The following is a 144,179-nucleotide window of genomic DNA, read 5'->3' as shown; positions in this document are numbered from 1 at the left end:
ACAGCAATAGTAAAATATAGTTAGGTGCATTTAGTATTAATATCTGTCATTTATTGAATTCCTGAAGTAGAGGTCAGACAATCTGGTTTGATGCTATCTAAATAGCCATCGAAATGTATTTTTAGCTTTGTATTAGTCTTAAATACCTATTTTTATATTTATGTTGGTAATGGCTCATTGATTTTCTTATAATAATTCACTATTTTATAAAAACAGAAGCGGTTTTTTTATCTTTATAAAATAAAATCTATCTTCATATAAGAAATGTAAAATAATATATTAAATAAAATGTATACACATACAAATATTAGTATGACTTGACTAATTAGTGTGTGTGTGTGTGTGTGTGTGTGTGTGTGTGTGTGTGTGTGTGTGTGTGTGTGTGTGTGTGTGTGTGTGTGTGTGTGTGTGTGTGTGTGTGTGTGTTGGCGCTCTAAAGGGCAGATCAACTTAGTGATGTACGCTACAAAGCAATATTTTAAAAATCTTCATTAATTAAAAATTAGGCATTATTTTAACATCTTCGCACTGTAACTTCCAAAAATTACACCGTTTAAAAATACAAAAAAAGATTCCCAATTTAGCAGTTTGCAATTTTTAAAATTTAGATTTAATAGTTTTTAAAAATATTTTAAGTTTATTGTCCAACAATACTTTAAGCAGCTACTTGTTTGATATTAAAAAATAAAATAAATCTACCTTAACATAAATATATATTAACAACAGGGAAAAAAAGCAAAATAAAATAATATACTGTTAGCAATAATAAAAATGATTTGGGTTTCATTTAAAGCCTGATTTTTAAAAAAGACTGCTATGCCAGGCAATTCCTGCTACCGTTTAACTTCACAAGTAGGACATTCTAAATATTTTTTTTAATTTGTAAATTTTAAAATTATGTGAGGAAGTTTTAAAGTAACCACTCCTACTGATATATACATATTACATCTAAATTTCATATTGTTACAGGTAGGAAATGTCACGGTGTTATAATTATTTTGAAAGATATGTTTTTCTGTTGCATTTATGTAATAATAGCAAAATAATGATCTTGTTGAAAATATCAAAAAAAATTATCTATTTTCTACTATCTATTTTTAAATTTTTTTAATGAAATTCATGCATAAATAAAACTCTACTGAAATCTGCAGAAGCATTAAAAGATGAAATGATTTCATATGCACATTTTCAAATAAATTTCATTTTAGCAAATAAATATTTCTGAAATTCTAATATTTCAGTTTCACTGACTTTTAATATGAATTCGATCGAAACCATGTTAAATTTCTATCGATGTAACTTCCCTATTAATTCATTTCATATTGCTACAGAAAATTCCGTATATTGTAAATATCATGAGAATATAAGAAATGTATTTCTAAATTTTTTAATCTTTCAAATTTGTTTTAAACTGAAATTTAAGGAATAAAATTTCTTCTCGCATATTTATTATGAGACAATCTGAACATGAGTTATAATTATAAATTTAATGATATTTAAGTTTTTATAAATGAATGATTATAAATTTTAAAAATAAGTACCAACTACAATAATTATCCGGAAACTTTTATTATTATTTTCGAACTTGGAAAGGCGCTGAGTAGATAATGATTATGATTATAAAAGTGCTAAGTTAAGAAACTTAATTATAATGCCTTCAAATTAGGTGCTTAATGATGTCGATAAATCATATTGATCTTTTTCGATGCCGTAACTGCCATTTGTGACTTAATTTTGCCAAAAGAGTAATTTCTAATCCGACAGGAATGTTCCTGAAGAAGAGATCAACTCTAAAAACTTATAAACCGTTACTTCAATCAGCGCACATATTGATCCATAAATTGAAAGGCTATCTGCTGATTTAAACTGAACACTTTGATAACAATAAATTGTGTTTTCCCGACAAAACAAAATTCCGTGTTTATTTCTATCCTCTCGGAGAAAATGACAACCTTCCATCATCACTCGTTTACGAATCATTGACTTAAAATGACTCCAAACTTTCGCATTAACCTGTATTTGGAAAAAAATATAAATCAATATTCAGACAATCGACAGTCTTTGCAATAATCATTTTATTCAAAATGGAAATCAAATAAACTCAAAGATATTCCATTACCCTATGGAAATGGAAATATTGACTATGTTATTGTCGATGATGCTGCGTCTCCTGATCTACTACGTGCTATTATCTTGAGTTGTTTTGACTCGTTTCCACAAAACATTGTTTGGACCAAATGGACCACGGGAAATAACTGACTCATTGTACATGTATACAATTCATAAAATTATTGATAAAATAACTTGTGACGATTTCGAGCCGCAGTAATCCATAAAAAAGGGAAATCTAACATATGTTTTCCATATTCGATGGGAATTCAGTCAATTCAATTTGAATAAAAAAATATGGTCGATTGAGTTTCGAGTCAGTGAATAGCTGGTAATAATAATTTACAGTGCCTCTGGAATTATTACTTATGTGTGTTTATATGTTGGTTCCGTGTCGACCAGTGTTCGTAAAATATTGTGATGGTATAATAAATGATTAAAAAGCAAAATGGCTGATTATTTGAAACACGCAGCAACAAAAATGTATAAATGCATATAAAAATGTATAGATAGAATATTCTTGACGAAAGCAACTGAAAATAAGGTTTTGCAAGGTAAATCGATTGTGTTTCACATTATCTCCTCAATGTAAACAGTTAAGCAAATGGGGCGTAAGGAAACATGAGTTTATTTATTTGCAATTGCATTCTATTAGCAGCACTGTAGAGAACAAAGTTATATTCTATAAAACTGTTCATACCATATAAGTTCAATGTATAATTTTATAAAGTTTTTAAAGAAATATGAATTTTCTCCAAAAGGAACAACAACTTTTACAGAAATAAATGGATAATGTATTACCCAAATAAAAAGACGATCAACACGAGTCAGAATTCAACGATTCGTCATCAAATAGTTCATATGATAACGATAAACAATCTTTCAAATGAGTGGGAGTGATTTGAAACTGTCTCTAATGATCTAATAAAGATATTATCCAAAGAATGCCTTATATGGCAATGGCGCAAAATAGTTACGAAATATTAAACTTTTTGCATTTGGTGTTTTATTGAATCCAACTTGTGATGATCCGTGGAGAGTTCTTTTGGCCATTAATCCCTGACATGTAGTTAAAAGTATCTGAAAATCAAATTTGGACCTTAGATACAATCGATTGAAACAAAAATTTGACATAAAACTGCACTTGTAGTCACAAAAGTAGCACACCAAATTTGATATATTTAATCCTTCTTTGCATGATTTTTTTTTTGTGAAATAAATCAGGGTGATATAATTCATGCTCTAGATTAAAGGAAAAATGTTTAAAAAAAAGCTTAACATAAATTCATAAAATAATTAAAAAACAGTATGATGGAAATATCCGTCAACAAGGAAATTTACATGTTAAGGCTCAGTCAAAATCTTCAATGTCCCTCTCTTCTAAATTTCTACATTCATTATCCCTTTTATTAGCAAAAATATCTCAAATATGTTTTTAAAAAATATTCAAGAAATCTCACGCTTCTTCCAATCACAACAAACAACGGAATGACAAGTTCAAACCCGCTGTAATGATTGTGACATTTGATTACTTTTGGACAACTACGTTCCTTATTACGCAATAGTAGTGGAAAAAGTTGCCAGCAGCGACAAATTTACAATATACCTATTTTGAATTCAATTTTTGGCTCACTAAATATCATGATTAAAATGTCCGTCATCATGCAAAAGAGGGTTAAATCATTGCGTTTTTCAGTTATGGCCTTTACACATTTCTGAAAATATAAGCCAAGAGACAGTCAACCCATTGTAGGATTTAGCTCCAAATTTGATATGTGCCTACACTAGGGATGTTACATCTCCGTAGTGAATTCTATTTATCTAGCTTTCTTCGTTTTGAAGTTATCGTGTTAACTTATATACGGACACCCAGACAGACAGACAGGTAGACTTCTTCAGAACGGATTTTGCAAGAAATTTCTTAGAAATATACAAATTTTGTATAAAGACTATGCATTAAATATAATGGATAAAGCGATATTCAGTTATCTTTGCCGCGATTGGCAGACATTTTCCAAAAATGTTTTCTCGGACTAAAACGATAAGATTCATCCAAATCCTAAGTTCGAATATTGAGGCGATTACAATACTTCCAATACTTAAAATACGAGAAAATAAAAATGTGTTAAACAATTGGGCAATCAACTTATTTTTTTTCGTCAGACCATTCTTCGAAAATTTTTATGAACTTACATGGTCAATCTAAATTCTTGCTAAGCTACGAATTAAAAAATGAAGATTTCACTCAAAACATTTATAATTCACACGACCTGAGCGATTACATTATCTGTAAAAACTCTTCCTTCAAATGGAGATTAATGTGTTAGTGGACGCAAATGTTTGATTTTGTGAAGCTTTTTTTTCAAGAATTTTGGACCATAATTTTTTTGGCCTAACAGATTTTATAGTGTAACCAAAACTTATTCGTCCATTATTGGTTCAATTCGGTGTCATTCTAAATTTCCGATTAGTAAAGAGGGAGACATCAATAGTAACTAATCATCCTGAACATTGAGGGGAAATAATGTTTCCTTAAGTTAGAACTAATAACCGCTATGATTGATTAGCCATGTCATTGGCAGACACGCAACGACCTATTTATTGCCAGGGACTCTGTCCGCTGGAACGGTCATTATTAATCGATTGAAAATAATACCTTTGCTAAGCAACACCGCCAGTCTCCGCTTAATTGCCGGAAGGGATGAACAAAAGGTGTTAATTACTTCTTATTATGATTTTAATTAGCTTCTCGAGATTAAATAAATGTGTTCATTCGCCAAGAAAAGTGAGAGTACCAGGAACTGATATAGGTCACAGTATCAAATAATTTTTTTGTTTTAAAGTGAATGTAATAATGACTACTTTATGGGAATCGGTGAAAAACATTTTTAAGAGATGAAAAATAGAACAAATAGTTTTTATTATCCTGATTAAGAAAAGAGACATTTGGTTTAAATTATTTTATTTCGTATAGAATAAATATTTGTAGACATGTTATTAATTTATTATCCAGATCAAAACGTATTTCCCATGTTTTATAATCTATTAATACAAATATGCTCTCCGAGAATAAATATCTTTTAAATACTATCTATTCCTCCGTAAAATACTAGTAGATTTCCTAGGATTATTAATTGAAAATATAGACTAATTATTTTCTCGCATACTTAGTAAGTCAACCATCTAACTCTCCGACCCGCCGCGAAGGCACACGGATTTAAACCATAAAACTGAATGACCGGACCGCCGCAACAGCAATTGGCGGGAACTGTGGTTAAGTCCTAAGGGCCTTAACCTTAACACCTCTCCATGCCCCTTCGACTATAATCTTTACGATTATTTAAACAGTTGGGTGGACATGGAGAGTGAGAGTAGATCCAGTCCTAAGGGTCGTCACCGGCCACAGTACAACCCTCCCCGAAGGAAGTACGTCCTGTCATCGATGGGAGGAGTCAGATCCCCCACCTATTAGTGTGCTCTCCAGGGTGGCGAGATCCAACCACCATGCCGGAAGCATCTCATCCTCATTTCGAGGTGCCCCCCCCGGAGGGTTTCGCATACTTAGTAAAGAGAAAGTATAAAAATCGTCAAAAAAACTCAAACTCGAGATTTTGACGAGTCTCCAAGTTTTAGACCTCCCTAAGCTCGCACATCGCAAAATACATTTATAAAATGTATGTCCGTCAGTCTGTCTGTTATAAAGATAGAAATGCTTTGAGCTAGATGTATAAAATTTGGCATAAGATCTTTAAAACAAACCTGTATATTTCAATCACATTTTGAGTAAAACCTGTTCAGAGGAAGTCTGTTCGAATATAATTTAATACCATAACTACAAAATGAAGAGTGCTAGATAGATAAAATTCGGTACACAGACTTACATGTGTATAGATAGTAGTGTAGATATCGGTCAAATTTTGAGTTAAGTCCTACAAAGGATTAATTGTCTGTCGGTCTGTATTTTCAGAAACATGTAAACGCCCTAATTCAAAAATGCAAAAAATTAAATTTATGAAACTTGGTACGACATTTTATGAATACAAGTGCAATTTTATGTTAACTATTTGTTTCAATCAGTTGAAAAAAACATGTCTAAAATACAAATTTGATGTTTGGTTACTATTAACACAAGCCAGGGATTAATTGCCATGGCACAACAGATTCGGTAAAGATGCAAAATTCACACCAAAAGTTAATACTTAGGAACTACTGTACACCAGTGCCCTGAAAGACTTCTCTAGTATGACAAGTTCGTTAGAGAGTATGCGAGAAAGTTTTGGAGAGACCACTTTCTCTGATTTTTTTTATCCAAATTGCCAATTTAATGAATGCTATTTGATTATAGTTATTAAAGACCTTTGTGTACTTAATTACTTTTAAATGAGACTTGTACGAAATAATATGTTAGCATAATCTGTACGAATCATGAATATAAAAATATGTGCGATGGGGGGGGAGCACTCTATAAAGGAGATTGTTTGACTTAAATTAGCCACACTTTGAATACCCTCCAAAATTATACATATGTACTTTGGAGGGTTTAAATGAATATCTTTTATTTTCTAATTTTAATTCGATCTTAAAACAGTTAAAAATTAAGCAAAATTTTGTAATTTTCAAGCAATATCAATCAAAATATATCTTTAAATGATACCAATTTTGGGCCACTTATTCTTTTTTTAGTATTTAAATTCAGTTTTTAAAAACTGTTTTAATCCTTTCTAAGGCCGTGGGAAGTATGCTTCCCAACAAATTTATCAATCTTTGTATGAATTTATGTAGGTAGACATAAGTTCTGACAAATTTTTTTAGAAAGACAGAAACTTAGATGCTTCAGTTCTTTATCTTACACAAAATGATGTGTCTTGGTTTGTTACTTAATTCTTAATTAACCAAATGAATTAATGAATCAAACTAAATGTATCTAATAAGCTAAATGAATCCCTTTTCTTATTCTAATTTCAAGCCTAAAAATATTTTAACATATTATGACTAGAAAAAAATGACCCTTTTAAGGGTTAAGTGTATTTTATAAAAATATATTTCATTGTAGAAATTAAATTCAAAACGTTTCCTCTTTTTATTCTTCCTAAAATTTCCTCCTGTCTTTTATATATTATTGATGACCAAGATATAAAGATTCTTTTTTTTTCATATTGAGTAGGTTTTATTATTGGATATGCTTTTAATAAAAAATCGGAAATTTTGCTATGCTTAAAACTAAGATTTAGCTTCCGAATCTAGCAATGGTGAAATTTTTTCAAGTGCTCCCATTTTTAAATATTGTTGTTCTTTTCTGTGACATAATTGAATGAATAAAGATGGATGCTGAATATAAGGAAATACGTAACAAAATGAATCAAAACTGTATAAGGTTTTTAAAATAATACTAGTTTAATTTAAAAGTTATATATTTATAAAGTTTTTGAAGTTTAAAAATATTTTACTCGGGAATCTATTAATGCATAGTTACAAAAAATATTTAGTTAAAGTTTTTAACAATCACTTATCCCGATGAACTGATTGGTCGCTAAAAACGGCTGGTGAATAACAAAAAGCAATAACAGAGTTCAGTATAAGCTATATATCTTTTTATAATTTCTCTAAAAAATGTATCTTTTCGTTCACACTCTTAAAATTGTGATAATTATAGTTAGTTCTTCTCACATTAAGATATACATTTCAATTGAATTCAGTGTTTTTATATTTATTATAATTTACCATAATGCATTTCAAATAAAAAAAGTGAACTAGGAGTAGATTACAGCATTTACCAAATAATTTCAAATATTATCTAGTAAGAAACCTAAGTAGCAATTCTTTAAGATTCAATAGCTTTACAAAATAATATTATATAAAAAATAAATTCCAAATAGAAGTATTCATTATTTTCAGTAAACAGAAAGAAAATTCTTCTACAGTTTAAAAACAAATTTATCCTCAATTCTGATTTCATATTTTTCCTTTCCACCAATGGATGCTTAAATGTAGAAGAAATCATTAAAAGAAGATAAATCCCAGTAAACTATTATCAAAATAAAAACATAAAAGTTACAAGACCATTTTCCCTGCCAAATAACAATTTTTTTAAAATATAAACGATATCAAAGAAGCTGGAGTTATTCCAATTTTTCTTCCTAAGACTGTATATCAGATTCTTACTCATTTCTAAAATATCTTGCACACTTGAAGAGTTCATGTACATAATTGAATAAATTATTTATTTTTGCTAGAGGTCAAATAGCGGAAATATTTATTTATTTGCAAACAAATTAATAACTATAAGTTACAACAAATTAAGAAATAATTGTAAGCAATATAAATTTAGAATTTTTCTTCTCTTTTCTCCAGACTATGCCTATTATTTATTTTGTTTGCAATTAAATAAAAACTATGTTTTATCTCAATAAACTTCCTCGAGAAAATAAACGTAATGTGTGTTTCATAAATTGAGTATTTTTAAAATTAAAATTAAAACAACAAAATGCATATCTTCATTTATAAAACCATGTATTCGTTCTATGAAATTAAAATTTAAAATATCAATTGCCGTAATTCTGATATTATTTTTCTTTCTGTTGAATTGTTGTTTGAACTTACCATTAAAACTAATAAAAAACAATTTCTAACGAGACTTCAATAGTTTCTCAAAAATCTGTACCGTGTCACTAACTCAGCGAAGATTGCAATTATTGGTTTTCAATTTTCCTCGTTTATATTTCATTATTCATGAATGTGAAATGTTCGATCTCATTTCTGTTTTAGCAACTCATGAATACTGGAAAACAATATCGATTTGCGGCGAGCTCTTACAAAATAGACAATACCAAATTTAGTTTAATTTATTGACTGAAAAATAGCATTAATTTTACTTTTTCGCCTTCAAAATTTACAAAAACAAAATCTTTTAGTCGTTGTAAAATAATTTTATCTCGGTGTTTAAATCAATTTCTTCATTCTAGAGTCCTCTGAGTTCTGAAAACATGTTTTTGGAATTATACCTGTGTGTCTATCCGTCATATATATCATATCACCTGTGTGTCTATCCGTCATATATATCATATCACCTGTGTGTCAGTCAGTATATATATGTGTAAACAATAACTGAAAGTACAAGAAGCTAATAGAAGGATATTTGGTGTATGACGTCTTTATACAAAATTATAATCTTCATTCTAATTTTCGATAAAATTTCATACTAAGGACTAAGAACTTGTTTTTTTACTATACCGTAGATTTAAGCAGCTAACATGCCATACTTTCAAAGTATGGGTGAAAGTTGACCTTCTAATGATAAAAAATAGCACCGAACGAATAAAAAGAAAAATATCTAAATACATATATTGAAGTATTGAAGTTTTGTTACATTGATATTCATAACTATATCCCCTTCTTCCATAATTCCTTATATTTTTATTCATAAAATTAGCAAAGATTAACAATTATTTAGATTTCAAACTGGAAAGTGTTTGAAAAGCAAACTATTTCGAGATTTTTCAAGTTTGTCCAAAATAATCCAATTGTTATATTAACATGACTAATTCTATAATGTACTTAAATATGGAATTTGTGTATTTACTAGCCTTTAGTTTTTCAAAATTCATCAAAAATTCGGGTAACAACTAGTTTTCTCGAACCAACAATAACCAGGTTATTTATTTATTAAATGAACTGATGACCTTTTTTTAAGAGCACCTCTAAATTTAAAATTGTTGCAGGGAAATAAGGGAGATTGTTAAACGGTACCATCACTCCGAATTTCCATTATGTGAAAACATCCATTTTGTAACTGTATGAGGTTGCACCACACATGTATGTATGAGGACTTCTTATGATTTCTGACTTTGAAAAACAATTGCCTGTTTCCAAGGTCAAAACAGACGAAAGTCCATACAGTTCAAATCACATGAATGAAGTAAATGAAGAAGTAATGAATGAGTAAATGAAGAAAAGCTAGAATAAGAAACATCTAAAGCTATCTTTAAACATTGTTCATCAGTAAACAAGAGTCGTTGTTCATATTCACCACCGTTGCTCCATGACATGAGCCGCAGTATCGTTGATTCTGTTGGGAAGGGGAAAAAAGAACAGGTTATATGTCAGCAAAACATATATGCTATAGTAATTTAAAAAATAAAATAATTTTGATAAAAAAACTGTAGGAAGCCTCCATGGAATGTATAACGGGTATTGCTGTATTTCTATTAAAATAACTTAACTCTCTGAATATGCTTTGATTCTAATGAGCAAATCAGAATCTAAAGTAATCACATACTGACTACTGCGATCCGCCCTGAGGCACACAGAATAAAATCTGACCGTTCCACCGCGATAGCATTGGCGGGTGCTAGGTCGAGACCCAAGGGCCTTCACTGTCCATGGTACAATCCTTCCCTTGGGAAGCACGTTCTGTCATCGCCAGAGGATAGTCGACCCCACACCATTTCTGTACCCACCCGGATGGTGAGAATCAACTACCATGTTGGAAGTTTCTCATCTGAGGTGGTAATAGATAGGAGAGAATCCAAATTAAGGATTCAATCCCTATGAACACAAAATACAAATTATCGTTACGGTATCTTCATGATATTACACGACATTCAAAATATCCAAAACTATTGATAATGTATTGAACAATGTGTAAAAGGTATGGTCACATACAGGGCTTTAGAAGCATTTTCATTCTATTATAATTCCCATCTACTTGCTTGTATCTAAGGTTTTGATTTCAGCGTCAGTATAATCAAGGACTCGAAAACTCATCATCGTGTTTTTCAAATTTATTTTTTCGTTATAGGTCAAATATCTCCACGCTGCTATCCCATAACGATTAGAAGAATATCAAATCATCTATTAATTCTTCTAAGTTAAGTAATGCATCATAAAAAAACATTTGCTAGCAACTTTAAAATTAATTGAGTTAAGTCTTAATTTGACAATAATCTATTTGCCACTGATATTCTGAGAATAAACAAAAATTGAATTACAATCATGCTCTGATATAAACCATCTTTTCGCACATCTCAAATAAAAACCTAAATCGAAGCTTTTAATTAAACTTAATTTAAACAGAATAAATCTTTCTAATAAATCTATCATTTGTTATATGGAACTTTATTTATTGCAATTTTTCAAGTGTTCAATTGATAATAATGTTTATCCAACTCCAACAAATACCATTCCTAAAAGTTAACCAAAAGAAAAACAGTGGACAGAGCATGAACTACATTTCCGTAATTTTTGGGTAAAATGTTCTGTTCCTTGAACATCGACTGGGCGGGTTGAATAAAACATGAGGCAAACAAACTACTCGAGACAGCATGACGTGGTCGGAATCTTTGTTACTAATAGATGTTACTAAAGAGGTCGTAGGAGGGAGATATATTTTTGTTACGAAAGAAGACATGTTGAGCAGAATTTCAAGATTGTTCTTCTGATTCCTGGTGCAATTCATTTATTTTGAGCAAAGAAATAAGCCGTTTTATCATGGTATGAATTCATGTTTGTGTTTAGTTTCTACGTTAGATCAAATCACGTAATACGAATATGTTGTTTATATCATGTTAAGGGGAATTAAAGCATTTGTAAGTGGTTTATTTAAAATCGTTTGATAGTCTTGAAGAATTTGTCATATAAATAAGTACGTTATAGTGCATGGATTTTTTTATCATTGAAAGATTTAGGTTAATTCGTAAATTCTTTATTAAGAGAATTTCATTTGATTTGACTTCGTTCTATTTGTAACTTCTTTTATATTTATAAAAATTAGATTTTTCTTTTCAAATTTATTGCTCTCTGGCTGTAGTAGTATATGATATTGTATACTCTAATATGTTGTTTTATATTCTGAAAACGTATTGTACCACGAAGATATTGTAATAATATGTGTGAATATTGTGTGCGATAAAAATTAAGATGTGTATTGAGTTCTGAAAGTTTATACATTCGTAATGAATTATAATTTATGTATTCCTGAAGACAATATCATACTTAAAATTTTTCAATACTTAATCATAATTAATCGATTAGTTTTTAATAAGTTTCGCTTTCACCTGCAAAGGACCATATGGTGACAATTTTTTAAAAAAGAGTATTGGATATTTATGATGAATATTTTTTTGTGTGAATTAAGGTTTATAATAAAGACAAGATAAATAAAAAAAAATATTAAAATATGATTGGCAATTAAAAGGAGCGTTAGTATTAAAAGATCGAAAAGAAATTTTATGAAAAAAATTGGGGTGGGGGTTCCAAAATTGTAAGAGACAAAAATATACCACAATGTAGAAAAGAAAATAAGAAAGAAAGTTCCTAAGCATTGATTTAAATTAAAATATATTTTCAATTCGATGAAATTTCCGATTTATTTGCATTTAGTTATATTTTAAGAGAAATTTACGGATTCGCGATTTTTTGTTGTGGTAGAAATTTTATAAATTTTAACTTGGCCTTTTTATTTATTTATTTTGTTATTTTATTTTCTATAACACGATGAATGTTTTTTCTGCTAGTATTTGTTACAAATACGTATTCAAATTCCTTCCCCACATTTTATAAATACAAAAATCTCTATATAAGTCATCACTGCATAAATCTGGACTCTCCAAAAGTTGAGCATTTCTAAAAAAACAAGTGGTGAGTCGTATCACTGATTCTCCGACGCGCCCGAAGGCACACGGATAAATAAATACTGAACATAATACGCAAAAGCAACACTAGCAGGAACTGTGGTTGAGTCCTAAGGGACATCACCAGTCACGGTACAACCCTTCTCTAAGGAACTACGTCCCGTCATCGATGAGAGGAGCCGGAAACCGAACTTTTCATGTACCCTCTAGGAAACAAGATCCAACCACCATGACAGGAGTATCTCATCTTCATTTCGAGGTGTCCTCCCGGAGGGATAGGACAAGTGGTGAGAGTGAAAGAAAAAATGTCACAACATGTCGATGTCAGAGATACTGGCGAGAAATAAATAATATTTGGTTAGTGTTTAGATTATGCAATATTTCTGGCATACAGAATATGTTTCTGTATAATTTTGAACATTTTGGAATGGGTTTTTCCATTAAAAGCCTTTTTTTTTAATATACACTATCGCTACCATGTTGGCGATATTTTTTTAGATAGGGAATGTATTAGGCAAACCATGAAAAATCACCTAATTTGATTTTCCTGTCTAATACATTCTCAGAAAAAAAAACCACACATCAACAACATGGTAGCGATTTCAAGAACAAAAAAAGTACATAATAAAATAGTAGATGATAACAGCACATTATATATAATAGTACATATTAATAGTACTTTATAGATGTCATTGCTTAATAAAATCATCGAAAAAATTCCCAAAATCGGCAACATGGTTCAATAGTAGACAAGTAGGAAAAAAACTGCATTTTAATAGAAAAAAACTCTCAAAAATATAGCAATATGTACAAAATTATAATATATTCAATTGTAATTACTCAAATTTTCAAAGCCATCCGAAATCCCCGAAAGAATTATACAGCAAAGGAAGATATATACCTGGGTTTTTCGGCAGCTTAATTTAGTTATTACTTTTTTTTATGAATATCATATTATCCAGAATGTGGATTTTAGTTGTATCTAATGTTATTATTTTAATAACGTCTGTTCAATATATTTGTCCTTCAGTGTTTTATTAAAAAAAGGAAATGTGTCACGATTTAGAATAATACGCGTTGTAAATCCTTGTCAGACATTCCACGTGTTATTTTATTAAATGTATAGAGTCTTGCTCTAATCTCTATTCAACTTAATCTTCATTATGTTTTGTAAAAAAGAAATATACTGATGCTTAGTTATTATAAGTTAAATCGCTTTGAACATCCGTATTTAATGTTCTATTCCAAAATAAATATTGCTAAGTGAAGAAAATTATTATTTTTGCGAAACAAAATTTTTACCTTATTATAAAAAATAATAGAAATCCGGTCAATAAAATAATGGAACATTGTGCGTGGGATTCTCTTATATATGTTTTCGTATCAAGTATTTTATTTTTCTTTACGTGTTTCTGTTTCCCTAAATATTACTTGTCAACAAATTATTTTCATTGTTTGTGTCATATAAATTCCATAAATGCGTAACAAAAAAAAACATATTATGCAAAAAGCTAATTATATAAAGACAATATTAAGATAATATTATATCAGTGCTAATTCTAAAAGCTTAATGTCTAAATATAATTGCAAAATAACTAAAATTGAAAATGATATTCTGATCAACATGTCCTACGAAATATATGTTTTCGACCAGTTTCTTTTGTTACTATCACTTTTTTCACCAACCGAAAAATCTTGCCCTAATGCCAAATGAGTTTTTCTTCTATCTTGAAATACACTCAATGTCTAGCTGAATGCATTAGCTAACTTTCAACCTTTATGTCGATACCTCTTTCCGAACTGATCTGCTTTTTTGTCAGTATGTACTTTGCTCATCAGTTGTCTTGGAAACGAAAAGAGAAAGATATTTTTCACTAGGTAAAAGGGGTTCCCTAAAGATTTTATTTAATTTTGCTTCATTCCACAATGCTAGTTGTTGTTGTCGTGTCTATGCATACAGTGCTAGTGCAAAAGATTAGAGTCCTCCAAAAGCCTTGGTGACAAGATCTGCAAGTTCTGGAGCCCGATGGCTATGGAGGATTTCCACTGGGGGTGCTCCAAGTTGAAAGAGGGGACCGATAATGGCCTGGCAGTCAAAAACATGATCTAGAGTTAGTTGCGAATGAGGACTGTACTTGCAGATGGGATAGGATTTTATATTGGTTCGTGAGATCTTCATGCCTTTGAAATGTTCTGTACGTAACCTAGCTATTGTAGAGGAATGGTTTCTTGGGCAGTTTAGATCGGGGATTGTTGCCTTGCTAAGATGCTGGTTGTAGATCCTTCACCTGGCGGCAGCATTCGCATCTGCTCAGGTGACTACTCGAGGTTGGTCTTCGTCGCGTGCTTCCTTAGCAAGGGCATCTGCACATTCGTTCCCCCCAATTCCAACATGAGCTGGGATCCACTGGAGAGTGCAAGGTATATTTAGTAAATATGATTTACAAATACATATAAATAATTGCCCTGTCCGGCTATCAAAAAAGCGTTATTTAGTTATAAAATTTCCCAACACTTACAAACTTGAACGAGCAAATTTCTTTTAAAACTTAAGCAAGCGCGAGTTTTAGTTTAAACGCTATTTCGGCAGTTAACCCTTATCACTTTAACATGAATTTCAGCAGCACTGTAAGGATTATAAAAAGAATGAAAAAAGACGAATTTAAAAGGCAAATTAATTAACTTTAAAAAAATCGAAAAACGTGCAAGAACGTGCAGATTTTTTTATGATGCTCAAAACACTTCATGTAAATAAAAGATCAGTGTTGATGTCGAAGAGATCCATCTATCTTGGAAGATTGAGAGCAATTTGGAATGACGTGAGGCCAATATATGGAAACATAAAAGGAATTTTTCCGATAAGTGTGCAAAATGCTATCGTGATGGTAAGACTACATATTCGGGAAGACAGTGCTGTATAAATCTTCTCATCTTTAATGACAGAAATAAGTATTCAAGTGAAATGGAATCTCATGGCTTCAAATTCCAGGGTCCATTCAAAGGCAAAAAAAACTTTATTCCCTTCCGAGTCGAACATAGGACATTAAACTCAAGAATTATAGCTTTTACAATAACTGCTTGGATGTAGTATTCTCATTTTAAACGAATTAAGCGAACAGGATTTCCATAGCAAATTTAAGAGGATTGCTGTGTAATTATCCAAGGGGTTAGCTGCCCTTTGTCCCCTAGTGCCAAATATTGCTTTTTTTTTCTTTTAACACGTTGATTGCCATTTAGCTTATCAAGATTCTAATTGTACAGAACTATGTAACCGATTCGATTACCCTTTTTTTTTCTATAGTAAAAAGAGCAAAGAAAGAGTCATCTAATTAGAGAGGTAGTCTGAATATGAGGCGTGAGATGTGGTAGTGAAAGTATTGAGAATATTCAACACTTACACTAAAAAGAGATTTTGAAAATAAATATTTTTTAAGAACGTATTTTGAAGGATTAATTTCAAATACAGGCTTCTGTATTCCGGATTAGTTCTTTTGATACCACAAACCCAAACTTGTATATAGAAAAAGTCTGACTGAAGTGCTTAAATTTATGGAGAAGCCTTTCAAATCTAAAATAACTTTTTTTCCTTTGAAACATATATATATATATATATATATATATATATATATATATATATATATATATATATATATATATATATAAAAATATTGAAACATATTCGATATAAATTTATATATTTCTCTGAATAGTTCTGTTTGATTCCGAAATGCGCATTTGAATCACTTGCCACTTAGAGATTTAATTAAATTGCATTTATAATCAGTTTTATACGGAAGCTGGCTAATATTTATCATTGCATCATTTTTTAACTGAATTGCTTTAAATTAAAAATTATAGCATTCATTTCCTTCTAGTTTTCTAAAATGCTCCAATTAGGACTATAAATGAAATGGTGAGATTGTTCTCCCTTCGAATTTCTCATATATTTTTACATAATGGTATATTTTATGTTAACCTTTGATTCTTGCCACGAAAGAGATTTGCAATTATTGTGTCAGAGCATATATTCCCATTTCTCTAACTTCTTGTGGGGCTGCGGTGGCCTGGTGGTAAGGTCCGAGCTTGTGAGCCGTATGGTTTCAGGTTCGAGACCCGATTTCACCGAAAAACCGTCGTGTAAGGGGGTCAATTGCACGATAAATCCGTCATGCGAAACGTCCTTCCGCTGGTGTGGTGTGGAGAGGGGGGTGCCAGCTCAGGTGTCGTCCTCGTCATCTAACCGCTGTTGAAAATTACGAGGTCCGTCCCAAGAATAGCCCTATTGTTGATTTACAACGGGACGTTAATATAACTTAACTTAACTAACTAACTTCTTGTGGTTCTTGAATATCGCGTTTGCATACGCAGGAGCAAACCGACCGACAATCAGACAGACAAAGGATCTAGTTCAAAATTTGAATTAGGTGTACAAATTTGCATTTTCAGTAAAAAATATTTTTTACCCATATTATCCATCCAGTTGACTGAGCTTTTGAATTGCATAGCCTCGCGCGCATTTACTTTTGTTGGATTTTATGAGAAAAAAAATCTATGCCAATTCAAAATATTTCCCAAAAAAGAACGCTTACAAATTAAATTAGTATATCTCTTTCATTAATGAGCTATTGAGTTCACAAACAGATTGGCTTGCTTCTATAAGGACTTTTTGAGGGGTGGGGACTCATGGAAAAGCACGGAAATTCATTTAGGAGATCTGGAAAGTCATTCTTTCGACGAATGAAATACTTTCTCATTGTATTCTCAGTAGATAAAAAAGTAGGAATAAGTAAAACGCAAAATTATGATTAGCTTTCATATTTCAATATATAACTAAAGAGAGAGTATATATTAAATGCCATGCCAATTCGCATATACAGGGTGATCGGTGAAGCCCTTTAAATTTGAAACTGCCTCGTATAGCATTGTTAGTAACGTTTACCTGTAATAAAGTAATTACACTGAATTTATTGTGAAATGTTACCGCACTTCTAGAGGCGAAATTAGGAAATTATAAAAATAACTCAAAAAAATGAGTAGATCGGCCAAAATGCCCAATTCGGAAAATGCTTGCTATACCATAATAAAAACATAGGGAAAATTTTAGAGTAATTATCTGTAAAACTGGCTGAAATATTTGAATTTTCCTCGACTTATAATAGATTCGTCCAAAACTGAAAAATGTTCTCTCCGGTATTCATCTCCCTCCCTCAATTGGAGATAATTCCAATCAACAGATAATTCCATTAAACTTCATCCCTGTACAAAATTTTCTGAGTGGACTTTTGGGCCGTTATCTTTCATTTTTAAGTTATTTTTTTAGTTCCGGTATTAACTGACTAGAGTCAACCTCTCTCAATAAATTAAGCATACTCATTTTACTATAAGTACATGTTACTTTCCTGGCTATACAAGATGCCGTTTCGAATTTAAAAAGCTTAAAAGGACTACCGATCATCCTGCATATGTAATAATTTATGCTTAATCTATGGTCTAAAGATTACTTCCTAATATTCGAACTCCGGTTCCTCTGTAATTTCTGAGTACCACGAGCTATTATTTTTCACATAGAGTTAAAACACTATAACAGCAACTTTCTTTCTAAAATTGTATAAGTTAAGAATATGTTTCCACGCTCACTCTTTCGTGCTTTCTTTCTTTCTTTTTTGATCCGCATGATCAACATGGCTTTAGCAAAGAAATCTTGCTTTCCAAATGTTAAAAAAATGAAAATTGAAAAAAAAAATGAGAGTATTATATATATATATATATATATATATATATATATAATATTTGTTCATCTCTTCATTTTGTCTTATAAAAAAGGGTGATTCAAGCGTAATCTATACTTATTTATTAATTATCTGTCACAAACAAGGCATTCTTTTCGGGATCATGAAGGTAACAATAAAAAAGTGCTTTTCAAACGCTCAAAAATTCAAAAAGTTTGTTAAGAAAAGTTTAAGAAATATATTAAAACAGCACTTTGAATTTTTTCTGCTTCAATGTATTTGTACTTTTCAAAATTAATTCATAAAATTCTTTAGTTTTTGGAAATAAATATTTAAACAGCATTGTCTATACCACTTTTACAAATTCCAAAGTCACTTTCACAAGTACACCCTCCAAGTTTTGTATAATTAAATTCCTCCTCACCGATTTCTACATTACAAGTCAAATAAATCCCCATTCGAAATGAACAGAAAAACTATTTAAAATGCGTATTGCCTTGGAACCACTTAACGCCCAGTTAAAAGCGATCTCTTAGTACGAAATCCAATTTAAAAGACGGGACACTCCGTTGTCAGGAAAATTGCTTTCAATCCGTCCTTTTATTTTTAGGAATCACAGTTGCTAGAAAAAAAAAGAAAGGGACTTTAAATTCCTTAATTACAGCTGAATGTCCACCTTTACATGAAAGTCTTATGGATGTCATGATTTTTTTCTAGTTAAAGATTTTTATAGTTTATAAAATAGTTAAAAGACTTAATAGTAATGAATCAAATTAGAGATAAATATTAATCTATAAATAGTATAAAATGAAGTATCCTGAAAGCGTTTGTATGTTTAAAAGAGATAACTCGAGAAATACTTAACTAATATTGGAGACATTTGTACCATTTTTGTAAGGCGTTTATTGAGGAAGGTTTTAGTGTATTGAAGTAATATCAAAATAAAAAAAAGAGTTTTATAATTGACTTTTTAATTAGTTTTCTACTACAATTCGCGCATGCGTAAAATAGCAGTATCAGTGCTTTGCACTTAGATGCGCATGTGCGAAAACCTCAAATTTATCATGCACAAATAGCAAGAGCTATGGTATGCATATACGATACATTTCTTTGTTTACGTCTTATCTTAAACAGCGATTCAAAACTCATTATGCCCAGCAAAAAATTAATTGATATTGGAGATATTTGTACCATTTTGTAGGGCATTTATTGGAGAAAGTTTCAGTGTATTGAAGTCATATCAAAATAAAAAAAGGAGTTTTGTAATTGCTATTATAAACGTTTTACACTGCTGGAATTGACTTAAGCGAAGAATGTTTTTCTCATGGACAACTTTATGTGGCACTTTCTAGAGTTACAACCAAACAAAATCTTTTTGTCTTGGCACCAGGAAGAAAATCAGCCAATATAGTTTACAAAGAAATATTATGAAGCAAGCTGAATCTTTTTTTCATATCAGATTAAACAGAGCTGATAAATAAGTGTGGAACAGTGGACACAATGACTTATTTGTATATTTTTAACTTTTAAAACAGCTTTTCTATTTTATATTTTTGGTGAATTGTTTTGTTTAAGAACATATCATATTTTTACCTTTTTAACGATCTAAATATTTCTGAATATTAAAACTGCTATAAAAATTGTTTCGTAGTTACGTTTGATGATTTCTATATATATTTTTAAGTTTGTTTGATGTTGCGTGACATGCCCATGCCATATCGGGTGAAGACTAAATTTAAGTTTAAAGCCAATTTTTCCTCTTGGATATTGCCACGGACAACGCTGTGCGGGTACTGTTAGTAATGAATAAAGCAATAATGAATTATATGGAATAAAAAAAGAAAGAAATGATGAATCCGGCCTGAAGACTTTTTCAAAGAGCCCCTCAAACAGGGATTCAAACCAGGGATTTTATTTTTCTGTGAGAGGTCTGACATTCGTTCAAGTATTGGCCACTCGTGACTCAAGAAATCTCTCTCAAAATCTCAAGAAATTTAGGTTCTTGAATATATAAATTAATATCAATAAATCAAACACCTTAATTACATAATAATAACAAGCAAAATTATTTCAAAAATCAAATCTAAGCAAGAGCGCAGCAAAATTGAGTCAAATCAAACTACAAGAAGACCATTAAATCATAAAACCAAAAGACATCAATAAAATATAAAAGCAAAGAACATACACGTTGAAAGTAAATACTCCTAAATATTTTATAAAGAAAATTAAACATGTCAGTGCAGACAATAATATTAAACTAAATTCAACTTTCCCGAGTTTAAAGCTGAATTAACTAGCTTTAACCAAGCGTTGTAGGCGTATTCATAAAAAAAGATTCAAAAAATATTCATAAAAGAGATACACGATGCCATCTTAGAACATTCCATTGCGATACTGCAGGACGGTCTGTTGATCTAAATCTCCTTAAGTTTATGAAATATAAGAAATCATACTATTCTATTAGTCATATTTGATGTGCAATCATTTGGCGCTTTGCAAGGTTGGCAATTTTTCGGTGGCGCTTTTGCTACCGTTACGCAATTGCTGCAGCTCGCGCTACATTCGGTCATTTCATTAAAATTTGGCGATAAACTATATATATATAAGCAACGTCATCCAATACTGAGCCTGTTGGACTTTCCACTGTGCACCACTGGATTATAATAATAAGACCCACTGGATTACTCCGTAGCCATATCTTTTCTTTATAATAATCGCTATTGAATAGTACATATTTTTATGAAAAGATATTTCATTTTCAGCAGAAAGTAATCGATTATCCATCTATTTCAGCATCCGTGTTATTTCTTAGGAGTAAGTATAATTATTTTTGCTGTTTGATACATTTATCAATCCTATCTCTTTAAAAAAAGCATGTCAACAAAAAACAATGTGCACACAAACCATATTTGGTAGTTAACGAAAAATGGCTGATTTTCTAAAAATAGATTCAATTTGTTTCCCTTGAAAAAGATACCGTTATAATTATGTAATTATATATTTCTCGTTTATTTATATTTAAAAAGTAAAAGCATCTGACATAAAAAAAATATGATGGAATGATGGTATGTATTGATTTAGATATTGGTTTTTTTAATATTTTTTATATTTTAAATTTGATATTTACCTTGATATATTTTGATATAAATGTGTTTTTTTTCTTTTGTGTATATGTCTGTATCTTTGTTTAGAATGCTTAAAAATTCACCTCTCTATTCCGTTTTGTCCTTTTCGATTTAAAATGATAATTTTACTCTTTGAAACACGATCCCACAAATATTTATGTTTATAATTGCTCAGTGTACTAGAATTTTTTTTTATTTTGTTGTTTTATAAAGCACTTTCTGTATTTTTGTTTTTAAAAAAATCTCCTTAACAATCATCTCATTAAAAGTTACTTTTCATATTTAATTATTGCAGAAAATTATTAGTTAATATAATTAAAACCTTAAAACTTTGTTAGCTCAATTCAGTATCATGTAATTTTTTTTTTATTTTCTGTCTTAGAGATTAAGAATGTTTTTCATATTAGACCTTTCTTAAGAAAAAAGAAAACATTTTTCAATTAACTTAGACTAATCAGATTTCAGAGCGTGAATAGTTAAGAAAGAGAATGCTATGAACAGATTTCACTTTGATGAGTAGGAAAATAAAGTAATGATAAAAAAATGTTTTTATATATTAATTTTTTAATTAGGGATTTTTTTAAAAAATTTTGTGGATTTAATTATTTTTTTAATTCAAACTATTGCAGACGGATTTAATTTTCTAATAAACAGAAAAAGCAGTTAAAAAAAATTAATCCTTTAAAAACAAGTTAAATTTAATGCTTCAAAATATACCATTTTTATTTTTTATACATAATAGGAATTATAAAATTTACATCTGCTTAATAATCATATTAATAACCAATATATGTCATATTTTTACAAATAACGGAGAAAATATTTAAGATGACATATACTTTCAAAATTTCTATACCCCATCAAGCGAAACGGCACTGGATTCATGGTGGGAGGTTAGACAGAAATTAAATATTCTTGACACTGTGAATCTCGGAACTCCCTAATGATTTCCAAATGGATGCCATGACGTGCGCGGGGAATAATATCCCATGCACGTCAAAAACTTTTTCACATGAATCACTTGAATACAAAAGAATGCACTGTCCGTTTATGTATTTTGTACGCTACATTGCTTTTGTTTTTATATTTGCATATTGTTATCCCATGACTTTTTTCATCTCCCAATAAAGCCCAAAAATCATATGCAATAAATAATAAAAAGTAAAAATCTGTACCCTCATGACGTTCATGGACTTCTCCAAGGCACACAGTTTGAAGGTGGGTTTACACTCAGCCAGTTATAAGATTCCAGTAAATCTCGCATGCGCAGAAGAAAGATTGCGCCTGCGCTGAGAGAGCGGATCATAGCAAAATCTTGTCACGACGTGACAAGTTCTTGCTACTGTACATTTTCTGCGCATGCCTTGTCTTAATGAATGACCTGTAGCTAGCAAATGAGAGGGAGAGTGCTTTTTCGGGAAATACACCACAAAGTTTTGAAGATATCAACTGCTTTAAGACAGTCTAATTATCACTCGAAAACTTTTCCAAGAGCTTTTTCCAGGCCCGCATGCTATTTTGATGCAAAAAGGAGTTCCAATGCTTTATTGATGAGATATGGATTATTCACTAGCAATACGGCATACCCATTGCACTTCTTAGAAAATAAAAATGCAAGTGAAAAATAGATTTGAAGAAGCTGTAATATACTGTTATGACTAGTTGTTTAATCCGTTTGATATAATCTTATTACTGCTCAAGTCTTATACATGAAAAGTATTTCAAAGTAATTTATCAAATTACTATTTATAATTATTGCACACTTCATATTTGCATATTTATCGAATATTTAGATAACAGCAATCAATAAATTGGTATATATAGTACAGAGAATTTCCATACTTCCAGAACGATTACCCCTTCCAACCTTGTAATTGGAAGCGGTGGATGTCGGGTATCTAACGGAAGAGAGGCTTATATGTCACTTTTCTCATCTGTTTAATAGGCGGTATATATGAATATAAATGAAGGCATTTTGATTGACGAAGAGTTTTCCAATATATTACCATAGTGTTGAAATACATGCCAGAAAGGCCAATTAATTCCAATTGGCCTTTCTGATTGTCCTTATTGATTCTTAATCGATTCATCTGACACTTATCTGGTGATAAAGCTTTATGAAAATATTTGATTGACCCTGATATTAAAATAGTGGACTAATCGAATGTATTTGATTGAATCATATTCTGAAATAGTGTATTCATTAATAAATTAAGTTTCCTTGCAAAATGTTTTTTTTTTAATTAATGGTCAAAGAATTGGAATGGTCGATTTCTTCTTCTTTGGAATTATTTTCGACTTGAGATAAAGAAAAAATTATTTTATTTATTTAACTAACCACATGTTAATAGTCTTATTCGAAATAAATATATTCGGTAATTAAAGAAGGAACAGTTTAAATATTAAAGGAGGTAATTTTTAGTGCAGCCAATTTCATTTGAATTAAACAAAAGTTGCTAATCATAAACCTAAAGCAGTAGTGGTTCAGTTATACGACAAATGAATTCAGTAACTAAATATTTTGGAATATTGTTCAAGTAAAACCCATAATTTTATTAGATATTATATATGTCGCATTTTTTAATGAAAATATAATTTTGTTGATGGACGAGACTCTTTTTAACTTCATTAGGTGGAGGAAAATAATTGAGGAGTTGCAGAAACAATTATTTCATTATTTTCTAAGTTCCACATTTCACAAGACAAAACAAACACGAACACGAAAATACACAACACTCACGTAGAATACAATCCATAATGATCCCCAGGAAAGATCATGGGAAATATACCTTAATGTTAATAAAGTAACGCATCTGTTGTATCAAAAGAGAAGGTAACCGAGTTATGTAATCTCTGTAATCTTCATTTTTTTTTCAAAAATCATTTACAATTTGGGAAAATGAAAGATGCTTTTTTTAAAGCTTTCGTAAAACGATGAGACATGAAAAAAAATTAATAGTAATTAATTAACTATCATCAAACGGTTTGGTGGTAATTAAAACATTTCAGTTATAACAAAAATAAGAATATAATCTCAATGACTATAATATTGAAAAAATATAATTAATTAAATACTTAGAATTTTAAAACATTTCCACAATAGCAATTTTAAAAAGTATTTTTACTCCCCATTTTTTTTTTTTTTATCATTCTAACTAAATATTTTTATCAATTAAAAATAACCAGATGGGACGGTCTCCCTGAAACTCTCTCGCATATTCTCCAATCATTTATTATCACCCTCCCCACGCAAAAAAATTAGGGGTCTTGAGTAAGGGCACGGAAATCTTATATAACGTTGATGAAGGTTAGATACAAAATATAGATCTTCGGCGTAAATCTAACATGAATCTATGGCGGGAATATTTATTTTAAACTCAATTTTGCCCACCGATTACCAATAATATTTTACAGGGAAGTGCAATAATAGTCAGAAAATAACATACCGAATTTCATTGATTTAAGTCATTCCTTTTATGAATTACTTCATTTACATGGATGGGAAAATACAGATTGACAGAGGGTCAATCATTGGACAGAAATTTGATAAGAATCGATATTTTAGATTCTAATCCTGTAAATACTAATTTTTTTTCCACCCAGCTCTATACGATTTATAGCTGTTCTGTTTCCTGCTACTTGAACAGAGGGAATGATTTCCTTTCAATGTATTTCATTCAAAATTTGATAGATATCTAAAAATTAGATCTTAATTCCATATACCGAATTTCATTCTTCTAGCTCAAAAGGTTTTTAAGTTATCGAGTTTACAAAAAAACAGGCACAAAGCCAAAAATGTAGTTTTGGAATCGAGGAGGGGAGGGGATCTGAAAACGTAGAGATTCGTCAGAATGTTGAGTTCGAATTTTTTGACGATTACGATAATTCCTCTGTATTTCGTATACGAAAAAATAAAAGTTATATTTTTGCTATAAAAGCGTTTCTGAGTTAAATAGATATTTTATTAACATATAAAATTAATATACCTTACGTGTATTTTAATAGTGTCCAAGCGACTCATATCTAAATAATTAGATATAAACATATTTGTACATATATTTCTACGTCGCTGTAGAGGCATTATACATCACCTACATAGAAAAGAGGATTCTGCATAGCTTAGCATCAGGTCATGTGCATTAGCAGCACCTGTGTCTGAAACAATATTTGAATTGATGCCTCTTTTCCGCTTTCCTTGAGGGTTTCTTATCTTTTTTTTTATTCATGATAATGGAAAATATGTCATTACCTGATTACTTTACTTAAACAATCTCATTCACTCGACATTTTTGAATTTCACAAGAATGATTATCGCTTGAGCAATAATAAATACAAATCAAGTACATATGATTATTCTAATTTACTTCATTTCAACTGATTAAGTAATTACTTAGCCAAAGGGCCCGTTTTAAGACTAATGTCCTTACTACAAAGCTCAATCTTTTGGGACGATTTTTCGCCAAACATAAACCTGACTATTTTTTATTGCAACCCTAAAAAAGACGCTTGTTGTTATATAGCCATGCAAAGTGACGAATTGTTGGAAGGCTGGCGCGATTTTGTAGTATTTGTTTAGAAATCGGGTCTTAACTTCTTAAGATTTTTTGCACCCATTTGGACGTTTTTGCTAAATTAAAATATAAGATAATTAAAGATAAGATTTGTTAAATTAAAAGATGAGAAAGAATTAAAAAATAACATCCAATCCTGAAATACCCATCTAGGGAAAAATTGCTTTCTGAGGGATATTTACCTACTCCGTAGAGACTGCTACGAGATAGGACCTTTCTCTGAGCAGATGAAACTGTCTAATCAGTTTAACTATTCTATTCCAGGACGTAATGACGAATATCGTGTAAAGAACATAAAATATAATATCGACTTTTTGTTTACAAATAAAAACTGTTTGGTGAACTTTGTCATAAATAACATGTATTTTAATATCCGTGTATTTTTAAACTGTAAATACATCGTCAATTTATTAGTATTGTCCTGAAGTGTTCGTCATTTGGGTACCATTCAATTTTTTACGAACTCAATTTAAAGATTTAAAGTTTTTTTTCTCTTTTGTAGAATATATTTAATTAAAAAAATGCAAGAGTTATTTTGAGTTTTTATTCAGATCTTAAGAGCCACTTTTAAAAGTCTTGAGCTTCTCCTTTTTTATGCTCTTGCAAATGTTAAATTACAAATGTATTATCTCATCCAACATTTGTACTTTAATGCAAAAGCAGAAAAACTATGCAAGATTCAGTTGTACGTTGTATAAGTTGACGCATGTTCATGAAAAAAAAATGATGTTATATATAAATTATACCGAAATGTTTTCATAAAGCAATATTTTTAAGAAATGGAATTTTTAAAAACATTTTGTTCATTAATACAATAAATCAATTAACTTTGATAAGAAAGAAAAATATTGTTACAAATCTGTAATTTTGCTACCCGGCACGAATAGTGTCATCCTGGGAAAAACCGTTAAAACCCTTTGTAAGATCTGTCCTGTGCGTCAATGACCTGAGAGCTTGGTGGCCATTTGGCGACTTGGCGATTATTTGGTGACGAATTTGGCGACTAAATGGATTATACTGGAAAGTTCAAGAAGTTTCACGGTCCATCCAGTAGGAACCAAGATACAATCAGATGCGCCCTGATTGGTCTGAAGATTCTAGCCCCGCCTCCCGGAACTATAAAAGACGGGCACTCTGAAGCTGCAGAGAAGTTGTGTGGATCGTCAGAAGTCGTATGTGAGAGGAGTCGGAGTCGCCGACAAGTAAAAGATTTTAGAGGATTAGACAGCCAGCAAGCTGCTGAACAAGCGATTAAATGTGTTACGTTATTATGATTGATCGACGGTGCACAAGTTTTTTTGTAACAATATGAAGTTGAACGAGTGGTGAACAAGGATTATGAATCAAATTTTACAATAAAAAAGAACAAAAATTATGAAAACTTAGATTCTTTATCTCCAAGCATGTCAAAATCGTTCCAAACCTAAAACTTCACCAAAAATCCGACATCTTGGACAGCTACTAGAAATGGTAACAAACGGCTTTTAGAGCAGCAATAAAATTTTTTAAAGATGTCATTTGAAGAGAAATCGACCTAAAATAATTCAGTTTTGGCGACCATACATTAATCGTAAGTCTTACCAAAAAAAAAATGTTTTGAAGCAAGCAAACACCAAAGTCTTGCTTCCTTTGAAGTTTAAAATTCATGATCCTCGTTTCACCATGGAAATTAAATTGCCTCGTAACAACAACTTCTTTTCTCTTCAGGAGGTTTTGCACACAATGCTAATAAATAAATAGAAGAAACTGAATAGATACAGTTCCTTACTAAGCATGCTGAAATTGCTCCTACCTTCCAGAAATATAAATTCTGGATCGATGTAAAAAATGGTTACAAACACATCTTACGTTTCTAATGAAAATAAAAATTGTCTTCATTTTGCAAGAAATCACCAGAAAAAAAAAATCCACCTTGTCGTATTATACTATATTTTTAACCAAGCCATAAATTGCTGCTTATGTAATTTTGTTTATTATTTTTGAAAATAAATCATTATTGTTATTAATTCAAAATAGAAAAATAAATAAAATACGTTATATGAAAATAGTACTATACTATGTCCAAACTCATAATACTTTGATCAACTGTTAAAACGGTTGCTGTAAGATCTTATTTAATCAAAACTGAATTTGGCGAATAAATCTTAACAGAATTTTAAGAATAATACTTAGCGCAGTATAGCCAAACTTGACTGTTGGGCCAATAAATAGATAAAACAGTCAAATTAAGCTAATTTTTGGGATGACAGCCTTTGTAGCTAAAAATTTCTTAATCCCCCTCATTCAACAAACAAACAAATAAGCTAATTTTCAAAAAAAATCAATTTTGGCAAAATTAAGAAATCTTTTTAACCAATAATGAAAAAATAAGAAGCGTTTTTGTCTGCTATTTCTAAAGGAATAGAAAGAAGTTTTAAAATGTACGTTTAAAAATGTGTTATCATAAAACCATTGCGATAAAGCATTTCGACAATATACTAATAAATCAACAAAAACTATCAAACGAAATGAAATCATTTTGTATTAAACATTAAAAAACATATTGCTTGAAAAGCCTTTTTAAAAAACTAAATTTGAAGACAATTTGCTATTTAGGATAATGAAGCCAAAGAGATCGCACAGTATATAAACATATGGATTAAGTGAAGATTAGTGCGCACAGGAGTATGTCGCCAATATGGTAACCCATTGGAATGCTTTTCTAGCAACCCTAATACTGTTTTGTTTACTACTTTTTGCAATGGTTGAGTTGTACTTAAACTGCAACTATATTATGAAAAATGTTAAATTAAAAAAATATCGATTAAAGATTTTAATTTTGTTCTTTATTATAATTAAAATTTATTAAATAAAGAAAGTTACGCTTATAATTAAAAGTTATTTTCTTCTTTCTTTTTTTAAATGTGAATACGAACAGAAAATATTTATTCTTTTGCAAATTTTAATTGTCAGTATGCGCTTTAAAAAATCGTCTGCATTCTCACTTTAAAAGACAGCTGCAATGGAATTCTTCGCAGTTCTCGTAATTCTTTTGGTGTTCTAATGGTTGGATCCCTTCATAATTTGTTATATCAGGAGTATTTCGAACCTGTAGAATGGATGAAGGGTGAGTTAAATATATATATTTACGAGTTGATGAAGTTAGGAAAGGATGCTTGTTTGAAATTTTATATTGAGAATGGTTTGAAACCGAACCGGCAGAATGGATGAAGGGTGAGTGGAATATATATTTTTACGAGTTGATGAAGTTGGGAAAAGGATGTTTGTTTGAAATTTTGTATGGAGAATGTTCCGATTGCTTCTTTCTCCGTTCTTTCGTTTCTTTTGGTTATGTACTGTTTCTGTTATCCACACAGTCTTTATGTTCAATGTGCTAGCGAAGCTACTAGGTTCCCGCTCCCGCTGCTAGCGAAGCCGTAGGATTTTTTTTTTTTTTTTTAGTTAAAAAATTCTGCCCGGTGAGTTCTACAGATGCCTTTGGCATCTGTAGAAGGCACCGGGCAGTATGAAAAAAAAGAAAAACAAACAATACTTATCAGTAAAAAGTCCTAATTATATGTCAGGAAATAGTAACCGTAACTGTTCCATGGAAGTATTTGTTTATTTTGTCCGCCATCTTTATTGGCGACTTGGCATTGTTGGCGCATCTGGGTGCACACTAAAATACACTTTTACCAAACATATTTATATTGATCTAAAAATTCTATTTAAATATAAATCTTATTTCCTTTAAATTAAATTATTTTGAATAGTAATAACATTTTAATGTTATTTTTGAAATGAATTTCAAAAAAAAAAAAAATATTGATGGAAAAACCAAGTTCATTTTAAGTTTAATTTTTATGCATACCATGATTGGTACTTATCTGTTTTAACGGCGATCAAAAAGCACCAAGAAAGAATTTCCCCAATCTGGCGACTTCAATCGTCAAACTGTACAGCATGTGATTCGCTCTTTCAAAATTTTTCATAATAAATAATAATGCACTTGAGTATATTTTTAAAATTTAGCGAAATTTTTTCTTGACGCTTTTCGGTCGCAATTAAAAACGAATTGTACTCCATGATTTATATTGTAGTTTGAAATTAATGATTTCTAGTATTTGCTAAATTCTGAAGCAGATTGATGAATTAATTTTTTTAAATCCCTTTCTTTAAATCATAGCTTCGAATTTAATCAAAAGCTTATTTATTCTGTTAAACTAAGAACTAAAAATATATATATAATCATATGTTTTAAGATAGACTTCTAATTGCTACGCTAAATAATTTCTATCTGAGAATAAATTTCGTCCTTCATTTTTATATAATTAGTGTTACATATACAAAGCAAAATCTATTATATGAAACTTAAAATCAAAATTTGCAATCGATAATCTGAAAACGTAGCACTTGTTATGGAATATACGAGTATTTTATCAGTTTCGTATATATTCACCTGCTCCTTTAAAGATATACGCTGTCATTTCTCTGAGCTCTGCTTCCCATCTCTGTGTCAACAGATAATAAATCTGACCTAGAACTAGGTTTATGGATATGAATGTTATGACTTTTTTCGGACGCTATATTTGCTTTCGTGTATAAAACGTGAGATTCAACTCAGCGATCTCGTTTAGAATTAGAAATAGCGCCATTAGCTGGTTTTCCAGAAAGGAACTAAAAGAGAATGTATTAATTCTGTTTTGGAAATTAAAAAAAAAAAGACCCGAATTTTTATGAGTTTAAACATTTCTATTTTTCCTATCATTTCTAGAGTTTAATCTCATTGCTATTGTTCGAATAAGGCCATTTATTATTAGTTTTTTTTAATTGCAATCAATTTTATAAGTAAGCGAGCCATCTGATGTTAAAAATTATAAATGTTTCTAAAATATATGTTAAATTATAAAATATTAGCCGCCTTGAGGACCAATTTGTTCGCACTTATTCTTGGGTTTCCTGACTGTTAAATGGGCCGCAGAGGACTGATGGCAATGTCTCGGCTTCGGAACCAGAGGGTTTCAGACTCGGACCCGATTCCACCGTAAAACCCTCGTGTAATGAATGGGTCAGGTGCACGTTAAATGCGTCGGGCCAAACGTACTCCCACTGGTGCGGTGTGGAAGCTTGGAGAAGGAGGTACCAGCTCAGGTGTCATCCTCATCATGTGACCTCCGTTCAAAATTACGAGGTCCGTCCCAAAATAGCCATAGTTTGCTTTAAAAACGGAGCGTCAATATAACTGAACTGAACTGAACTCCTGACTGCTAAGCTATTGATATGAAATCCATTTATTTGGAATTTCATTTCGTAATTTTTCAGTACTGAAAAATATAGATGTAAGGTAATCTGTCTGTTTTAAATTAATGTATGTAAAAAGTAAAGTAAAAGGTAAATATAAGTAAATAAAAGTACACTAAAATAAAAAAAACGAGAGTGAAATACCTACTTCGGAGTTATTGTCCCAAGAAATAAAATATTTTTGAATTATAGCACTGTTTATAGGAGAGATTACAGGGTTTGAATTTCATCATTATACGAAAAGTATTGTTAAGGTATAGCTACAAATGAAATTTCTAAAAATTATTAAAATCAGAGATAATAATTATTGTAAAACTAATATTACTAAAAAAACTAATTTTATAGAGAAAATATTGCAATCATTCAAAAACTCCCACCTCGGGACTTTGACGAATCTCCATGTTTTAAAAATCCCCAAATTTGAACACGTTTTGTCCGTCCATCCGTATGTTTGTGAACACGATAACTTAAAAACGATTTCAACACGAAGGATGAAACTTGGTATCTGAACTTACGACCTAATTAGAAGATTTCTGTCAAATTTTGAACTAAATCCTTTTACAAAAACTCTAGCTGGCAAGTTGTTCAAGTAAAAGGGAACTGGTTAAGCTGATGAAATATGGTATATGGTTTTAACACCAAATTTGTTAATTTCTGTCAGATTTTGAGCAAAAACCATTCTGAGAAAGTCTGTCTGTTCGACGGCTGTCTGATATCTACAAATCTGATAACTACAAAGCGAGGAGAGCTAGATAGATAAAATTTTATATACAGATTTAAGATCTAAATTAGAGATACTTTTCAAGCGTAGAGCCAAATATATCAAAAGGTTCACCTTCTTTTAGTCTGTACTTTCACAAGCATGCGATAACTCAAAAAAGAATAACTTAAATACATGAAATTAGATGTGTGATTTTGTTGCTATAATTGTAATCCTGAGTCAAATTTTGATTTCAGTTCTGTTTTAAACGATTCTAAAACACAAATTCGATTTTCTTGTTTCTATTGCTAGATGCTAAGAATTATTCACCAAAATAAATCGCCAAATATCACGCAATAAATTAATCAGAAATACTAAATTCTCGCCAAAGTTTAATATTTCGTAACTACGAGCGGCCTTTGACTATTGGTTTGTTCGATTAGATCGTTCACTTTTTAGGCTATTAAATTATTATCATGTGATGCTTTATTTTTAAAAAATTTCCCCTTGTTTGATATGATAGAAAAACATGAATTCAATTGAATAAATTAAAAAGTTTATATATGACAAATAAAAGCCTGAGCGAAAATCTTATTACGGAGTAAATGATTGTCATAAACACGGGATTGCGCGTGGTGATAGATGATTTTGAATTTTCTTATAATATTTTAGATAAATTGTATATTAAATTGGATTGGAAATTTTGTAAAAATTAAAAAGGAAACTGTTTGGCAATAAAATTGATATCATTAAAAAGGCTATTTTTTTAATATTAAAGTCATGCGGAGATCATTTTGGTAAGATAATTATTTTAGAAAATATGGACATCAATTTTCATATCCAAATAATAGTGATTACCGCGAGTTCGCAAATTGTACAGACTAAGTCTATGGCAAAGGATACCGACGTGCTCTGATTGGTTTAAGCCTTGGCATCTTTTTGACAATGTTTCGCCAAAAAGATGCCATACCGAAATATATTTTTTCATAAAAATAAATAAAATATGTGAATTTATCCCCCGCCCCTATTTTTTACGGTTTACATGTAATATTAATCTGGGACCCATATACAGCAGAAAAGATTAAATCATGATACCTAAATTCAGGAAATATAAAAATTACAATTTATTAAAACTATATTTAGGAGTGTTTCTTCTTAATATTATTTTGATATAACTAAAAAAATTAGCTACGAAATCACATATTCCGTTAAAGCTTACATATTTATACGTTTTGGGCATTAAGTAATCATCTCCCCATATGCAGTTGATGGGAAAGTAACAAACGGTCAGCAACAAGTTTCAATGACTGCATAAATTATCTAATAAAGGTACGAAAATCATAGAAAAATAAGAATTATTTAATTGCTGCATCATATGTTGAGTAATTACTTTCATATAGTTTCATATATAAACCAATCAGAGCACGTCGGTATCCTTTGCCATAGACTTAGTCTGTACAATTTGCGAACTCGCGTGATTACCCATCTCCTGACAGAATTTTGCACTCGATTAACCTTCTGCTTAAGCCTAATTCTTTTAAATCTTCTTTTCTCTTACTGAATAGACTTTTGAAGGGCACAACGAACGCTTTCTACAACATTAATAATATTTGCAGCTATATTAATTAGATAAGAGATGCGAGGAATTCAGTGCAGCTATAAAAATGTTCAGTGGAGAATTGTTCGTTTAGATTTGATTGTTGCCGTTTGGCAATAAGTAATCAATTCGAATTCTGTACTACAAACGTTAGTGTTTTTCATAACTATTGTTCTTTAATGCCATGCAAGATATTCAATGCCTTATCATTTAATATCCAAACTTTCATTCGGGGTGATATTGGTAACACATTTATTGGGAAGTATGTGAGAACGTTTCAGGGAGACCACTTAAACCGGTTTGTGTTTTAAGTTAGTTTAAAGATTATTTTGGTGAGGGGATATTTGTGAACGATATAAATACAACCAAAATCTTACATAATCTTAAATTTAAATTCTAAATTTTGGAAAAACTGACAATTGACATTCTTTTGTCTTGAAAAGTACGTATGATAAATTTTATCAATATCAGACAAAACTGTATAAAAAAGATATTCAAACAAATATTCAACTTATATATGTATATATACAGGACAACTTTTCTATACTTTCTATAAAAGTTTCATTTAGGGTTGTCAATTAAACTAAACGGAGTGTTTAATTAAAATTCCAATTCTGATTGGTATCCGTACAATTAATGCAGTTCTTTTCAATCTTTGAAAAGCACTGCATGTCCTATACTAAGAGATTCTAAATCAGTTTTAAAATGAGGTTTAAGGTGTTTTCGAATGCAGCTTCCTTATATTTTTAAAAATTAATATGGAGAAAGAATTTTCGACTACTCTGACACTTTCTCTTCTACAAGAAAAGAAAGTGCCAACGAAACTGAAATTAAAGAAATCTCACTTTTAGAATCATGCAGTCAGTGAGATTTAATTTAAATTCCTTGGTGTCACTTTCAAAATCCCAATTAAATTTTCATTTGAAATAAACTGAAAAAAATAGTTTAAATGCTTATTGTCATGAAATCATTTAATGTACGATTTAACGAGATCTCTTATAAATATCCAATTTAAAAGATGGAGACATGCAGATACCTGAAAAATAGAATTTATTACTTTTTTATTACTTTTAGGAATGACAGTTCCTTGAATGCGAAGAACACAACTTTAAATCCGTAAATTAAAGTTAAATTCGTATGTACATATTAAAGTCCAAATTATTCAGTGAACTCTATTTCACGTTGAAAACTTTTCTGTAAATACACAGATAATACAGAATTAAAACTCTCCTACTAAATAAATATAAAGCTTATTTATTCTGTTGTATGTATTTTGTTGGAATTTAGCAATAACATTAAATGATTTATGGGAGGAAAAATAGAATTGCTATAAAAATAGCTCAAATTTGGTCATTAGATAATATTTTATGCGAATTAGAAAAAGCATTATGAAAATTATAAATTTTGTAATTATACTACGCATACGCAATGGAACATAATTTCTACTTAATTACAAATAAATTAATTAATTAATTGTTATGAAATTTTCCATGATACTTTCTCTTTGTTTTTCCTCCAAATTATAATGAAACAGGTTAGTTAAAATGAATCACAACCACATAAACATCCACATCCAAATCCATTTTTGGTACAGTTCTACAAACGGGTACCATTTGGCGATTTTCCGCCAAATTTTTATCGCCAAGTAGAGCGGACGCTGTAATCTTCAGAATTGTATTTCTCAATATTATGACTATTTTCAAGAGATTTTTTCTGGCGATTACAGCGTCCATGGGGCTACGGCAGGAGAAAAATTTGGCATGAAGTATACAAAAAGAACAAAAACAAGATTAAAGTTTGGCACCAAATTTGGCTGTACCCGTCCCTAAGATTTAGCCCCATTTTTTATTTCACACTGTTGCCGTTCGCATAAAACCATAAATCTTTTTCGTCACAAAATTCGTTTCAGTACAAAGTTGTTTCATTTAATATTAAAACTTCTTAGAACTTTGAAATTATTTTAGTTTAAAAAAATATTTTTTTAAAAATCACGTCTCGTGGTAATGATATGAATATTTTTTTAAGTCGCTACACCGTACTTTACCATATTTTTAACAAAATTTTGAAGAAAAAAAATTATCCTCTAGTTTAGTACTCTACTGAGAGTAAAAGGAAAAATGCCTTTTTGTTTTGTTTAAAAATAGATGAACATATAGGAAAAACATTGTTCAAAGAAGAGCGTAAATTTAACTCTAACTTTAACCCTCAACAGTTTTCACAGAAAGAACATTTCACTTTAAAAAAACATGTACTGTAAAAAACGTGCAGAAGAAGAAAGATTAATGGTCAAATTTGCAAATATGCATTTTTATATATAAACAGAGAAGATATAATATGCATATCATTTAAATGAACAATATCACTTAAATGAATAATAATTTAAATTTAGCACGATGGGTGACATTTATTTCATCATATAAAAGCTATGCTGCAAATTGTTTTTAAAAGTTTGATACAAGGTAAAGCACAAACGTTTTTATATTCCTTTTATATGTTATTTCAAACTTTAATTTCCTGTTCCCTTATTCGCATTCAAATAAATCTTTTGAATAAACTTTCTAGAAATCTTCAAAATTTCATAATGATACTCGAATTTCATCATTTCATACCATCAAATTAAATTTATATATATTGTGGATGTCTTTATTTTTTTAATATATCTCTTCAGCTGGCAACATGTTTCATTTAGTCTCTGTTATTATTGTTTTATAAATTTACTGTCAATCATGATGAATGCAGAACTTGCAAAGATATGACAGAATTATAAAAATATTTACAGCGTCCAATTCACAAGGATCAAATGATTATCTTAAATAAGCGTATAATTACGCTTCTGAATACTATTTTGATGGTATCAATTTCTTTCTCATCTTCTAAATGCGAAGAAAGACATTTTAATGAATATTTAAATAGCTATGAAACGGCAGAATGCGAAGTTGTTAAATACAAATATAAGAGGAGTACAAACTCTATGAAGAATGGAGATACGAATCATAATAGAACAATTGAAATCAAACTTAAAGCCACCAGTAAGACTTTTAACTTACTGTTATTTGAAGATAAATTGTTCAGCAATATATCGTTTGCTTCTTCATTAACCTCTGAAGACAAGATTGGTAAGAATTCAATCACAAAGTTTTACGAAGGTGTGTTGAAAGATAATCCTTATCGAACATCTGTTATGGGTTATCTACACGAGGACACTTTCTGTGGCACAGTTTTGGAAGGAGGTGATACTTATTTTGTTCAACCAGTTCCATTTTTAAAGCCAACAGCTAAGTTTTCTAATAAGGTTGTAATTTATAAAACTGAAAACTTAAACCTGTCACTTGCAAATCAAACTTTTGTATCATCTTGGCACTTTTTATCCCGAATATCAAATGTGACAATAAACTCTACTGTCGAACGTGAAGGCATTAATTTTAAAAACAAGACGGCAGATTTGTTTTGTGAAATTGAAATAGTTGCTGATCATACTCTGTATCAGTTCTTTGAAGAAGATTCAGATAAGTTATCAGCTTATATGTACCTCCATGCAAAGCATGCTGACAAAATATTTAGAAAAACTGATTTCAATATGGATGGAAAGCCGGATGGAATAAGAATTTCGGTAGCAAGAATAGATATCTACAAAGCTGCTAATGAGTTGAATTATCCAATGACTTCAGCAGAAACACTCAGTGATTACTTGACAAAATTTGTAACGAGAGAACAAGAACCTGAGTTTTGTCTTTCAATAAGTATGTCTTATAGGTCTTTCAGAGGCTCGGCTATAGGTGAAGCTTTCAGACCAGATGCAACCTATCCAAATATTGCAGGTGGAATATGCGAACAGACTCTTATAGATCAGCATGAAAATGTAATGAATTTCAATGTTGCTGCTATAAATCTACGACTTGAAGACAAACCTTTATTACCATTGGCAATTACACTCTTAGCTTTTACCCACGAAATTGGTCATGGCTTTGGGAGTGACCATGATGACCCAACATATAAGCCATGCTCTCCTGAAGCACCTGTTGGTAAATATTTGATGCATCCAAAAGCAATTCCAGCAAATGAACAACGACCAGAATTTTCGCCATGCAGTCGGATAGCCATGCGTGGGGTTCTTAGCAAGAAAGGTGACTGTTTGAAACCAAAAGATCCTAAATGTGGCAATGGAATTAAAGAAGGCTTCGAAGAATGTGATTGTGGTTGGTCAGAAATATGTAACACATTAGATCCTTGCTGTAATCCTTCTAATGTTGAGTTTCCAATCATAGGATGCACATTAAAAGGAAATGATTCTCAATGTAGTCCCAAGGAAGGTGACTGTTGCACTGAGAAGTGTACTGTAATTAAGAAACCAGAAACTGTTTGTTACAGTGATGCTTCGAACTGCATTACAAGTTATTGTGATGGTGTAAGTCCAGATTGCCCTGTGCCAGAAAGGAATATTAGCGAATACCCTTGCCACATAAACCCACTTACATGCAAAGATTGCAATGAAACAGTTTGTGCTTTAAAAGGCCTAGAAGAATGCCACTGCATTCATAATATACTTCTTGAGTGCTTAATATGCTGCAAGACAGACGATGGCTGCGTCCCTGCCTCTAGCGTAGGCATTCTTAATCCTGCAGGAGGGAAATACATTCACAAAAGCGGTACAAGATGCAATTATGGAATTTTCTATTGCGATGCTGCAGGAAGATGTGTGAATCCTGGCATGACGGAACAACCCGCAAAACATAAGAAAAGTATAGTGTTGGTCGTATTCTTGGCTCTTCTTGCCGTGATTGCAACAGGAATATTTTTTGTTATACTGTACACATCTGCTCCGGCTATCAATCTTGAAAATTTATTTTTGTCGCGTAATCATATATAATAATCGTTTATAGGTAATAAAAACGTATTGCATTTTGTGAAGATTTTTGTTCAATATGAAGCTAAAAATTCCATAAGTGTATGAAAAACTGCTAATAATAAATCACGTTTACTCTCTCTTTAGAAAATAATAAGTTAAATTCGGTTATTTTTATACTAAGCGCAATTTTTTTTCCAATCTTATGATTTATTTACTAGCCTCCTTTGGCAACCAATTGATTCGTTGTGAATGCTGATTATGTTTAATTTCAGTTTAATATCCTATGAATATTTAATACACATAATTCTCGAATCAAAATGGTTTTAATTCATTATTTTCTAAAAAGACATTGAAGTCATTTTATTTAAGTACGTTTATACTAACCTCCATTATTGTATAAATAAACCTACTTAAGGGGTTAAGTTGCATGATATCTTATTAGTTAACGATTAGTGTTATAAAAAGCAAAACTGTTTTGGTAATTCATCTTCTAATTGCATGTTATTTTTTTTAGGATCTATAAGTTTACCGTTACTTCTCATATAAGCTGCGAGAATAATAAACTGAATCTTTTTCCTTATCTCTCAATTAAGTTAGAACATCACGTGACAATTATTGGAGGAATTAATAAAAATGGTTTGAGTGGCACTGCAATATTGGAAACTGTTGTTTCAAATTATGCAAAAAATTTTTAATGACAAAATTCAAAAAATTTCTACGGCTGTTTTTTAAATTTTGGGATGGTGCAAAGATTCTTTTTTTTTTCAATCATTATTTCAGAAACTCATGAAGAAAACGTCAATATCCCCTTGGTTTTTACATAATTAAAATTCTAATTAAAGTATTAAATAACTCTATGAAGTACATATTTCCATACCCCAAATTATATTTCTGATAAATTTGCTCTGGGTCTAACGATCTGCCTTATAGGCTGGCAACACACACATACAGAAACATGCACGCATGAACTCCTTTTTTTATTAGTTGAGATTTATTCTAATCCGGTGTAACGATCTGAAACTTCAAACTCTAATTGGGTTTATTAATCAAAGGCTTTACGAAACTCTTGGTTATTTCTTTCTTCTTATTGAAAGGTTTATTTTTTCTTAATTTAGCTCAGATTTTTGATGAGATGGAAATGCATCGGCAGCAATGTCCTCCTGGAAAAGGAATTTTGTCTGAACCTTTCTTCTTTTTTTTTAAATATATGCGTGAAAAAATCATATAGAGAAAAATAGCAAAGCCAACAAAAGTCGTCTCCCTAAAACTTTCTAGAATATTCTCTTATAAAAACTTATCCCAGAGTGCACCTTGCTTGACATTGACGTACAATAGTTACAAAATTTTAAACTTTTTCGCTAATTTAACATTTTTTCTGAATTTATCGTGTTACCCTTGGCGAGGTTTCTGACGATCATTATCTGGCATCAAGTTAATATTACCCGAAAATTGATTCTTTATTTTATACTCGGTTGTTTCCAGACGATTGAAAAAAAAATCTGCTAAAAAGTTACATTTGTAGCCAAAAAAAATCTTATACCTAATTTAATATATATGTAACTCATTGAATTTTTGAGTTATTAATTTTATATGTTTCTGGGCCGGCGTCCTGGCATAGGGGTAGCGCGTCTTCCCCGTGATCTGGGCGTCCCGGGTTCGAGTCCCGGTTTGGGCATGGTTGTTCTTCTGTTGTTCTATCTGTGAGATGTGTGAATGTGCCCTCCTGTAAAAAGGGGTTGTGCAAGCGAATGAATGATGCGTGAGTGGCAAAGTCGTACTCTTGGCCCTAGTTGGCGCTGCTATAAAAAATAAGAGACGTTCCCCCTCAGGCTTAAATCGCTGTCTTCGTAACAGCGGGCTTGTCAGTGGCAAGTGCCATAAGAAACAAACAAACAATATGTTTCTGAAAGTACTGTCTAACAGACGGGCAACCTCTCGTTGGATTTCGCACAAAATTTGATAGGTATGTGCATTATACATGTTAAAAATGCATACCGAATTTTGCCTATCTAACTCTATTTTGTTATTAAAGTGTTAACTTGTATTCTAATAGCCGAATAGACAGACAGCCTCTGAGCAGATTTTACTCAATTTCATAGAAATATATCTAAAGATCTTATACCAAATTTCATACGTCTAGCTCAAAATATTTTTGAGTTATTTTTGTCACAGACAGACATTTTCCATAAATGAATTTTTCGAACTCAAGGACGTTTAAAACGGAGGGATTAGTCAAAATCTCGAGTTCAAATTTTTTGACGATTACATTACTTTCTCTGTACTTCGTATACGAGAAAGTAAAAAAGGAAGAGTGTGTTTCCTTTTTCGAATTAATTTATTTATTAATTATCTTAAAATTCAATGACTCATCATCAGAATATCTTGTCATTTGATCGTTCTTAAAATCTTTATTCTTTATGGTTTAGTGACGGAGAAATAAGACTGTCAACTAAGTTATGTCAGTTAATAAAAGATTCGAAATAACATTTTTTCTAATTATACTGAAACATTTATATTCTTCAATTGGCTTTGAATGTTTTTTATAGATTTCAGTGTGCATAAAAAGAATATGTTCTTAAAAATTTTCTGTCACCCTCCAATTTTAAGGTGTACGTCACACTTAAAACTTCAAAAATAGTTCAAAATATCGATTTTTATTATTATTATTATTATTGCTTCAAAATGTTCTCTGAACCTTTAGCATTCAAACGATACCAAGATGTTTTCAATATTTGGAATATTTCTCGAGTTATAATTATTTTTCTTGAGGTACTTTCACTAAAAACTCTAGTTTCATTTTTTTTTTTAACTCATTTTATGAAGAATGATATTTTTCCACTATGTTGCTTCATTCATACAATCATAACTCAACAAGAAATGAACCAAATACAAATATTTATATATCAAAATAATCTGAATGAAACAGTGGATGTTTTGTGCCTCAATCAAAATTATATTTATAGAAATAAGTTTTAATGGCTATTTAAAAGTTAAAATTTCAGAAAAAAATCTCGCTTTTTCTATTTATTGTTGATGAAAAAAATGTTAGAAAAAACTATATATTTTTATAACTTGATTGAGGCAGACAACATGAAGACTAATATTAGGCATAGTTTCCAATTAGAATTGTGTGTGGTACAAATTAGAATTTAAGATATCATGTTTCAAAAATTATGCTAATTATCTCATTAAATATTATTTAATTAATTAATAATTAGTGAAAATTGTTTTTTTTTCTCACTGAAATGAGTTTAAACATATATTATTGGCCTACTGTAAAAAAACTGGATTTTTAAAGTTAAAATTAAAAAAAGAAATTTTCTAGTGTGTACGTACACCTTAAGGACTTTTTGAATTTTAGGGGCTATCCTATAGCAGTTATAATTATATTACGTACACTTGGTCCAGAGATACATTTTTTAAATAGTAAAATTTTCTGTCCAGTTTCGATTTTAATCGGTTGAAAAAAAGATATCCAAAAAACACATTCGGTTTTCTGATTATTGCGTACTAACCGCATCTCAGTGATCAAACGCCAAGATTGCCTTCTATTAGACTCTTTTGTAACTAATGTTTGTTAAAGTATATATGAAAGCTTCAAGGAGGCTATTCCTGCTTTTTGCTTTTGGTCCAATTATTTTGTTTAAGTTATCTGTTCATGTTTTCCAATTGCTTTGTTATGATTACAAATTATTATATTTTCGGTTATTTAGAATTGAAAAAAAAATAGTGGCAAAATGGAAAAAAAAAATTATCTGAACTTACATTAGAATGTGATCTGACGTTTTGATCAAATACTGCAGTTTCGTAAAAAATTGTTGCTTTACATTATAAGCAGAATTTGAAGATTTCACAAAGTTTGTAGTGACAATGAATCCGTAACATTTATCAGATATCGACGCACAAGCTTCAGCAAACCGCTTACTCATAATATAAAATGGCTGATTCTTTTTTATTTAAATTAATAATTTTATTTTAAGTCTACCGACAAAAATGTGAGTAGTAAATGTGTTTCTGCTCACCGCACATTGAGCTTTGTCGTTTTTCAGCCACAACACAACGGATGCTAGCAGTTGAAAACGTTCATTCCCGGAATAGGGTCAGGGGATTTCATCTAAACATTGAATTAAATCAGAGAAAATATAACTGATTTTATGTACTCTGATTAAAAATTTTAATTCAGTACTTGAGGAAAAAGTTTAAAATTCGTTTAATGATTATAAATGTTTTAGACTATTGAAAAAATATACATCATATTATCAAACTTAGTAATAGGAAAAACAATTTACTTTTAAGGATGAAAACTGCTTCGATAAATCAATTTTTGGAGAAAATATAAAAAATGGAAGGAAGTTAAATTTAGAAGGTTAATTAATTAGGAAGTTAAATTAATTATTTTGGAAGTTAACTTAATTATTTAGGAAGTTAAATTCATTATTTAGGAAGTTAAATTCATTATTTAGGAAGTTAAATTCATTATTTAGGAAGTTAACTTATTTAGGAAGTTAAATTAATTTGTATATTTTCATAAATGTCACTTTAATGATATTTATCTCTCTTTAACAGATTTTTTTCTCCTATATGAAATACGGAGAAATTATTGTAATCGTCAAAAATACAAATTCGATATTTTGACGAAGTTCCACATTACAGATATCTCCGAGTCCGAAAAACATACTTTTGGAAATTATCTGTCTGTTTGTCAGTCTGTCCGTCTGTGACTACGATAACTCAAAAACGCTTTCAGCTAGACGGATGAAATTTGATATACAGTAATTTGTAGGTTTCTTTCAAATTTGGAGCTAAATTCTTTCAGAATAAGCAATCTATTCATTTAAAATGAATCTTAAATCATTTTAATGCTTTAGTTTTAGATATTTTTATTTCTTACTTTAGGAGCCAGGTAGCATTTCTTAAATTATTTGAAGGAATTGAAGTAAATCATATAATAGCCTTCTGAACTATAATGTTCTTGTTTTATATTTCTTTTCAATTAAAAAAAATATTTCTTCCCATTTTCAAAACTATTAAAAGTTTTAACTTATATAATTTTGCTTCATAAGGGATTTTTTTTCAAACTATTTTATACAAAAATTTAAAAATATAAGTATTTTATATTTTATATTTTTTCAAAACATTCACTCGAATGTAATGACATAAATTAATATTTCAGTTACAAATTCGCAGATAAAGCATATCACAACACTCAACACACATCATGCAAATTAATAAGTAAAAGCAGACTATAATATTAGCCTACTGACAGAAGATTTAAAAAGTTACAGACAAGATTATTTATTATTTCTCAATAAAAGGACAGAGGTACCGAAAATCGATTCTAGGTCTAATTTTAACTTGTATTTTTTTCTTATATGGCCTTGTACGACAATTCAGTAGAATTAGGGAAGTACCTTATTGGCATGATCGCCAAAGCTGATTACTAAGGTCACCGCCTAATAGGAAGCAAGTTCGCCAATTTGCGTTTGCTAACTATATCTTTTAATACGACATCTAATCGATAGCTTTACGGAGTTTCAGGTCGAATTCAGAACAAACCGGCAACTGAGAATGAAAGAAAGATTTATATCAAATTAAAATAAAATATTTACAAATTGCTTTAAAAAGTTTCGCCCTTTTGATAAGAAATAAAATTAAAATAATATGCTTTTACAAATAAAGTTATTACATGCATACTAATAGCATGCATGCACAGAAGCTATAAAAGCGGTAGCTCAAAGTTGCAGTAACTTAAATGTATCAAATCTGGTATAGGATTTTGTGATTGTAAATGTAGTTTTGTGTCAATTTTCTGTTTCAATTGATTGAGAAAAATGTGTCTAAAACCTAAATTTCGATTTTTGGATACTGTTAATGCATGCCAGGATTAATCGCCAAATAACTCGCCAAGGAAATACAATAGATTCGGTAAAAATGTTATATTTCTGCCAAAAGTTAATATTTCGGAACTATTATACGCCAATACCATGTAATGCGCTCTCAGGCTTGGACACTTTAGTAGAGAGCATACGAGAAAGTTTGGGGGACACCACTGCAGCTGGTTTCTTCAACTAGCAGTATAAAAAGTGTTAATAAATTCACGCTTGTTTGATTATCATAATTGGTAATATCCCAAGGACAATAATGAAAATTATTGATGTATATATGATTATTTTCAGCTCTTAGGAACAATGGGTAAAGTAAAGAAGGATACTTTGCAATAATTATTTTAAACTGATTTGTTTCAGAGTTATAAAGCTTGAATTTCATAATCTATTTTTTTTCACACACTTTCCAATGTATCAAAATTTTGAAATATAGCGCAATTCTGTATTTTTGACTTTCATAATAATTCAATATTTTCAAAAATTGAATTAATTTAATTCAATTTTAACTATTTTATGAAATGTGCTATCTGATAAATAATTTGGAAAAAAAAAATTTTTTTTAATATTTATTACAAAATTATATAAATAAGGTTTTTAGAAACGCACTTTTACTAGCGTTCTAAAAGGTAGAAAAGTAGTTTTTATCAAAGCTGTTTGAACGAAAACAAATTTATAAAATTGTAAAATGCAAATAACCACACTATAAATAAACTAAGCTTTGCTGCATGTTATAGAGAAAATTTTATCAAAAAGCTATAGTTCCATCAAAACATTTAGTCTTATTTTTGCAAATGTTAGAATTAAAATTAATTACTTTTTTTAGGCATTAAAGTTGTAGTATTTTCCCTTTTACATTTACTACACAATATATATATATATTTTTTTATAAATGGCACAAGCAATAATTTATGGACGCACATATTTATACGACTTATTCCATTAAATACATATATTTCAACCTTATTAAATAATAAGATGAAATTTTAAATAAATGTATTATGTGCTTAACAGTTAGGAAACTTAATATTCTAGACGAAAAAGCTAGTTTCCAAGGGCACTAATTTTATTATAAATTTAATTATTAATTAAATAATATGCCTCTGAGTATGTGCCCATTCAGTAATTCAGGAATCTTGTTATATTATATTTATATTATACATAATCATCTGCACATTAATTCTGATATGTGTGTGTGTGCGTAATGATATTTTAATTCTAATTTTAATTTAATTAATTTCCGAGATTTTATCTTAATTTAGCCTATAGTAACTTCATTCTAAAATATTCTCTTATTTCGTGATCCAATTCCACTTTCTCTACGTAATTAATCCGAGAGCTTTGTAAAATTGCTGAATCGGCTAAAAGTCTAACTTTCCCACAATCCGCGTGAAGGGACAAAATACCGCTGACGAGACAAATTCTTTTTTAAAACTTCCCTGTGTTTCTCCTGCCTTGTTGGCGCGTGTAGCGAAAATTCCTATCGAAATCTCATTATATATTAGCACTATGAAGAAATATTTTCCCTATCAAAATCTTAGGTTATATAAGACCGGAGATATCCAAAAATGTCCAAGAGCCTTTTCCTCATTTCTCCCTATGTCGTTCTGTTGTGTGTGCGTGCTCATCGCTTGTACATATGCCTGTTTCTTCAAAATGAAATAAAGCGACGTCACGAAATCGAAAGTCTTTTTACTGTCTTCAAAACTGCATCCTGCTTCATATAAAAGAATACTTATATATATATATATATTGTTTGTTTGTTTCTTATGGCACTTGCCACTGACAAGCCCGCTGTTACGAAGACAGCGATTTAAGCCTGAGGGGGACGTCTCTTATTTTTTTATAGCAGCGCCAACTAGGGCCAAGAGTACGACTTTGCCACTCACACATCATTCATTCGCTTGCACAACCCCTTTTTACAGGAGGGCACATTCACACATCTCACAGATAGAACAACAGAAGAACAACCATGCCCAAACCGGGACTCGAACCCGGGACGCCCAGATCACGGGAAAGACGGATATATATATATATATATATATATATATATATATATATATATATATATATATATATATATATATATATATATATATATATATATATATATATATATATATATATATATATATATATATATATATATATATTATGTTAAGTTTAATATAAATCTAAAGAAAGGAGTATTATACATTTGAAAGGAAAAATAAAGAAATATCCAAACTTGCCATCCTTTTAAATCTCCTTTCTCATTATTTCAATATCATATAACCGAATTTCGAAAATGTATTCATTATATAATTAAATTTATTTAAATTTTCCAGACATACAGCTGTTAGACACTTGTAAAATAGAATGCTATTTACAGTTGTCACTTTGCAGAAATTTCATGCATTAATGCTTTCGCAATTCTTCAACCTGAAGGGGTTATGCGCTTCAGAATCATCGATTTTGTTCTTTATTGTTTAAGCGCAAAACTATTCGAACAAGTTGAATAGTTATGAAAATCGCTGACATAAGCATAACCACTAGACCATGATTATGTTTACGTTAGTGATTCAGCCATCTACATCGCCATCTAAATTCTTTTTTAAACTAAAATGATACTTTTGAACTATTATTAAATCATCAAAATAAAAAATCAGAACTCGAAATTTTTCCACATTTTATACTTTCCTGAGTCCAAAAACATAGTTTTGGGGTTATGTTTGCTTGTCTGTCTATGGAACGATAACTCAACAACGCTTTGAACTGGAAGAATAAAGTTTTGAAATCAAATTGGTAAATCTTTATCAGATTTTGAAATAAATGTACTTATCAGTTTTAACGGAGACCAAAAAGTGCCAAGAAATAATTTCGCCAAATAAAAATATATATATATAGATCAAATCATGTATGAATCACATGCAATATAGTTTGGCAATTGAAATTGTCAAATTGGCGAAATTTTTTCTTGGCGCTTTTAGGTCGCTGTTACAACCAACAACTACCGAAAGAAATTCATTCACTGGAAGAGGATATCTGCCTATTTAAATCAAGCGAGCGGCAAGAAATGTGTAGATCCGTGCCAAATATTGGACCAAATCATTATAAAGTTGACCATGTGCCTGTCTATACTTTCGCCTGTTTGTGAATGTGATACCTGAAAAAAGTAACGATTAAGATAATGAAATCTGGTCCACAGTTTTAAAATCTAAAGAATAGATCCTTATCAAGTTTTAAACCATTTTTGTTGAAAGAACTGGCGGTCTGTACTTTCTCGTGCATTCAAATGCGGTAGCTTTAATTAAATAAAATTTTTATATGGGATTTATAATTTATATTGCAGTTTTGTACTCAATTTTAATATCCACAAGGCGGCCAAAATGCAAATTCTTCAATATACTAGAAGCACGAGATTTTCATTGCTGGAATCTGAAAACAAAAATCTGAGCACTCATAATACTCACGGCTTTTACCAAGGCTCACAATTTTATGTCAGGGGAAAAGGGATAGTATTTTTCTTAGAGAGCGTATGAGAAAATTCTGGAAATCCCACTCCCATAGATTAATTGTTTTGTTTTGTACAGCAAATTCTTGAACATCCAGAACTCAGTGATATGACAAACCAGAATAATCAGTAAAAGGTCCGAGAAAAGGCACAAATCATCACAAAAATGCATTTGAATCATTCTTATTTATAGTAGATGGGCTACAAATCCAATCATAATTTAGTAAGCATCAGATTTTTACAGCAGAATACAAGTTTGTGTATCCACGATAATTGAGAGTTTGTACTGTATTGTGCTGAACTGTATTTCTTTCCTCCCAACAAAATTGATTCGGAATTTTAAAGCATTTTACTTACTTTTGAAGTCCAGTTTTGAAGTATTATGAGAGCTGTTTTGGAATATATCTCAAGCTTTTTCTTTCTTGTTTATGAAGTATGTAGTCATCAAAAGATTTGATCTCGATATTTTGACAAATTTCCATGTATCATATCTCTTTGAATCCGAGAAACATATTTTTGTCATTATGTCTGTCTTTTTGTGAATACAATAACTAAACAAAGTGTTGAGCTAGTTGGGGGAAATTTGTTATATGAAATTACAACCACCTTTGTACATTTCTATCGAATTTTGAAGGAAATCCTTTTCCAGAAGGTCTATTTATCTGGCTTTTTGAGAGAAAGTACAACTACAAAACTTAAAGAGTAAAACGTAATAAAATTTTGTACGTAGGCTTAGCATCTGAAATATAGGTATCAAATTTTGAACCAAATCTCTTGAACAAGTGACCGTTTGTCAGTTTGTACTTTTGCATAATCGTAATCAGAAAAAATTCATAAAAGCAGTAATTAAACAGGTAAAATTCAGTACGTTATCCCTTGAATAATACTTCCGTGCCAAATTCCTTCCTTATCGGCCAATTGGCGTTCATTGGCGAATGGGCATTCTTGCTAGTTGAATCTTGAAGAAATGACAAAATAATATTTACCTTAACATCCCCCATGTTTTCAACTTCTATACCACACTAGTGAGATATGAGTTTGATATTCAATAGAGTTAACGATAAACAGGTATTCCGTATTGTTAGGGCAGAGACTTCAACAAGACCATTGCAAACGAGTTAATATGTATGGAATTGTGAAATAATAAATAATAATAATAGTTGTAAAATAAATGTCTAAATAAAAATAATAGTAGTAAAATAAATGTCTAAATAAAAATAATAGTAAATAATAGTAATAAAAATTATGTTTGCTTGTGATAGTTACATCTATTTTCTAAGGAGATATTTAGCAAACTACTTACTTAATTATTCAAAAAAAATTCACGATCTTAACTATATAATTCTTATCTTAACTATAATAAACTTAACTTATAAACTTCAGTATGTGTGTATCTGTTAATACTCTATAGGACTAAAAATTCATTCTATGGCTACCAAAGTTGTAAGAAATAATTGAATTGTAAATATGCCTTTTTTTAAGATTTTCTTTAAATTAGCATTTATTGAATTAAAGTTTAATTAGAAGTGAATTTTTGCTACTAATTAATCGAAATCAGATTTTCATTAACTTAGAATTAACTGAAATTTTTATCAAATATTTCCATGCAGATTACAAAAAAAAATATTTTCATATCATATATTAAAAGGACAAATTGTTAGTTAATTCTTCAAAACCAAATTTTAATTATATTTATATTATTGCTTTCTATTGTTGTAACGAGGTTCAAATCATTCATTTAATTATCGCCCTTTTAGAAAATGTTTCAAACTGATGTTATTGAAAGACAAAAATGTTAAGCTTACCTTCGAAAGAAAGAAAGAATATCAAAATAAATCCCACAAATACTACTTTACTGTGCATCCCCTATCCTCCAAAACCCACCACTATTTTTGAGAGATGTCACATTATAAAACTTTGATACAGCCCCCAGCAAATGGATCAACTTCGACAATTTATTTCACTACATGGCATACATAACTAAACAATCAAATTGCTCTTTATTTGTAGCGCAACTATAATTTAAAATACTATTTTCATTTTGTGTATGAGATAGACTCATCAAAATTGATTGGAATTACTAAAATAAGTTTATTATTATGATAAGAAAGAGATTCTCACTGAAATGACCTAGTCTGAAATAAAATAAGTTGTATTATTTATTTATTTATTATTGCTTGGCATCATTGCTACAAATTAAAAGAAAATTAGAAATCACCAAACGATATATTTATTATCGTTTGTTGTCCAAACGATAATAAATATATCGAATAAATAAATTGAAGTCACCAAGCGATAATAAATATATCTTTTGGTGACTTCAATTTCACATTTAAACCCTCTCTTCAAACGGATTGTATTTAGATTTTACTAATATCTCATGTATAAAATAAAAACTTTATGATATTTTTAAAAGGCAACATTTTATTTGAAATTTGTGACATCCATTAAAAAGAATCCATTAAGTCGTTTGTCATTAAAAAATCGATTTATTATGCCTCTCATTGTATTTCTAAAAGAGAAAAATTATAATGATGGATTTCGTGTCTTTGTTCAATCTTCCATCAATTTTAGTTTTCCCAACACAATAAAAGAGAAGCTATCGTTTGCTCAAGGCGTGGCTTCGTGTCCACTATTGTACCCTTTAGTTTTCAAATATTTGCCAATATCGTTCTAGTTTTTTGTGTTCACAAAATACCAGACTATTGATGAGATGAAAGTTGTAAAAGATGTTACGACATTACCGAGAGGAAAATATATAAGTAAGTTGAAACCATTTTATATTATGTCTAGACAAATCATGGCCTATAACTGATTTCTAAACCATTAGAAATCGAAACTACTTTAAACTGAAATATGATTTAAATGATTTCAGCAATTATATTCTATGATTTTTGTTAATAAATAAAATACTTCAAAAATGAATCGTTATACAAATTTTTTTACAATCTCCAACCCATCAATCGTATTAAAAATATATTATTTGCTTTCTGACATATTAAATTAAAAAATATATGACTACTCTTCAACAATTGAAGCTAATTAGAAGGATTTGAATATCTATATTTTAGACTATTTATTGGCTGTCTCGAAAGAGATGATGATGTGCAGTAGCTTCTGAGGGTAAAGACCCCTGAGCACCCGAAGGCAGAAGTCTGACTTCTAGCTCATATGAAGATGACACACACACATTCCCTTGCACAACCCCTTTTTTTACAGGGGGGCACATTCACACACCTCACAGTTAGAACACAGATGAAGAACAACCATGCCCGAACCGGGAATCGAACCCGGGACGCCCAGATCACGGGAAGATGCGCTACCCCTATGCCAGGATGCTGGCTCTCGAAAGAGATCCACCTACCAAAGAGCGAGAATGGTCTCCTAAAAACTTTCTCGTATTCCCTCTGATAAACTTGCCATACCAGAAAATACCCTGCAAGGCATTGGCATACAATAGTTACGAAATAATAGCTTTTGGCATGAATTTAGCATTTTTACTGAATCGATCGTGTCATCCTTGGCGAGTTCTTTGGCGATTAATCCCTGGCATGCTATTAATAATATCCGAAAACCGAATATATGCTTTAGACACGTTTTTCTCAACCGATTGGAACACAGATTTGACACAAAACTGCACTTGTAGTCAAAAAATTCCATACCAAATTTGATATACTTAAGCCATTGCTTTTCAGAATTATCATTTTTACATTTTCTAAAAATATAGATCGACACATGTTCAACCCCTCATTGGATTTATCTCAAATATTGATAGGTGTCTACATTATAGATGTTAAATCTATGTACCAAATTTTATCTATCTAGATCTCTTCATTTTGTAGTTATGTTGACTTATGTTAGAACATCCAGATAGACAAGTTTCCTTTGAACAGATTTTATTTAAAATTTAATAGAAATTTTCATATTTTGTGTAAAGAACATTATATCAAATTTCAACAGTCTAGCTCAAAACGTTTTTGAGTTATCTTTGTCACAGATAGACGTGCATTTTCCAAAAATGTGTTTTTCTAACTCAGGGTGGTCTAAAACATGAAGATTCGAGATTTTGACGATTGCTGTACTTTCTCTATACTAATTATACTTGAAAGTAAACATCAACGTTTGCTCTTAGTAGCTCTTAATTTGCTTAAATATTAAACTGATAGAGATATAAATTGAAAATGTCGTACTTCTATTAGTTTTAGTCATAGAAAAATAGAGGTTTTTTTTGTTGTTGTTTAAAATACAGCTCTTTCTACAAGGATACTGATTTCATTTAATTTCAACTAAATCTTTTATACATAGCTTCATGTCTATGATGGACCGCGGTGGCCTGGTAAGGTCTCGTCTTCGGAACCGGAGGTTTCAAGTTCGAGACCCGATTCCACCGAATAACCGTCGTGTAAGCGTGCCTGGGGCACATTAAATCCGTCGGGGTCAAAGGTCCTCTCGCTGGTGTGGCGTGGAAGCTTGGAGGAGGAGGGTGCCAGCTCAATTGTCGTCCTCGTTATCTGACCGAGGTTCAAAAGCATGAGGTCCGTCCCAAAAGAGCCCTTTAAACGGAATAATAAAACTAAAATAAACTAAAAAAATCATGTCCATGATTCTGTCTATAAACTGTTTTTAATCACCAAATTACTTTGTATTTTCTCTGTTTATGAACTTTTCGTATGTAAACCAGTTCTATGACATGATAGTGTCACTGTTAGTGTAATTCCCCACTTCATGTACTAATTTTCATGATATTGTAATTTTCCTTTTTTTTAACTGCTTACTAGCCGTTTTTGATGATCAGTTGATTTACCGGAGATATTCAATATATTTAATTTTAAATAGATCTTTTAGATATAATTATAGTGTTATTTTAATTAAGTCGTGTTATTTTAATTGTCTTTCATATACTTTGTTGATTGTGTAAATATACTTTCCTAATAGAGATTAGTCCCATAACATTAAAATGTTATTTAAAACATAAATTTGCGATTCATCTGTCTTATAAATTTCGGGGAATTGTAACTTCAGTTTTTTATTTCTCTCTTAACTACAGAAATATTAAGCAAAATCCTTCTTCTTTGCCTTTCTACAATGGTAAAAAATCGCGCGTTTAAATTTTTAAATGAAACAATGAAAACAATTTGAATTCCAGGAAAGTAATGTATTTTGTTTTGGGGAATTAAGCAGAAAAATAATTTTTAAAAACTGTCGAAATTCAGAAACTGTGTAAAATTTATTTTTTCATTAATAATTTCGGAAATTCTTGAAGAAGTATTCCAAAATTCAATTTAATTTTTAAGTAATTAAAATTTCAAAAAAAATATTCTCTGAGGTGCATATCCTTATGCCTCAAAATGTATATATGCCAAACCATAAGACTGTAAGTTAAACGGTCTGGCTTATAGATCGTCAATACATAAACACACATGCATTCATCTTTATTATTAGTACAGATGATTCATAGGAATATGAGACTTAATTCATTCAAACAACAGAAATATAACTGTCTATGTCATTTTAAATTGCTGGAAGTTGCTTCTTCTTAATTGTTCAGAAGTTAGTCATTGAGCCACGATTTGTATGGACACACAGTATATATAACCGAGAAAAGCCGTAAATATTGATAACTATAGAAAATAGTGTTTCCGTGAGATGCTGAATATTAAGAAATAATCATCATTGAATATATAATTTCATATAAACGTTTTCAATAAATATTTCATTAGAAATATGAATGAATCTAATCAGTAATGCTTGAAATTTAAATTCTCTCACTCTAATAAAAATTTTATTCAATTTCGCAGAACCTATAAGAGAAAATAATAAAACCATTATGTCAATAAGCAGTGGACATCTAATAGGAGAAAACTTCAGTATTCACATTAGTTATTTTCCTTTTACATGGGTTTTTCCGGGGTTTTAACAGTTTGGATTTTTTTGAAATGTTCCCCTGCTGCTCTGAATTAAAAATTTGTCACCAAAGTAGTTTTCAATGTAACGAAAGTTTCAATGTTCAAAGTTTAACCTTCCACAAATAAACTAGAATTAATTTTAAACAGTTTTTCGTGTGTTATTTAATAAAGGAATATCGTTAAAATGCTATTTTTATGAAAGTTAAACCAGTTTTCTAAGCTAATAATGCTCCCAATCGATAACACATTATGTACTAACGTACCGAAGAATGAAGTAGAACAGTACCAATTTCGGTGAAAATTTTTATGTGAATTATATTGTCTACTGCTGAAAGCAGGTATTCCCTCGGGTAATCACCAAACATCATCAAAGTTATTAACTGCTGGTTTTTTACAATTAATCAGTGGGTTTCCCATGTAAGAAAGAATCCATATTGACGTAATCTCTTGTTATGAAATCCATTTTCATCATTTTGCTTTAATATTAATAGGGCTTCTTTCAATTCAAATTTAATCAGCTCATCACAGAACATTGGCTCTTTGTGACAAATTCGACTTGTGTTCTCACAATTATTGAATCTGTGGAGACAAAGATAATCTAGATAATTACGTTATAGACTGCCTTATTACTAAAATCTTTCATTTCAACATCCCCCACGTAGGAAATTTATTGACCAGATGCCAAAATATTATTTAAAACAGAAGATTCATGGTCCATAATAATGAAGATTTTACTAGAATGAAAAGATATATCATCATTGGATAAAAATGACTTTAATAACCATTAAATCATTCATTGTGGATTTTTTTCTGCAGTCTCCTCATTTAGAAACAATATATTATGGTGAAGAAGATTTGAACCTTTAGTCAGAATTATTGATGGAGAGGTTTCAAGCCTAATTTGTTATTGTTCAATGTGTTTGAATTCCCTCTTATTTATATAACATCTTAATATTACTCTTATTTTTTGTGTATACAGAAATTATTACTCTTATTTATATAATAGCTTAATATTACTCGTTATATTACTTTTTAAGAGCTAAATATTACTCTTTTAAGAGTTAAATATTTCTCTTACTTTTTGTGTATACAGAAATTATATATTTACTGTCGTTGTAGTTTACATGAATATAAACCCGGTAACTAAAGCAATGAAAAGTATAGTAATATATAAATTAAAAATTTATATTATAAGAGGCATGAAAAATTATATGGCAATATAATTTTAAGACTTTAAGATGAAATAGGTATCACTGAAAAAAAATTTAAGTGGTTATAAATGATTTTTGTATAAAAATATATTCCGAAGTTATTCAGAAGAAAATGATAAACCATCGATTTTTTTTTTTTTTAATTTTGTGCCTAAATAATAGAAATACTTTCTCAGGGAGCATCGATTATTGAAGATGAAACTATACGCCAAATTTAATAAATTTAGTTCCAATACTTTATCTTCAATTCTTGAAAAAAAATTTTTTCCTCGTTCATTTCATTATTTGCCAGCTTATATACAAAATCATTCAATAATATGATTTAGAGATGGCAGATATTTTTTTATTATTATTTTATTGCTGGTCTTTAATTTCTGATTTGGCTTAAATTTAAAATATTTCGTTGCCTTTTTCATCTTTCATGAAACAATTTTTTTCCTTTTTTTTCCAATTAAATTATTCTATTTAGATCAATAAAAGTAATGGTTAGCAATTGATAAATAAGACAATCCATTTTCAAGTAATTTATTATAATGGAAATATAAATTTATATGAAAAAATTGTTCATGTTTTATCATATTCATTAGACATTGCTATAATTCTCAGAGATCTGCGTGAAATAATAGAAAATGTTAAACAATAAGTTAATTTCAATCTCCATTTTGAAACATAATAATTTAAAATGTATAAACTTCTACGAGTAATTGTAATTCCAATATTCAAAACAATTCTTTTTTTTTTACGATTTAATTTAAATTGTTTCAATTTTTCTAAATAATTTATAAACTCATATGCACAAAAAATTCTTTTTTTTTTTTTTTTTGTGAATGATATTTGAATGAATGAATGATTTTTTGGATGAAATGGTATGTTAATTTTCCTATTTTTGCTTTAATATCCTTTCATCTGCAAGAAATAAATGGTAAATAAAAATATTCATTCATTCGATAAATAAAAAAAAAGAAAAAAAACTAATCACATACTCAAAAATGAAAACGACCCCCCAGGGTCCGCTGTCAATCTACTTAATGGAAGTGCCCCATGTACTTGCGATAGTATATAGTCGATAAAATACGAAAAAGAACACTCTTAACTATCTTGACCGGTACCGAGTTGCCCTAAATTACCTTATATCTGCACTTCTGGAAAGATGAGCGCGGATTTCGCATAGTCAACAAAGCCAACAATCAAACGCTCTGACGTGTGACGTCGTTACAAGAATTACCTAAACATGATCTTTCTTCATTTTTGTGCGGGAAGCGCGAGCGTTAAATACACTTAGCGGAGAATCTAACAAAAGTGGAAGTCGGGAGTTTGTTTCGTCTCAGTTATGTTGGCAAGTTAGAGATTCAAGGTTTGTTGATGAAATTGGATCCAACAGTAGAGCTGTTAAGTGAGTGCTTTAATTAGGCTTCAATCTGATAGCTGCATTTTTTGGTGGTGTTGCTTTTTCATTCTCGGAGAAATGTGATTGAATGGCATTCTTATAATATGATACATTTAATACTGCATAGAATAAAAGGAGGTGTAGTGAAATGTGGATTTTTGATTTTGCTGATAGCGTGTTTCAGTGTTTTTATTTCATTCGTATTTTTATCGCAAGGAGAGATTTTTGAAGTGGTAAGTCTTTACCTATATTCAATTCTTATTATACTATGCACTGAAATAAATAATATTGCTTTGTTCCATTTTTTTTTTTTTTTTTTGTCTATACAATATATAAATGATATTGAAGAATTTATTTTGAATTCTTAAATTTTATTATAAAATATTAAATTTAGAATAATTCTCGTTCAACATTTTAAACTTTTTATCGCATTCGCATTTTATCATGTTGTTTCGCATTCGTTTTGCTTTTGTTTAACAAAATAAGTTTATCCAAAATATTATAATGAAATAATATTGTTACTTTTTCAGATCTTATAAATCGGAAAATTTTATTTTATATTTTATATTAAATTTTTTTTATTTTTTATCAAAATTATATTATTATAATTACATATTACTTATACAATTCATTTCTGTATTCAGAACTGAGAAAATTTTTAATTTAAATGCACTTAAAATGAATTTTAAATTTGTAAAGGTTCGAGTTCAAAATTTATCTCGGTTTCCAAGTAAATAGGGAAATATATTCAATTGTGGAATTAACTCTGATTTAATTCATGAGTATATTTATTAAATAGTATAATCATTATTCAAAATAGTATATTTATTAAATAGTATAATCATTATTCAAAATAGTATATTTATTAAATAATATAATCATTATTCAAAATAGTATATTCATTATAGTATAATCATTATTAATTCACTTGCACTTAAATTTCTTTAGTATTTCAATCTGTAAGAAATTTTTATTCTGTTATTTTTATGATTTATGCATTATGATCATGATGTTAATAAATTACTCATTGTAAATTTGTTCTATACTTTTATTTTCTTAATCTATTAATATCTTTATAGTACAAATTCTTTTTACATTAAAATTCAAAGCATTATCTTTAGGGGGATGAAAATGATTATTAGTAATGCATTATTAGAATGCACTTTTTGTAATGCAAACTAATTTCGTCGATTTTGAAAAAAAAAACATTTACGAAAATATTCGATTTATTATATTTAATCAACTTTGGACTAATGTACGTTTTGACAAATTTTTATATTGATCCTGCTTAATAAATAATTTTTACGTTCAAAAATAAATGAAAATAAAAGAATTTTAGAGTGTTTTTGCACTTTAGGTAATTTTGGTTACATATTTTAAAAAGATTAATTTTTTTTTATTGTCTACGGAAATCAATTTAATTATTGGTTGCTTATAACTGTGTACATAGCATTTTATTGGGGTTTTTTTTACCACAAAATCAAAAATGATAACATTACATTGAGTTAATTGCTCACAATTTTACAATCGGTTTAATAATCAGTTAATTACTTAATCAATTTAGCGACAAATAAATATAAAATTATTTGTAAGATAAAATTGAAATTCCCGTTCCTAATCAGAATATATTTTGGGAAAAACATATTAGCGAGATAAATGAAAAAAGGCAATTTCATTCCATTCTTATACTGTTTTTGCTACAAAGTAACTTTAATGGAAAACCCATTTTTTCACAAATTTGTTTGAAACAGATTACTTTTCCAATTAGGGTTCACTTTTCGCTAAAAGCCTTCATCAAACTTAATCGTTTTCAATACGTGCTCCCAGACTTTTTAATATTTTATGATTTTTATTTAATGAAAAGAAATACTGGCGCCGATAACAGATTTTGAGATTTCTCATTTGTTTTTTTAGTTAGTTTCAGTTGAAACTGAAACTTTTGTGTTATTTTTTAATTGGCATCAAATATTTAACTTTAGAAAATTATAAATTTTTGACCGTTACAATTTTTGAATTTAATATTTATATCAATTAAGATTCTCAAAAAATTAAGGATTAATTAATTTTAAAGATTTTTTATCTTAATTTTTTTAAATATTCATGTCACCTTTTCCTCCTTTTCTTTATTCATTGAAAAAACAGGAATAAAAAATTAAATGCAGTTAAAAATATATATTATTTAAGATTTAAATCAAAAATATTAGTATACTTTTTTTATGTTAATTATAAAAAAAAGCAATAGATAGTAAAATATAAACAGCCTATTTCATTGTAAATGGGTAAAAATCAAATACAACGTTATAATACGGCTTTAGTAACTACATGTGAATAATGTTTGGCCTTGCTTCCCTTCTTTTTTTTATCATTTTGTTTGGTGAGATACTTGCAGATACTATGTGAATACGGTATAGGAGCAACAAACAATCGTTTATTAAATCTATTTCAAATGGATATCTAAAAAAATGTGCAAAATTCTTTTCTTATGGCTAAGATCCAGCGCACAAACGACCTACAGCGAGAAGTTCAGAAAAAAAGCTTCCGTTGGGTTTTTTTTTATGTACTAAAATATAATGAGAGCATTGAAGTGTGTAGACGAGCACTTTTTTTTTTTTTTTTGCTGTCTTCCTTTCACTTGACTTCTTTGATTTTTGAAATTTTCCTCTAGGAGATGTGGCAAGCACTTGTACCGGATTACATCAAAATCATCTGAAATATACGGTGCCATTTATGAACATATTAAAAGTTTCCCACTTTAAGAAGTCCATTACAGCATCAATAAAATACATTTCAGTTCAAATCTCCATATTAAAGTTACAGGTTCTTTACCAAACATCCTGAACTGGTCTGCTACATAAATTAAAATTTCTTTTGAAACCTTTATAATCAAAATTATGATTATCAAGTCGATTAAAAGACCTCAAATTGGTATCCGTTCCTCCTATAAAGACTTCGAAACAAAGCAAAAATCTCCAACTTGATAAAAAGCCAAATGAGCTATTGTTCCTAAGAAATCATTTCACAAGCGTCGGGCGAATAAATTTTGTGATTTAAAAGAAGAAAGTGTTTCACTTGTATAAAGAGCAAGAAGTTGGAAGTTGTGTTCGACAATATGCAGAACTTGCCATTGCCTAAAATTCCGATGCAGGAAATGGTTTGTCTCAAAAAGTTGTGTCTCTACCTAATGTGCATCCTCAACAGCAAAATTGTTTTAGATTTGAAACGGAAACGGTGGTTTCTTTGATCAAAGTTCGACTTGTCGGTGTGGCACCGCAGAAGGTTTTATAAATCACGTGACTGTGGCGAGAACACAGACTCATATGGCTAAGAAATTGGACGTCTCTTGAAGTCAAAGAACTCGTCAAAATGCCAGTCATTAAATCTTCTATTAGGGCCATATTGTCAGATCTTTTGTATTTAGCTCTCTCCTAATGTAAAAAGTTAACACTTATTTTTGATGTTTTACAACTTAATATGCAAAATTTATAGATGAAACGTAAATATGTTGCTTCGAAAAAAATTTCAGAAAATATTATATTCTTAGAATGATTGGATAATAAGTTCAATCTGTCAGTAATGGAAATTCAACATCTATTTTTTTTATTGATATACAGATAAAAAAAATAAAGACAACAATATTTTGTTGAATTTATTTTCAGATAAAAACGAAGTCCATATCTCAATCAAACACAACCGCACGCACGACGTCGGTATTTAAATTGTAATTAATAAATGACCTTTTTCGCAAGTGTTAAAAGATTTCATGAATGTGGTTTGAAATGTGATTTCTCATATTTCAAAAGTAGATTAAACACAACTTAGTAAACGTTTCTGTGTAAAGTCATTTGTACTAATGCTGTTTATTTATAAGGCATAATATGAATTGATGAAATCACTTTTAATGGTGTGCTTTACGCAATGCCGTAAATTAATGATTAACATAATTTAAGGGTTGTAATAGCTTGCATTTAGTAAATAATCATACTATTAACTAGTCCCCTTCGGCGATTAGATAGTTCAATAAGTTTAAGGGTTCTAAACATTTCAATTAAATATTTATCTAACTATCTTATTGGATTACTCTGCAAAACAATTTTAAGCTTCAAATGCTGATAAGCATATAATTCGAATTTTTCAATAAGTCTTAAACCATTCAATTCATTATGCCATATATTTTCAAATTTTTTTCTTATATCTTTCAGCATCTAATTATATTATACAAAGAAAAAAAGGGCGATTTAAAAATGGGCGCACTTAAAAATTCTCTCCTTTGCTTCATTCGGAAGCTAAACCATAATTGTAAGAATTAATGTTATTAAAAGCATACTTTAATTCAATACATAAACAGCGAGGGGAAAACTTCAGATTTATATTTCTTGATAATATATCCTCATATTCATTTTGGATCTCTATTAGATATATCCTGATAATCAACAACAGAAAAAAAAGTACGTTGAAATATTAGTAGCAACAGTAAAAACCGTTAGAGTTTCATTTCAATAATGAAAAAGATTACCGTAAAGTAAGTCTAAATTCTTTTTAAAAATTAAGTGAAAATTGAAAACATATATATCATATAATAATATTTTAAATTTTAAAGTAATATAAAAATCAATATTGTGTTATTATATTTTCGGAAGTTACCAGGAGGAAAAGGCAAAACCTTTATTTTTAAAAATTTATAATTTAATTAAAATTTCAAAGAAATCTTTCTGAGATGTCCATGTCCTTCTATCCATTGGCATTAGGTGCCAAATTTTGGAGCTAGATGTCAAATGTTTTGGTCTGTTGCGTGAAAACATCCAGACACACGCATATACACTATTATTAGTAAAGATAAAATCATTTGCAAAACAGTTAGGAAGGCTGTAAATTCATATGAAATCTTTCCTGATAATAAGTGTGTGTGTGTGTGTGTGTGTGTGTGTGTGTGTGTGTGTGTGTGTGTGTGTGTGTGTGTGTGTGTGTGTGTGTGTGTGTGTGTGTGTGTGCGTGTGTGTGTGTGTGTGTGCGCGTGCGTGCGTGCTTGCGTGCGTGGGCAGAAAGTTACTGATTTATGTTTGCCACAATTTCCTAAGATAGATTCAGGCATTACATGCTTAGCTGTAAATTGCCGTTTTGGCGTCCCTGAATTTTTCTTTTTCACTGCGTATCGTATTAAAATGATGGATATTTACACAGAGTAACATGGTAAAATAAAATAAAAAAAAAGGTCAACATACCTAAATGTGGAAAACTATAGAAAAGAAATGGCAAACAAAATGAGAAAAAAAAACATAACCTCGCATCAGTAAGAAAAAAGAGCCAAAAATGTCCTAATTCATCTACGATAAATGATCAATTTTTTCACGCCACAAAAAAAAATCCGCCAAATTCTACAAACGCATGCGTAAACGTAAGCAAAAAATACAATACCGCGACATGTTGTTGTCCTGTCGGGACAATTACTTGCCATCGACCGAACAGTATTTTTCAGCCTTTCTACGCATGCGCTGCCTACTGGCTGTCTTATAACTCGAAGAGTGTAAACCCGGCATAACAACTATCAAATTTGGCACATACATTCATTAGAGAGTGGGAATATACACCTGTGGGCAATATTTTTGTAAAATTTTAATTATAATTTTCATTACTTAAATATTAAGCGAAATTTTCGTGTCTTTCTACAATAACTTCCGAAAGTATTACAACATAAAAATAGTTTTTACATCATCTTAAAGTTCAGAAAATAATTTTGCAATGATACCAATGTTTTAACTTATACGTTGTTGTTGTTTTTATGAATTTTAAAAAAAGAATTATTTTAACCATATTTTCCAAGAATTTATTTTGCACAAATTAAATATAAAATTTAACCTGCACAACCACGTTACACGTGCATGATAAAAGTTATCTATTTCTGCAAATTAAAGCTAGAAAAGTGCAATTTTCAACACGTGCCCATATGAAATGAAGTTAATATAAAATATCACATTTTATAAGCCAAGGAGAGTAGTCTCTCTCAAATTTTCTTGCATACACTCTAATAAAGTTGCTATAAAAGTGAAGGGCTTGACTGATTTTGGCCTACAATAGTTCTGAAATATTAACCCTTGTCGTGAATTTAGCATTTTTACTGGACCTATCGTGTGACCCTTGGCATATTTTTTGGCAATTCATCTTTGGCATGTTGTTAATAATTTTAGAACATCAAATTTGTATTTCAGATGCGTTTTGAAACAAAAATTTGACACATAACCCCAAAATCCCTCATCAAATTCCACATATTTAAGTCGATGCGCTTTTTGAGAAATCGCATTTACATGTTTCTGAAAGTACAGACTCACAGACAGTCATCCCTTGTTGAATTTCGCTAAATTTTGACGTTTCTAAACTGTATATATTAAATCTGTGCATCAAAGTTTTTATCTAGCTCTCTAAATTTCGTTGTATCCTATTGACGTATATATTCAGACAGCTATTCTGAATGGATTTTACTCAAATTTTCACTGAAGTCTGCAAATCTTGCGTAAATACCGTATATCAAATTGCATCTGACTAGCTCAAAGCATTTTTGAGTTACATTTGGTTTAATATATACAGGATATTGATTCTAGTCAGATTCAATTGCTAATTTGTACCTATAGTAATAGACATGCATCTGCTAACAAAATGGTCTGAATGAAATAAATAATTACGTTTTATGTAACTTGTGTCAATAAATGCTCTGTTGAATTACGAATTTTAAATTTTTACATAGAAGCTCTGCCCTAGAATCATATTTAACAAAATATTCTTGGCATTAATATTTTAAATAAAAAGTGTGGCACTCGACACTAAAACTGATTTATGAAAATTTGAATATCGTTATTCCATAAAAACAAGTGATTTTAGACTACTTCATCGACGCCAATCGAGCTCAGGGTGTCTCAAGACTGATTGGTCTAAAATTATAAAAATATTGATTGTTCTAAATTTGTGATATTCAAAACTTTATAAATCGGTCAGATTTGATCGCAGAGGACAGTAATGTTTGTTTATTTATTTATTTAAAAGGTGGAATAGTAATAATATTTTGCAGAATATGATTCCTTAGGACCGAAGGACTATATAAAATTTAGACTTCATAATATCTTAAAGTATGTTTTCTGATTGAAACAAAAGAAAATATTATTGCTGACATCTTTTGAAAGTAAAACTAAAAACTGAATTTTATGATGAATCAGAGAAATTTTTGCTGAATAATTCTTCGAAATATTAGATAAATTATGAAAATTATTTTGTAGTGCACATAAGACTTCAATGCCGAATGATTCGGTTTTCATTATATTTATAAAGAATCGTGCTTGAGTGAAGATAAAAAATGCTTTTATATTAATCACAGTTTAAGCATTTCCACTTTAATTGAAAATTGATATTTTATAGGAGTTAATAGAGAATTAGAGAGATATACATAAAAAATGAACAGAATGTCTTGACGTCTGAGTGAAAATAGAGTGAATTATATTACTATCAAAATTTGAAGCCTAAAAATATTTTCCTGAAGAAGCTATTAAGAGACCAAATTACTTAAAATATTTATTTGAAAATTTCAATTAGCATTAACACTCGTGAACCGGCTGGTTGCCAAAGGAAACGTGTTAACAGTAAGACATGATTAATAAAGCCATTAAATTTACAATGACTGTGAAGCTGTCATTGTTTTTCGAGATTTTCTGGTTGATGAGGAAGAGAAGTCGAAAATTCAAATGTTGACAAAGAACACAATTAATATTGCATGCACATATAATGAAGGTTTCGAAACTTAAGTCCCAAATTAAGCAATAATATCCGTGAAAAACATGTTTTAGATTTTATTTTTTTAGAAAATTTAGGAAGACTTTAGTTAGGATTCCGAAAAAAAAAATGGAAAAGATTTCTGATAGAAAACTTTTTTTTTACCATGTAATTTCTTGAGTTTTCCATTTACTGAAATTCAATTTAATAATTATCTTAAAATTTTGCTTTCAAAAGATCTTTAGATCTATAAGATCTGCTTTATAGATCGGATAAAATGATCGTGCTTAGGAGAACTAAAAATCTTAGGAGAAATTTTAGTTCTCCTAAGCATGATCATTTTATCATTTTGAAGAGGAAGGACGAAAGGTCTTTATTGTGCCAGAAAGAAGGGTGTGAAATAAATGTTCTGAAGTTTAGTCAGGTGATTATCTGATTAAATTATAATTTAATTTTAAAAATACTCTATAAAAAGTAGACAATTATTTAAAATTGTTTTACTTTCATTTTATAAGAAAATAAAAACACTCAATTTTAAAAAAATGATTCAATCTTTGTCTATGCACCATTTATATTTACGTAGTTTATATTTTATGCTGTATACCAAAGCCAAAGATTTCATTTGACGCTATTTGTTACACACATTTGACAGCTATGGCTGTTATATCATATGTGATTGAATAAACGATTTCTCTGTTTCAGGTTGTTCAAAAAAAATTGTGAAATGAAATCAATTGAAAAATGTTTTCAAGCACAATTTGTAATTTTGATGCTTTTGTATTTTCTTTTTTAATTTTTCTTAATCTTTTTAGTAATCTTTGAGTAATCTTTTTTAATTTTTTTGGCTCTTAATATTTGTAAGCATGACCGCATAACGAATGCAGTTAATATTTTGCGATTCGTTTTGCAGATTTGTTCAACAAAGTTTAATCAGCAGGTGTTTTTTGCTCGTGATTTGCATTTCAGACATAGTAGGTGGAGGAGGGGACATCTGCCTTACGTCACAAAAGTTACTCATTCAGCATTACAACACGCGGAACTGTCTATAATTCGAAATATTAATATTTATTCACCAAACTTTGCGCGTGTGTTATTGAAAATTATTTTCACGGGTGTGACTTATAACGGAATTTATTGAATTGCAGTGTGACACATCGAAGTGCTGCTAAAAAGTTCAAAATAAGAAAAGCTTTAAACTTTTATTAATTACCTAAGCCTTAATATCTTTTTATTGATGCATCAAAATGAACTCAAAAAAGCGACACATTTTGGATTTTACATTGCAGAGTTTTTATGGAAATCAATGAAGTAAAGCCCTTACCTAAAAATGTGCAATCAATGCAAGGCATTAGAACTATTCTACAAAGAGGGAATAACAAACCATCTTCAGAGACATCAGTATCATCATGGATCGGCAAGAACCTCTGTTCTTTTTTAAAGTTTTTGGAGAATTGAATTGAAATAGGTCAATTCATTCTTATTAATGATATTAAGTATCGAAGAAAACTTCAATTTTATTTCCTCAAAGTGGCAAGTAAAACTCCATATGATATTAAAGTATCAAGGCAAGTAAAGTATTTTTGTCATAGAAAGTGACCTTACCTTTCTATGGCAAAAAATTTCTCCACAGTTAAACCAGAATTTTTTGATATTTCTTTCCTTAAATTAAATTTTATATGTCTGCAGTTCATAGAAGAGCAATACGGCAAGCATTGGACGAAGCTTTTGATTTTATGAACTGTTTCGCTTGCGAGAGATTCCGGAATCATTACCATTAGAAGAACAAATAAAAATGTTCCCAACATAAATCAATCCAGAGGCGTATTCCAAATTCAGATTTGAGTCAAATACCAACCTGTAGCATGCACAAAACAGTCCAAACATCGATATGAGTAATATAAATAATATTGGTTAGCTGAAGTTTTTATCTACAATATCAACAGTTTGCGTGATTCTTTTGTAGATGTTAAAGAGCTGCTTTCCGTCTTTCTCGCCTGCTCTTTATCAAGGGCATCACAAAAGTATTTCAGAGCATTACAAATAAAGACACAAGTCAGTCTATAGTAGACGACGGAATGAATTAAGACTGTAGACACAGCGAAGGTGAACACAGTTTCAACAGTTCTACACAGTTATGATAAGGGATATTTAAATAGTCTGCTATGAAATGTGCTTTGCAGAGCATTTCTTCCTGAAACCTCAATTCCGTTTGCCTTCCTAAATTAAAAGTGTTGCAACAAAAGATTGTTGCATTTAATGCCATTCCGAAATTAAAAAAATGGATTAATTCCTTTTTCTGTTATATTTTGAATTAGGCAACATTTCGTATGGTCGGCTTAGGTGCTTGGTAACACGGAGTATTGTTAAGCGTTTTCTGTAAAGATATGTATATATTATCAAAAACATCAATGTTAAACAGGCAATTCCAAGTCTTTTGTCTACTAGAAAAATTATCCACAGCAGCTGTTGCGGAATTCTAATGTATATAATAGCACGAACAAAATATTTCAAACAGCGCCATATGAATTTAGTTAACTTCCTGTAGTAGAAGATATGTCGACTGTTATCGAACAGACTTGGACTTTTGAGCTCTTGAAGTTCCTCAATTTGTATTCCATATACAAAGAAATACTCAAAAATAAATCGAAACTCCTTAATTAGACAAGGTTCAGGGATACATGGTACTTTCAGACTTGTTACGTTTTTAGATGGAATTTTTAGCTTAGTTTTCGCAATCTTTTGAGAAAATACTTCCATTCTAATAGAACAGTTTCAAACGTTTTTTTTGTAAATAAACAATAAATAAAAATCGAGTTGAGTAGCTTTTATTAACAAGATTTACAAACATAGTGAAATCATGTTTCTGTCTCAGAAACATAACGTAATCATGCATATTCTCAAATACAGAAATCATCCGCACTTTTGCGCATGCGCATCGAAGAATCCATCTCTACATAAAAAAAAGGTGAGATGGGAGATAAAGAAGATGTTTACATGTTATTTAGCAATAAAATAAAGGTCTATTGCCAAAAAAAATATATGACATAGCAGCTGCAGATAATCTGCAAAACTGAGCTATAAATACACAAGTTTCAACTTGAAATATTACGGTCTGAAATGACAAGTGGGTAAAAAAAGCACTGATAACACATTTAATAGCAACCAGGTCACAGTCTAATAAAGAACTCCGGAAATGTGCTCACTTTATTCATTACTTTTTAGACCTCTATAAAGTAAGATCGTCCAAAAATGACGATCTCTGGTTCCTGGAACATCAATATATTCTTACTTCTTTTGAAATATTGTATGTTTTTATTTTATGAAGTGTGATATTTGATTACTATTTCACATTTCTCAGTTTAGAATTTCAAGTGAAGGCTTTTTTTTTCTTTTATACTATTTTCTGAACTAACAAGTTACAAGCAATACATTGATTAAATTCATTCTGTCAAAACTTGATATAGTAATAAGTTTGTTTAGGAAAAAGTGTTCATCTGGATTTGCGAAGTTAATATTCATATTTTATTTTTCAACAAATGATGATCTTTTCTATCTATAATGTAACATATCACTTTTAGTTCAAGAAGTTATATTAAGGCTATAGATTGTCACAAAAAGCAATAAGGAAGTTTCTTTGTCTAATACGCGAATGAAGGGCAAATGCTGGTTTATTTATGTCTATAGTATTTATATTTAAAAAGAAACTTATCGTTTTATTATTTTGAGAATGTCGATATTTTCTAGTAACTGTGTAACACACCATTTTTAAGATAGAAATTATATTAAAAGTCGAAGTTCCAAAATTTTCACAAAGAAGCAAATCAAAGTTTCGTTGAATAATAAAAAGTTTAATTCCTTGCTGTTTTATTGAAAGTTTCGTACTTTTCTATGTGAAATGCAAATCGATATATATTTCATAAACCTACAAACCTATAGTTTACTTATGTTAATCATGCAATTCATTGTGAAATAATTGTTTAGGCTATTTCCTATATCATAACGGAATATCAATAGAATTTATATTTTTATCAGATTAAAGAAAAGAGGAAAAGTTTATTTAAAGCTATGGGAAATATTTAAATGTAAGAAAAGTTTCTGATATAAACAGAGTGGTGAGAAAATTCAAATAATGCAATAACTCGTATAAAATAAAATAACAAAGAAAAAGAAAAATTTCTTTCCGTAAAGCTAAACCGACCATTTTAATATTAACTAGTCGTCTTGGGGGACCAACCGGTTAGACGGTAATGCGTAATTCCAAATCTTTTATGCATAATTTGTTGATGGTCACCTCAGTAAAGTATTTTTAAGCTTCAAATTATAATAAGCGTAAAATAAAATTAATTTAAGCCTTGCACTTTCTTATCTACCAATACATGAACTTTCCTAATAGATTCGAGTCCCGGGGCATAGTAAATAAAACTATATGGGTAATGTATTTTTTAATTGCACATTGTATTTCGCGGAACTTTCATTTCTATTATTAATTTTCAGGGGCCTCAGAAACTGAAGTGTGCGTAGTTTCTCTTTCAAAAATAAAAACAATGTCTTACATCTGCCAAAAACTGCAGTGGCAACCTATTCTCTTAAGTGTTTAGTTGGGTAATGTCTATTAAGTAAATATGCTTTTGGACATCTTTCGAGAGTTTTCAAAAAATCTCCCTAATCATGAAATACATCTGGGCGAGCATCTGTAACGAACGAAGCACACTCCACAGATATTTAAACACATTTAACGGAAAAGGGAGGAAATTCGTAGTGACAACCACCTCCTCTGGAACGCTGCAAGCTTTGAAAATAATAGAAAACACTGAAGAAAATTTAAATGTCTCAAATGTGCAAGCATAATTAATAAGTAACGAATAATCTCTTGAACTCATTAAAATTATCAGGAGTTTTTTTTATAACTGGATAGTACAGGATCATAAGCGTCTTTAATCAAAGCAATGGGAGTATTTCGTGAGAATTTTTGGAAGTATTTACATATTGAGTGAGATAATTATGCAACATCTGGTATCCGCGACAAGATGCAATCTACGATCATTCCTTTTTTTACATCAATGCTAAGTTTCCATTATCTCATCTCATCAAGCCCCGGTGGGGGGCACCTCGAAATGAGGATGAGATGCTTCCGGCATGGTGGTTGGATCTCGCCACCCTGGAGAGTACACTAATAGGTGGGGGATATGGCTCCTCCCATTGATGACAGGACATACTTCCTTCGAGGAGGGTTGTACCGTGGCCGGTGACGGCCCTTAGGACTCAACCACAGTTCCCGCCAATGTTGCTGTTGCGGCGGTCCGATCATTTATGGTTTAAACTGAATGACCGAACTCTCCTACCCGTGTGCCTTCGGGCGGGTCGGAGAGTTAGATGGTTGACTTATCTCATCTCATCTTTCTTGTCATTCTAATCTTCTTTTCGTTAATTTCAGCTGTTCAAGTGATTTTTGTTGTAAGGTAGATAATTATGTAATTCTAAGTCGAAATTTCAACACACCAGGAAACATTTAATAAGATAAATTCAATTTTTATCTTGTCATAGTGAAATCCGTTGTAATTATAAAATCGTTTTAAACTATTTAACCGTGTCAAAAACATGTAATTCTCACTAAAATAATTAAAGAAATATTTATACATTTAAAAGTGTAAATTTAGTGATTATATTATAGTTATTTAGTGAGTTTATTCCAGAAACTATAGAAAATTAATTATAAATGAAATAAAAATTTCAAAAATATCTCGCAAAAGTTTACATTTTTACTATCTGAAATTCATCTCTGATATATCTGAAGTAAAAAGAAGTCCCAACGATTTACACTGTAATAAGTCAGCAGACATGCAACATCTTTTATTGTTATAAATCATGTTCTCATTTTCTATAGCTCATTCTTTTTGATGACGTACCTCTAATTTTCAAAATCGGAATTCGTTCTTATTCTTGTTTACTTAGATTTAGAAGAAACTATTGGTCTGGAAGTGAAATAGTGTGTGTGTGTGTGTGTGTGTGTGTGTGTGTGTGTGTGTGTGTGTGTGTGTGTGTGTGTGTGTGTGTGTGTGTGTGTGTGTGTGTGTGTGTGTGTGTGTGTGTGTGTGTGTGTGTGTGTGTGTGTGTGTGTGCGCGCGCGCGCGCTGACGCTCTACAGACTTAGATGACCAAGAACTATCTAACATGCTACATATGTACTTGGGAGGGTAAAAATTTTCACACAAGAGCTTTTTTTTTCATTTTATTTGATTATTAATAAAACAAGATTTCGATGTGTTTTTCTGATTCACGAAAACACAAAACTGAATTCTGCATTTTAAAATCTGGAAATTTATCTTTTATAGAATAATAATTTATTTGCACCTGCAATTTTTCCCCTGAATTTTGATTATTTTTTAATTATATTTTGCAGAATTCTCAAAAATATATTTCATTGTTTCAATCCATTCAAAACGTTTGCATTTTTCGTCCACGAAATATAACAAGCATTTACACGAGAGATAATTTGCAGAGTTATGTTTTTAATTATACTCTGGCGTCACGGGACTTGTCTCCATTAAGTAAGGATAATGAACACAAAAAATTGTAGCACAATCAAAATAACAATTGTACAAGCTTAATATCTATTTACTGATTTTGCTTATAATACTTTGTTCAATGAATCTTAAACGTCAAGTAATACATAAATGATTTTATTGAAATTATCCTTAAATAATATTCTCGGTGAATCAGCAAGTTATAAATGCGGATTGTCATAAATATTTATAAAAAATTCCAATACTCATTAAAATATGACGGTATTTCGATCTCGGATGATATGTTGAACTTAATAAATATCTTAAAAAGATACGATAAAAAGGTTTTCGGGAGCGAATTATAAATATTTTTCTTTTTACCTTTATATGATTACTGTTTAGTTGTTGGTCTTCAGCAGTGTAACACCGCCACTGTTGAGATTCTGATCTGTATCTCAGGCAACAAATAAATGAAACCACTTCAAATTGTCCTCGGTAAACATTGAGTAGAATGTTATTTTATCATTGCTTGCGAAGATAAAATTATATTTGTCGGCGGAATCCGAATAATATCGACATCTGCGATCAAAATTGTAAATTTTTTTCCGGTACAAAAGTTACGTTCGTAACATTCTAATCTATGTTTGTAACATTTTTTATTTCTATTTCTTTCTTTTTTTATATTTGTAATAATAAAAATAAATAAAATTTTGAATTTAAATTTTTTTTATGTCCTTAAAATTAGAAAATTCTTTAACAGAAATCTGAAATCACAAAATCTTTAAAAGCTAAGAGATGTGGTTTATATTCAGTGGATTATTATAATCATATTTAAAATATAGTTTTAATTTTTAATGTTTCGAATTTCTTTTTTGTGACCAATGTCGCTTTATTTTCTTATAATATTGTTTTTTTCAAGTTTTTAAAATTTTGTTGTGAGCACCATACAATTCGATAAAAAAAATACTGCTTCTTTTTTTATATTAAATAAATGAGTGTCTGAAAAAAACACTTTTTATTTTCATTACTTTTTTTAATCTTTAGTTTTTTTATTCTTCAACATTAAATTTTTTATTCAGAATTTTTTTTCTTTTTTAAAAATTTCAGTATTAAGCATATTATACTCCAGCAGTAAAATTTGAATTTTATACTCCATTATTTTTAATTGTTATCGGATTACGTTTCTTATGCGAAATTAGAATTTATAAAAATAATTAACGGAATTAATAATTAATATCAACACGAATATAAAGCAGTGCAGAATTCTGGTGCATTACATGAGTGAAAATTCGTTTGAACATTTCATTGCTGCATTATTAAAAGAAATTAAATAAAAGAGTGTTTATGAACGTAAAATAATTTAAATGTTCTTATGTATATAACTTTCTTACTATAACATTATTTCCTGTTAAATATTATTATAATGGAGACCGTCTTGTAAGAAGTGTGATATAATACCCAATTTTTAAATTGACAAAGTTTTTAGTCAGAATGCATATTTCAAATATATTGTAAATTTGCTGCTACAGAAACTAAGTTGTAGGAATGGAATATATATTGTCATAATGAAGATTATGTAGAGATATATACACCCTAGGAAAGGGAAAGTGTTTTCAGTGACAATTACTCAAGTACAAAATTAAAAAAAAAAAATTTTACTTCAAATGAAATCAAAGACATGATTAAGAAAAACGTGTATTGTTACTTAATTACAAAGGTATCGCCTAAAATATACTCATACAACTTCTATTGTGTTTTTCGGTTAGATTTACTAAATTTCAAAAATATATCAATGGAAACTTTAAGAAGGAAGCATGTAAATGGACTAGCAAATACGATCATAACGCTAATACAATCATATGGAGTGATAGCGAGTCCAGCTTAAAAACGATCAGTTCATAATCCACCTCAAGCCCAATTGTTCAGGAAATTCTGCTCCCCCAACCTTCTATTAAGTTAGGTTGGGTTAAAGCACATGTAGGCCACAACGGAAACGAGGTTGCAGATTCCCTAGCCAAACAGGACATTTCTGCAGGTGCGCCCGTTCAATACCCAGCTCCTAGAAGCCATCTGAAAAGTATTGTAAATGAATTGAGCCTACAGCGATGGCAAGAAGAATGGAACAATGGCTCAACTGGTAGAAACGTCCATCAAATCATCTCGAAAGGGTCCTTTGACCCATCATCTTGGAATAGGCTTTATCTTTGCAACTGGCCATGGCCCTTTCCCTTCATATTTCAAGGGATTCCATATTAAAGGATCTGATCAATGTGGCTGCGGCGAAGTAGGCGATCCCCTTCATTATGCCACTAGCTGCCCTCTCACCACATCTTTTCATCTCAAAAAACCCACCCACGACCTAGAAAATATCTGGTGGACCAACGTTATGAGAAACAAGATGTCCAAGGTTAAAATTAGAAATCTTAGAAATCTCGTGCGGTTCCTACAAGAGAACGAGGAATTGATTTCTCCAGACCCAAGCCCAGTATAAATTTTCGTTTCATTTCTCAACCAAGCTCTTCTCCAGAATATATTACCTTCAATAGATTTCATCTACTCATACTCCCCACCGAACACCTCCTTCATCATTATAATATTGTATATAGTTACTTTTTGTGTGTATTGATGATATTTTATGTCTTTTTATGTGTATATTGATATTTTATATGTGTATTTCTTTTATCTTAATAAATACACCCACGTATATCCTTTCAACCGACAGGGAATCCTAGAGATTCCAAGTCCGGGGATATTCTGTGGCGAAAGAAAGAATTGGTAAGACTTAAGATTAGTAATCAGTTACCTCTCTAATACGACAAAAATCGGGCCAATCGTCTAAAAATTTTCCAAAACTTGCCATCCTGAATGACTAAAAGAAATGCTAACAGCTTTTAAGGTAACAATAAAAATTGTTGGAAATACCACAATTGGCAATAAATCGACCAAAAAGTTCAATTTTGGCAAAATTGCGGTATTTTCAAGTCAAAACCTTTCACTTTTTATTGGCATATTTTTCCCTTCCTTTTTTTTAATGCTGTTGTTCTAAATAATAAAACAGAAAAGAAAGAACTTTTACAATCTATCTTTTCTACAAAAACTTGTTCCAAAAATAAGCAAATTCGTCAAGACAGATTGTCAGGTCCATTTTGCCCTGCCCAGTGAATAATCAGAAGGAAAAATAAAACATCATTTACGCCAAACGATTTTAAGACATTGTAGTATTTTACGACTCACCGCCCCTTTTATATCGTTTTCGCACGTGTTCATATTATGAAACGCAAGAAAAACAATACATGGTTCACAAATCTGCCCGTGAAGCTATTTGCTTAGAAATAAAGCTTAGTTTTTAGTTTGGGATTTATTTTACTGTTAAAACGAGACTATTTGTTTTTATCACATTGATTTATCACATGTATGAAACGGTTTTTATTGCACTCTCTCTGCCTGAAAATATGATGCATATTTCAAAATATTTTCGTTCAAAATTTATAACACACATTTACAGGTAATGGAAATTCTTATTCAGTGGAAAATTACTGGTAGAATACATGTATTAATATATTATTAGAAATTTTAAATATTGCTGCTCTCTGTTTAGAAAGACCCCTGGTAAGGATATCGTTTAACAGATGTTGTAATGGATGCTTAATGGATGGCCAGTGAATCACACCAGTCTTAGCGGTCATATGACGAATATGGTAACAAAAATGAAGGACCCAGAATATTCAAGAATCGGGGTGATAGTTTGAATCGGGCTTGAGTTCCTCCTTCGTTAGTTTTAAAATATGCAATATCCTAGCAGTGATGTTTAAAACTCGTGAAACAATAGTAATCATTAAAGTCGACAGAAAGTCTGAAGAATTCAAGCGTGTAGTAGAGCGAAGAGTTGGAGCATTGATTTCCTCAGTTCTTCGTGAACTTTGTGCTGTTACGATTATTTATTGCGGATTTGCTGCTTATATGCTTCTGTTCACTGCAAGTTCTGCTTAATCATGCTGCGCCTGTGTGTTTTTTTCCCTCTATGTATCGTGTTTTCATACAGAGTAAAACTTCGTTATCCTTTATTTATCCTGTTGAACTTTTCACTATACATCCACAATACGATTTTTTCCGTTATAATATTTTTAAACTGTCTGTATTTTTCAATCAATTTATTCGCCATGAATATTGATTGTGTTTGAATACAATTAAATATATACAAAACAAGATGATCATCATTTCCTCATCTAAGTATCTTGGAAATTAAGGATATGATAATTAGATAATAATTATGGTTATATTAAAACCGAGATACTTTAAAAGCGTTATTGCTGTTCTGTTTATTGCGTATATTAATCTCCCTAATGGAGTTTAGTCCAGTGACGTCTCAGAACAACTAAAAACTGAAGTATCTGTGTATTCTGTCTTAAACTACTCGTTGTCTTAATGGTAACCTAATCCAACTTTTTGACTCCTTATGTAAAAAAAATGTGACGAGATATGTATTAAGCAAAATATCAAAAACTTATAAGCAAATTCTTTTTTTTTATAATTAGAAATATGTAATAAGAAAGAGAAGAAAAAAATCACAAGATTAACTTGTATAAATTAATTAACTTGTGTAATATATAAATAATGTATAAATAAATTAACTTGTAAAATCTATAAATTAAACAATTGATAGAACATCGAAAACAGTTTAAATTTCATTCCAACAAGGAAATTTATTCTTGAAAATTGCCAATACTTGGAAAACGGTTTCACTGCTATTAAACTAATATCTTTAAAAAAAATGTAAAATTTTAAATGGTATAAAAATCAAATTTATGCATGTCAGTTATATAATACTTTCGAAAATTTTCGGAAAAACATCAAAATTGTGCTTGGTTTTTATTTAATGCAAATTGCTCCGACTCGCGCATTCACACCTTCCAAAGTATATTTGTGTCAAATTTGGTAACTCTAAATCCCGTTATCTGTCTTGAAAGTCCATTATACACACACACGCACACACACACATACATATTCTTCTTTACTATTAGGAGAGAACCCCGGGGGGGGGCACCTCGAAATGAGGATGAGATGCTTCCGGCATGGTGGTTGGATCTCGCCACCCTGGAGGGTACACTAATAGGTGGGGGATCTGACTCCTCCCATCGATGACAGGACGTACTTCCTTCGGGGAGGGTTGTACCGTGGCCGGTGAAGGCCCTTAGGACTCAACCACAGTTCCCGCCAATGTTGCTGTTGCGGCGGTTCGGTCCTTCAGTTTTTATGGTTTAAATCCGTGTGCCTTCGTGGCGGGGTGGAGAGTTAGATGGCTGACTTACTCTTAGGAGAGATAGAGTTATAAAATACTTCCATGTAAAATAACATCTAGTCTTGTTTAGCGCTTCTTGAGAACCTACTCAATTCTCTAATACAGTTTTCCTGCCTAGAATGATTATTGTTTTAAGAGAAATTTAATAATGATTTTGCAATTCAACAAACAAATTATTCCTATATGTTTATAATGCAACAAAAATCCAAAAGGATATTCAGAATTTATTTAAAATTTTCAGAATGATACTTGTTTTTCCCCCCTCTCTTTTTATATCTTCATACCATTTTTATGAAATCTATGCATGGATTTCATCTATGTTATATCTTTAAATAGCATATAAAATCGTATCCATAGTCAAAAGATTTACTCTAAAGTTAACTGCAGCCCTTAATATCGCTATTCTGAAGTTTTGGAGGGTTGTTATAATAACTTTTGAGGCAACCATTTCTCTTATTGTCTGTTAATATTTGATTTATAATTTTTTCTTTGCAATAAAGTATTGATTTCCTCAAAATCCTACGTTTCATAAATGTAGCAAACATTTCTTTTTTACAAAAAAATATTTTTCTTACTCGAAATTTGTTATTTGACCAAATTTAAATGCTTCTTTGTTGTTAAGTTTTATTAAAGGATTTCTGCCAGATACAAATGAAAACTATTTATAAATTACTTGTTTTTAAGCTAATCTTTAATAATTTTTAAAATGTGTGTCATATAATTTAAGAAAGATTACATAAATGTAGCTATATGATAAGATTTTTGTGACATACCTATGTTATCGTATGTTTTAGAAAAAAATGATTCTAGTATAGAGGAGCTTTATCTTATCATTATTTATTTTTATGTGTACATAACTTGATTTTATAAAGATTCTGGAAATTTTTTTGTCCATTATTATTTGCTTTTGTGATGTGAAACGTGAAAATAATCGGCAATAATAATATCATTGTTTACCATTATTATCTTCAATGTATTCTTCTTCTTGCTTCCAACATCTTTCATATGAATTTCCATTTATTTGGAGCACTTCTTTAATTAATTTCATAATCATTATTAGCACTATTTCTACATTCTCAAATATGATTCTTTTATATCCAGGACACTGATAATAATAAATAATAATGGATTAAATCATTTGAAAAGTATTCGTTTTCTATAATAGAGATTCGTGTATGACCAGTATATTACCAGAAATTAAATTATGACCTGGGATAATGTCAGGACAAAGCAACCAAGATTTATTTTTTAGCAGTTACTGTTTTTCATCATCATCTGTTCTGGTTATCCATACCTGTTTATTAGAAAACTAAGTCTACTTGTGTAATATTATTGGTTAACTGAATTCTACATGCACTATCAATACTCATAATACCTCTTATGTTTCAAAAACTTGCTGAACTTGATCAGCCAGAACATGGATTACCATCTATCTCTCCTAGATTCTTTTTTTAATCTTTTAATTCCCATAATTGCCCTATACGTGCATCATATCTCCATTCGACTTATCGCTTTTCAAACTTATAAGCGTCATTAAATCCATCTAATACACTCATGTCCATAAATTAAGGATAATTCAGAGTCACGCGAAATCGAACTCTAAAATACATATATCACCCGTAAAAGGACTACATACATCTTCAAAAGTCATATGCAAATTGCAGCAAACCACCAGATGACACAGATAGTACGTCAAAATGACGAGAGTGTAAGAGAGTGATGTATAAGGAATACAGGCAAAGAAGTAAAATTGCTCGCAAGCGCTTTATAAGCCTTTCAGTGCAATAACCGCATAGTTATGACACAAAGGACACATTTGGATGATTTTTTACGTGGTAGAATTATCGGCCGTCTGGAAATATCTGAGGAACTTGGAATCACCCAGAGTGTCATCTCCAGGCTTTGGCAACGATTCCAAGCTGATGGTAATGTGAGTAGACGTTACAGCACAGGTCGCCCCCGAGTTGCAACGCCGAATGAGGACTGGTATTTGGCAGTTACTGAAAAAAGAAACAGACGTAGCACTGCATCAGACCTGTCTCGTCAGCTCTCTTCAGCCACTAATACGACAGTTTCAAGATAGACCGTGTACAGACTCTTACACGTCTGTCAGGTCTGTCATATGTGTTCCACTTACTGAAACGGATTGTCGCCTGCGTTAGCCTGGAGTAGAAAGTAGGAATTGTGGACACCGCAACAGTGGGCTTGTGTGATGTTTCCCGACGAGCCCAGGTTTAGCTTACAGTCTGATTCTTGCCGGACTTTCATATGGAGAGCGCCAGGTACCCGTTACCAACAAGAGAACAACATTGAACGACACCGTTACGGATTGCTCGTTTGGGTAGGAATTATTCTTGGTTCCAGAATTGACCTGCATGCTCAAATTGGAACCATGACAGACCAAATATATCCGGACGTCATTCTGGAACAACATGTATGTTTGTTTCGGGACGCCATGGGCGCAGAATTCGTGTTTATGGATGACAACGTCCATTCTCACGCAAATATCGTAAACAAATACCTTCGATTGGAGGATATCACCCGTATGGACTGGCCAGCATTCTCACCGGACTTGAATCCAGTAGAGCATGTGTGGGACATACATGACCGACGAGTTGCAGCCCGTCAACCACCTCCTGCATGTCTACCAGAACTTCGGAGAGCATTGCTTTATGAATGGTGTAATATTCCCCAAGATCAGATCGATAATTTCATACTCAGCATGCTTAGGCGTTATACGGACTGTATTGCATCGTCTGGGAGAAATACTATGAATTGACCAACCATGTAATATTGGTTTTTGTAAATAGTTTTTTTTTTTTTTTTTTTTTTTTTTGTAATTTGCTCCATAGAGCAAAAAATCGCAATTTTTATTAATGATATCAAACATATGGCATCTTTTTTGCTCTTTACCTTTTGTTTAATAGATAGGCTTTACAAATAAGTCACATTTGTCTTGCTTCTGACTCTTTCTTTTCCTGAACTTGCATTATGCTTAATTTATGGACATAAGTGTTCATTACAAAATTACATGTAACCCACAAGCATTTCAAGCGTTCTATGACTCTTAATTAAATCGATAATGTGTCATTTTATTAGCAAGTTAAGAAAACAAAATAGTTAAGAAGTTAAACTAGTCAAAATCTCGTGTAAGAGACATGAACATATCTACATACACTTTTTGCAAAAATCGTTGTTTTGACAAATTTAAGGAGATAAATATTAAGACGCTGATCCTACTGAATACTGAAATTCAACATACATGAATGAATCTTTTTATTGTAAAAATCAAATGTATTTGAGAATGGATGTCTGAAATATAGTATTTGACATACTTATTTGTTATGTTAATCGAGATTATAACCTTGATTTTGGCCATTCTAGCACCTAACAGTGCAACGCAGTTTGCGCAGCGGCGAATAATAAAATATTTTCGGATGCCAAGATTCGAGTGGAAGACTGATCGATTGTCGGATTCTACAACTTTTTACTTTGGCTCGATAGGCATTTTATAGAAGGATAGTGAAATTTCTGAGTTGTAGAAAATTTCATAGCTTGAAGAATTAAACTTACGCGTGCTTTCAAAGCACATATATGGAAGAACTGCCTAAGAGCACTTTACAACATTATGTTTTATGATAAAGATATTTGTCGACCGCAACAAATCATGTCGGTACTGCTTCTTTCAGTGGTGGTAGGGCGATCGGCTGTACACAAGATGAAGGAGTATAACCAAAGCAAAGGGCCATCGTTAACAACACTTGTAAACAACTTACATCAAGAATCTCTACAGTAATGAAGTAGCAGTTGTTCTTTATGAATGAATTATGCAACACTTAAACTGTAAATTTGGAAAGAAGCCCAATGAAGTGTACTTCAACAGAAAAAAATTTCCTTTCTTTTGTTCTAATATGCTGACAGAAAATTTTCAAGCAATTATGCCGAAAAAGAGCGTTTCATTTTACAACCTGCTAACTACTTAGTTATCACAATTATGCAGTAACAGAAAATAATAAAGTGTACATTGTTCATATTGCCACAGAAACATCTGAGAAGAATAAAAAGCATGTTTTCGTTGGCAAAGATATTGATCTTTCTATTTTAGCTTCTGCTTTTATTCCGGATGACATTGATATTATCGTACACAAAAGAATATCCGTCAGTATTAGTTTTTATATCTCTGAAGGTCTGCATAATATACTGAGAAATTGCCAAAATTTTATTTTTTCCTCCATGTAATTAATTTTTGTGACACACTTTAAAGCTTCTACTGGAAGGAGAAATTTGTAGATAATTTATAATGACATCGAACGAGGGAAAGAGAGTCTCATCATTACATTGTACAGCACTAAGGAGAAAGAAAACTTAATTGAGATGAAATGTGATTGTTTTAAGAAATTACCAGATCAAGTGAAAGCTGCTTTTTCCTATTTAAACTCATCGACATTTCCATTACGCAATCCACCAATTGTAAACATAGGACGGATACGGAACAATTAAAACTACGGTACGGACGTAGTTTTAATTTTTCTGCTTGGAAATGGAATTGAGTGTACAAATCGTTGACAAACATATACGCAACTAAAGCTTTAGAAACTGCCAAAAGAATATATCTAATTAACAGTAGATTCAATAATAAGCGAAACAAATACAATAAAATAATGAAATAAATTATGTGAAAGATTATTATATCCGAATGTATATTATATGCGCTATATTAGTACCTGAAGGAAATGCCGAGATCAAAGCTGTCCTTATATCGAAACAATATGCATAGGCGGAATATATTCAGAACAATAACAATAAAATTAGTTTTTAAAAAAATTAAAGTAATTAAAAAATTAAATTAAATTAAAAATTAAATTAGTTAAAAATATTAAATTAATTAACAAATTAAATTAGTTAACAAAAAATTAAATTAATTAAAAAATAAATTAATTAAATAATAAGTAATTTAAATAAAATTACTTGAAAGAAAAATTAAAAATTACATTGAGGTGTATAATATATTCATTTTTTTCACATAATACTTATGAATTCTTAAGTTTTAAAAATTATGTCCCAAAGTTTAAAATTAAAGAAAATTCTGCACTTCTTGGTATTTAGAAAGATTAGATTAAAAATTCGTGTTTTATTTATCAAAATAAAGTGCACAATATTAAAAAAAAAGGCTAATTCGTTTAGGCTGTTAAGAGTATCAATGGTAAGACAAAATATAAAACAGTTGATATTTCAAATATATAATATTTAAGAATGTAAAGAAATATAAATAATGTTAAATTTCACAGTTCAATTAAATCTTCATTCTAGGCACTTAAATAAATAAAAGTTTTGTAAAAAAATTCTCATTTTACTACAATTTTATTTAAAATATATTATTACATGAAATCTATGCCAAATTTAAGTTTTAATCGAATATATATAATAATTAATTATCTATATTTAAGGAAATCCAATGCTGTCGAATTTTCAACACGGCAGTAAGGAGAGTAGCTATCCCTTTAGAGGCGGAAACATTCTCAGTTCCTGAAAGTCAAAGGAATAGTTAGTAAAATTTTTATAATATTTATAAATTTTTCACATATTTGTCATTTTTTGGTCTACTTGCACAGAACAAAAAAAAAACTGTTAATTTGTGTTGATGGGCTACGACATTCGCTATAAAAGGAGCTTATAAATCTTATTAGCGCAAGTTTATTATTCTATTATTTTTTTTAACTTTTTAGTCTTTAATTTATAATTCCAAATTAGAAATAATTTTGAAAGCGATTTTTCTCAAATTCACTTCCAGATTGCGCCATATGTATGGCATTAAAATTTCATCACTTTATTCGATTAACTAATAACTAAATTCTAAAAATAATAATATTATACATAATCATTCAAGAACACATAACTATAAAAAATTTTAGTAAATCAGTCATCGAGTGAAAAAATTCATTACAAATATTCAACATTACAAATACAAAACAAATCAAGTTAAATAAATGCATTTAATAAGAATAAAATAAAGAAAAATACTTCCCAAAACCAATTTCTAAGAAAGCTAGATTTTATTTTCAGTGCGGATTCATTTGCAAAGAGAATAAAGAAAAGAACAGAAGATTGCCAAGGAAGAAAAGGAATCAATAGATGCGGGCCTCTTCTCTAGTTACGACGCCACGTGCTTCATTCAAGATGTTCGACCATTTAGACAATGGTTATAGATCTTCGTTCATCGTCCCTTTTCATTTGGCACGGGCCCTTATGTCTTGCCTCGCAGCACAGAATCTCTTTCCTGAAAGAAAGTTTTACGATGATTGCCGTTCAGTGCTCCAAATTGAAGCGAAATTATTCCATGGTCTGAAGAAGAACGATGTTTCTAATGATATAATACAATCATAAATTCTTAATTTAAGTTAAAATTACAACAAGAATTCAAGAATTATTTCAAACACCTTGTTTTATTTATAATATTAAGTTTTAATATTTCTTTAATCTCAATAATATTCTTTTCTTACAATTTACAAGGAATCCGCGCATCATCTTTATTCATTTGGCATGAGAATTTATTTCCTGATAACAATATAGAATTTCATTCCTGAAAAATTTACATTCTTAGACACAGAATTTCTTTCCTGAAAGATTTACATTCTCAGACACAGAATTTCTTTCCTGACAGATTTACATTCTCACACACATAATTTCTTTCTTTAAATATTTATATTCTTACACACAAAATTTCTTTCCTGAAAGATTTACATTCTCAGACACAGAATTTCTTTCCTGAAAGATTTACATTCTCAAACACAGAATTTCTTTCCTGACAGATTTACATTCTCACACCCATAATTTCTTTCTTTAAATATTTATATTCTTACACACAAAATTTCTTTCCTGAAAGATTTACATTCTCAAACACAGAATTTCTTTCCTGAAAGATTTACATTCTTACATACAGAATTTTACATACATAGAATTCCTTTTCTGAAAGATTTACATTCTTATACACATTTCTCGAAAGATTTACATTCTTACATACAGAATTTTACATACATAGAATTCCTTTTCTGAAAGATTTACATTCTTATACACATTTCTCGAAAGATTTACATTCTCACACATAGAATTTCTTTCCTGAAAGATTTACATTCTTACGTACAGAATTTTACATACATAGAATTCCTTCCTGAAAGATTTACATTCTTAAGTACAGAATTTTACATACATAGAATTCCTTCCTGAAAGATTTACATTCTTACGTACAGAATTTTACATACATAGAATTCCTTCCTGAAAGATTTACATTCTTACGTACAGAATTTTACATACTTAGAATTCCTTCCTGAAAGATTTACATTCTTACACAAAAAATTTCTTTTCAGAAAGATTTACATTACGAGATCTTCTAATAATATTTCATGGATATTTTGTCATAAACACTTAATCTTTTCTTAAGAATTACAACAGTATTGCAAGAATTGTCTTGAAAGTTTCGTTTGGAATCATAAGGTTAAATTTTAATATTTTTTTTTATCTCAGTAATATTTTTTCTTGTATTTTACAAAGAATCCCGCATTATCTTTATTAATTTGAAATGAGCACTTATGTCCTGTTAACAATATAGAATTTCATTCCCAAAGAGTTTACATTAATCGCAGTTAATGCTCCAAATAGAAGCGAAGTTGTTCGATGCTATTTATAGGAATGTTTCGTCTAATAATACCCCATGGACATCAGACATTTAATCTATACTTAAGAATTGTAACAAGATTTCAAAAATTGCTTCGAGGAATTAAAATATTTTCTTTGTGTATTTCTTTTTAAATATATTTAAAAATCTATGATTATGTATCATTCTTTCTATGGAGTCTTTCTAAATATAAATATGGGCGGAAGTGTGTTCATAATTTTATGTCAAGTCTTTATTTGAAAATCATAGAACATTTTATGTTGAGAACAATTGTGTTCGAGTTTATTCTGAGAACGTCGAATGTTACGTCATTGTGTAACTCCGCCTACTTATTAAAATACCCTCAAATAGTTAAAAGTAAAAAATGATCAGTTTGAAGCAGAAATTCATGCAAACTATAAGTAGTATCACTTAATCTCATCCAATCCTACCTGAATCAAAAAGAACCCCCCCCCCCAAAAAAAAAAATTAATTCATTCTGAAAAGGTTTGTCTTTGTTAGTACCTATTGTCCAACTAATAACTAATGAAATTTGGTACATACTCATGCTTTAATATATCTATCCTTCGAATTTGTTTATGATTTCTTTGATAAAATATTGAAAAAGCAAGCTAGAGTTTAAACAAGCATTTGTAAATTGTCTATAATGTTCATGAAAAATTCAGTTAGTTTTTTCTCAATATTCATGCAGGCTTTCAAGTTTCGTTCAGTGTATCTTAAAAAATAAATTTTTAATTTTTCAACAGTGACCTTTATTAATGGGTTCATATTTTGCGATCACAATATTTTTGAACACAAAATTAATCGAACTTTTGAAGGGCAAAAAACTTTTCCTGATATTTAATTCAAATTATACAATTGCTTAGAAACTAATTTTTAAAAAAAGCGGGATAAAAATGAAATTGGGCTGAATTTTTATCATGCATGAATAATTCCACTAATCGCTTTTGTAAATATGTAGTAAGTAGATTATATTTTGAAATAAAAAAGGACACTGAATAAAAAATGCACCAATTACAATACAGTAATAATATATAATTAATAACATTCTGCAATCCTTGTTGCTCTTTAAAATATATCCTCAATATTATCTTTAAACTTTTAAATTATTATTTTTATATCATAAACTTTTAGATCTAAACATAATATATGTCATAAATTCAATTTATCCAAATTCTTAAAATTATTTCCTAATCACTGGAATTCAAACTTCATTTTACACGATGTTCAAACTTTCTGATATTTCTTCAGTTCTAACTTAAATAACTTCAAGTATCTGGAATTAAATTGCGATATTAGGCGAAAATCATGTGCCTGAAATAAAAGATAGTTTAGTTGCACTTTGATAAAATTTTCTGCTCGAACATATGTTTGAAAACTAGATCACGTTATCTTTCGTGTTTACTATCGGTTCTGAGAAGATATTTCTGTGGTTTCTTGTCAGGTTTAAACAAAAACTCTTAATTGTTGATAAATATAAACCTTTAACTTCATAATGAAAAAGAATAAAGCTGTGATTCAAAGATGATTGTTCTTTTCTCATTAACCAGATTTTATTTCATGTATATATTTAAAAATTGTATGTATATTTATTACATTTGTAATAAATATGCATACATATATATTACATTTGTAAAAATGTATGTAAATAGCCAAGAAAGCAATATTGAATAAATTTTATTATCGTCATCTGACCTCTATTCATAATTACAAGATCTGCCCCAAAATAGCTTTAAATCGGAGTGTTAATGTAATTAAACTAATGAAATATCACCATTAATTTATATTTTTCTCTTTAAAGAAGCTTCGTTTGCATGTAACAAATTAGCGAAAATGCTTCAGGCTTTAATATCGCAAGTGAAATTCGAAACTTCTTTATGACCTACAGAATTAATTCGTTAATGAGTTGAGTTTCAAAAGAAATGAAATTGCAACATCTTTTCAGTTTAAGAAATTTGATTCTTCTTCAAATAAAATAAATTTTCTAAATCGAAAAGCTGATCATTAAATCGGTTATTCAGAAAATAAGTTCCACTTTATACTTTAACTGTTCAATAATTGTTAAAGTAAGCATATGTTCCAGTTAGTTCAAACCATCTACAGATAATCCATCTGCAGACAGCCATCTGTAATCATGTTGATATTTATAATTGTTAAATAGATGTAAATGTAGATATTTCATGGTGTAGATATTTTATTTGGGGGTACAGACATTTCATGGTGTGCTGTGACCATATTTAAAAGATTCTGCCTCCAATTCCATGTACCCATCGCTCCCTGTGTAACTGCTACAATTCAAACATTCTTTAGAAACATTGATTAAGAAATATTTCCTTTTCCTCCTTACAGCCTAACCCAGCCTCTTGGCTTCATATATTTTTGCACCTTAAAGGTCTTCCTTTCTGATAGGAGGTTGCAGGATGCTGTGACATAAACTGTTTTCTCCTGTTTCTCTGCCATATGTTTGGCGAAGTTTAGCCAGTAGATGGCTCTTGCGCCACTAAAACCCAGAACCAACCAACCTGGTTCTCTGCCAATGTGACATTATTCTTCGATAAGAAGATACAAAATATGATCTCTTATCGAGGATACGATATTAGGAGATATTACAAATATTTTTGTAAAGTAATTGTCTAGCTTCCTGACATGAGTCGCAAGATGCTGTGACATAAACTTTACGGCTCTCTTCAGTAGCTTCAATGGAGAGATATAAGATAATGTATAGGATTATGACAAATATTTCATCTCGGCATTATTAGCTATAATTCAAGGCCTCGGAATAAGATGTTTTGTTCAATTAAATCATGTGCTCTTAAAATGGAAAATAAGTTCATTATTATCTAGATTCTTTAAATAAAAATAATTTTATTAAAAAAAGAAAGGTTTATGTAGTGTTGTATGATTCACTTCCATCTCATTTTTTTTTAATTCGATTCTTTTTTCCTACTTACTAAAAATAATGACTTAATTTCATTCAATTCTTCAAAAGAACCAGTTGACATTTTCGTATTTAAAAAAGTTTATATTCCGAAGATAATTTTATCATTCAAAATGAAATTTGCTTCAGTCTTTCATATATTTCTTTAGCTGGAAATAAAAATTCCAGAAACGTATCGAGCATACCAATATTTGATCTTTAGTAGAAATGGAACAACGAATATCTGAAGCACCTGAAACTTCATTTTTCTTCCATTTGAAATTGCAACAATATATTATATTTTTTCCTCATGCAATTTGGCCATTTCTTTTTTCTCGTCTGACATTCTTTTATGGTTTGACAGAGTTCGGAAAATTTATAAATTGACAAAATGGTTCGGAAATAAGTTGTAAGGTTTTAAGCTGTCTGCTTCGGGCTATGTAAATATTGTATTTCAAGCACTTCGTGGAATTCCATGAGATACTTTAATAGATAGTTTCAAAAGAATTTTATTGTAGGTTAAAATATAAATGTAGCTTGGGGTAAATCAAGTTTTACAAAAACCAGGAATCCATATTAGCAACAAAATATGTTGAACTTTTGTTTCGAAAGTTTTATTTCTCGGTGCTTTTTTATAGTAATAAAATTTTTTAATTGATTTTTAAGCATAAAACTTAAACCTCTATTATTTTGATTACTCCAGAAAAAAGGGGGGAAAAAGGGAAAGGGCGGGAGAATGGTAGCTACCAATTGTTTTGTGAAAGATTGGGACAGTTGGAAAGTTTACACATGACAATGACAATTCGTTCAATATTTTAACCTCTCACAACTAACCTGGCCCAACCCGACTGTGCACTTTCAATACAAATGGACCATTTTTAGGTCAACTTCTTTTTCATATGGGGAATTTAGAATAAAAATCGAGGACACCCTTAGAAAAAACTCTTTTCATCCTGCACCGTCCATTTAAAACAGAAAATGACCCCAAAGACGGTATAAAACTAATACAATTGGTTCATTACCGACTTATTAATAAAAGCGTTAAAAGGTTCGCGACAATAGTGGAACCATACATATGATAGTCATTATAAAAAGAAAGATCTTGAGTCGATTAAAATATAAATAATTCAGTAACATAAGTTTTGCCACTATATTATAAAATTTTATTAACATTATTATAGCATTATACACTTAAACTTGCATTCCTGTTTTCAAATGTAGTTTAATTATATTAACGTTCCGCTATAAAGCAACACTAGGGCTATTTTGGGACGGACCTTGTAATTTTCAACCGCGGTCAGTTGACGAGGACGACGCCTGAGCTGGCACCCCCTTCTCTACACCACACCAGCGAGAGGACGTTTGACCCTGACGGTTTTGCCGTGCAGCAAACGGTTCTTCCGTGGAATCGGGTCACGAACCCGAAACCCTACAGCTCGGTAATTGATACCTTACCACCAGGCCACCATGGCCCATTCATGTTTCCAAATATTTGATTTAATGCATTGCTGCATTATAGTTTGCAATGAATAAAAATGCTTGTGTATCGTTTTAATGGTAATTTATCCCTATGTTTGGATAAAAAAAGAAAGTCAATATTTCATTCATCAAAGTCAAATATTTTCATCATGAGAAAAAGAAGATGGAAATTTTATCTGTTACGAGTTTCTATTTGAAACGATTTCTTTTTTCTTCTTCTTCTTTGAAATAAGCTTGACTTTTCACAAAAGGTTCATAGTTATGCAAATTCATTTTTCTGATAAATAGTTACCAGTTACTTTTAAAAAAATGTATTCACATACTAATGTATTCTATGAATGTTTTATGTTCTTGCATTAAACTTATCAAAATTTCTTGAATCAAGTTTTAAATTATTCTTTCAGACTTTCTCAACTTTAATCATGAAGTTTCAGTATAAATATTGAAGTGAAATAAATAAAGAAGGAAAAAATGTTGTTTGCGTCTGTCAAATATATCAGATCACGATCTTGAAGTTCTGATATCGACAGTTCGAATACATAGCTCTGCGGTTATTTTCTAAACTGTCAAAAAGCGTAGGAAAAAAATATTTCACTCCAGTATTTCCTCCTACAACCTCATCTGACATTTACTATTTCAATTTCAAACATTCAATGCTTTACAGTTTAAATTTTTTTCTCCTCGCATAGTTTATGAGCATCTTCAGACTCTAAAAACTGAAAACTTTTTTTAAACATGATAAAATTTTTGGTTGCCTTACTATTTCAATATGCATGATTAAATATCTTTTAAAATTCTTGACAGTATAGACTGTTAGATTTAAAGCTACCAAATATGGCAGCTATTTTAATCTTTCTTGTATACGCATTATACGAATGGAAGATATTTGAATCATTAAAAAAAATTCGATCTCCAGATTTTGATTAATTTCCATATTTTAGATCGCGCTGACGCCGAAAAAAATATTTTTGAAATTAGGTCTAAGTCTATGTCTAGTACAGCTTTAATACAAATTTGTATATTTCTATCAAAATGTGAATGAGGCATGTTGACCAAATGTCTGTCTGTCTTTCCATATATACATGAATTCGGTTAAATACAAAACTAAAACTACGTAAAGTAAATTCGATATATAGATTTATTATCAGTATTATAGATGTATATTAAATTTTGGAGAAAATCTGTCAAAAATGTAATCATTCACTGATTTATATTCCGAAGTGTGTCAAATAGATAATTCTATTGTTAAAACATGCAAAAAAGTAATTTCAAATTATATTAAAATTGAGGAAAAAATTGCACTAAATTCGTCACATTAAAATAATATTCTTTTTTTAATTTTTAAGTGTCGTAAAAATCAAATTTGTCTTGTAATATTTTCGGTGGCTATAACAGCAAAATGTCAAAACTTCTTTTGGTTTTTAATTAATCGAATTTCAATTTCAAAAACGATTACTTAGTGGCTCACATTCTAACCTTTCAAAATATATCTGTGACGAATTTGATTGCTCTAGTACTGTAGAGCGCACAAAATCATCCTTTTATAATTAGAGATTTAAAAATTGGCGAATCAATCCTAAATATTATCCTACTTCAGACAAAATTTTAAATCTCATTCAATTTGTATTTCATGTACATTTAACCCATTGATATATCATTTGAATGTCATTTTATTTAGGCGGTACTTTAGTTATTTTCTTTGCATATATCCACGCTGTACTGAAAAACGACATTATTTTTACCTTACCTTTTTTGTATAGATTGTGATAAAGGAAAAATAGGAGGAAAATAAAGGAAATTTAAATAAAGGAAAATGTTTTGCTTTAGATTAGTTTTATAATTTACTTTATAATAGCACAGAAAAAATTTCAAAGTTACAGTGTTCAAAAGCTATTTAATACCCTCGGTAGTTTGTTTTGTACATCGAATTATAAAGACTCTGATATCTAAATATGTGAGTAATTATTTTAAAGACAAACATAATTTGGAAAAAATAAGTATCTTGGGAGTTCGTTACATTCTGATATGGATTAAAAATAATTAAATGTCCCTACAAAATGTTATTTAAGATTTTATATACATCGTTAGGTTGAGATCTAAAGAATATTTGCAAAATCTTATTGAATACTGCAAACTAAATCGATACAGCTGATTTTGTTTCCTACCAGTTTCTCTGTTGGCGTCATTTCCAAATCGAGACGTGCCAAGTGGTAACATGTGATATACAAATAATCGATACTTTGACAGAAACTAAATTTATCAACATTTATAAATTAAGGTCAAATATCTATTCAGATATAGAGAATTGGATCAAATATAGAGAAACATGAAAGCCTAATGGTAAATGCGTATTAATTTTTGATATGAAATGATACAGCCAAGTTTTTTCATTCTTGTTCCAACTTTTATGGTAGGCATTTTTTATTTCGGAATCATTTTTTGTAGAACTTTGTTTATCAAAATAATAATTCATGCATGACGTTATCATGTAAAATATCAAAAATTTAAAAACCTGCATAAAGTTTGCTGGTTCTTAATTAGTCGGCACACAGTTTTTAAAAGATTAATTTTTGGTACCAAATTTAGTTAATTGACGACAGTACAATCTGTTGATGCAAGTAAAATGTCAATCCTATGAATAAAGTAATAAATTGCTAAGTAATAAATTGCTTTCAACCTAAATTCATTATTTCAATCTTTTATTTTTGATCTCTTAATATCTGGTACTTTGAAAGGAAAGTCGTTGACAGACAGATGCAATGCAATCCAAAGTAAAGTTTTTCGCTATTTATTACTAAATAACGATCTTTTTTATTTCAAAATTAGTACTACTGTGTTTGATTGCAAACTGCTTGTTACACTCGTAATGATGATGATTCTTTCCACAATTATCTAGATATTACATGATGACACTGTAACAAACTATTACATTTATAAAAAAATATATGTTTATAACCGTGCATGTGTATTTTCTCTGTTGTATAATATCGTACCAATCGTTGTATAATATTGAGCCTAATTTCGCATACAGATAGTTATAATGGTGGCCCAATGCCCCTTTGAAGCAAGAATTTCATGTAAACAAATTATTTAATATTTTCTGTTTCCGATGATTTTTTGCCTGTGTTTTCTCGCAATATTGTTTCGAATGATTATTTAAAAAAAATCACTTCACTATTTCGAGAGGAAACAATTTGTTTGCTTATAAGCCAAGATTTTTTTTTTAAATGAGGGGCGGTAGTAACTTTTTCCGAGAAAGTTTAAGAATAAACTTAAAATTTCTACTTTCATATTACAATTTTTTTATTATTTCCAAATTATTTGAGATCATTATACCAACATTTATATCCAATTCAAAACAAAAACAATCAAAATATATTTTCATTGATTTTAAATTAATTTCTTTCTAATGAGCTCAAATATTTTCTTAGCTGATCTGAAAAAAAAATTTTACTCTTTCTCTGATATGAAGGGAAACCAAATTGAGAAATCAAGAATAATGATGATTCATTTATATAATTCAAATTCTAATAGTATCGCTTGCAGCAAAAATTCAATTTTGTTGCCTTTCTCTCTCTTTTTTTAGCAAATTTTCATTTATTTATTTATTTCAATATTTATCATCTATAGTCACCAGGCAATATCAATATCAAGAAGAAATATAGGAATGAAAAATTATTATTTTATTCTTCATAACTTTATTTTATATTATTGTGATTTAGATTTCGCTGCTTTTCATAGCATACAAGCAACACCGTATGTGCTCTGCTAGAAATAATACAGAAGTATCAATAATTGAACTGGCAAACTCAGAGGATTATTACTGGATCAAGAGGAACAACAATTGCAATGGAACAAACCATTATTGAAAGGGTGAAAATCGCGAAAAACGCATGCGAATTCTGAAGCCAGATGTCCCTATTAGCACGCACTGTGCACATATTTGAACGATGAATAATTCTGTCACCAATATATTGTGGAAATTTCTTCAGTGATTTACATGAGTTGGAATAGTGCATGGTTAGGAATCCATTGTGATTACCTCTTGAGGCCATATTTGTTGCCGAACGAATGAATGGTTCAACGTACTTTGTTTTTCTCCGATACGTTCTCTCGGAAATTTTATAAAGTGTGCCAGCAGTGCAATATTTGCAATAAGGTATGGAGTTCATGCATGATAAACCCCGTTCCTTGCCTGTTGTTCCCGCGAGACGCATAATCATCTCGCTTACATAACCAAGAATAAGGACTAGACTTGTAAGAACCATTGCTTGGTCACCACGTTCACCGAATCTTATTTCGTGTGACTTGCAACAGAGGGCCACCTTAAATCACTGCTTTATGCTACACTTGAGGACACAACGTAGGATCTTTTAGCCCAAATTGTTGCCGATGCGGCAGATAACAAAGGCACAAATAGTATCTTCGAACCTATTTAGAAATAGTTTTTACGTCGTTGTAGAACGTACAATGATGTCAGCAGCCACCATTTCCAACTCTTGCAATAACTGATCTAATAAGTATATTTGTTATTTTTGTTCTTTATGGATTTAGCATAGCATTGAACCTACATGTATTTATCACGATTTTTACCCTCTGAACCCAAGCTCCATTTCAATTTTGATTCCTCTAACAAATCTCAGAGTTTTTCTGGATTTTTCTGTCTAATTATAGAGCACTCTATATAAAATTTCACTATGCATAGGAAAAATCAGAGAAGATATGAAATCTGCGATGCAGCTTGTAAATACATTTTTCTTTTAATAAAATTCTCTTTTTAGATAGATGAATACGTAAAAATTTATTGATTTAAGCTGTATATATATATATATATATAAGAGAATCTCAGAAATTTATATGCTTGCACAATCTTAAACTTTTGTTTTTCAGGATTATGAAGACGATCTACAGTATTTACCGAGATCTACTCCATCATTCAGCCAAGATGTCTTGGACGAATATTTTGACAAATGCATATTTTCCACACTTACGTCAGACATCCTACTTAGTGGGGCAAATTCTTCAGTGGGAAATTTGTTTCCGGAAATCACGAATCAAACACTGAAATCAGCATTTAAGGTAAGAAATTGCAGTCTTATATAATATTTGACTCCAAATTATAAAAATGGAAGAAAGAGCAATCTGAAATATTGTAGTGAAACAATAATTCTTCTATCTTCATATTGTTTTCAAAAATGATAGCAATAAAAATGTTCCCACAAAAAAATACACTTAATATCGTCTCAACACTATGAAAACACAGTAAATGAAAACATTAAAATATTAAAGTATATAAATTTACAAAAACATCAAAAAATTAGAAGTGGTCCTTCGAATATTCCCTATTAAAAGTGATTTCCCCCTCTCCTATCACAGAAAAAAATGTGAACCTTCAAACGGAACGAGGTTGCAGATTCCCTAGCCAAACAGGCCATTTCTGCAGGTACGCCCGTTCAATACCCAGCTCCTAGAAGCCATCTGAAAAGTATTGTAAATGAATTGAGCCTACAGCGATGGCAAGAAGAATGGGACAATGGCTCAACTGGCAGAAACATCCATCAAATCATCTAGAAAGTGTCCTTTAACCCATCATCTTGGAATAGGCTTGACATTATCTTTGCAACTGGCCATGACCCTTTCCCTTCATATTTCAAGAGATTCCATATTAAAGGATCTGATCAATGTGGCTGCGGCGAAGTAGGCGATCCCCTTCATTATGCCACTAGTTGCCCTCTCACCACATCTTTTCATCTCAAAAAACCCATCCACGACCTAGAAAATATCTGGTGGACCAACGTTATGAGAAACAAGATGTCCAAGGTTAAAATTAGAAATCTCGTGCGGTTCCTACAAGAGAACGAGGAATTGATTTCTCCAGACCCAAGCCCAGTATAAATTTTCGTTTTATTTCTCAGCCAAGCTCTTCTCCAGAATATATTACCTTCAATAGATTTCATCTACTCATACTCCCCACCGAACACCTCCCTCATAATTATAATATTGTATATAGTTACTTTTTATGTGTATTGATGATATTTTTTGTCTTTTTATGTGTATATTGATATTTATGTCTTTTTTGGTGTATTTTGATTTTTTTTTTTGTCTTTTTATGTGTATTTCTTTTATCTTAATAAATACTCCCACGTATACCCTTTCAACCAACAGGGAATCCTAGAGATTCCAAGTTCGAGGATATTCTGTGGCGAAAGAAAGAAAGAGTGCTTGGATTTTTTTTTTAAGAATCTTGTACATTAGCCTTTTGTGCTGCGTAGTATCTTGAAGACGACTTGCCTTTTGACGACTTCTTTGACCTCTTTTCGTCAACCGAATGATATCAATATTTGACTTGGAATTACAAATTTAGTAAAATTTAAAATATCATTTATATAAGTCTTTGCTTTTGCGAATGTATAAGATGTATAAGTATGTATAAGACGATCAATACATTGATGGATTTACTTCAAGATTTGATCCGGATCTTCGCTGTAGATGTTAACACTGTGAACCAAATCTTAACCATCCAGCTCTTTACATATTATAATCATCACATTTACTTGTGCTCAGACAGATTGACAGATAAACTTCCTTTATGATTGGATTTCGTCCGAAATTTGACAGAAATCAACTAATTTTGTATAAAAATCTATTCATCTTGCTTAAACCAATTTTGAGCTATCATATTCAATGATAGATTGACAAGTATAGCTCCAAAAATAAAACGAAGAAATCATCAAAATCGTCGAATTTCGACGAATTTCTTTTTGAATTTATCGTCGATTTTTACTTGTTTTGTATATATATATATATATATATATATATATATATATATATTAAACTCTTAATTTAAACCAAAATAATTTCCAAAACTTTATCTTCATTCAGCCCAAAGAAAAATTTCTCTTATTTCCTATTCTAATTCCACTTTCGGTTTAATTAATTCCTTTGTAAAAATAATAGGCTATCAGTACTACGTATCGAGTGAAAGTGATACTTCCGTTGCCCTTCTCAAGTTCAACACATGTATTGAATTGGCGCGTGGCCGGAAATCCCAATTCCATGTTTTAAGACTAGTGATCATTTGTTTCGGCCCTTCTTCCTTTTTTTCTTACTTCTGTTTTTTAACCGTGTAAATAAATTGTTTCCCCGAAATGGATATTAAAATTAATTTTAAAATACAACATCTCGTCTATGTCTTCAAACCTGCCTTCTGCTTCAACCAAAATAATGTTACATATATATATATATATATATATATATATATATATATATATATATATATATATATATATATATATATATATATATATATATATATATATATATATATATATACTTCGTATACAGGAAAATTTGAAAAAGGAATACACTAGCTCAAAATTTCCTCGTTGCCATAGAAACGAACTGCTTTAGGTAAGAATTTATTATACAACTATGTTTTCTAAGAGCATACTCTTAAAGACACGTCACTACTCTTCCATAAAACTAAAATCAAAGTAAACTAGTGAGTCATGTAAATTATCGTGTCAAATATATTTAATGTTTTAATTAAGGATTATATGGCAAACACTGATTCGACAAACAAGCACACTGTTCCTCCCTTCTAATAGCGAATAATTTATAAAAATTTATTGCATAGTAAAATTATGAAAATTTTATTAGATACAAAGAAAAGTAACACAGAAATAAAGTTTGTAACATTGAAAAACTTCCACTTAAAATGGAATTATAAATAGTTTTTGCGAAAAAAAGGCTTCGAAATTATTGAGGAAGAATGCTAAATTGCGATTAATTTCTAATTAATTAGAAGCTTCATAGTTTTAAAACTCTGAAAAGTTTTTTAAAAACTCTTAGGGATCATCTACCACTCAATAAATAATTACTCTCCTTTTGCATCCTAGAAATAGCAACTTATTATCTGTAAGTCCGTTTACATTAATTGTAGCGCTTAGAATAATTTTTGTGTTACGCATATCGGAAGCATAGATACTTCACCGAACTATAAATATGAACACGTTAAAAAAATAATAATTAAAATCGTTGCTTTAATCAGGATGCGGTGTGTGAATTAGATGCAATCTAATAAAAGAATGTTTCAATATAGATACATTGCTCATCAAAAAAGGCAGTAAAAATTCTTATATTGCCATCGACTAATTTAACAACTTGTTTTCTAAAGCGGTTTATAAATCAAATTCCTAAAATAAAATTCCAATGATAGGTATTTAAAAAGGAATTTTTATTGTTACACTTTTGGTTGAATTTTGGTATGAGAGACCTGCTTTCACCACATATCAACTTAGTGCATAATTTAACCATATTGTCATGGATGAAACACCCACTCATTGTTATGAAACGAAAGTTGGAGAAATATTTTCTACTTTGACTCCATCTAATGGCGGTTCAAATTTATGAAGTCAGTCAAAATTTATGCCAATCAAAAATTCAAGCCGTCTACTTTTCAATAATCAGATGAATACCAACCGGGAAATAAATAAGAATCTCATTTAAACAAAATTATTTTACATTCCGACCAAGTAACCTCCACAGAAGTTTCCCTGGTATTTCTCTAATGTAGAGTAAATTCGTAAAAGATTCAAATTCGAGACTCGAAACTGTAGATACCCATAATCTATTCACTTAACATTATTTTTCTGAAGCATGATTTTTATTGTAACTAACTAAAAGTGATTCAGAGTACTCGCATATTTTTTTATTCTATCAATTTCTTATAACTTAGATTATTTTAGTGCTATTAAGAGGCTCCATACTTCAATTAACAAGAACTCTTCATTTAGATGTGTATCAAGGAAAGCTTGATGCAAATTAAATATAACTCATATGGGGGCTGTAATAAATGGTATGAATTAAATTCGACTTGCAAAGAGGTCAATGTTTTGATGAATGCATGAATTGCAAACCAAAATGGAAAAAAGGAACATTATTTTCTTATTTGTTTTTTAACCGATTCAAGTTGTTTTTAACTTTTCTCTGTCAATTATAAAATATCTTTAACATTCTAGGTCAAGAAATCTTCAATATTTCCTGTACTTAAAATATTCACAGATCTGATGTCATCGTACTTTAGATTAGAAACTGTATTGATAGAGCCATCCGTTCTCTTTTGCATGTTGGGATCTCGTTACAAGAATTTGCTACTAAGAAGAAATTTCTCTCTAAAAGGCTTTGCAAATTCAATGCACATACTGACGCTTGGCATCCGAGGAATGGATATAGCAGAATTCGAAAAGGTTAGTTCCCATTGTTCTCTTTTATTATTTTCGTCGATTATCAAAATTCTTCTTTTTCTCAGTGTGTGTGTGTTACTAAAATATTTTGATGACAACAAGGCCAAATTTACAACGACTTTTTATGATAACAATGTAAGGCATAATTATAAAAATCTGTATAGATGTTTTTAAACCCATTCTTATTTCATTCGTTTTTACGAGAATCTTTGCTTCTTTCAAAAGGTGTTTTTTTTATTTATATTTTATTTAAATAATTTACTATTATTATCAAGCAATAATAAAATTTTGAGGGAGGGGGGGGATTAAGAATAATTTCCTAAATACAGTGACTGTAAAACGTTAAAATAAATAAATATTTAAGTTTTCGATTTTTTTCTAATTACAGCTTATTAGTGAAATTACAACAGTTGTTAACTTTGGAAACAATAAAATTATTGCTTCCTTGCTTAAAAATGCGTGGTTGTTGTTCTAAAAATAACTGGTATAATACAAGCTGGTTTAGTAGTAATATTACTGTGTTGAAACCTTAAACCCTTTTTCTTATTTTGCTTTTTCTGAAATTATAACTACTTTAAAATGCTAAAAGTCAAACACATTTTATTCAAGCTACTCGAAATTTTTTCTGTGAACCCAGAAATTTCAATCTAATAGAAATAGTCATCGATTCTTAAGAATATTGATTAGAAACGTTTTAATAGCAAAGGCGAAAAAATCTAATATTTTTCAAAAAATCACAAAAAAAAAAATTTAAGCAAATATTTCCTTCCTAAACGAATTCAAATATCCAAAATGAATGTACAATTCCATAAATTCGTTAAGTGGATTCTTCAAAAAATTGGTCAGAAATTATTGAAAATTGAAATGCGAATAAACATTTTAAGAAACTGGTTATTTTTAAAATTTTAAAATTAAATTTCTGAACATAAAAGTATTTCAAAAATACAAATTCTGAATATTTTACATTAAACTGCAACAAAACAAAGCAGATTTTTTGGTTACTGTAGAAAAAAAAAATTGTACTGAATCCCTTTAAATGAATTCTCAAATCCTACATATAAATTTCTTCAATTGTTACACTTAATTCTTCCCATTTTGTAAAAAAAATCATTAACAATGCAAAATATTTCTTTCCAAAGACTTTTATTTAATGTAAGTAGATTTGTGTTTGAAAGTTTTAATGAAAATTTTGCAAACGATTTTTCATTCATTTTCTGATGTAATACTTTTAAAATTTTGTATAGTATCTATATTTACGATTAGAATAATTTATTTTCAGAATTAGGGTTTAATCGATTAATTCAATTAAATTTTGATTCCGACTGTCTTCACCTGATATTAAATTTGGAAATAAAGTAATTTTGAGATTCTATATTATAATAAAAATGATGATGAATAAATTAAAATATGAGAAATTAGAAAATAAACTAGAATAAAGCATATATATTTTTTTTAATTTTAGTTATTTTACCTTACAAGGGGACGGCACGAGGTTGAAAATTCAGTTCAGGATGAAATTTAGTATAATGGTAGTAAAAATTTAAAATATTTACTGACGAACATATTGACGAAATAGCTAGTCAACTTCGAGAAAATGGCCCTCAAACTGTCTGCATAGCTTACGTACTAATAAATGAGTCACCGCTGGCGAGGTGGGAATAGTAAGACGCTGTCGTAGCATTCAGGAGGCCTGAGTTCGATTCTAAGTTAGCATTTTTGTTTTTATTTGTTTGTTTTTTTTCTAATTTATTTCCACTTAATTTAACACTTTACAGTTTTAATTAATATGTTTTTCATTTTTTTATATAAAAATAAATATTTATTCTGCTGATCCTTGGATTATAATTTAATTTTTAGAAGAAAAACAATTATAATTATGAATACATTTTTTTTAAACATTCAGAATGAAATTAACATTTTAAAGATGTTTTGAATTAATATGCTACTAATTCTTATATGGAAAAATAAATGTAATTTCTCTTAATACCTAAATTATAATTTTTTTTAAAAATAAGATATGAACGCGTTTTTCTTTTAAAAATGTATTTAAACAAAGTCACATGCAGTTTTAATTGATATTTAACTATTTTATCAATCAAAAATGAATGTTTTAAAAACAATTCTCCCTCAAAAGTAAATATTAATTCACTTAATACTTGAATTATAATTTTATTTTTAAGCAGGAAAAATAATTACATATATAACTTAAATGATGATAAATTTTAATTAAATTACTGACGTCATAAAAATATTTCATTATTTTTTTATTACATACAATAGACAGAAGGGTAGTTATGGTAAAAACATTTCAAACAAAATAGATATATTTTGATATCTTTCAAAATTCATAAATAATGATTTTCCACAAGAGAAACCTTAAACAAATTTCATTTATCTTCAAAAAATATTTGTTTTTCTTCAGAAAATAAGGCAGCGCATAAAGCATATCTTATGTTACTAAAAATTTTGAACCATCTGCCTATGAATTCCATAAATTAACACCTGCTTTCTATTTTTTTTCTTTTCGATTATTAACATTTTGAATGTTTGTGGATATAATTTTATTTATTTCAGCTGCTCTCTTTAATTCCCGATGTAAATTCAGCTTCATTGAGTTACGATAAATAATTTATCTATTATAATCCAGAAATTTAAAATGATTTTAATATAAAAATAAATGATGATAAAGGTTTTTAAGATAAAAAATAATTATTTTGAAACATTTGTATGGTCAAAATTATATTTATAATTATTTTAACAGTAAAAATTAAATTATAGTTATAATTCAAGAGCAATATACATGAACATAATTATTTTTCTTTTAAAAAATAAATTATAGCTTATTTATTAAGGGAAAACACATTTATTTTTTCCATATAAAAATAAGTATCATATTAATTGAAGTAATAGTATTTCTGAATATTTAAAAAAGTCATTCATACTTATAATTGTTTTTCTTCTAAAAATTAAATTATAATCCACGAATTAGGAGTATAATTATTTAAAGTGAAAAACATAAAAAAAACATGTAAAACGTAAAAGAATGTAAAACGTATTAATTAAAACTGTTTGTAAATTACTAAATTAATTTAAAATAAATTAGCATTTTTTTTATTTGTTTTTTTTTCTAACACAGAATCGAACTCGGGTCTTCCGAATACTACGCCAGTGTTTTATCCACTATTATAATCTCGCCTCGTCAACACCGACACATTATTAATATATAAGCTATGCGGAAAGTTTGAGGGCCATTTTCTCGAAATTGACTGGCCATTGCGTTTTAATATTTTCGACAAGAACATTCTAAATATATACTACCATTTTACTAAATCTCATCCCGAATTGAATTTTCAACCTCGTGCCTCCCCTTGTTAGAATTAAGATTTTATTCAAAAATAAAAGTTAATTTTTAAAAAAATTACTAAATTTATTTGGTTTGTATTAAATTAATTAGTAGATCAAAGAGCAAAGCCTTCAACAACAACACTTTACGTTTCCCAACAACTGCAAAATAAGAATAGGGCGAAACATTCCTTTTATTTGTATATACATTTGAGAAAGATGTATTAAAACATATGGTAGCTCCTGCAGTAATTTATGTGTTCACAGTTAATCATTCGACGCTGAAAATCTGGCAATCCGTTTCTGTCGTGACTAAAGAAATTACGACCAAGTGCTTAATCCAATGACAATTTGAATTTAATACCTGAATTTATCTCCCTGTAATTAGTGACACGAAACTTTAAAATCCGGCGATTTATTTCTGTCAATCCGGGTATTCAAATTCTTATCTGAACGTCGAGCTCAGTTCAAAATCCCTTATAAGTTAAAACTTTAACACCTGTACTCTTTCTAATGGTATTCTTTCATATAACTTTACAGAGCAAAATAAATGTAATTGCGCTTGCTATCTAAACATATCTGAGCATTAGTTATAAAGAGAATCCTTGACCTTCAGCCGATTCGATTCATTTTCATTGTCTTTGTAAACCATGATTGAGATATCAACAAGTATAATTTGTGAGATATGCTTTGCAGACATTTCCAAGAAATTATTATTTCGAAATTGCAAGTGTTTCTGTTTCTCAATTCTCAATTGTTTAATTTCTGCATGTTTCGCCATTTGCATTTAATCCCGTAATAGAATGGATAGATGCTCCATTGTAAAAGAGTGGAATCTCTGGATCGAATTTGTAGCAGGCAACTTCGTTTTGTGTAGTTTTAAAACTAAATGTAATATTATTTTATAATTTATTAATATTCAGTAATAAATCTAAAAATAAAATATTGATTATTATTATTTTTAAAAAAAAATCGAACTTCAGATAATTGGGAGGAGGGGGGGAGTTCTTTTATTGACTGATTGTAAGTCAATGAAAGAATTCACCAGAGTAATCAAAAGACACTTATTTGCCATTACACTTACATCGCCCATCCTTGTTGGACGCTGATCTTGGAACAAGCAACAACATCTACAAATTCTATACTGTCCAACTTGTTGCAGAAAAATTCTGAAAAAAAAATCCTGTTGAATCCGAGTAACGCATTTCCAATTCCATAATTCATTGCATATTTTAGCTTGGGAATATTTTCCCATTGTAAAGTCCAAACCTCGCCCCGTTTGACTTACATATACTTTTGCAACATTAAGGCTTGATGTTCTGGCAATAAGAAAAAAGGATAATGTTTTAAAACAAATTGAAAATACCTGTTATCCTCACAGGTGGTATCATTCTTAGATATAGAGATACAGAATAAGTTTCATCTCAATATTAAATGTCTCGAATAGTTTAAATATATTCTAAAGTGGGCACCAATATTTACAATAAAGTATTTTGTTCCATTACATTTTATGTTCATTTAAAAGACAATGAAATTTACTGTCTGTATTTTCATACGTATAACTAATTTTATTTTATAAAAGAAAAAAAAAGCATTTTGAAAAGTTTTTGTAACATTATACATTTCATTTCCGTTGACTTTTTTTCAATTCGATTCCTTTTCCTTCTACTTTTTTGAGATACAATGACATATTATATTCAATTCCTCAAAAGAAACAGCTCGCGTTTCTGTCTTTTTAAAAAATAGTTTCGATCCCGAAGTTAGGGAAATGAAGCTTACTTCAATTTCTCATTGAAATTTTCTATAACTGGTAATAAAAACGTCAGGAAAAGTATCGAGCGCTGCAGAATTTTGCCTTGAGGAGAAAAAGGAACAACGAATATGTGAAACTTCTGAAATGTTACATTTTTTTCCTTCTGAAAGAGCAACCTTATCTTTTTCTTTAGGCAATCATTCGCTGCATCTTTTGACATTCTAACAAGACATAAGGTAGTCTGGGAATTTGCAAATTGAAGATATTTGATAAAATGACGGAAAGAAAGGAGACGTTAGATTTGATTCTCTTGCCTCGAGTAATTTAAATATTGAACCTCATTTGTCTTATGCAGTTCTATAAGCTGCTCTGTAAGATGTATATAAAATAGTTATTTTATAGACACTAGCCGCCTTCGATACCTATATAATAATTAATAATATATCATTTCAATGAATGTTCGCACAACATGTGTGTGATGCTACCGCCTAAAATCACTGGACGGTGCCACATTCTCAGTGTGATTGATGAAGTAAAAAAGTTTTTTTTTTCAATTAATTCTTCAAATATTATCGACCCCTGGTGACATCTAACTGCATATATGTATGGTCATTAAAATGTTAATTTAGTGATTTCTACTATGAATCTTATCATAACAATAAAAAGGGTTTTATTTACATCATACTTACACACGAAATATAGATCATTTTGGTTGGTTAGAATTTCTTGCAAAGTAGTGAACTGAGGAAAATAAATGGCGAAATTGCTCAAGATGTTAAGGCTAGGACGCTCTGACAAAGATATTTCGCAGAACTTGAAATTTTTGGGGTGCAGGTGACTGATGGCGTATCTGGTGGCTATAAACTTTCAGATGAAATAAAAATTGGGAAAATTATTGCAGTGTTTCTGGCGAGAAATTCTGTCAAAATCTTTCCTCATAGAGAATATGTAGCGAAGTAGCATTTAACAAATTTATATCAAAAATAAAGTAGATAGAGGGCAAATGAAATATTTATGTACCATGCACTTTCATATGAATTAAAAATTGGCAAAATCAATACAATGTTTAGAACGGGAAAACTTATTGGGTTTATACCATAGATAATGTACTATGAAGTAATGTTTTTGGAATTTTTCTGAAAAGCAGGGGAAGTGATACAATATAGGCAGTCATTGATGAAGATTGTCACTGATGACAAATAGTCTAAAGATTATGAGCTATGAGCTGACCTTTGAAAAAAAATTAACGAAATCGGACCGATGATTGGGGTTGTAAACTAGAGATTTTTTTTTGAAGTTATATGAAGTTTGCAGTTATGAATGAGCTATTTTAATTATTTTTCTTTCTCCTAGCCTGGCACTGAAGCAAAATTACGTGCTTATGGCTTCAAGATGCAGCTCGTAAATGAAACTCTTTTACCATGGATGAGAACTAGAAACGATACCATCTTCAACGACCATTTCACTAGTCACGTGTTTTTCAAAAATAAGGACTGGGTAATTCATTTAGTACCTTTTTATGAAAGAGGGGATTTCTTATGGCATTCTTCACTTAATGTGAATAAAAATAACTTATACCAAGAGCTTTACTTCGTTGAATCGGATTCAGCTTATGAGAAGTAAGTGAAATTTCTTTGTCTTTTTCATTAGTATTTAACTTCTTTCACTTTTACATTGATGAAGTCTTGTATTTTATTTTCCACTCATTTTCTGATGCATAAGAGTTACGAAATTTATATAGTTTCTTGATTTTTGCAATTTAATTATTATTTAACGGATAAACAAATTAAATTTTGCATTGATCTAAGAGAGTTCAACAATAAAACAGACCTTTATTTTAAGATTTCACAAAATGAATAATTATTTGATCTATATTTAAAGTTCAATTGATGCAAAATATTTATATCTTTTCTTTTATTTATGATGTTTGCATTGCCAGGCAGTTTGACTTTAAACCTTCCAGTTATTTCAACCGAAATGTTATAGAAATTTATGATTTTGATTTTTAAAAAAACTCATACCAAATATCATTCATCTAGCTCTTTTCGTCTTTAGACTATCATGTCCACAGACCGGTCATGAATTAGCTCCAAACCTGTTTATTAAACCTTGGAAAGACTTCCAATTATGCCTAAAAATGAAATACAGACTCTCGGTGTTTTCAGCGGAACTAGGGATCCCCACTTCAAACGTTGTAATTTAAATAAGACTTTTAGAAATTTTTAATTTGCACAGTTAGTGTGAAGTTTTAAGCAGAATAGTGCTTTCAGCTTTAATACTTTTGTAAGGAACGGCACTGTTTTCGTACTTATCCTGCATATCTCTTGTTGGAAAAAGGTAAAAATTACAAAAATAATAAAAACTTTGATAAACCTTCTTTAATAAGAGTTCTTAAAAGTAGAAAATAATTTCTTACCAATAATATAGAATTATTCAATGAAGTGTGCTAAAATCAATACTTAAGAGTTTAAACGTCATAACTTATCTGAAAAACAGCCCAACATTCTTTGAATATTAAAAAAGCATTTAAATTTATTATAAAATTTCAGTTTACCTAGAATGTTTTTATAAGTAGCGCACAGTTTTTTTTAATTATTTTCTATTTTTAGTGCGCTAATACAAACGTTTCTATTTCTGTAATTTAATACTGGCAAGGATAGCCTGGCTGGTAGGGCGTTATATTCGCATCCCTTGAGTTATGAGTTCGAGCCCTGCCAGCCGAAAACCCTCAGTGTGTGTTTGGTGGCTGGCGCACGTATAAATATGTCGTGGTCACAAAGTCCTCCATGTCGAGACAATACCACTGGAGGTATTGGTTCAGAGGTGATCGTTCTCTGATTCAGGTCTAAATTACGACCTGTGGGTGAGTGAATGAAATGCATGAATGAAGTCCGCCCCGTAAAAAAGGCTGTAAATCGTAAGTAGCTAAGTCGTACTCTTGGCGCTGCTGAAAAAACAAGAGACGCTCACTCGGTTTAAATCGCAGGCAGATAACTGTGAGCGGGCTTGTGAAGTGACAGAAGTCACAACAGTTTATCAGGTTCCTAATGAAGAGCTTTCGTTCCAGTTTTTTTACCCAATGTAACCTAATTTTTTATTCTAATATTATAAAAATATTATAAAACAATATTTTCCGAATGTTTTGTAAAATATTTCATTAATCCAATTTTGCTTTTTTCAGTTTCACTTATGAATCTCTAGGTTATAAAGACAAACATTTGACTAATATAAATATTCCGTCCAATCCTCAATATTTCTTATTCGAAATAATGAGTTCAAAATTTTTGGAATGCAACACATCCGTCGTGTCGAGTTTCTTCAAGTCCAATCAAACAGGAATTCCAAACAAACATTATTCTCTTTCTGTACCAAAATTTAATAAACGAATTGAGGTGAGCTTACAAGAACTGAAGGCCATCTTCAATCCATTGCTAATGAACTTTTGGATTTGGTCTGGAACGATGCTAGGTAAGTTGTTGTTTGTCATTTATCTCCATTTAGTTCTTACAAGTTATTTCTTTTAATGCTTTGAAATGTCTCACCACAATTATTTTGTTTTTAAGCAAATTATGATATGAAAACCTCTTTAAGTTTCAAGTCAGTATTAATAATTAAACCTATTTGTAATAGATGAATTCTCTATTGTAAAGACCATTATAGGATTAAGTCTTGATTTGTTTCACATAGTTTTCAAAGCCAGTAATTTTTTCTATCTAGATTGACTTTGCTTTCTTGAACGGCTGGTATTTTTATTTAACATTATGTTCTCCAATGATTATTTTTTTTAAAATAATTGCTTGTACGGGATGCTACAAAACTCCGTGATCCTGTATTGTTTACACAACCCATAAAATATTTCTGCGAGTTTATTACATTCGTAATATAAGCGTTAATAATCAATTTTAAATCATAGATTTCCGGTATCTAATTAAGTAACAAAATCCAATAAATGTATCGTAAATAATATGTAGGTATGAAAAATTGTAGGGTAATTATCAAACCCTAAATATTCTAAAATTTTGTCATAAAATAATAGTTGAATGTGTATATTATATTATGAACAAAATATATGATCAAATTGGGAAGTATTTTTTATTTATAATAAAGACGTGTTGTGTGTGCGTGTGCGTGCGTGCGTGTGCGCGTGCGTGTGTGTGTGTGTGTGTGTGTGTGTGTGTGTGTGTGTGTGTGTGTGTGTGTGTGTGTGTGTGTGAATTAATAAAATTAATTAATAGAATTAACTCGTAAATTGCATATTTCTACCAAAATTCCGTTTAAAGGAAAATTGTTTGTTAGTCTATATGCATGTGAACACAACACAGAAAAGTAAAGAAATATAAGGGTGACATTTGGTATACAGATTTATCATCAGAAATATAGATGCGTTGGAAATTTCGGATGCAATCTTTGAAAGGGAAACTGTTTGTTGGTCTGTTTATTCGTATGCGTAATAATTGGAAAACTCAATGCTTCGATAATTAAAGTCTGATATGCGCTCGTGTGAACAGAATTGTGGTTCTAATTCATATTTCGGATCCAAAGACGAAAAGGAAGGGCTTCCAAAATATTTTGACAGCTTATTTCATTTATTAGGAAACACGTTGCACTGAATCACTTCACGTGATTGTGGGACAGGAGGACATTCATAATTGAGGAGTGCCGTAGCTTTTGAAAGTTCCTTTCTCTCTTTCTACACTAACCCAAATCATCTGCATATTCATAAAATGTAGGGGAGGTGAAAGACAGTAGAAAAGAAGTTGCTACCTTTTTCAATATGCAAGAAAACCGAAGGGGAAATGCTCCCCCAGTTTCTGCTGTACACACGGTATTTCACAACCCGACCTAGCCAGAGACCATTCAGGAAGACCTAATGAAATCTCGCAACAAAACTCATCCTCAAGGAGCGTATATTACAGTTAACCATGTGAGAGATCAGTGTTCAATTATTTCACCTAATAAAATCCTTAAAACCGTGCACATCCAACCTTCACAAACAACAAACCAACCACCATAAAAAAAGAACCATCCACACTTCTCCACCACCGAAATCTCCAACTAACTCCACCGACATTTTTTTCTACATTTATATTTCTGCGAATTTGTCCATCCTCTGAAACAACTCACTACGAAACGGTGTCTAGGGTTAAATATAGGTTCTATTGTACATATTTACAGTTTTGGTACATATTACAATATGGGCACCTCATTGTTCTACTACTGTTCACAGCCATTCCATTCGAACAGTCCAGCACCCGCTCTCTAGTCTCATTCAATATTCACTTAAGTTAGCGCTCTCCCTGGCGCCACCTGCGCCATCTCGTGGAAACTGTCACAACCACTTCTACATTTATAATTATCATTTGAAATATGATTCAAGTAATTTAAAAATTTTAAAAAGAACATATCAAGTCAGTTCCGTGGGCAATAACTCATTGATGTCCGTAACTAAATCTTTAGCCCTGAATTTTTGAATTATGTGAGCATCTTTCATCTGCCATTCTATAAGCCAATTTTTAATTTCTATACATAGTATAGAGAAAGTATAGTAATCGTGAAAAAATTCTAATTCGATATTTTCAAGAATCTCCACGTCCCTGAGCTCGAAAAACCCTTTTTTTTGGGAAATGTCCGTCTGTCTGTGACTAAGATAATTCATATACGCTTTGACCTATACAAATGAAATTTAATATACAGTTTTTATACCAAATTTCTAAATTTCTATGAAATGTTTAGTATAATCTACTCAGAGGAAGTCTGCCTGGTTGTTCGAATGCAATTTTACACAATAACTACAAAACGAAGAGAGCTGTGTAGATAAAATACCATGCACGTAACTAACATTTATAATCTAGACATCTGTCAAATTTTTAGCCAGATCCATTAATAGACCGTCTGTCGGTCTGTGCTTTCAGAAACATGTAAAAGCGATAGTTCAAAGACGCAATGGCTTAAATATATCAAATTTGGTGCGTGATTCTGTGACTACGAGTGTAGTCGTGTGTCAAATTTTTGTTTCAATAGGTTGTAAGAAACGCATTTAAAACACAAATTCGACTTTCTGATACCATTAAACGCATGCCAGGGATGAATCTTCAAATAATTCGCCTAGGATGACACGATAGATTTAATAAAATTTTAATTAGAATTTAATTAGAATTTTAATTATTAATTAAAAACTTAACTTTCCCGCCAAAAAAAATCTTTTCATTTCTCCACCGCCAAATCAGTAAGGCTTCACTTTTTTTTCCCACACTAAAGAGGATAAACTTAAGAAATTTTCGGCAGATTATTTCAAAGGATTCTGTTTATTTTCTTAATGTTTGATGCATTTAAAATTAAACATTGTTAATGAATAGATCTTTCAGATTCATTCTAAAGTACTTTTGAATTAAAATAAAACAGAATAAAGGAAATTAAAAATTTCTAATCTGCATAGCGTTACCCCAACTGGAATAGAAAATTCACGCATTTTCGTTACCGTAATTGGCGTTGAAAATTCACGCATGTGCATTGTGTTCTGATTGTTGACAACTATTTTCAACGGATCCGGACTTGGTTTTGAAGGTTTAATATGTTTTCGACAGATTATTTCAAATGATTCTGTTTATTTTTTTAGTGTTTGATGCATTTAAAACTAAACATTGTTAATTAATCGATCTGTTCATGATGAATCTGAGAAAATTTTATTTAAAACTTCTTGAGATATTATGTATATTAAGAAAACTATTCTTTAGTGCCCATAAAGTGCAAACGCTCAGCGTCTCTGTTTTCAGTACTCATATTTTTTTAAAAATACTTCGTTTCAGTAAAAAAAATATTATTATATTTATTGCAATTTAATCATTTCCACTTTAATTTAAAGCATAAATTCTACTGGAGCTAACAGAAAATTAGAGAGATACATATTGCGTTATGGCTGAAGGCCTTTATAATATTATGAGTGAATTATATGATTATTAAAATTTGAAGTTTTAAAATATTTTAAAGAAGAAGCAATTAAAATGGGAGTTCCATAAAATATTTAATTATTAAAATTTTAACGTGCATTAAGATTGGCGAACCGGCTGGTCGCCAAAGGCGGCTAGTACCTTTATAAGAGAGTATGTGAGAACGTTTTTGGGATACCAGTCCAGTTGCTTTATTTCATTTTCCCGGAGAACATATGCTATCATATGCTTTCTGATCAAAGTTATCATTTTTTAGTATGAAAATTACATGTCGTCAGTTTATAACAAAAGCTTCTTTTTCCAAAACAGGTTGGTATCGACAATGTGATATTATCCCGTACACTTCAGATGCGGATTTTGCAGCTTGGGCATCGGAAGTGGATGATCTGGATGATATTTTGCAGCGCATAGAGAAAAGTGAACATTTGGAGCTCAAACAACGGATGGGTATAGTAAGCATCGCTTCTTAGAAATAATGTTATGTATAATTTTTTTCTTTTTAATCAAACTCGATGGTTTCAGTAATCAAAGTATGGAAGGCATCTACCTCGAAGGAAAATTTGATAAATTTAATAAAAAGAATGTAATAATTACAGTTTATTTATTTTACTAAGAAATATTATTTCAATTGTTTTCTACTTTTAAGTCTTTGATTTTATAATTCGTTAGTGTCAGAACTATGAAATTGTGAGAACCGTTTCCTGAATTTCACTACTAGATGGCGCCATGCATATGGAATCAAAATTTAATTAATTTAATTGCTGATAATTAAGGTATTCGTCTACATCAAAAACTAATTTTTGACTGAAAGCCGCAAATTTTTTAATGCTTTATCTGAAATCCTGTTCATTTATCTTTTCAAAACTGTTATTTCATGTCTACGATCATTCTAAATGAAATGAAGGACATTTTAATAATAAAGAGCTGAAAATAGAATTATAAACATTACTAGAAAAAAAAATTCTTTATTTTTATTTAGAATATTTAAAAATTGTTGTTGTTTCCTGTTTCATTTCTTCTGCCACATTCTAGATATTATTTTGGAATATTTGTAACATGAATTTCTTTGTTTCTAATGGCATTGTTATAAATTTAGATATTTCTGAATCACTGAAAGTACCTTGATTTTCCACAGATGCTGTATTTTTCATAATAAATGCGTGGAAAGCACTTAAATTGTATTTGCGATTAATATTATTTCATAGACATATCTCCGGGTTTTTTAACATGCATTTTCAACACAAATGATAGAAGAAATATTCAAACAGGTACCAGTTGTCTATTTGAACAGAATAAATACTCATTAGAATCAGAAAAGCGACAAAGAAAAAAATTCTAAAACTCAAAATTTAGCAAAATGAATTGTGCTCCGAAAAAAGTAAGTATAGCCTAAAACTTTAGAAATTTTTTAAGAAAAATTATTTTCATTTTTATTTTTGGAAAATTAAAAATATAAATAAAAAAATAAATAAATAAATAAAAACGAAAAATTATCTCAAAATATGGTTGTTCTGAAAATTTTTATTTTTCGAGCCCGAATACTGAATTCTTATTCAAAATATCAATCAGAAATTTATCGTACGTTTAGTTTATCGTATTATCTATGGGAAATGAATCTAAATATAATTGCAATGAGGGTTCATTATATAATTATACGATTTTTACGCTCCGAGAAAAAAATTTAATTTAAAAGAAAAATCTGGAATTTTACTTTAGTAATTTGAGAATAACTCCGAAATCGTGAGAATTCGTAAGTTTTTTCTTCACTCTTTCGCCAATATATCAACGATTATATGTACAAAAAAATATAAAATTGCAGTAATTTATTTTTAAGCGAGAGTGTTTGAAAAAAAGTCAGATTTGGAAAACGAAAATTCTTTTTTCAAATATTGAATTAAGGTGGACATCTTGTATATATATAGATAGTGTGTGTATGCGCCTTAATACTACAGGATTGAATTAATGATATTGACAATTTAAAAGTTCCCAGAAACGTTTTTCTTGCACTTATTCTTTTTATCATGTTTCACATTTATTTCTCTTCTTATATGCACGAACTGAAAATTAGGCTTTTCAAAGTTTAGTTTTCAGTAAGAGTTAATTTAATCTTTTAATTAGAGATTTTGTCAACATGATGGCAACATGTTGATAAAAGCTAATTTTCCCCATACATGCGTAACGTGCTCGTGCAAGCTAAATTTTATTTTGTGAGAAATAAATTGTTGGAAATATGCTTAAACTGTTTTTTTAAATTGATTAAAAATATAAACTTAATTCTCATCTTAAAAAATTCTTAAAATTGAAAAAACATTTCTTTCATTTTTAAGATAGTGTAAAAATAATGCTTTTGCTGAAATATTTTAGAAAAGTTATCGAAGGAAAACGCCACTATTTCATTTATTTTAAATTAATTAAAATTTTGTTAAGAATTTCAATGAAATCTTTCTGAATTGAACATTCCCAGTTTTCAAATAATATTTGAGAAAATTTAACCGCTCCAAGCCCAACAATCTGTCCGGCATATATTCCTTTTAACGCATACGTATTCAATTTTTATTATTAGCAGAGATTTAACCGACGATAATCAGTATTTTATAGATGTAGCAACTGGAAAAAGTTATAATCTTGAATTTTGTATTTCATATACGAACGATAAAGTTTAATAATAATATATTTTACTTTTTTTAAACAGTTTAGGTATTTAAACTTTTCTTGATATTATTTATTATACGAGAATATAAAATTCTACAATGCCTTATCCAGCATACGATTTACTACATAATGCAGTCCTGTCACGAATTTTGCATGAAAATCACTAGTAAAGAAATTTTATATTAATTACAACTATGACATTAAAAATTTAATTTTTAATTCTATCAATGGGAATTTTGAAAAAAAATTATATTAGAATTTTTGTTACTGGTATATATTTTGCTATACACTGTAAATATTAACAACAACAAATTTAAATAATTTCATTGTACAGTACACTCTCGATTATTCGCGGAATTGGGTGGCGCGGCCGCCGCGGATAATCCGAAAAAAGCTAAAAACGGGTATAGCAAAAGAGAAAACAGTCATTCCAATTTTGAAAAATCGTCTTATGTACAATAAAACGTAAAATAAACAGCAGGAAATGTTTAACTAACGCTTAATATTTTAGTATATCACTCAAAACTAATCTAAAATGCATTTTGTTAATGAAAACAGAAAAGTGCTTTGTACTTACGTGAGGCGTCAAGGATGCACAGAAAAATAAATACATATGTACTGTTTTAATACTGTAATGTATTATGTAGCTACAAAAGCATAACTGTAAAACTACACCTTTTTGAAGAAATCAGTCATTTGTGTTTGCTTCTTGCTTTGGAAGCATTTTCTCTTTGCTTGAAAGCAAAAAAAAAAAAAAAAAGTGCGGCAGACGCGGATAATCGGGAGTCTACTGTATATCAATCGAACTTTTTTTGTTGAAGTGCTTTAAATTACAAAATTATAATGCATATTTTCTGAGAAAGGCGCGATCTACGAAGTTGAAATCTACTTCATTGTGTTCCTTCATATTGCCGATGATGCCCTGTCACCAATATCAAAAAGTAAGATGATTACTAATGTAATGAAGCAATTGCTGAATGATTGCTAAAGGAGCTTATCCTTCTTCCATATTGGAACGAATTCATAAAGAACATTTCTTTTAAATTTCCGCATTACTGAACCAAATGATAAAAGACAAATAGAGATAAATTTCCTTTAAATTCCCCGTTGATTTCCTAACATTTAATTGAAATTTGTTTCATACTTTTTATCCAACATGCCGGAAGCTTGTAGAAGATAGCAAAAAGAAATATTTTCTATCATGCTCTAGCTTCTGACAGACCATTTGAAAATCAGAACACCGGGATGCTTCACTAGATTCTTTGTTCTTTTCTTTCGTTTGGGGACTGTTTATTATCACATAGATAACGAAATGAGAAATCCTCCCATCATCTATTCTATCATAATGCACTCACATATAAATATATGGCTGTAGGTAATTTAACAGATGTGTGTCATTACTAAAACTGGGACCATTCTTGTCGCATATAACGAACCTCTGATTTTGAAGCCATTTTCAAAACTAGAGACAACAGCTCAGTGGAAAACATATTTTCTCACCAGATGATAATTTTAAACCATAAAATACATAGCAAAATTTCTAAACAATTTTATTAATTTGTGTTAATTAATAAAGGATCATAACACTTTTCGTTGCTAATTTCTGTTTCAGGTTGAACAAAGTCTCGAGTTCAATCTGAATTGCCATCGGTTAAGAGTGGATGTATTCTTCTTGTACCCGGAAAGTAATGGAACATGGTATGCTGGTCATAGACCGAGCAGAGGATATTATTTCAAGTAATTATACGTCTTTCAATTATTCGAATATAAATATTCCTTGCATGGAAAATGCCGAATGTATTTATAATTAAATTCATCGCTATTGTCGTTAAACCGCTTGAATTTTGTAAAACTCCACAAAAATTGATATATTTTAACATTAAAAATTTCAAAAGATATTGTTCGGAAAACAGGTATTTATATTTTTATTAATGTTTTATTTTTCAGAAATATATAAACTATTGTTATTCGTATGTTGATAAAATATAAACTAAAAATAAATTCTCTGATTTTAATTTTTAAAAGTTCAAAACCTAAGGCATTAAAAAAATTTTCGCTTTCTGTATTTTAAATAAAATAAATTAAAGCATTCCATTGGTGAGCCACATAAGTCAGAACAAGAACGGTTTTAATTCCATCTTCTGTCTGTATTCTTATTAAGTAACTAAAAGGTCCTGGTATGTTTTATCAAAGAATTGTTGACTTTAGTTGACTGTAGATAGAAGTTTCTATTAATTTTTTTTCCAAGCAAAACATAAATAAGAGCTAGTGAATCCTAGTGAAACACCTTCAGGAAATTATGCCATATAGTGCAGATAAGCCAGACATCTGCCACAAATAATATCTAAATATTTCAAGATCGCTTTGGTCAATAGAAGGCATATTGCCGTGGCTTAGAAGTAAGACCAGAGACATCTTACCCAATTCCACTATACGATCCACTGTATATGTGGGCTTGGTGTAAGTTAAATCTGACACCTTAGGCCAAATGCGCTCCCATTGCAAGTCTAATGCAAAAGTTTGGAAAGGGCTTGTCGGTTCATGTGTCGTCCTCATCATTTACCGTCATTCAAAATTACAAATTCTGTACCAAAATAATTCTTGTAATGTTTCAAAACAGGATATTAGCAATACTAATAGAATTTAAAAAGATGCTTCCATTTCTTTCATCATAATCGCGGATTTTCACCAGGATAATTAAGACGAAGTGAAATTAGAACCAACTATAATTCACAAAGTGGTACATGATTTAAAAAATCTGTAATAAAATGTAATATATTAGAAATGGTAATTTTCCTTGTTAAAAGTATTCCAATAAATTTGTACTGTTTATTCTTTCAATTTCTCAGCTCTAGAAGATAGCTTTGTATCTTTCTCTTGTATATCTCTCATGAATCAATCTCTATATCAATTGCATTCAAATGTAACTAATCAAAAGCAAATATACATTTTAGAATAAATTCCAAATAAACACCTTGAAATTTTCCTTTAATGTCTTGCAAAAAAATATTCTTATTCTATCCAATCGGTTTTTCATTAGTTTGTTATTGTAATAGTCTATTTCACTTATATTTTATACTAGCCGTCTTTGGCGGCCAGACGGTTCGCCAATCTTAATGTTCGTTAAAATTTTAATAATTAAATATTTTATGCAATTCCAACTTTAATAGATTCTTCAGCAAAATATTTTAAAACTTCAAATTTTGATAGTCATATAATTCACTCATAATATTATAAAGGCTTTCAGTCATAACGTGATATGTATCTCTCTAATTTTCTGTTACCCCTCGTAGAATTTATGCTTTAAATTAAAGTGTAAATGATTAATCTGCAATTAATATAATAATATTTTTTACTGAAACAAAGCATTTTTTATAATATGATTGCTGATAACAGAGTCACTGAGCGTTTAAAATTTATGGGCACTAAAGAATATCTTTCTTAATTTATGTAATATCTCAAGAATTTGTCAACAAAATTTTCTCAGATTCATCATGAACAGATCGATTAATTAACAATGTTTAATTTTAAATGCATCAAACACTAAGAAAATAAAATGAATCGTTTAAAATAATCGGTCTAAAACAGGTTTGAAAAAACTACTTAAAAAACGATGTACTTAAAACTATAAGCATATAGAAAAAATATATAACTAACATAAATACAATTTACTTACAAAAGCATGCAACTAACCTAAAAATAATTTAAATCATCTGTTGATAATGGTTGTCATGACAACATTCAGAACATAATGCGCATGCGTGAATTTACTTCGCCAGTTATGCTAACGCAAATGCGTAAATTTTTCTACGCCAGTTGGGGTAACGCCATGCAGATTAGACATTTTTAATTTCCTTTATTCTGTGTTATTTTAATTCAAAAGTACTTCAGAATGAATCTGAAACATGGATTAATTAACAACGTTTAATTTTAAATGCATAAAACATTAAGAAAATAAACAGAATCGTTTGAAATAATCCGCCGAAAAATGTTAACCCTAGCCTCATTACTGTTGGAAGAAAAAAAAAGCGAAGCCTTACTCATTTGGCGGTGGGGAAAATGAAAGATTTTTTTGGCGGAAAAGTTGGCGGTGGGAAAAATGGAAGATTATTTTGGCGGGAAAGTTAGTTTTTAATTAATAATTAAAATACTAATTAAAATTTCAAAAAAAGGGACCCCAGGTGCACATTCCCGACCTCTAAGGTATACATGTACCAAATTTGCTAGCTGTATGTCAAATGACCTGGCCTGTAGAGCACCAACACACACACACATTGAGCTTTATTATAAGTATAGATAAACTGCCTATTTTACACTAAGCTGTTATTATAAATAAGTGTATTTTACATCTGATTGGAGTTAGTATAATTTTGTAACTGTTAAACTAAATTGGATGCAATTTATAATAGTGAACTCGGATTCCATGTAATAGTTAGTTGCATAAATTATATCTTCTTTATTGGTTTTATATCGTTCATCTACTTTTTGCCTGCTGATATTTTTGAAAGCTGAATCTTTTCTTTTCATAGGTATCACCACCCCAATTTCTCCCTTTGTTCAGCTGAACTTCTAGGCCACAAAGTTCTTGTTCCATGCGAAACGGAAAAAGTTATCATCACAGAGTACGGTTCCAACTGGATGCAACCTGTAACCAGCTGGAATTATGAAAGCTCCATAAAGAACAGAGGACCCAACATTTATTGGGATAAAAAAATGTTAGAAAAAGTGTATCAAGATAATTGAATAATCAAAAGCGGTGTAGCTATGGGGTGGAAGGGGATGTAGATAACGTAGAGCCAAGCTATGGGAGGGGGGATGCGAGCTGCGAATGCTGAATATAACTACATCTATTTAATTGTTTAAAGCCAAATATATCTGAGGGGACAAAAAAAGTCTACGTTCTTGATGCCTGGCACCTTGCGATGCTACCGTCACAGTGTGGATTCGCAATTCACTGTGCTTTGTACAAAAAGTATTGAAAAACTATTATATTTTTCTAAGATATTTATTTATTTCTCAAAAAATAAAAAAATGACAATTTTCTGCTTCTTTTTTTAATTTTTTAAGAGTTTTTACTTCTTTATAAATCTTGTCATATTTTTATAATTAAGATAATTATATTAAATTGTGTACGTTAGCATTCCTTGCACATTAATACTTGATGTTCCGAATATCATCAAACGACAAGCATAGCGGAGTGTTGTGTAAAACTTGGCGTTTGAAATCTATTTTATATACTGCCAAAAGAAATGTTGGATTATGCTCTTTAACTGAGATTAGATTTTAAAGATATATGAATTTTAGCAGACATTCGGATCTCTATTCGACACCTTTCTGGTTGGAGGAATGTGGGGAAGAGGAAACGCTTGGATACTCTAGGTCATATCTCTCAGCTGTTGTTGCGATACGTTACCCATTTTCAGTAGGTCCCATTGTACGTCAGGTTGAATTGCAATGAGTTAAGACTGCTCCTGCTGAAACTATGAGTGGAGACAAAGCATCTTTGGTCTCCATATAAGAAGTTCTTCAATTTAAAAAAAAAATGAAAATAAATAGAGAGCTTCATCCAGCCATGCATGGTACTTTAGTAGATGCTCTGGAAGGTCTCTTCAATTCAGAAGTAAATTTAACGAAAAATAGCAGACGATTCGCTCACGATTTATTAAAGGACAAAACAATGCGCTTCCTTCCAGCACGCCCACGAGCTCTTCCTGGAATGTCATTGGTGCAAAGATGACACATTTTGTCCTCTCACATTCTTAATTGTTTGGGTTTTACCAAAGACGACGTTTTAAAGAACTCGATTATTGGACATTATTGGACTCATGAAGCTGATATAATATCTCGGATTAGTAGCAACAACTCATCATAGTAACAACAACTACAACTAATGGTAGAAAACTCAAAAAAATCAAAACAGTTTTCATTACAATCACATTCACCTGGGAAGTAGGAGTCCTATTTCTTTGTTGTTGTTTATAATGGCACTTGCCATGGACAAGCTCGCTGACGAAGTCAACGATTTTAAGCCAAAAGAGCGTCTCTTGTTTTTAGTAGCGCCAACTAGGGCCAAGAGTACGTCTTAGCTACTCACGCATCACATTCGCTTGCACAACCCCTTTTTACAGGGGGGCACATTCACACGTCTCACAGATAGAACAAATGAAGAACAACCATGCCCGAACCGGGACTCGAACCCAGGACGCCCAGATCACTGGGAAGACAAGCTACCCCTATGCCAGGACGCCGGCCCTATTTCTTTTATATAACGAAACACCTTATGGCGAAATCTATGCATTTTGCTTCACATGCTAAGCTTGCTTGCTTAACACGCTTATGTGAGAAGAGAAGTAACCTAACCATCTTATTAAAGAAGTGGCTATAAAAAAAATGAGCTCTTCAGAATAAAGAAATGAAATTTATTAAGGATGAAAATTAGTAGGTTAAAAAACGTAAAGTATAAAAGAATCAGAATGAAATTAGCAATTAAAATAGTTTTTTTTTTGTTACATGATCAAGTATTTCTATCATTTATGTAATCAAAAAATTATCAACATTGATAAAAGAATCAGCTTCCATAAATTCTATTACAACATTTAATTTTAAAACGAACTGCATTTGAAATTTAAAACGCTTTTCTTAAAATCTTTTTGAATAAACTAATTAAAAATTTAATAATCCGGGGTTTTAATAGCAATTAATCATTGTTACATGTGATTAAAACAATAAAAGTTATATATTGTCAGTCTTTCTCAACATTAGATATATTTATAAAATATCTTCTTCATTAAAATGTAAACAATTTTTATTTCTTTGGTATGAATCCAAAAATAATTACTACGAAATGTCAATTTGATATTATATGAAATAAGAAAATATTTATAATTCAGTACAAATATCATTTTCATCTTTGTACTCTAGCTGATATACCAATGATATTTAGTTTTTGACTGCATCTACGTGCAAGTATATTCAAAATCTATGGCAGTATCTTTTCAGGCATCGAAACAAACGACTTCGAAAAAAATTCATTGATTACAGTTTGAGTATATTGTCAAAGTGTTCCATTATTTTCTATACTCATATGTATTTTATCAGGACTAACTCAATACCGGTAACAACACTAAAGTTCTTTTCCATGTTTTGTTTTTTTCCATCTAGTACTTCCAAATGGCTAGCGTTATCTTTCCGTCTAGGCCTGAGCGGTCGTTTTAGTTAAATTGTCCACCTCAATCATGATATTGTTTGTTGAATGTATTTCTACAAAATTCCTGTTCTAGATTATTATAATCTTTATGTAAATTTACATTTATGAATTAAATAAATAAGCCTGGAAATAAAATTAAGTTCCATTCATCCATGACGAACGACGCGCCCTTTGCTTTTCTTTCGCTCATCCTTATCTGTCCATTTCGTCTTCGTCCCTCTCCTGATTTCCTCACCTTGGATACCGCGTAACCTTTCTCCTCTTCGCTGGTTTGCAATCTTCATTTTTGGGAGCAAAGAAGGAGGCGTTACAACAATCTTAAGAAAAATAAAGAAAGTGTAATTTTTATTAATCGTCAATCATGCTAAAAATATTAATACTTTATAATATTTTTTTCTATTTGAACTTAAAACAATGATCTCATTTTTTATACATTCTGCAATGTGACAGTTTTGGTTGGTTTCACCATAAAACTAAGAGAAATAAATACGCATTTCGGATCTTCCCGATAATACAATTTTAGAGTCAAAACCACATATAAAATTTCACTTATCTAGTTTGTTACGTTCTTAAACTCACGTATTTATATGCACATAATCAGACAGATAGACAACTAGGTAAAGGATTTATAACTTATGATATATAACTGCAGTTTTAATGATAAAATCAAATTTAACGATACCAAATTACATTCATCAAGCTCATTGAAGTTTTAAGACATCGTTTGGCGTGCAATCGCGCGTTCAAATGAGAAACTTTCCTTTTACCTATTTTATCCAAAATTTGATTCATATCTGGATTTCTGGAGTAAAAACTTGCATTTTTCATTTTTGTATTTCGATCTTTTTTTACAGAACACAGAATATAATTCCAATAAAAAGCAATCATATGGATATTTATCGATGCCAATTTTTTTTATGATTGCGCTACTTTTTCTCCTTATGCTTCTGATTAAAATAATTTCATTAGTCGTAAAAATAATAACAGATATTCGTCTTATTTTTATCAGCAAAGGCAGAAGACTCGGATCTGTTCTCATGATGTTTTTCTTATAACTTTTATCCAAAGATGATCGTTTCGATGTAAACTGACACAAGCTGTAATTGATTCCCAGCAAAAACAGTCTTGGATATTGTTCTCTTCAAATATTGTTTTATAGAACGTTCAAACATATAAGAATTTTTCTGGCTTGCATGATAATTATTTACCTTCAAAGATTTCATAAAGTTTCCTTTTATTTTTGGCAACACTTCAGAAAAGTTCCACTTTACTTGTCATTACTGCTCTCATTATTTCTTAAAGCGTCTTTTTTTCTCAGGAAAATTTGACACTTCAAAATGTACACTTTTTTTGCAAAATGTGACAGCGTTATTACATTTAGTTTTCTTAATTAATAGCTATAATTATATGAAAATGACAGTTTTAAAAGTTTATCATGGACAATTTTTTTATAAAACTGTTTTAAATCGTCTATCAATTAATTAAAATCATTTATCTTGATTTAATTACCTCTAAATGAAATACATTTTTTCTTTCCAGTAAGTGATTATAGTTAAAAATTAGCATTGCAATTTCACTTTTAATTATGAACTCACTGTATATAATTTCATTATTTCTTCTATTCTTTCTTCCGAAATTCATCATTTAAATGATAATTTACGTCCTATGTCAATAACTTTTGATCAATAATTTCTCTTTTTATTCTTATTATAAAAACGAAATGCACAGAAACCTCTCATTTAATGAGACGAATAATAGTTCTTGTAAATTTTTATTTTCATTCCTCTGTTAGATCATTAAGAAAATGCAAGGATATTTCAATAATATTTTCTGTCTATTTGTGTGGGCCACGGTGGCCTGGTGGTAAGGTTTCGGCTTCGGAACCTTCGGTTTCAGGTTCGAGACCCGATTCCACTGAAGAGCCGTCGTGTAAGCGGGTCTGGTGCGCGTTAAACGTCCTAGCCAAACGTCCTCCCACTGGTGTGACGTGCTATGGAGAAGGGGGTGCCAGCTCAGGTGTCCTCGTCATCTGACCGAGGTTCAAAATTACGAGGTCCGTCCCCAAATAGCCCTAGTATTACTTTAAACGGGACGTTAATATAACTAAACTAAACTGTCTATTTGTGTGGATTATAACTGAAAATGTCAAAATATTATGTCTACTAATTTTCAGAAATTTGAAATAAAATGTACCAAAATTGTTAATTACATGAACATGTTTTTAATTTTTCAGGAACAAATGAAAAACTGTTATATTATTTGATATATACCAATACTAGTATTATTATCTTATTGCCAACATTCTTAAAATGTCAATATTGGGGTAACAAACTTTCAGGTATCCTGTGAATCCCACCTCTTAGATGGGTAAAAAAGATGAAACGAAAAATTTGGAGAAGGGAGAATTCAAATCCATCAAAACTTTAATAGATCATCCCCTTTAAACCTATATTAGTAGAAAATATTTTCTTTCTTAAATGGTCCCAATGAATATGAAATTCTGTCTTCATCTAGTTGTGATAATTTTCCATTAAAAATGTAATAATTAATCCTGATGTAAATGGATATTATGTCAGAAAAATTTAAATTGCTATGCGTCGAAAACAAATAATTGATGCATATTGCATATCTAGCTATTACATATAGGAACTAACTCAAATATAAATAAATAAATATAGAAACTCAAATAAATATATGCAGTTGATAAGAAAATATTTTGAAATAAATTATTTAATTTCCCAAACTTTATTTGAAATAAAATTAGTATGGAATGTTGAACCCCAAATAATACGAGAAAGTTAGTTGATACGCTTACACATTCGATTAGAAAATATCTTTCCTGCAGATATAACATGTATGATTTCAACAAAAATCAAACTCTTTCAAATCCATATTAAATCATTTTATTTCTGCTTAACTCTCAGATCCCTTAAAATGAGGCATAAAGGCAATGACTAGTGAGCTAAAAGCAGTCAGAAGTCGCAGAAATATTCTTTATCGTACAATAAAATCTTTAAGTTTCAAAAGACCGTCTGAAACGACATTAATATACCTTTCTCTGCTTGCTATTGTTCCTTCTAAAGTTTATGACTTTGCTGTCGTCCATTCCGTGAATAAAATCCTTAGTTTTACTGAAATTGTCTCTAAAAACCTTCAACTGTTGATCTGGTTGCTCTGTCACACCGTTTCAGGCTTCAAGTCCAAGCACTAACTATTGTTTCTAAACATGTTAATATGCAAAAATTTGAATTTTTGTCTTTATACTCATAATAGATATTTGGAGAAAATTTATCGTATGGTTATACAAACTTTGAAATGACTTTGAAGTGTCATTTTGAAATAAAACGTGACCATAACATAACTTTAATCCTTAGGTGTCATCTGCAAAGAAAACTAATGAACAAAAAGAAATTAAATTTCAGATTATGGATTATACAGATTATGGAAGGCATAGGGTGTGTATATAAACAAAAAAATATGTATTGTAATATGGTACCGTGGATTATTCCAAAGAAACAGGTCGATTTTTAAACCGAATTGGGTTTTTTTTTTGACACATAGGGACGATCACTACATTACACAACTTTACAAAGACTAACATTTAAACATGAAACATTTTAAATTTTAATAAACTATTCCTTCCGGTGTTCCTTTTTCACGCACACCACATCATTCCGCTCCACGCTTCACGCTTCTTTCTCCATACTGCCATCGGCACCAACTAAATTTAGTTTCTGTCGCCATTTCACCAAAGTGTCTAGTCCTTCAGTACTTTACAGTATCAAAAATTAGTTTAGTATTGGACACTGGAGAATTCTGTGTATTGAAAATGTTGCATATAAGCCAGAAAACCTTAATTTTGTTTATTAAAAGATTATATTTGGTGATTTTCAGGCTGTATGGCATTTAATTATATATGCATTTTTGTTATTTGGAAATTAATTGAAGCATAGTCCATTTTCCGAGCATTCGTTCAAACGCATTTTCGTTCCGATAGCGCCAAATTCTATTTTGTAGATGACTTTTGTTACTGAATATTGTTACAAAAATTTTTCTACAAATACCGCTAATCAATCGCAACACATTTAATCGCTATAGTTCAGCAGCTTACTTGCTGTCTAATCCTCCAGTTTCTTTATTTGTCGGCAACTCCGACTCCTCTCACACACAACTTCTGACGATCCACACAACTTCACTGCAGCTTCAGAGTGCCCGTCTTTTATAGTTCCGGAAGTCGCGGCTAGAATCTTCAGACCAATCAGGGCGTATCTGAGTGTATCTTTGTTCCTACTGGATGGATCGTGAAACTTCTCAAACTTTCCAGTATGATACATTTAGTCGCCAAACTCGCCAAATGGTCGCCAAGCTCTCAGGTCATTGACGCGGCAGCCGCTCAGCACAGATCTTACAACGGTCTTTCTCACGATGACACTATTCGTGCCGGGTGGCAAAATTACAGATTTGTAACAATATTTCACCCGCTATTCTTTATCCCAATACTTACCACAGTGTTTATATATAAGTTGATTTAAATGTAAATACTTATTTATTATTTTACATATTTATTTATCATTCATTATACATGACTACCCCTATTTGTTTATTACTCTACAGAAGAAATATACAGGCATGGAAAGTTATTTATGACCAGCCTTATATATTTGTTACGTAAAGTAATAAACAAATAGGAGTGTTTATATATAATCTAATGTATAAAAATGAATTTTTGTTTGTTCGTATCATGCGCTGCCTCACCTTTCAACCGAATCCGATGAAACTTGGTCAAATTATTACTTGCACCTGCGCGAAGGTTATAGACATAGTACAGTTATCATAACTTCATATCTATGTAAAAATAAATTTTTGTCAGTTCGTATCATGCGCTGCCTCACCTTTCAGCCGATTCCGGTGAAAATTGGTCAAATTACTGCCTGCACCAAAGTGAAGGTTATAGGCATATGCCTGTCGCATTTGTGGCTGCTTATTACCGACAAGTCCGTGTAAGCATAACATAACGCCATCCTGTGTCCCTGGTTCTTATAACACTGAATTATCTTAGCAATTCTAGGAGCACAAAATGGATGGAAAAAAAGAGGGGAAAAAACTGAAAAAAGTTAAAAATTGATAATTAATATCCGGGCATTACAGTTACGATGGAAGAATTGAAACTGATTTTAGTGAGTGACATTTTGATCTTCGCTACTGAGTAGTCGTAGGAGATCTTGGTATTTGTGAATGTGATTTATTAAAACATGAATCTTTCTGCGATAGTAGATATTCGATGCAACTTTTCTATACCATTCTTCCTCCAGACTTGTTTCTGGCTTTCTCATGTGCGATGGAAAAGTTAACATGCAGTCGGTGGCATAGCGAATTGGAAATCCTATCTCCCCAAAGCTATTGTTACGGATTTCTCTCTACCACTATCAATCCGTCGGGTTCGTTTACTTGTGTGTATTTAGTGGTTGTGTATGGTATGAAGATAACACAACACAATGATCAGTCCACGTTTATTGACACTACGACACACAGGATAGCACAAAGACGACAACTATAAACAGCATAGAGAAGACAAGTATCTTCAGCCGAGACGTGCACACAACAAGACATTACTGCAGACAATAGCGCACAGCTTAGTTCAACACTAGCTTGACTCCGTCGCTGCTCTGTTAATCTCTGGAACACCCGTTGTTTACCATCGATTCCGACTACCCCTCCTGCAGCTGCAGATTGCCTCCTTTTATAGGTCTCAGGAGGCGGGGCTAGAAGCCTCTCAACCAATCAGGAACTTTCGAGGCGTATCTCGGTTCCTAATGGACGGATCAGAAAAATTCTCAATGTTTCGGGTATAATCTATTTTGGCGCTAAAGTCGCCAAATGATCGCCAGGTTTGTCGTCAAGCTCTGGGACCTCCGACGCGACACCCGGACTCCGTCCAATACAGATGACTGTAAAACAGTCTTTCTGATGATGAAACCAACTATGCTGGGACGCAGCATCACAGATTCGTAACACTATAGTATGGAGAGTTGGCCAGCTGGAATCTATTGATTAGGTCTGGTAACCTTAATACTTTTATCTAATGAACTCAAATAGCAGTAATATTTATGTTAGTGTACTCCGAAATTATCATCATGCATACAATTATCAATCTTTCCTTGACGTCACCGACGTTCTGATTGAAATTAACCAATCTGATGACTTGACCATGTACTGTATGCGCATCGAACTCTAGACTTAAGCAGGGTTCACGCGAGGCCAACTATTGCTCGCAATAGAAGGTCGCGTCTACTTTAGAAAGGTCATGTGATCGAAATGGGACAATGGCAAACAGTTGTCCCAATGAGACAACCATTTGCCCCAATACCGTTGTGGTCACGAGATGTTCCTGAGGTCAGCAGGTCATACAAAGATATTATATTTCGATGCAAAATTATGCGGCATTAATAAATATCTGGTATGTTTTATGGAATCTTAGTTTACCTGTTAATCACCATTTGAAGCAGTGTATCACACAGATAATATATTTGTTTAGTCTACGTGGATCATGTGTGCTTCATGGGAAATCTTCACACAGTCCATATAAATGCATAGCTGATAAAACGTAGTCTACCCAACAAAATAAGCAGGTAAACCTTATGTTTTTGATATGCATTCTTCATTTTAAATGGTGGCTTATCACTATCTGATGAGGAATCACTCAGTTCGGTCTCGCATTTAGTGATTCGCAATTCTTCGTGATGTTTAGAATTTATCATCCTTTACATCAGAAAATATATTACCCATTTATTTTTGGAAATATTTGTTATTCCATCTGATAATTACCTATATTTCTAAATATGTAAAATATATACAATCATATGTTGAACTAAAATTAGTATATAAACAATCTCATACTATTTTTTTTTGCTGCTAATAGAATGCAACTACAAAGAAACCGGAACATTCGGATTTTGAATCTATTCAATTGTTTTGGTCTAAGAAACTGAGTGAAACATGCTTGTTTCACGTTCACATGCATTATTTTCGAAAGTTTTTATCAAAAATAATATTATTAATATTTTTATTATTTTGTATGTATTGATTGTTTCCTGAGGCCCAGCAGCAACGCAACAATATTTTGTGTTGTGGCGATTAACGTGTTAAATCAAAACGATAACATGTTCTCAAAACAAAAGATTTCATCATATTAGAGAAAAATAAAATAGTGAATTCACCAGCACTGACTTATTGAATTCCCTTGCATTATTAGAGTTTAATTCCAAGTTGATATACTGATTTTGTCAAATATTTGGTTCACCCAAATTTATGCAGTTTTCATGACGGGATAGGAGGTTTTAACCGTAATTTGGACGCGAAACCTCCAATATAGTATCTGATTCGGAATATTGTTGTAACTTCATAAATATTTTATAGAAAATATGAGATTTATGATAAATGAATACTTTCCTCTTTTTGTCCATCTTATTTACTTAACCACTTCAGCTTAAAAGACGTGCCATTCACGACGAAATATTTTTGTCACAAGATTGCCAATGACGTGTTGTACACTATCAACTACATACTGACTCATTGTAATGTACAATGAACATGGAATTCTCAGAAAGCCACACATATCGCCTATCAACAAAGAAAAAGCGTTTTTATTTTGCAATGAGTATTCTCCACAATTCTTCGATAAGTCTCCACAGTTTTGGGAGAAAAGGTATTTTCTTGACGAGAGCAAGTTCTTTATCTTTGGCACCATACGGCATAGATTATTTGGAGTAAACAAAGTGGGGCTTTTGAAAAACGGAATCTTATGCCTACAGTTAAGTATAATGAAGGACTATTAGTTTGTGAGTGCAGGCAGCCAATCTCGCAGGGCGTGTCACTTTTCTAAATTCAACATTAAATTATATAGGATAAGTAAACATTCTTGAAAGAATATTTGGAAATGAGCACACAGCATTTGAACCTTGGAGGTGACTTAGGTTTCAGCAAGGCAGTGATCCCAATCGCATTGCTCTCACTATGAAACTCTGGTTGCTACACATTATCACAAATCGGTTGCATCCTCCACCGCAATCGCCAACTTTAACTGCATCAAACTTTTACGGGACTTAGTGGAATGAAACATCCGCCATCATAATCTTGAAAATCATGTTTAAAAGAGTCATTATTATCAAAGTGAATGACATTTCCTTTGATGTAACGTGCAAATTACTTCAATCTATGTTCAAACGATTGATAGAAGTTTTTAGGCATAAAGACGCCGGCGTCCTGGTATGGGGGTAGCGCGTCTTCCCCGTGACCTGGGCGTCCTGGATCGGGCATGGTTGTTCTTCATCTGTTCTATCTGTGACATGTGGGAATACGCCCCCCCCCCGTAAAAAGGGGTTGTGCAAGCGAATGTGATGCGTGAGTATCTAAGACGTACTCTTGACCCTAGTTAACGCTACTAAAACAAGAGACGCTCCCTTGGCTTAAAATCGCTGACTTCCTCTGAGGGCTTGTCCATGGCAAGTGCCTTTATAAACAACAACAACAGACATAAAGATTATCCAATTAGGAACTAAAATTTAATTTACAGTTCATGGTAATTAATATTTGCAGGTTTTATGTATTTATGTATGTTATACGAAAACTTCTTCTGGTAATCTTTGTAATTTTTAAGTTTAATTAATTTTTATAAAAAAAATAATAGGAGTTATATTTTTGAAATTCTTATTCAAATAGAACAAAGTGTTTTAGAAATATAAAAAATAAAAATGTAGTTAATATTATCGTCATAATATACATTCTATAATTCTCGAATATTTACTGTGTGTTTGTAAACAGACTTTTTCTGGTAAGTGTAGTTTATGCTTATGAAATATTCATGTGCAAAGGTTCTTATGAAACTTTCAAGCCATTCATTAGTAACTACTAATTATTAATAAATAACTGAATTCAGAAAGTCGAAATTTGAATTCAACCCGTTGTTCTCATGCAATATTTTGCTGTCCAATGTCTGCTTAAACAATTTCGATATTTGATTTTAAATCATCTAATTGAAAAAATAACGTCTTCTGAATGGATAATACATTATCTCCAAATTTTTTACGTACCCGTTTTTTTTGCAACAAATTAAATTATTAGACAGTATCTTATATGTATTGTAATATCGTTGCTCTAGGCTAGTATCTACCAATTACAACAGTATCAGGCAGTACAAACTTTAAGAATTTGATATGATTTTATATCGTCATTGCAACCATCAAATCGATTCATTCAATAAATCAAATATTCTAATGATACAAAAAAAATATTTAAATGTATTCAAGAGGTAGATCTACAAAAATCATTGGATCACTGAAAATAAAAATGAAGCGATTCCTTTGTGATCAAAGTTCAGTGAACAGGAAAACTCCAATGTCCTGTTCAAATAATGGAAAAACCATCTTTAAGCGTTTGGAAAGGAAAATAAAATTGATAAAAACAGATTAATTTATAATATTAATATTTTCGCATCAATAACCTTAAATAAATTTCTTCACGAAGTAAGAGATTGAAAAAAAACAGAATTCTATATTTAGATATTAAATACTAGATTGGAGTTCTTAACCACATGGTAGAAAATCAAAGGAATGTTATTGTTTAATCGCTTGCATTAGTGATATTCATTTGAAATTAATATCATTGATTCAATTTTATTAAATTTTTATTTGACTTCCTTCAACGAAATTAATCTCATTCTTGAATCTAATAAAAGAAGCTTTTTTTTTTGAGTTTCTATATTTTTTTTTCTTTTAAGATATGGCGATTTTTGATTAAAAAGATAAAATATTTTAGATTAAAACGAATATATTTTTATATAAAATTGCGAAACTATGGAAAGAAATGAATACAATCATTCTAATATTTCCACTAGAAATAATCTTTATTTCATTACTTTGAACAAACACAGCTGGTTTAAAAAATAACATATTCATGACTGATATATATTTTTTTTTATTTTATGGAGTTAGTTTCTTTTTAACTTTTTATTTTCTATGATTGTGAAAGTCTGTAAAGCAATTTTGAACTTAATCTAGCTTAATATTTGCTTGATTCATTCATTTATATTATGCCATCATTATATTAAGTATACGAACAAATAGAATAGACTCCAATAATCCTTTATATATAAATTTATACATATTCCATTATGTTGCATGCTAAATGCTCTCAAGATTTAAATATAAAAAAGTTTATAATTTTTAAAACTTTCTCATCTTTGTGGATGCTATACATTTTTAATTAATTTTTGGACTTCAAAAAGTTTAGCTTACTCTCATCTTGAAAGTATGTGCTTCAATTTCTTCAAAATTTATCTTTACATATATATGTAAATTTGGAATTTTTTGATTGTAAAATGAATAGCAAATGAAAAAGCATATCTTTATAAATTAGTGGAAGATGAATGAAATGAATATAATAGTTTCTGCAACTTTTGAAACAGATCTTCGAGTAATTCATTAAATAGAATTCACTGGTTGCTACTCATTTTAAATGATTTCTAAAATAGTTTAAATAAGTTAAAAATACAAAGAAAAATGCAACAAAGCAACAATCTTTCCTTTATGACCTGAACCAATAATGCAACTTTGTCAATTGTATTAACCCTTTCTAGGGCCGTACGAAGTATGCTTCCCACCAAATTTATCAATTTTTGTATGAAATTATGTAGGTTGGCATCAGTTCTAACAATTTGTTTTAGAAAGACAGAAACTTGGATGCTTCAGTTCTTTATCTTACACAAAATGATGTGTCTTGATTTGTTACTTAATTATTAATTAAGCAAATTAATTAATTAATCAATTAAATTAAATTTATCTAATAAGCTAAATGAATCCCTTTTCTTATTCTAATTTCAAGCCTAAAAATATTTAAACATAATATGACTAGAAAAAAATGGCCCTTTTAAAGGGTTAGGTCAAAAACATTTTGGAAACAACAAAAACTCGAAATAGCCAGCATGTCTTGATTGGTTAAAACCTGGATATAATCTTTTTTTTTCTTATGCCATAAAACAGGCCATCGGGAAGGGTCTCCGCAAAATTTTCTGGCATATTCTTTGTACTTGCGTTTTATTAACCGTATGGCATCGACAAACGATTGATTAAAATATTAATAGCCTATGCCATTGGTAGTTACGAAATGACCTATTAAAATCGATCATTGACGATTTTTTTTGCAATAAATCGTTGAGGTGTACTTAATAAAAAAGTAATTTTTTTCAGCTGATAAAAACCAAAATTTGATACAAAACTGCAATTGTGGCCACAAAATCACATGCAAAATTTCATATATTTAAGTCATTGCGTTCTTTTGAATGGCGTTTACATGCTTTTGAGAACACATACCTATAGAAGGTTTACATCTTGACGGATTTTATTCCAAATTTGGTACAGAAATGCCTTTTATATCTTAAATACATGCTCCAAATTTTATCCCTCTAGCTGACTTGGTTTTGTAGTTTGCATGCTAACTTATGTTTGTACAGTTCGATAAATAGACTTCTTCAACATGAATTTCGTTCAAAATTTGACATAAATCTACAAATTTGGAATATGAACCAATATATCAAAATTCATTCGTCTAATCTAAAGCATTTTCTAATTACTATGTTCACAGATAGATTAGCATACTCCAAAAAGTGTTTTCTGATTCAGAGAGGTTCTGAAACGTGGAGATTTGACAAAATCTCAAATTCTGTCTTTTGGATTACAATACTTTGTATATTTCGTATAAGAAAAAATAAAAAAGACAATATTAAATCAATCAAAAAAATTCCTACATTGTATTTACCATTCCAAAAATATAAGAAATTGAAAAATTAATCAAAAAATATTTTAATGTTATGGAACAATCTCAAATCTGCATAAAAATAAAATTCATGGTAGAAACAATCGCGTTCGAATTATACTAAACTGTAAACAGAACATGGCATTATTCCACTTCCAAGCTAATAATAATTGAAAAATGAACTTGAAGACGTACGATTTTTTTATTCTGGCTTGTATTTGCCAAAGAATGAGAAAATATTCGACAGAATTACCTTGAAATACATTTGCCTCACAACGATCGAAACCTATTTCAAAGTCGAAAATTTCTTTTTTTCATTTGGCTACCGCATGAATCGATGCGGTTTCAATTTCTTTGCTTCAGAAGTTTAGTATATTTTATCTTGAACAGAAGCTTTTTTTTTAATCTTAAGTTTCAAAATGTTTATTCAGCATCACTTTATTTTATATGAATGGAATAGGAAAGAGGACGGACGGAATAAATCATTTATTTCGGAAGTTGCTGAATGTTACCTTTCTTCTCTTTTTAATTCATTTAAACTACTGGAAACAATGAGAAATTATGTATATATTTAAAATCATTTTGTTTCTTGCTGTCTTATCCTTGTGTGTGTGTGTGTGTGTGTGTGTGTGTGTGTGTGTGTGTGTGTGTGTGTGTGTGTGTGTGTGTGTGTGTGTGTGTGTGTGTGTGTGTGTGTGTGTGTGTAAAATCATTTCGTTTCATGCTGTCATATCCTTATTACTTATGTATATATTTAAAAACATTTCGTTTCATGCTGTCATATCCTTATTACTTATGTATATATTTAAAACCATTTCGTTTCATACTGTCTTATCCTCATTTCTTATCCTTCAGGAGTAATAGCAAGACTTATTGTAAAAGGGTATCTCATTTTTATTGTCAGGGGAATAAAAGACTTCGAAGTTCGAAATCTAAATTCATCACTAAAGACCAGCTATTTATGTCTGCCTAATCCAAAGTAATTTTAACTTTGAAGTTCAAGCACCCTCTCACTAATATTTGGCATGAAGTCAAGCTCAGGTCTTCTTACGACAGTTCAAAACTAAGAGACTAGTCTCAAATAAGCTAATCCCCTGGGTGTTGGTACTCGTACTTTACAGATCAGATCGTTTGACTTGAAAAAAGATTTTTGCATCATCATTTTAAAGTTCAAAAAATAATTTTAAATACCGATGTTTTAATCTGTAAATCAAGTTGTTTTCAATTTTATCGTTAAAATATAATTTTTTTAAATATATATTTTAACCATATATTTCACCAATTTACTTTGTACAAACAAAAATAAAATTTAACCTGCACGAGCACATTATCTGTGCATGAAAAAAATTAGTTTTGATCAATGTGTGGCCATCTTGTTCACAAAAGTTCAAAGTAAAAGTTTAAATTAGTTATTATTTTAAACTAAACTTAGAAAAGTAGTATTTTTTGTACGTATTTGTATGAAATGAAATGCGATATTATTCTTTAAAAAAATACAAGAAAAAGTTTTCTGTGACTTTTTGAGATATACATATTACCAATTTAATTGAGTTTTATTTATGGCAAACATAGTTTAGAATATACTAGATATGCACTCTAAGCAGGGCCCAACAACTAATTTCTAAAAGTTAAATAGAACACATAGACATCTAAGGAAATATGCTCTAAATGAATCGAAGTAAATAACTAGACTTCATGTAGTTTGAATCAATATATGTTGTGATGAATTATGAATTTGAAACTTTTATACAAATCCTCTGTCCTGTGAGTCATATTTAATAAAATATTCTTCAGATACTAATATTTTAAATAAAAAATGTTCCACTCTTTGGCGATTAAAACTGGTTTATTTTGGAAATTTAAATATCTCAATTCTATAAAAACGCGATATTTTGGACCTCTCCATCTATCACCTTGATGAATATACCTCAGTAAACGTCGGGAGTTTCCCTTAAGCTGATAGACGTAAAATAATGATATTCAAATCTCAATAACCCCTGTCAGATTTGATTGCAGAAAACTGAAACGTTAGATTGTCAAGAATACTTTACTGAATATGATCCACAAGATTGAAGGACTATAAAATTTAGCTCTCATAATTGTTTTCAGAAGTACATTTACTGACTGAAATAAAATAAAATACTACTTGCCACATTTAATTATTTTTTCAAGTAAAACCGAAAGCTAAATTTTATCACAGAATTTGTTATTGAATAATTCTTTGAAATATTGCATAAATTATAAAAAATTATTCTATAGTATACACAAGACTCCTATGTTGAAGGATTCGATTTTCATATTTAAAAAAAAACATGTTTGATTTCAGGAAGAAGTTTTTGCATTTATTGAAGTGTTATCACTTTCGCTTCGATTTCAAGTTCAAATTTTACAAAAGCTGACAGAAAATTAGAGAGATGCATAGTACAAAGATAAAAGTTTGTAATGTTTCTATAATGGTATGAGTTACATGACTATCAAAATTTGACGCTTAAAAATATTTTTCTAAAGAAGTTAAGAGACCAAGTTTTATAAAATATTTAATTGAAAACTTTAGAGAACATCAATCACAGCGAACCAGCTGATCCCCAAAGGCGATTAGTTATAAAGATAATTTGAATGCGAATTTAGTAACCTTTTTAAAAAACCATAACGTCTTCTATCAAAGAAAATTCAACTCCACTACACCTAAGATACTAAGATGGTTACATTCCTGGGTTTACAAGACTGCCAAAATTCTATAGTATCTTAAAATATAATAATAATATAAAATATCTTAGAATATAATAGGCGATTTCAATTTGCAAATTTGCATTTCTTTGGCATTTTTTTTTTCATTGGCGAGGTCGTAAAAATGAGCAAGTACCTATAAAAGATAAACTAGAATATATTTGATGAAGAAGGTAACTCAAAATAAAATGAGATACTGCATAAAAAAAAGTAATTTTTCTTCTTACTTATATTAGAATAGCATTAGGTGTGAAATCAATAATACGTGCCAAAACAAATTTTCTGAAATGATTACAGGATTCATGGTTTTTTTAAGCAACATTTTTTCCTTCATTCCTGCATCGAGACAAAAAATTTCTAAGTAATAGAAGCTAATAATTAGCTTTACGGTTTCATTATTATCCTACCATCTTTTATAAACCATTATAAAAAATTCTACACCATTTGTCAATCCGTTTAATAATCATTTTTCGTAAAAGCGAGTTTTTACATCCAAAACCTGACACTTTAAAGTTCACACATTTTTGTGTAATATGACAGCTCATAGCAATTATTTCCTAATTAATAAATTTGGTTGCATTGAAATGACAGCTCAAAAAATTCTAGGATCTATTAAAACCTTTTTTTTTTCAAAGTCCCGATCATGTCAAGTGCCATCTAGCTTGAAGTGTTATTTCGTATCCTAATAACTATCCCTTAAACAATTAATTAAAATTGTCCATCTTGACTTAATAAACGTCCAATGAAGAGCAGTTTTTATTTTAAAATTAATGTTGTAACTATGTAATTAATTGCCTGTTAGCATAGTTTTAACAAATTTATGTTCTTTTTTTTTTCAAAGAGTGCATTCCTTTCACCTCGTTATCTTTTATCCGAACCACAAACAATAAACTAAGATTAACCTCTCAATTACATGAGGCGAAAACCATAAACAAGCTAATCTCTCGAAAAATATGAAAGTGGCACATAAATCAAAGTAAATTATTTCCGAATATTTTTATTTCCTATAAAGGTCTACAATTATGATTTAATAAACAGCAAATTTCCGAGTTTACAAGTTAGTTCGTTACCGTTTTAACAAAAGTAAATTGTTCAGGGGTAAAGGGAACAAGGGAAGTTACAACAACTCTTTTTACTTTCTCTTATACGTAATACAGGGCCGCGGTGGCCTGGTGGTAAGGTCTCGGCTTCGGAACCGGAGGGTTTCAGGTTCGTGACCCTATTCCACCGAAGAACCGTCGTGTAAGGCGGTCTGTTCCACGTTAAATCCGTCAGACAAAACGTCCTCCAGCTGGTGTGGTGTGGAGAGGGGGGTGCCAGCTCAGGTGTCGTCCTAGTCATCTGGCCAAGGTTCAAAATTACGAGGTCCGTCCCAAAATATCCCTAGTGTTGCTTCACAACAGGGACGTTAATATAATTAAACTAAATTATACGTAGTATAAAGAAAGTACAGTGTTCGTCAAAATGTTCGAACTAGAGAATTTGATGAGCCTCTACGTTTTAGACCTCCCTGAGTTGGAAAAAACGCATTTTCTGGAAAATGACCGTCTGTCTGTGATGAAGATAATTCAAAAATACCTTGAACTAGAGAGTTGAATTTGGCACACGGTTTTTACACCAATATTGCAGATTTCTGTGAAATTCTGAGTGAAATCTGTTCAAATGAAGTTCGTCTGAATGTACGTAACTACAAAACGAAGATAGCAATGTTGATAAGATTCAGTGCACAGATTTAGCAACTATAGTATAGACACCTGTCAAATTTTGATCCAAATCCAACAAAGGATTGATTGTCTGTCGCTCTTTACTTTCAGAAGCATGTAATTCAAAAACGAAATAATTTAAATAAATCAAATTTAGTATGGAATTTTGGGACAACAAGTGAAGGTTTATATAAAATCTTTGTTTTAATCGATTGAGAAAAACGTGTATAAAGCACAAATCCAATTTTTGAATACTATTAATGGCATACCAAAGATTTATCGCCAAGAAACTCGCCAAGGATCACGCGATAGATACAGCTAATGCCATGCAAGACGTTCTCTGGCATGGCAAGTTTATTAGAGAGTATACGAGAAAGTTTTAGGGAGACTACTACTGCTGGTTACTATTGTTTACCTATGACGACCAATTAATTTATACGAATTAAATCTTACTTTATTCATATAGAATGGTTATATTTGAAATTCCACCTTGTTCTTTAATAAGATTGTAAAGTGTGAATTTAATAGAATCATTTAACTAAAAATTACTAAGCGTGAAAAATAAATATATATAAATATGCTTATAAAATAAAAGAGGATTTGAAAATCCTATTTTAGGATTAATTTCCAAAAAAGGCAATTGTCTTTTTTGACTTAATTTTGACCTTAGCAAAAACATGCGATCAAATGATTTGATGGAGTTTGAATTTCATTGAAATAATGAAAACATTGTTGCAAATTGTACATCAAATTAAATTTTTAAATGAATTAAAATTAAAGATCAATTTCAAGATAATGTTAATATCGTTAAGAATGTGCTTTTTAAGATAATGCAATCATTTTTATGACGTAATATTTTCGGAATATGTAATTGAAAAACAAAAATATTTTGAATAATTTTTATTAAATTGATACTTTAATTAACTTTCGGATTTTGAAAAGTGGGCAGGATTTTTTTTTTCTTATCTAGAGAAACGTAGGTGCCAAATTTAACAAGCTTCTCACTATAGAAGGTTATTCTAGAAAATCGCGCATGATCAAGAGTTTACTGCATTCGATTTTCGACAAAGTATTCAATTCTTTCTCTCAAAGTTACTAACTCTCTCTATTGGAACTAATTTTATACCTAATTACCCGTACGAATTAGAAGTAACGAATTACATATGCAAAGTTATGAAAAGCAAACAAGAGTTCGAAGACTGCAAAGGCATTTGCTGATTGCAGTTGTTCTTAGAAATCGCTTGCATTCGAAGTGTAATCTTGCAGACAAATGCTTTGATGTCCAGAGTTTATGTTTAATAATATTTATAAGTTGGATGCTCCATTCACGTGAAGGAAAGTATTGACTTGCAGAAATGAGGTTCCGTTGTATTCGTGAAGTATTTATGCATTATTTGCAAACTTTATTGATTTGATACTTTCAAGTTCAGTGACACCGTTTGGCGTTAACTGAATAATTAATGTGGATGAAATAAATAACTATTAACGTAAAGATTATTATTTATTATTTTTTTAATGTTTGATTTTTCTCAAACAAATAATAATTTGTTAGAAGTGTTAACAATAAGAAATTTTATAAATTTCTTAAAGGAATATCGTTACAGGATATGCGGCGTTTCATTCTAACCGTATGGCAAATAGATAATTTCCAAACCATTAGAAATAGGCATATCATCTTAATTGGAAAAATGCTCTAAATGATAAAAAAATATTATATTTTATGTTGTCTTTGCAATTTTTACAGCAATACATCCATTTAATGAATAAGCCTAATTTTTTTAGTACTCAGTTTTATTAATGAAAGTTATTAAAATATTCTTGAATCACTATTATCTGAAACAAATAAAATTCCAATCTTCTAATCTTAACATGTTAACCGGGTAATTAACCTATATTCAATTCTTTTTGCATTGAAATATTTCGTCGCACGCAGTTAAAAGGTTAAAATTGGTCGAATTATTAAGATTCTCAATGAATATATGAAACAATTTTTTTTTTATTATTTTCATCCTCAGTTCCTGGAAAATATGCAAATTAACATGCAATTTTTCCTTTAAGCAGCCTGTTGAGTGGCTTAAAATGATGAAATTCAAGGCTTCATATTTCTGATCAATTACATTCATATTAGGAAAGGTTTTACAAACTTTATTAAATCTTTAATAGCTGCCCATCGGTCTTGGCGACAATACTTGCCGACAAAGTCATATGTTTATGACTTTGGTGTAAAATTTAATACAAGTCCTTCTAGAAACTTCTTTGGCCCCTCATAGGAACTATAAAAACTCTAGAGTAATTAAATCTAAAATGAATGAATCGGGGAAATTCATACTTTGGAGTGTTGATCATGAAACGAAGTTGACTAATTGCAATCTGATTGCTGCTGTATTTTCGCATTAAACAACTTCTCAACAAAAGATGTTATAGAAAATATCAATATAAATAAATGAAAAAATTTACAAATGTTTAAGCATATCAGCTCTCTTCCTTTTTCATTTTAATATAACTTAGTTTATTAAATCCAGTCTTTAGCCTGTTAACTAGATAATTAACTTATATTCAAACACTGGGACATTTCACATTATTGTTTTCAGTAATTCTAGGTTAATTTTGATGACATTTTTACTTTTAAAGAGTACAGATTTATTATTAAGAATAATTTATATTTGTGTGTGTTCACGAGTGCTTTATATTGGAGACCCCATCCGACAGATTTTCAAACATTTATATATAAAAAACTGTACCTCAAATCCAGAGCTTCTTGATAAATAAGAGTATTATTTATTGATTTCCTTTTCAGGTGATAGTTTATACGATGTATTTTTGGATGGGCTTGCTGAATATGATGGGCTCTATTTTGAAGGGTACAAACAGTTCAATTTTGCAATGCATGGAAGTATGCCATTCAGCAAAAGAAGACAAAGATTAAGAGTTTCTACTTGTAGTTATCCAACTTAAATGAATAATTTCGTGTTTTATTGACAAAATGTGGCGAAGGTGCCATATTAGTAACTTTTCTGTAAATATTTGAATTATTAGAGCTTTTTGTTTTGTTTTCCCAGCGCAATCATTCTTTTAGTAAGGAAGAGAGATCTACAGATATTTTTAACGGTTTAGTTATATTAAGGTACACACTTGAAACTTCGAACATCGTTCAAATAATCTAATATTTTTTTATAACTTCAAAAAGTTCTCTGATTCTTCAGCTTTCAAATGATACCAAGATGTTGTCATATTCGAAATATTTCTCGAGTTATACTTATTTTTCTTGAGGTACTTTCAGTAAAAACTCTAGTTTCGGTGTTTTTTAAACTCATTTTATGAAGAATGATTTTTTCTACTATGTCGCTTCATTCTAACAATCATAACTCAACAAGAAAATAACCAAATATAATTATTTATATATCAAAATAATTTGTATGAAACAGTGGATGTTTTGTGCCTCAATCAAAGTTATAATTAGAGAAATAAATTTTTAATAGCTATTTAAAAGTTAAAATTACAGAGAAAATCTCACTTTTTCTATTCATCGTTGATGAAAAAATTGTTAAAAAAACTATATATTTTTATAACTTGATTGAGGCAGATAACATAAAGATTAATATTAGGCATAATTTCTAACTAAAATTGTGTGTCTGTACAAATTAGAATTTAAGATATCATATTTCAAAAAATATGCGAATTAGCTCATTAAATATTTAATTAATTAATAATTAGTGTAATATGGTTTTTTCTCACTGAAATGAGTTTAAACATATATTAATGGCCTACTGTAAAAAAATTGGATTTTTAAAGTTAAAATTTTTAAAAAAAATCTACTGGTGTGTATGTACATCTTCGTCCCGTTTAGCGACACAAGGGCTATTTTGGGATTTCAAATATATTGGCCCCTTGTCTTGTCAACTTTATCAACAAAATGAAAGAAAATACAATAGAAAGTACAAGAATTATAGTTATATATCCATAGACAAGATCCGTAGAACCTCTTAGAAAATTCGATGCCCTTTCATGGAGACTTTGTAAGCAGAGGCAATGTAAGATACAGAATTTTTTCTCTTTTGAAAGTTTGCGGAATGAATTCTCTGGTTGCGCTCTGATTCTACTGTCTAACTGTGTTTCAGTATTTACAACTGCTATTTTTTGTACATACGTTGCTTTTGGAGACGTTTTCGTGTTTTTTGTGGAATAAGATGTCACTGTCCATTATCGAGCGTTTTAGGCTTTTTACAAAGCAGACTCACTCGATGATTTCAATAGCAATATATTTATTACACCTAATGTACTGGTTCCGAAATCATGAAAAATCCACTCTGATGAATGAAAAAATAGATTGTTTTATGTTATAGAACTCAGTCTCGAAACTAGAAAAAAAAAATGAGATTCGTGACTGAAGATACTTTCAGTCCGAAGAATCAATTCGTGAACTAAAATATTATTCTACTTCCATATCTATACTAATCGGAGGATATATTTTGAGAACATCTACATTTTTACTCTGGATTGCATTTGCTCTGATATAAAGAAATGGTCGCAGGCTATCTTTAAATATATATATCGAGAATCTAGTAACTATTTCTACATTGAAATTTTCTTTTTCCCTTTTGACAGGCAGCCTTTTACAATATCATCCTTTTAGAACCATGAGATATGTTATTCATTCAGTTCCACTTTATTTTATGTTAATGGAAATGGAAATATAGAAACTAGAATGGCCGTGATAAAGTGAATCAGTCGTCTAGCAGTTATTTGATATTGCTTCTCTTTTTAACCTTTCATTTCAAACACTGGGGACAAAAAAGAATTAAATGTTTTTCTCTGTCGTTAGTTCTTTTATACGGTCCGACAGTTAATTTTGATATGCTGAAACTAGAAAGAGAATGATATTGAAATGGTAGAGAGTTTGATAAATGAAAGTAGTTATTGTTGAACCTTTATAGAGTCAGTTATATTTTTATTTCAATAAAAATTTTCAGGGCTTTATAAATTTAGTTCTTGGAAGGGCGTTTGTGTTTAGTAACATTTGTAAATGTCAGGTTTTCATTTCATTATTTAATTTTCTTTGGCATATTATATTGCATTTCAACTCTCGTTTGAGTCAATCTGTCTAATATATGTCTTAATTTAATGTTATACACCACCAATATGTTGTTTGTAGATTATCACTCTCTGTGTAAGAAATTTATTATGTTTAAACTCATTAACAGTTCAACTTGATAGACTAAGTCTTCGTCAACCCTATGTAAAAAAAAAAATCCTTTTTTTTTATGTCTATAAAAGAATACTAACTGAGAAGTGAATAGAAAGGAGGGGTATTACTTCATGGCACTCTTTAAAAAACTGTAAAAATTATAAATTTACTTACCCTTATAATGTTTGATATATAAAGAATTTAAACTGATTCATTATGTAATTTAACAAAGTCTTTTTTGTATACTTACAAAAACCTTACCTTCCAGCAATCATGTGAGAAATGCACTAAAGAAGAAAATATCGTTTATTATCATTTAACCATGGAGAGCTACAAAAACATGATTTTTGCTATTCTTGCAACTCTTTTCGTCGAACTGTGGGTCAACATTTGGATTTCGAGACGTTAACAGAATCTGAAAATCTATTATTTGTATTTTAGCAATATTCGTCAGCCGTTGATTTAATTTTTTTGCTGTATCTTCTTTTGATTGCTGTTTTAAAACAATGAATAGCTTTTTAAATAATGTAAATGTAATCAAATGCTACATTATTCTTTCGACAAAAAAAAGCAGAGGAACAATACTATGTTGTACTGTTTACCAGCACATATGTTTGATTGAAAAAAAAAATGATTAAAAAGGTTAAAACTTATAATTTTGTTCTTTTAAAACATATAACAAATGCAAAACTGAGCAGAGTTATAATCGGCATTTACAACAGAATTGCGTACTCATTAACGAAGCCAATAAAAAATTAATACTAAAAGTGTGTCAAAAGTACAATACTCTCTCCCTCTTATTAATGGTCGCTTGCTCAACACCAGGCCACATTTTTGAGAGAAATTTCAAAAACAATTTCATCGTATGTTCAACATGGAGGGAAGGACCACGACAGAGCTCCTTCTAGCTCCAATCACTGTATCGATGTCGCCAATATGCATCATCAATAGTCTTCACCATTTTCGAATGATTCCATAAAATATAACTTCAACTCAATTCCAACCTCAACAAATGGACTAATTTCGCTAGTTAATTTTGCCATTTGGTGTGCATAGCCTAATTAATAAGAATGTGAATTCATTGTACGAATATAATTTAAGATAAAATTTGCATGTGTTGGGGTAAGATATATAATTAATCAAAATTGGTTAGTTCATTAAATCAATGTGTAAATATCAAAGGTGAACAACGGGATGACGAAGGCAGCGAATCTAGGAAATACAAAAAGTCAAAAAGCAAGAGATTTTAGAATTTTCTTAATATAATGGAACTTTTTAAATTGCCCTTCATATAAAAATAAAATTTGATATCCTTCCTAGCAATTTATGTCCCTAATCAAAAAAAATATATAATTTAGTTAAATAATTAATAAGTAGAACTTTTTTTCATTTGTTATTTCTACAATTCGCAGCAATTTCTAAATTCATCCTTATTTGTATAATATTAATGTAATAATAGTGCAATTAAAAACGTGTATAGTCATTAATATTTTTTTTATTAAAATGAAATTTTTTAAGCAAAAGTGCCCATTTCAATATATGTATAATATTTTTCTCTTTTTCCATCAATAACTCAACTTTTAAGTGGGGGGGGGGGGTTCATGCCTGTTGTAAAATTTCTTCATATGCTATTTTTAAATTAACTATGTACTGTCTGCCGTCTCGACTATGTCGCCTCCAGAAATAATTAAATGATTTCTTACGTCTGGTAACGATCATTTAAATGATACCTTGTCACGATTTCCTATTGAAATAGCTTCTTCTACATTTAAAAATTGTCGATAATTATGCCGGTTTTTAAGCAATCATTAAAAAATAAACGAAAATAAAAATGCATAATGACGTGAAAAAATAAAAATCAGCAGACTTAAAAGCAAACGATAAAATTAAAAAGAGAAAACGAGCGAAATTGGAAAAAGAATTTAAAATTTCTTAAAAACGGAAGAGGTAATAAGCTACTTATTTTTAAAAATATTAAGTAAGATAAAAAAAACTTATTTTAATTATTACATTTACATATAAGAAATATATAAATCCCCCATTAGTTAAGTCTATACTATATGAATAATTTATTGTAATTTGTCTTTATTTGTATTTTTAGTGATCATTTACAAATGACCATTTTTTTTTTCCTAAATGATGTATTCATATGATTCAGATTTAGAAATTATTCTGAAGTAATCAGAACTACTTTGAATTAAAAAAATTCATGAATTTTTTTTATATTATTTCAAAAATATTAAATGATATTTAGAAAAAGATATGACTACATTATTAATAAAGTGTAAGACTTAATCAAAAGGCGATATTTATTATCAAAAAGTAAGCATATATTTAAAATTATTTTTATATTAAAAATAATTTCTTTTAATCACATATTACAAAATAAGTTGTTTCTTCCAATTCGTAAATTTTAAAGTCTATTAGATAATGTGCTTTAATCATTTATTTTTCTTTCAATAAGAATGCTTCCATTAAACAGTCTTATATTTAAGAATATTTAATGAAATAGTGTCTCTTCAACTTCTGCTTCTTTTCCATTTTTTGCATACATTTAACAAATAAGAAGTTTAGAATATGATTTAAGCCATTTTAGCAATTCAACTCATTTGAGTCACAATAACAAGTAAAATAGAATTAAAATTTAAAAACCAAACATAGAAGGCAATCCTAAGAAATTACAAAACTTTCCATTCATTCTTTTAGAATTATTCTTTTACAAAAAACTTCTAAATTTCTGCTATAGTTTATTTATTTATAGTTTTTCCGCACTTCCTCAAACGAATTTCCTGTATCTGATCTTTTTTCCTGTCTGAGACAGCTCCTGTATTCGGATAAGCGTTTTATTTAATGTTTAGTTTTCATGTCTAAAGAGTAAGAAATTTTTTAAAGTACATATTTGTATAAAGTATTCGCTAACTATGCTGAGATTTTATTACCAACTTTCGTTAGATATGGCATAGATTTCCCATAAGAAACATTCTTCTCGTAATAAACATTGCAGAAATGTTTTTATATAAAACTATAATAACGTTCTTAATAATAAATATATTAATGAAATACAATCCTTGATATCTAAAAGAACAACGTCATCTGATTGGTAGAATGATACACAGAAGAAACTAGGCGACAATTTTGATTAAATTTATAAAAACACCGAAGGAAAATATATAATTTCTCAACAAAAAAATGGCAAATTTATTACTAAAATTATATGCTCCAAATCTTCTTTCTTTATACTAATGTGTGTGGTCTCCTTGAAACTTTCCAGTATACTCTCTAATAAGAAATATTATCCCAGAAAATGCCTTGAGTGGAATTGGCGTAAAATAGTTACGAAATATTAAACTTTGGCATAAATTCGGCACTTTTATTGAATCAGTTGTATGATCTTTGGCGAGTATTTTGGCGATTAATCTCTGACATGCGAAAAACAAATTTCGGTTTTAAACACATTCTTCCCAACCGATTGAAACATTAAGAAAAATGTAACACAATTCTGTACTTGATGTCAAAAAAATTCC

At 30.1% G+C, this 144,179-nt stretch overlaps 2 protein-coding genes across 2 annotated transcripts; both read left to right on the top strand.

Annotated features, from left to right (window-relative positions):
- Positions 1 to 36,920: 36,920 nt before the first annotated feature.
- LOC129972715 (disintegrin and metalloproteinase domain-containing protein 10-like) lies at positions 36,921 to 38,606 on the top strand. The gene has a single exon (XM_056086957.1). The coding sequence runs from the start codon at positions 36,921 to 36,923 to the stop codon at positions 38,604 to 38,606; it is 1,686 nt and encodes a 561-aa protein (XP_055942932.1).
- Positions 38,607 to 56,337: 17,731 nt separating this feature from the next.
- On the top strand, positions 56,338 to 117,048 carry LOC129980538 (ribitol-5-phosphate transferase FKTN-like). The gene is made up of 8 exons (XM_056090883.1): positions 56,338 to 56,697; positions 92,977 to 93,165; positions 97,107 to 97,334; positions 103,780 to 104,045; positions 105,608 to 105,894; positions 109,683 to 109,825; positions 113,638 to 113,762; positions 116,555 to 117,048. The coding sequence occupies exons 1-8, from the start codon at positions 56,569 to 56,571 to the stop codon at positions 116,766 to 116,768; spliced, it is 1,581 nt and encodes a 526-aa protein (XP_055946858.1). The 5' UTR covers positions 56,338 to 56,568; the 3' UTR covers positions 116,769 to 117,048.
- Positions 117,049 to 144,179: the final 27,131 nt, after the last annotated feature.

Source organism: Argiope bruennichi, chromosome 1 (assembly GCF_947563725.1).
Source record: "Argiope bruennichi chromosome 1, qqArgBrue1.1, whole genome shotgun sequence".
NCBI classification, from domain to species: Eukaryota; Metazoa; Arthropoda; class Arachnida; order Araneae; family Araneidae; genus Argiope; species Argiope bruennichi.
Note: the sequence above shows the minus strand (reverse complement) of the source record. Positions and strands in the feature narration are given on the sequence as shown.

Coding starts and splice junctions, on each gene's coding strand:
- LOC129972715 (XM_056086957.1), top strand. CDS start 36,921: ATGGGTTATCTACACGAGGACACTTTCTGTGGCACAGTTTTGGAAGGA.
- LOC129980538 (XM_056090883.1), top strand. CDS start 56,569: ATGATACATTTAATACTGCATAGAATAAAAGGAGGTGTAGTGAAATGT. Junction 104,046..105,607: donor TCGGATTCAGCTTATGAGAA/GTAAGTGAAATT, acceptor TGCTTTTTTCAG/TTTCACTTATGAATCTCTAG. Junction 109,826..113,637: donor TCAAACAACGGATGGGTATA/GTAAGCATCGCT, acceptor TTTCTGTTTCAG/GTTGAACAAAGTCTCGAGTT.